Below are 144,179 nucleotides of genomic sequence, written 5' to 3'. Positions count from 1 at the left end.
GCAATTCTCTCCTCCCCTGCCCCCAATTTCTCCTCTACCTCTGTCATCCTGCCTGCTATATTCACCAGGGCCCTCTCCATCCTGTCTAATTTATCTGACATTTCTCTGGCTCTACCTTCTCCAACCTATTTTCCATTTGGGTCAGATCTATAAAATATCTCTTAAGGAGGGCTCTGGGCCCTCCTCCTCCTCCCTTTTCTATTTCAGCCCTGTCTTCCAGCTTGTCCTGGCCTCGTGGCTGGGTCCCTTGCACAGCTGAGCACTCCCATTGCGGCCATCGTGTTCATCCCACCAACCCTTATCTTTGACTCAACAACCCTTGCGATTGCTGTCCACTCGAGCTTGCCGGACTCCAACTCAACACATTGTCAGTGGACCCCAGTCTTTGGGGAGACCACTGCTTGGTGCACAAACCCGCAAGCTGCAAGGAAGAGGCAGCTATCCCCCCTCACTCTCGCTCACCCGCTCCAAGGCTTTAAAACGCTCACTGCCGCTCAGGACCAATCCTCATCTCTGGGCACCGCCTGCCTGCAGAACTCCTGTCAATGCTGAGGTCGGCGGGGGGCGGGGGGGTTGCATCGTCCTCGATGGCTTTTGGGTCGGCACCACCATTACTCCGGATACGAAGCTCCTCTACTTGTCGGGTCGCACATTTCCTCCGTCTATTTTTTTTTTTTGTTGATTGAGGCTTCCTCATCCTCTTCTTGTATTCAGACATAATTTTTTTTTCCCTTTTTTGTCCTGGATTTTAAATTTTTAATATTGTTTTCTAGTCTTGGTCTGGGAGCTCTTAGGATCTGCACCCTTCAAGATTCTCACCATCACACGACCTCTATAACACTTTTTCTTCTGTAATGTGGACTCTCTTCAAGATAACACTATTTATTTCTTTAACTTATTTAGCTTTCAAGTCTTTCTCCATGGCAAACAAAGTTAAGAAGTACTTGGCTTCACACATTGTCAACCTGTTCTGTCTTTGAAGCACAGTATATATATTGGAAAGGGGTTTCTTCCTTTAAAAAAAACATTTGTGACTTTAATTGTACAACTTTTCAATTTGACTGCTGATTTAAAGGTAAATTGTTAAAAAAATAACTTAATTCTGTCTCTGAAATAGTCTCCTCAAAATCTTTTTTTTCTCATGAACCAGAAAAAAAACTCTGTCTAGATCCCAGGAGAAAGTTTTAGCTTTTATCAAGTTGACAGCAATTTTATTGAAATAGCAAGGTGGCTCATCACATACTCATACACAGTGGTTACATGACGTAATGTCCTATTTAACTTTAGAATAATATTAAAGATAGAAAGTTTCAATTTGAAAAGATGTGGGGTCAATTCATAGAATACTATCATGACTGGAATATTTAAGAAGTTTGAATGCTCTGGAGAATCTTTGACTAGTTTCTGAAGGTTGCTATTTGATCTACTGTTTTACAATTTTTTCACAAGGTAACCTTGATTAGAGGGAGGAGTAAATTAGATTTAATTTTAGGGTTTTTTTTTCTACTTTTTTTTTTCTTTCATTTTTTTTACATTAACTTGTTGAATATGGGTTTAAATATGGTTGTCATAGATCACATTAAATTAGACAGAAAAAAATGGCATTTTTACAATCCTGAAGTGAATGACATGCTGCTCTGGTGAAACTACAGTGATCTGAATGTTCAGCTAATGTTCCATGATTTAGATCAGTGGTTCTCAACCTTTTTTCTTTCCACTCACGTACCACTTTAAGTTATCCCTATGTCATCAGTGCTCTGTGATGAATAAGGGATTGCTTAAGGTGGTATGTGAGTGGAAAGGGAAGGTTGAGAACCACTGCTCTGGACCCAATTGTTACTGAAGTATTTTGCTAGAGAAAAATTGTCATTGACCTTTGGAGTTATGAAACCGTGCACATGACGCATCATTGAGGTCCGATTCAAACAGTGGTTTTCAAACTTTTTCTTTCCACCCACATACCACCTTCAGTGATTCCTTATTGATCACAGAGCACCTATGGCCTAGGGATTACTGAAAGTTGAATGTGAGTGGAAAGAAAAAGGTTGAGAATCACTGATTTAGATGATGTACATGGGATCAGGGGTTGGATGGATAGGGAGAAGCCAAAATAAGAATGGTGGGAGGAATAATATGAGCATTCAAGATATGAAATTGTTATTTTGCAATTCTTAGCTAAGTATGATCTCCAAAGTATTCAAATTTTGACAATTGTGCTGGTATATTTTCTGGTTCTGTCTGCTGTAATTATGTTGTGGAATCACTGTGGAATCCGAATATTTGGCACTTAGCCTTACTAAATTGCAGTGCCCCTGTTAACAGCAGAAGGATTAAAAATAGAATTAGATTTACTGATCTGTGCAGCTATCCTCTCCAATTAGGAAAATCACTGAACCAGAGCATTGAAACAGAGGTTTGAACTCAGCAGATCAAAACATATTGAATTCCAATGATTGTAGCCATTAGCTGAAACATGAAGCATGGAAACATAGAGAAACAAACATTCCTGTTTAGCACTTGGGGAAATAGCATTTGACCCCAAGGTGGAGTCCAAAGAGAAAATTCATGGAGCAAATTATCATACTGATACTGCCTAAAATTTATTGCCTCAATTTTGGAAAGTTAAATCTTAATTCTGAAGATATATGACACCAAATCACCTATGTGCTGTCAATAGCAGGTCTTCTTTGATTTGAGGGTCATTTATATTAATAATGTACTAAGGTGTTCTGAAATAATCAGGAGTCAAACTTAGAACCATGGACCCACCTGTTGAAGGTAGATGTGCTGGGAGGATTTCTTTCACCTTCTGTCTTCCCTTTCCATTGATGTGAAGGATCTTTTGTGTTCTCCACAGGAAGATCAGAGTCTATGAGGCATCTAAAGCTCAGTATACTTATGAGTGCAGCATCCCTGCCTGTTCTAGAAATAGCATTCACTCAGCATCTGCTCTCCTTTGGAAAAAAAACTTAGCTGGACTAAAACTCTTCACACAACAAGGAAATTAAGCTGATCTATGAGCCAAATTCTGAACTTCCAAATAATCCACTATAAATCACAATCAGTGAACAAGCCTCAGGGAAGATTGAGCACTTCAGTAACTCAAAGTGTTCACGGATCTGAAATCCAGCACAGGGTCATGTGCCTCCTTTAGGAAAACACTCCAATATATTTTCATTGATTATGATCTAGAGAATGGCATCATGGTCAAGAATTGAAAAGCAGCCATCATTTTTATACTTCTTGAAGGTAGCATACACTTGGCAACTAAGAAACAATGGCTGGAGAATGCAGGGAGCAGCCAGTGATGTAGCCTCCGAAAGATCTATTTGCAGTAAGTGTAGGAAAGATTTTTTGATCTGCTGCACTAATATCAAGTCAACACACTTGTCTTTGAATGTTGTACACAGAAGGGAAATAAGTGAATGAAACAAGGTTGGTGACATCATCAGTGGAATGATGTCATGCACAGGAGGAGGGAGGTGGTTGGGTGTGGGAGTTGTGAGGATGGAAAGACTTGAGGCTCTCAAGGTCAACAATCAGGAGTTGCTTGGAGTAGATTGCAAATCTTCTGAACTTCAGGATTGGGTTTCCAAGGAACACAAAACAGCATGGAGAATAAAAGGGCACCCACAAATTGGACCAAATAATGCTGTTTATTTTGCCATCATTAAGAGATTGAAAAGTCAATTTAACCTGTTGTGCATCACATTACTGGGCACATAATTCCAATGGAGTCACTTGACTAGATATTATTTGACACTGTTTACTTTTCAATGGTTCATTTATTGCTTAATATTTGCCTTATTTGTTCTTCTGTTCCACACTAGGATCATCCCTAAAATTCAGCCTACTTTCCTGATGAAACTTAAGAAGTACAAGATGAACATGAATTATGTAGACATTCAAGTATAGATGAGTATTTGATAATTGGCTTAAATAGGGTTGTGCTGGTACACCAATGACCTACTGCAGGGGGAAACCTCTGTACCTGCAGGAGTGTACCTGGCCGGCTGTCAATCAGTCGGCCTAAATGGATCAAGCCCCACCCAGTCAGGTGTCAATCACCCTCCGGGATATAAGCCTGCGCCGGCCTCCCGAGGCCTCACTCAGAGTTGCTGCAGCCACAGCCAGCCTGGCTCTGTGGAAGTCTTTGTGGATTAAAGCCTGTTGTACAGTCTTTACCTTGTGTGTGTCTGATTCTGTCTAACAGTGCACCACAATGGTGAGCCACCTTTACAGCGCCAGCAATTGGGGCCAGACCAAGGTTTGATTCCTGCGCTGTCATAAGGAGTTTGTACATTCTCCCTGTGGCTGTGTAGGTTTTCTCCAGGGGCTCCAGTTTCCTCCCTCCATTCAAAAATGAACTGGGGTGTGTAGGTTAATAGGATGTAAATTGTGCAGCACAGACTCTTGGGCAGAAATGTCCTGTTACTGTGCTATATGTACAATTTTTTAAAATTAAAAATATGGTGAGCCAAGACGGCTTGTGCTGTGTTATGTCACTGTGTATACAATGTTCATTAACATAAAAGATTGTCGTAAAGCGGTAGTTATGTTTTTTTTTCAGAAGTATTTCCAAGATTGAATCAACACATAACTTCTTGAAATGCTAGATTACCTTAAATTTAGCTCAAATAATCTAAAACTGGGAAGTTATTTGGTACCCTCCAACTGCTATCCCCACTTTCACCATTCCATCTCATAACCTGATTTAGTGTGTCCTTTTTATTTCCTTTTGTCTGCTTCCATCTACCATCCACCCTTCTTCAACCCCAGCATCACAACATCTGTTCATTATCTTTCACCCCAACTCCTACCAGCTACCTTCCCTTTCAACTCTCAGACCTGATGCAGGGTTTCATCCCCAAAGATCAACAGTTCCTTTCACCATTGAGATGCTCTCATGCTGCTGTTTTCCTCTAGCAGTTTGCATATTTTTTGATCGAGGTAGAGATAAGAAGTCACACAAAGGAAATATGCAAAATATTACTGTTACAATTGCAGCCTGTCAACATCAAACATACATCTAACTCATGGTAAACCAACTAAAGCCTGATAAACACTTCCATCCAAGAAGGCTGTTTGGAACATCTGAACATATCAAAGTTGAGATGAAAATTGAAAAAAAACAAGGTTCATATTACATCAGGGAACCAGCCATAATAGGTAAAGATTGGTTTATGAGACAAAAATTAATTGGCAGTGTTTACTCTCCAAGCTAATGTTCTGTTTGGATTACAGCATGTTGGTGGAGAAAGTTCAATTTTCACAATAAAATTTGCAGACAAATATTTCTGGGAGCATTCTGAACAAGTGTCCAAATGAAATTTTCCTAGGTTTGAACAGAACAGTACAACACAGGAACAGGCTCTTAGGTCTGTAAATTGATCCCATCTGCCTGTGCCTCGTCACTATCGCTCCATTCCTTACCTGTTCATGTGCTTGTCTAAGTGCACCTTAAACATTGCTATTGGATTTGGTTCTATCACTTTCCCTGGTAATGTTTTGCAGGAACTTAGCTCTCTCTCTGTTTTAGACTTACCTTATTAACACATCTCCCTTAACCCCCACCCCTCTCCCCATCTACCGTCCACCCCTCCACCCCCCCCCCCCCCACCACTCACTTTAATTGCACGTCCTTTAGTATTGGATATTTTTACCTGGAAAAAGGACTACCTAATCTCTAATAATCTTATACATTTTTATCATTTTCTAAGCCTCAGAGAAAACAATCCAAGTTTGTCCAACCACTTCTTTCAGCTAATACATTGAAATTCAGAGCACATTGTAGTGAACTTCTTCTGCCCCCTCTCTAAGAACTCAACATGCCTCCTGCAATATTGCAATTCCAAACTGTGGCTAAATATTGATGCAGCTTCAGTATGGACTGTCAAGTTTTATACTGAATTGACAAAGGCAAGAAAGCCACAATTTTTTCATTCTATCCACTCCTGCTGATGCTTCTTGTGAACTCTTGACTTGCCCCCCCCCCCCCCTAAAGATCACCCTGTATGTCAATACCCTGAAGGAATTAGAAATTGTATACTTTCCTCTTCTTTGACCTTCCAATGTGCTGTACCTCATACTTGTTTGGATTAAACTCCATCAGTCACTTTTCTGCCCATATTTCTAATTGGTCTAGTTGTATCCTTTGAAAACTGATGAATAATCAATGATGAATGATAAATTATCAGTTGATTAAAGACATTTACAGGTCATCATTCCAGGCACTCCCACCAAAAAAAAATGTAGATTTGCGACATTGTAAACATACTGGAATTGTCATTATGAAGGTAATTGCCATAAGTTCAGTGTTTTGATTGATCATTAAATTTCATTGGAAGGAGTTGGTAATGAAGAACTGTGTCATTACACAATATTAGACACAATTATTCGACACTACATGGATCATGGAAATTGGCAATGAGTTCATATTGATATTTGTCAAAAAGGGAGCAATTATTTTCCCACCCTGATCAATGGCACTCAAAATGAATTAAAGTTACATAGAGCATCAAAAAGTACAGCTCAGGAGTTTAGTGAACGCTTGGTGAGCTGATGGCTGAGAATATTTATTTTCATTTAATTAATGATACAACACTGTAATTGCCCCTTCTGGCCCTCAAACCCATTCCACCCAAATGCACTAACTGTCCTACAAACATCAGATGTTTTTGGAGGCTGGGAGGAAACTGAAGAACCCTGAGGAAATGGACACTCACACAGAGGGAACGTAGAAACCCCTTGCAGGCAGCAACAGTTTTGAATGTGAGTCAGTGAAATAGCATTGTGATAACTGCTATGCTAACCATCAATGACTACAGTTACTTTGTTTGAGTGATTTATGTGATGGAAAAGACATGAACTATCCACAGTTCTTGTAATTATCCATCAGCCAGATAAGACAAGTGTCTTCTCTACACCTGCCAATGCTTACAATGGCTGAGCACTGAGTTATTGCCAGTTGTAAAGTAAAATATTTCAGGGACTTAATGCATAACAAGAAACTCAGCATGGCTTTGTCAGGGAAAGGCCATGAGCCTGAATGAATACTGTGAGAATGGAACAAAGCACATTGATGAAGGTGGAGCGGTGGATGTAGTGTAGATGGATTTCAGTAAGATATCTGGAAAGTAAGGAGGAACGGAATTCAAGCAGTCCTTGCTTTGTGCCCAGAGAAGGCGGAGGGTAGTTGTAAATGGTTTATATTCTGCATGGAGGTCAGTGGCCAGTGATCTGCAGGGATCTGCACTGGATCGCCTGCTCTTTGTGATTTATGCATATCCTGGATAAGCAAGTGAAAGCGTAGTTTAGAAACATTGTGGATGGCATGAAGGATTGTGGACACTCCGAAGGGTTGCCAGTAGTTACAGAGGGACATTGATAGGATCCAGAGGTGCGCTGAGTAATAGCAGAGGGAGTCTAACTCAGAAAAGTGTAACGAGGTTAATTTTGGTAGGTCAAATTTTAAGGCAGTGTACAATATTAATGGGAGGGCTCAGAGCAGTATGGAGGAACTGAGAGATCTTGGGGTCCGTGTCCATAGGGCACTAAAAGCTGCTGCACAGGTTAATAGTGTGGTTAAGAAAGTATATGGCCTTCATTAAACTTAGGGTTGAGTCTAAGAGCCATGAGGTAGTGTTGCAGCTATATTAGACCTTAGCTAGACCCCATTCTGGTCACCTCACTACAGGAAGGATGTGGATGCTATTGAGAATGTAGAGGAGATTTACAATATTGCTGCCTTGATTGGAGAGGATGCCTTATGAGGATAGGTTGAGTGAACTTGGTCTTTTCTCCTTGGCACGATGGAGAATAAGGGTGATCAGATAGAGGTGTACAGGTACAAGATGATGAGATGTCCTGATCATATGGATAGCCAGATACTTTTTTTTCCCCCCAGTGCTAAAATAGCTAACTCAATAAGGCATAGTTTAAAGTACGGGGGTTTGTAACTGGTAAGTTTGTCACAGAGTGTGGTGGGTGCATGGAATGTGCTGCCAGCAATGGATATGTGAGATTCAACAGCTTTTACTGTTTCAACACTCCAAAACATCAATACAAGTTTGCTTTGTTTTTTCTGGCAGGGTTAAAAACACCTTGAAGAAACACGTGTCCCAAAGTTAGATTGATTTTCATGATGAATGACCAACTGGCTAATTTCTCGTTTAAGTGCCATTTGACTCCTTTCTCAATTATTGGATTTAGTCCAGCAGAGCTATTGACGTACACTTATTTGTTCTTGGTGGACGGGAGAGTGGAGAGGCAGCAATTGAAATGAGAGGCAGTATTTCAAGTTTAAAAAGTAATGCAATTTTAACTGAGTGGAAGAGAGGAATGAGCAAGGCAAGATTGACCAATAATGAATAAATCCAAATTAAAAAAAAATTGTGTCTCTGCTGGAGCTGCTGTTACAACAGTGCTGCTGCTGGTATGAAGTTGGGATAGTGGGGGACGGAGACACAGCACTGCTCCACAGAGTCCTACCACCTAGTCATGATGCCGACTGCTCAATACATGCTTTAAAGGAGCCAATGTTTTTTTTTAAATCTTGCCACCATGGGTGTCTGTGTCCAAGATGATGGTGCCTGTGCTGGGTAGCATACCACGAGAGGCTCCAGATTCTAGGGGAGCAAAGGACTGGCAGAGGGCACCAGAAATGTGTAGAACACACATTGTTGAGAAGGGGAAGCAGGGAAGGCGACCACAACAGTGGACCAGTGAGGAGCTGAGTAGTTGAAGGATCCACACAGGCTGTGGTCAGTCGAAGGGCTCACACAGGCTCCAAGCTCCAGGAGACTGACACATGGTATCTGGGTATCGGAACCAAGATTTTAGAGAGTGCTGAGAGCAAGAATGGCTCCTGAAGGGGCTTAGTTGCTGAAGGCTTCCTAATCATGGCAGTGGTTTGTACCTGGAGCTCAGGCTGACAATGATGTAGCAGGAGTCTGTGCCGCTGCAGAGTCAATGGGAGCACTGAAGGAAAATCCACTGATACTCAATGTCTCTGAAGAGACTCTATTTTGCTTCTTCTTTTTTATTGTTAGGGTATGGTGACTCTTAGGGCAGACAAAATTCAAAGTCTATCATTTATTATTTGACAATAAAAGGAACCTTTTATTTCTGCTGGAAATCTTGTTAAAAATTCCGCAAAATTCAAATAATCGGAACAAGAGGCAGAAGTGAAGACAATAACGATGATGTGGATTGACATTCGGCCACCATTCAGGAGTTGAAGAATAGTAATGCATCAGGTGAAGAAATTGCAACACTTGTGCCGAGTCAGAGAAAAGAATGTCATTGGTGAGATCAAACTGACTTGCATATCTTGACGAAAATCATCTGTGTATAACTGTGAAAAATGCTTCCACTTATTTTCTTCAAAGAAGGAAAGCAATTTAATATTTACACAAAGGTATATAAATAAGTCATTGGTAGTGATTTACTTGCTATGAGAATTTACAGCCTTGTTTGAAATTCCTGTGGCCAGACTTAGGAATTAATTTAGGTTTATATATTTTGTAGAGTGCCATTCAAAGAGTCACCATGATTTGGAACTATTTTGTAAAATTAAAGAAAGGAGAAAAACAAAGGAAATAAAATAAAGCAAAAAATTTCAGGCGGTGCAGTTAACGCAGGGGCAGCGCAGTTAGTGTTGCAGTTAGTGTAACGCCATAACAGTGCCAGCAATTGGGACTGGGGTTTGAATCCCACACTGTCTGTAAGGATTTGGTACGTTCTCCCCATTCTGCATGTGTTTTCCTCAGGGGCTTTGGTTTCCTCCCACCTTTCAAAATTTACTGGGGTTCAGAGATTAATTGGGTGTAATTGGGCAGCATGGGCTTGAGGGTTGAAATGGCCTGTTATCAAGCTGCATATCTTAAAAATATACTCCTGCAGAGACAACGCGTGGTGGAGGATGATGGCACCTCCTCCATTGTAGCTGTGTCTGCCACCACTGCTTGTTCCCGCATGTTGACCAGCAGCAGGGTTTGATAGACATCAAGCTCAAGCCCCATATCCACAGGAATGATCAAGGCAAGCCTGATTTTCTACTGCCTACCATGCATACAACTGAATAAGGTACCGTTCCTTTTGCCTGGCAAGAATTATGTGATGTTTCAGTTTGCTCCTGTAGTTCTAGGAATCCAGATGAATTATTATGCACATCTTTTAATTTGTCTCTTATTCAGGTTGAATCAATTTGTGAAATGCACTGGCTTGGAAAATAGATTCAAAATGCAATTCCATGTATGCAAATGTATTTGAAAGATCATGAGAATTCTAAGATTGCCAATTTATCCCTGGCTTACAATCGACACACAGTCTTCTTTCAATGCTGCATCACACTTTTGAACTGACACCCAGGAAAAGATGTCTCTCTTCTTCTTTAAGCCAGATTCAAGCTTCTCCATGAGACAGAATTAAGTAATTATTAATCTTCAGTTATTATATATATATATATATATATATATATATATATATATTCTTAGTAAAGTTAGTTTTAGAATGGACAGTGCACCCTTACAAAGACACAATTACATTTAAAGAGAAACCATTTTGAAAGTCAAAATGTCTGTTAAGCCATAGTTTAGTGAAAGCTGGGTAAACAGTCATAGAGCAGGAGTGATTGTCCATTGAATTGGTGGAACAATAAATGTTTGCTGGAAAAACAGCTGTGTTCACATGAAAGCCATTTGCTGATTGTGCTGTTCAGACAGATCAGGGTCATATCATCTCATTAATGTTTTGGAATTTAAACTTCAAAGACAGTAATAGTATCATGTCACATGATTAAAGACATTTCGACAGCATATTACACTGAAAACCAGAGATATTTGACACTGGAAGACACCTTACCATCCTGTAGGTAACACAGGATTGAAGCAATTGCTTTCCATCCTTCAAGTTACTCAGGATTGAAATACAGTAACCAGAAATGTACTGTTAGGTGTTTCTCCTGGTTAAAGGAGAACACAGAATAAGTGGTTTTTGAAAGAGAATGGCCACTTCCGACTGTCTCTTTAAGAGAGTGTGAGAGAGAGAGAGAGAGAGAGAGAGAGAGAGAGCAGTGTGGTGCGCTGTTAGACAGAATCAGGCACACACAAGGGAAAGACTTAACACCAGGCTTTAATCCACAAAGACTTCTACAGAGCCAGGCTGGCTGTGGCTGCAGCAACTCTGTGTGAGGCCTCGGGAAGCTGGCGCAGGCTTATATTCTGGAGGGAGATTGACACCCGGCCGGGTGGGGCTTGATCCACTCAGACTGACTGATTGACAGCCGGTCAGGTGTTGTCCTGTCCCCTTACACTCCTGCAGGTGCAGAGGTTTCCCCCTGCAGTAGGCCCGTGGTGCACCACCACATTCACCACCTTCTTTAAAATTTTCCTGGAGGGAAGGGCAGTAACAAGGAATCGCACCCACTATATGCATACAATATTTAAAGGTTGAGACGATTCGGCGGCCGCCGGGGTCTCTGTGACTGTCGTAGGACTGGCTCCTGGTCACTGGTCAGAGGGGAAGTAGGGGGGCTGGCAGCAGGGGTGTGTGTGGCTGGTGTGGTGCCGCGCGGAGGGGTGGCCAGGGGGGCCGACGTCAATGTATGAGGGTCGTTTTGGATGGGTAGGGGGGCGGGTTCGTCTCCTAAGGCTGAAGTGGGACCCTTGTGCTCAAGAATGCCCGGCGTGCTCCATAGCTGCCTGGGGATAGGGATGTATGCCTGGTCAGCATCATCCTGGGTTGGAGGGTGCCATGGTGGGGTGGGTGCTCCTGCTGGTGCCAGGTCCCTGGATGAGACGGTGTCCTCCCTGCCACTGCCAAACCTAACATAAGCGTAGTTATGGTTTGCATGAAGGAGGAAAACCTGCTCCACCAGGGCTTCGGCCTTGTGTGTCCGTACATGCTTACGCAGAAGCACCGGTCCTGGGGATGTGAGCCATGCTGGGAGTGACATTTCAGTCAACAACCTCCTGGAGAATGAGAACAGACATTCATGAGGGTTCTAGTTGGTAGCCATGCACAGCAGTGACCGAATGGCATGGAGTGCCTCGGGCAGGGCGTCCTGCCAGTACTCAACGGCCCACACTTTTGACCTGAGAGCCAGGAGGACTGCCTTCCAAACCACTCGATTCTCGTGTTCCACTTCCCTGTTGCCTCTTGGGTTATAGCTTGTCGTATGACTAGTCGCAATGCCCCTCGCTATCAGGAACTGGCACAGCTCATCGCTCATGAAATGAGACCCCCAATCGCGCTGGATGAAGGTGGGGTAGCCAATCATGCTGAAAATCTGCCCCAAGGCCCTGATGACGGTGGCTGTGAAGGTGTCCGGTCAAGGGGTGGCGAAAGGGAAGCATGAGTTCTCATCGGCTACCGTGAGGAAGTAAACATTTTGGTTCGTGGAAGGCAGGGGCCCTTTGACATCCACGCCGAGACACTCGAAAGGCCGAGTAGCCTTTACAATGTGCGCCTGGTTGGGGCGGAAGAAGTGGGGTTTAAACTCCACACGGACCCGACAGGTTTCGGTCATGTCCTTGACATCCTTGATGATGTACGGCAGATTTCAGGACTTAACAAAATGCTACAACCGGGTGACGCCTGGATAGCAGAGGGACTCATGCAATCCCTGCAACCTGTCGTCATGCATAGATGTGCAGGTGCGAGAGAGGGCATCAGGGGAGTCATTAAACTTCCTGGGGTGGTACTGGATGTCGTAGCTGTAGGTTGCCAGCTTGAATCTCCAGCGCAGGATCTTGTTATTCTTGATCTTGCTCTTGTGGGTAGTGTTAAGCATGAATGCCATGGCCCACTGGTCCGTGAGGAGCGTGAATCTCCTGCCAGCCAGGTAGTGGCACCAGTGACGGACTGCTTCCTAAATCGCCTGGGCCTCCTTTTCAATGGCGGAGTACCCTAGCTCGAAGTCGTGGAGGGTCCTGGAGAAGAAGATGATGGCATGCCCCCCCCCTTTGTTGAGGGTAGGAGCGAGGCCACCTCAGAGGCATCGCTCTCCACCTGGAAGGGGGAGTCCTCATCCACAGCCTGCATCGTGGCATCTGCGATGTCATGCCTGATGCGGGTGAAGGCTCCCTGCGCCTCAGGTGGGAGGGGAAAAGTTGTGGTTTGGGCCAGTGGGCGGACCTTGTCCAAGAAGCAGGGGACCCACTGCGAGTAATAAGAGAAGAGGCCCAGGCACTTGCGGAGGGCCTTTAGCATGGGGGGTGGGGTAACTCCATTAATGGGCGCATCCTTTCCAGATCGGGGCCGACGACTCCATGGGCCACGATGTACCCCAGGATGGTGAGGCGGGTGGTGCTGAACATACACTTCTCCTTGTTCTAAGTGAGGTTCAGCTCTGCGGCCATCTTGAGGAATTTTTCCAGATTAGGATCGTGGTCCTGCTGGTCACAGCCGCAGATAGTGACGTTATCCAGATATGGGAATGTTGCCTTCAGCTTATGCTGGTCTACCATGGGATCCATCTCCCGTTGGAAGACAGAGACCCTGTTCGTGACCCCCAAAAGGAACCTGGCGGAACTGGTACAGGCGCCCATTCACCTCAAAGGCGGTGTAGAGCTCGTCCTTCGGGTGGATAGGGATTTGATGATATGCTGACTTCAGGTCAATCGTGGAGAATACCCGGTAGCAGGCTATCACATTGACCCTGTTGGTGATCCTCGACAGAGGGTAGGCACCCAGCTGGGTGTACCGATTAATGGTCTGGCTATAATCCACGACCATCCTCGGCTTACTTCCCCCTTTGACCACCAGGACTTGGGCTCTCCAATGGCTGTTACTGGGCTCGAAAACGCCTTCCGCCAGAAGTCACCGCACCTCCGCCTTGATGAAGTCCCTGTCTGCAGTGCAATAGTGCCTACTTCTGGCGGTGATTAGCTTGCAGCCTAGTGCAAGATGTGGAAAGAGTACCAGTGGGGTGATGCACCATGTGGAGAGGCCGCAGGTTGACGGGGCTGGTAGGTTGGCGTGCTGTGCAATGTGAGTGGAGGTTGGGGCCCCCCAAAGGCAAGGGTGACCCTCGGCAGGTGGCACTGGAAATCCAGGCCCAGGAGGAGTGTTGCGCAGAGTTTGGGCATGACCAGGAGCCTGAATCCTGTGTAAGTCTTCCCTCCCACCATTATATTGACTGAGCAGCACCCGAGGGTACCAACAGTCTTATCCTTGGTGGAGAGGGTGATCAAGCAGGTGGTAGGGTGGTCCTTTAACCTTAGGGAGTGGGCCACACTCGGGTGAATGAAGCTCTCGGTGCTGCCACTGTCCAACAGGCACTTTGTTACCTGCCCGTTGACTAACACATTCATCATCATCAAGCGCCTGAGATCATGGGGAATGTCCCTAGTCAGAGTGGCGACGTCCAGGACCATCTTGGAGTTGGACTCGATGCTATCCAGAGGGATCGGGAGCATCAATAGGGTGGTCTGGTCATTAGCCGTGTTGACCACATCAACATCAGTTGTGAGATGCAGCATGCAGTAGCCGATGGCCTCTGGAGGTGTGGGGGCATTGGTAGGGTGGCCTGGTCGTCGCCCATGTTGACCACATTGCCATCGGTCACTGGGTGTGATGTGCGGCAGCTGATGGCACCCAGAGACATGGGGAGCATCGGTAGTGTGGCCTGGTCATTGCCCGTGTTGACCACATTGTTCTCAACGTTATTGGGGGCCCTCCATGTCAGGCACTGCCTGACCCAAGATGGCAATGGCATGTGGGGAGCTGCTGTGTGGCTGGCTTCCTTCCCCAGCCGTGTTTGCTGTGCCAGGGGAAGTGACCTCATCACGGCCGGTGGCAGTGACGTCGTTACGTCAGCAGGAAGTGACTTCATGCCGTGAGCCGGAAGTGACATCATTGTAGTTCTCTGTGAGTGGCGCCGGCGAGTGCGGGGGCTGGTGCAGATGCTCGCGGCACACACTGTGACAGTCGCTGGTGGGGTCGGATGTTGTGCAGTCGATGTTGGAGACAGTGTATGTTAAAATCATCTCTTCAGAATTATGCTTAAACTATAACACACACACGCACACATTTTGTGGATAATGAGGTTAAGTTAGAGATAATAAGAGGTATTTGAAGATATCATTGTCTTGGTGAATTACTATGGCTGCTGGACTAGGTGGTAACACTCCTCTTCCAGTCAGGTCATGCAAGGTGCAGCAGAGTATTTAGATTCACATGAAGTGCAGCACAACATACTTCCTGATGTAGGCAGCAAAACCTCATCTTGACAAACTATTCCTCAGCAGAGTTTTGGTAAAGTTATGACTCTCTGTGTTAAAATTGCCCTGCAAGGTTTGATGGAGTTCAGATAGATATCAAAAAAGAATGGAAGAGGAAGATAATGTTCCAGTGAATAAGGGGTCCAAAAAAGTCTAACAAAATGAACTGCAGCAGAATGCAGAGGTCATAAAAGCTTATTAGACCAATTATGTTTTTTTTTACCAAAAATAACATCACTTCTTAATCAACAGCATCTCCATTGAGTAGATGTCTTCTTGAACTGGGGAAGTTAGCAACATAAGAAAATCCATGTGCTCACAAACCCACCTCCCTTACACTGAAGGAAAAGTAGATGAGGTCTCTTTTTTTGTTGTTGTTAGAGAATCAGTGACCTCTCCAATGCTGCAGTGAGAATCTAACGGTCAAATCGAAACCCAGGAAGCTGAGTGTGACAATTGTCTTGACCTCTATAAGTAGAACATTCGGAACATATGCACATCTTGTGAACATTATCTCGGAAAACTTAAAATTTTTATTTTAAAAAAAAATTAGACATACAATACAGTAACAGGCCATTTCAACTTATGATCCATGCTGCCCAATTTGCACCCCATTAACCTACACCCCTGGTACATTTTGAACAGTGGGAAACTGGAACCCCCAGAGAAAGGGAGAAGGTGAAAACTCCTGACAGAGAGCTTCCAGACCTGATTTCCGGCCCTGTAAAGGCATCGTACTAACAGTTATGCCAACTGTCCCCCCCAACTCATAAAGATTTAGTCTGTAAAGACTAATGTCAAGGTAGTAACATATGCTCCTGTGGACCATGAAGGATTATGATGCACTTTTTTGCCCTTTGCCTTTCTATGGATTTGCAACTACGCATGGTATTGTGTCTAAAATTCAAGAGGTGGGGTTATTACAGCAGTGCCAATTACAAGCACTGTAGTTTGTGGTTGAGAAGCTGCCTTGAGTTCAACAGAAGTGTCTACAATTCCAGGAAGTATTTTCATTCCAAAACAAATAATCCCCAAAAAGTTCTTCAAGAGATTGAAGAAGTCTGATCATTCAGCATGAGTGCCACTATAAATGCAGCTGCTTTGGAGCAGACTCATCTAATTCATACTAGTCAATGCTCTTGACAGAAATAAATGAAGATAGATGTCATTGGATTTACACCTGACACTGAAGACATGCTAGATGAATAAGAGCATCTTCTGACCCAAAGAATTCAGTTAAAATTCTTCACTGCTGAGATGCCCCCTGGAAGTGGCAATGATTGTGACTCATTTCAGCTCAATTTTATTTTCAGTCATGTACTGTGCTCTTTCGGCAATTCTAAGAAAGTAAAATTCTGGAAACATCTCTTAGGGCTGATTGATCGTCTATCCATTTCAGTTATTGGATCAAAATTTCTCTGAGATGTGTTGTGGGAGTGCAATCAAGGTAGCAAATTTTATTTATTGCCCTTACCAAGATGAAATGTAATGGCCAACATGTTAAAGTGCTAAAATTGCTCTGGATTGACTGACCAAGATGGGACTGATTTTGAAATGATGTAATAATCTAAAATATTGGAACCTGACAATAAAAACATAATTTGTAACTTTTGAGTGAAGTTACCATTTGTATTACTTGTTTAATGGAGAGAAATCAACAAATATTGATGGCAACTCTCCATGACTTCTATCTAGTTAATAAAATACTTCTCTTGAACATTAAAAGAATTGTTGGCAGAACTCAGCAGGCAAGACAACATCCTTAGGTAGAAATGGCCAGTCAACAGTTTGGGCCTGGTTCCTTCCTCTCACAGTTCTTTGCTTATTCAAAATAAGATGATCAGCTCTACATTTTGTTTTCCTTTGGTTGCTGCAGAGTTTCTCTTAATCTTGCATGATAAACATAGGGAAAAAAAATATGAAAATTAACTGTCTCCACCCCCCCCCCCCCCCCATTTACGTATCTGCTCTTTTTTTTCTGCTTTTCCCATGGTTGTCATGAGTCATATGAAGAGAAATAGAAATGTAGAACAATGTGATCTTGTGTCATTGCTAGAGAAATTAGGTGACTTATTCCAAACATTACAACTATCACTTGGTTTCAAGTATCTCTTCGGCCATCAATATCATTGTAGAAATAAGAAAACATTGTCTTGTCTGAATTTTGGGTTTGTTGGCCTAGAAATGATTCAGTCCACACAGAAGCATCTGAATTAATCTGACATTGAGTGGCATTTCAGCAGCTATTCCGATCATGTCAGTTGGATCCAAGGTACGCAGTGTTAGGAGCTTGTGAATTGATCTCACATGAGGGTAAGCATTTTACTTTGTGGACTGTGTCAGGATAGAGTTTTTAAGGGCAAACAGAAAATCTTTACTAGCTGCAGAAGTTTACAAGAGACCTAGGAGTACGAGTGAAGCTGGGGTTCTGAATTGTGGGAAGTGGCAGAATTATATGGCCTGTGCAATGTTAGATAGGAGAATCTGAGTCTGATTAAGGTCAGTGATCTAGAGAGGAGAGAAGGTTGTAAGTTGGAGATCAAGTCCAAAAAACCTGGGCAAGGAGGTTTTAAGGATTAGTAGTCAGGAGGGGATGTAATTGGCTATGTAAGGGTTCTGGTGGTTTCTATTTGATTCGTGGTGCTGCAGAGCTAGTATGGTTGGAGTGTGACTGGCTAGAGTTGCTTAAGGCAGTACAACTCCATATCAAGAACTAAATTCCCAGAAAATCTGTAAACCAATGTTATAATTCCAAAAAAAAACTTGAATTGCAAGTATCAATGTTGAAAGTAAAACTCTGCTATCCCAGAAGGTTTGCAGTTCCTGGGCTTAGAGAAGGTATCCATATGCCTTCTTATTATTTGGAGACCAGTTAATACTGAATGAAGAGAACACTTCAAACATTTACTCATTAAGTAGTCACTTAGCCTACGTTATTAAAAAAAAACACAATTTTCATTTGACTTTATTTTAATCCAAAATTAGTCTGCTTATTTTGAATGTGCAACAGGCTGAAGGGACCTGGAAATCTACGCTTGGTCTTATTTCCTTGTGTTCTTCTGTATTTTTAACGTCAAATATTTCCTCCATTAGGATTTGAGTGATAATGGACAAAATATTTTCAATTCAATTAATTAGATCTGTTACCTTATTCAAAGGCAATTTTATTGTACATGTTGGGTCTGAAGAAGGTACAAAGGATCTGATGGTCAAGGGATTACTCAAAGGTCACCTTTCAAAGCACCTTATCTGCACAGTTAAGGATTGTGCACCAAACACAAAAACATACTGATAATAGAAACCCAAAATAATATAAAACACTGAAATTAAAGAGCAGGTCTCAATCACTATAATTAACGATGAAATTTTTCCTCCAAAATATATCTTATTGTTTTTGTTCAGAGCTAATATGATGCTGCATATTTTGAGGTTGGTGTGAAATCATTATTCAGATACTTCCCCACCCAGCTTAAATGATTAAAGTATAATTATATGAATTGTTGCAGAAATCTCAACAACTCCACTAATCATCTAGGGAAACATAAGAAGTAAAGATGGAAACCACCATCAATGGTTGTGATCAACTCCAAGAAACCAGGACAAGGAAGCTTAAGGGCTCAGTGGTGAGGGGTTGATTGGCCATCAAGAGCGTGGGTGGTTTCTATTTGATTCTTAGTATCTGGCTTTGATGAGAGCTGCTCAGAGCAACACAACTCATAATAATGCTCTGCATTTCCACTAGAACACCAGATGGTATTTTTGGCACTGTAAATTATATCATGTTTGCCTGGGACGATGTCTATCAAAGTAACTTGGCTTTCAAGCTTGTGGCTTTGATGATAGATACCAGATATCATTGTCTTAATGCATGTAGCAGAGATGGCAAGGGCTTCCACTCCAGCAATGTGCATCACATGGAGATCTTTACATGAGTCCATGCATATTTGTAGATAACTGTCTTGATGTCCGTCTTAGACACATGGAAACATAGATGTCTTCACATCTGAAATGAAGTGAGTGCTTCACCTCTGAGTCTAGGGAATTATTCACAGAAGTAAAACAAGCAATGAGCTCTTGTCTTTCTACAAAACCATTAAACTCACAATTCAGGAGCTCACACAGGTCTGGAGGTAGATGTCACTGCACAGCAGCAGCCAAGATCTTCAGAATGTTTGCAGTTCACTGTGGCCTCAAGAATAAATGCCATCAGTGTGAATGGAATCTTAAATTATTTTAAATTTAGACCTACAGGACAGTAACAGGCCATTTCTGCCCATGAGACTGTGCTGTCCAATTACACCCCATTGATCTACATTTTGGATTTTTTGAACAGTAGGAAGAAACTAGAGCATCCAGAGGAAACCCACACAGACAAGGGGAGAATGAACCCCAACCCCAATTACTGGTGCTGTAATAATGTTGAGCTAACCACTACATTAACCGTGCTGTCAAAAGAATTGACAAAAATAGAGAAACAGAACACATTCTATTGTGCATGTTAATGATTCAGCAAGGCTAAAGTGGATTGTTAAGATAGCAAACGACTGTTAACCATTGGGTAAGGCCTATGACCCAATATAATGAATCCTAAGAAACACTGTTTGCGTAGTGGTTAGTGCAATGCTATTACAGCAGCAGTGATTGAGAGAGGGGTTCAAATCCGCCCTGTCTGTAAGGAATTTGTACATTCTCCCCGTGTTTGCATGGGTTTTCCACGAGGGCTTCAGTTTCCCCCACCCTTCAAAAAGTACTGGAAGTGTAGGTTAATTGGGTGTAATTGGACATACAGGTTAAATTTATTTTTTTTTTAATTCCATTTAAAAAAAAAAATAGGTAGATAATAAGAATCCAAAGCAACAAGTACTTAGATGGAAAAAATGATTGGTAAAGTCAATTTGAATGATCTGGAAAACTTGGAGTTTGTCTGTATAAAAATGCAACTTGGAGCCATGCATTAATCTCTCTTGTGGAGAGACTAGCTGCTTGTATTCTTTGAAATGATTGAATCATACTGAAACATGCTTTTGTTCATCATACTCTGAAAGAGAAGGTTAGCAGGGACATTGTAATTTGGTAACTGTTTTCAAAGGCAAGAGCACAGAAATGGTATAAAACACCTCCGGACATCCTCTGCACTATGGGAAACAAGATCCTAGCAGACATGAGATTTTGGATAAGGAGATGCTGTGGTTTGGTACCTCTGGAGAGGTTATGCTCAAAGAAGAGACACACACTACGGGAGTGAATTCAACACTGATTTATTGTGCTGGAAGCTCTGTTTATAAAGGGCTCAGAAGCCCATCTCTAATGTCATCTGGTGGCATTACGATCCGCTTCCTGGGTTTGGTTCTTTAGTGCTATCCGGGGAGCAGCCAATCAGTAAGCCCCTCTCCTCCATGGCTGCTTCCCTAGCTCCACCTGATTGGCTGCTGCTGTCCAGCAGGAGGTTGCTAGCACATGTTTCCGTAGAGGTCTCTGGCAATAGGATGGCTTCCAGCCATTTGGTCGATCTGTCTACTAGGGTCAGTAAGTCGTGTGCAATTCTGGATACTGGTAGGGGGTTCACCAGATCCACAGTGGCGTGGCTGAAACAGCATTGTGGCAGTTCAAATGACTCTGGAGGGCTTTAGTGTGGTATGGATTTTTGAGGACTGGCACCATGTACAGTTCCTGGCCCACTGGCTGATCTCTCTGCAGAGGCCATGCCAGAAAAATTGACTAGCAACTATTTTGATAGCCATTTTGATGGCATGGTGTGCCAGGTTGTGTATAGCCTCGAAAATACATCTTCTCCGGGTAGTTGAAATGATGTGATGAGGCTTACCCGGAGACACGTCACACAGGATGGTCTACTCCCCCCAGGGCTAAGCTGTATATCCTCCAACTGGAGGCCAGTAATCGCAGTGCAATATGCGTCAATGTCTTTGTTCACTGCCTGGGCTTCAGCCAGAGCCTTATAGTCAATGCTAGATGTTGAGGTGTGTACCACCTGTAATGAGGGACGTGACAGGGCATCGGCCACCACGTTGAATATCAGAAGAAAATTCTGAAACATATGAAATGTGCCTCTGTTGCCTGTCACCTTAGTGAAGGCAAAGGTGAGGGGCTTGTGGCCTGCAAAAACTTGGAACTTCCTGCCCTCAAGGAAGTATCTAAAATGTCTGATTGCCAGGTACAAAGCCAGGGGTTCTCTATCAAAAGCATTATAATTCAGTTCAGATGCCCACAAATGTCTACTGAAAAATGCAAGGGGTTGCCGGTGTCCAGTCACCCACTGTTTTAAGACTCAAACAGCTGTGTCAGTCCCAGTCCACCTGTGGGCTCTCCACCCTATGGGACCCGTTCCATCCCTCTTTAACTACCTGACTCCAGACTGAAAGCCCATAGCTGCCAAGTGTGGCCGACAGGACCTTTATCAAGGCTGAGATGAGACGGCTTCTGGCGGAAGGAGTTATAGAGCCCAGCACCAGCTCCTGGAGAGCCCAGGTCATAAAAGGGAGCAGCAAACTGAGGATGGTCATTGACTATAGCAAGGCCCTCAAATGATACACCCAGCTGGACATCTACCCACTGCTCCGCATCACTGACATGGTCAATGAGATAGTTCAGTACAGGATTTTCTCCACAATTGACCTGAAGTTGGCCTACCACCAGCTCCCAATCCATTCCCGGGATAAACCCTATACTGCCTTTGAGGCAGACTGACAACTCTACCAGTTCCACTGGGTCCCATTTGGTGTCACAAATAGGATCAGAAAAGTTAGGTCTCCAAACATCAGTCAGGAAGTTGTTTACAAAATATAACTGGAAATAGAAAAGGCAAGTCAGAAGGACAAAATTACAATAAATCATGGGGCATTTTAACATGAAAGTAGATTAGGAAGGTCATGTCAGTATGGGATCTGAGGAGAGAGAGTTTGTGAATTTTTTTTGGAGCAGCTTGTTTTTTTTATTTTTCACACTATAGATCACATTATTCAAGATATACACATTTCTTTCAAATATATACAGTGTCGTTTTCTCCCCCTCCCTCCTCCCCTCCCCCTCCATCCATTCAAAACTCTGAGTCCAAGATACATCAAACCCATCAAACAATGTTGTCACTCAACATTAGCGAACAAAAACTTCCACTGAGTCAATTCTTTCCATTCTCTTTTCCTTTTGTCATTTTAGGTGATAGATGTCCCGGTAGGTTTTCTCTATTATATTCCATGTACGGCTCCCATATTTGTTCAAATAATGTTATATTATTTCTTAAACTATATATTATTTTTTCTAATGGGATACATTTATTCATTTCTATATACCATTGCTGTATTTTCAAATAATCTTCTAATTTCCAGTTTGACATAATACATTTTTTTGCTACAGCTAGGGCTATCTTAACAAATCTTTTTTGTACACCCTCCAAATCAAGTCCAAATTCTTTATTTTTTATGTTACTTAGGAGGAAGATCTCTGGGTTTTTTGGTATATTGCTTTCTGTAATTTTATTTAATATCTGGTTTAGATCTTCCCAAAATTTTTTCACCTTTTCACAAGTCCAGATTGCATGAATTGTTGTTCCTATTAATTTTTTTACAACAAAAACATCTGTCAGATACTGTTGGATCCCATTTATTTAACTTTTCAGGAGTGATATATAACCTATGTATCCAATTATATTGTATCATACGTAATCTCGTATTTATTGTATTTCTCATAGTTCCTAAACATAACCTCTCCCATGTTTCCTTTTATATCTTTATGTTTAGATCTTGTTCCCACTTTTGTTTAGTTTTATCATTTATTTCCTCATTCTCCTTTTCTTGTGATTTGATATACATGTTTGTTATAATTTTTTAAATTATCATTGTGTCTGTAATCAGATATTCAAAATTGCTTCCTTCTGGTAACTTCAGACTACTTCCCAATTTATCCTTTAAATAGGATTTCAATTGGTAATATGCCAGCACTGTATCTTGAGTTATATTATATTTATCCTTCATTTGTTCAAAGGATAATAATTTATTCCCCGAAAAACAATTTTCTATTCTTTTAATCCCTTTTTTCTCCCATTCTCTAAAAGATAGGTAATCTACCGTAAAAGGGATTAGCTGATTTTGCATCAGTATTAGTTTTGATAATTGGTAGTTTGTTTTATTTCTTTCTACATGAATCTTCTTCCAAATATTAAGCAAATGGTGCAATACTGGAGAATTCCTATGTTTTACCAATTTTTCATCCCATTTATATAATATATGTTCAGGTATCTTCTCCCCTATTTTGTCTAGCTCTAATCTAGTCCAATCTGGCTTTTCTTTTGTTTGGTAAAAATCTGATAGATATCTTAATTGTGCGGTTCTATAATAATTTTTAAAATTTGGCAGTTCTAAGCCTCCTTGTCTATACCATTCTGTTAATTTATCTAGTGCTATCCTCAGTTTCCCCCCTTTCCATAAAAATTTCCTTATTATTTTCTTTAACTCCTTAAAGAATTTTTCTGTCAAGTGTATTGGCAGTGCCTGAAATAGGTATTGTATCCTTGGAAAAATGTTCATGTTAATACAGTTTATCCTTTCTATTAGTGTTAATGGTAAGTCTTTCCAATGCTCTAAATCTTCCTGTATTTTTTTCATTAGTGGATAATAATTAAGTTTATATAGATGGCTGAGGTTTTTATTTATTTGTATACCTAGGTATCATATTGTTTGCATTTGCCATCTAAACGGTGATTCTTTCTTGAATTTTGAGAAAATCCGCATTATTCATTGGCATTGCTTCACTTTTATTTGCATTAATCTTGTATCCCGACACTTCTCCATACTCCTTCAATTTCTTATGTAATTCTTTTATTGATGCTTCTGGTTCCGTTAGGTATACTATAACATCATCTGCAAATAAACTGATTTTGTATTCCTTGCCTTTTATTTTTATCCCTTTTATTTTATTTTCTGTTCTTATCAGTTCTGCAAGTGGTTCTATGGCTAACGCGAACAATAAGGGCGATAGTGGGCATCCCTGTCTTGTTGATCTGCTTAAGTTAAAATGTTTTGATACATATCCATTTACTGTCACTCTTGCCAATGGCCCCTTATATAATGCTTTAATCCAATTAATATATTTCTCTGGTAAACTAAATTTTTGTAGTACCTTGAATAAATAATTCCATTCTACTCTGTCGAAGGCCTTCTCTGCGTCTAAAGCAACCGCTACTGTTGGAGTTTTATTTCCTTCTACTGCATGAATTAAGTTAATAAACTTACAAATATTATCTGTTGTTCGTCTTTTTTTTATGAATCCAGTTTGGTCTAGACTTACTATTTTTGGTACATAATCAGCTAATCTGTTTGCTAATAATTTAGCTATTATCTTGTAATCTGTGTTAAGTAGAGATATTGGTCGATATGATGCTGGTGCAAGTGGATCTTTCCCTGCCTTTGGTATTACTGTAATTATTGCTGTTTTGCACGAATCTGGTAAGCTTTGTGTTTTATCAATCTGGTTGATTACTTCCAGGAGGGGAGGAATTAATAAATCTTTAAATGTTTTATAGAATTCTATTGGGAGACCATCCTCTCCTGGTGTTTTATTATTCGGCAGATTTTTTTATTGTCTCTTGTATTTCTACTATTTCAAATGGTTCTATTAATTTATTTTGTTCCTCTGTTTGTAATTTCGGTAGTTCGATTTTAGTTAAGAATTCATCTATTTTGCCTTCTTTCCCTTCGTTTTCAGTTTGGTATAATTGTTCGTAGAACTCTCTGAAATTTTCATTAATTTCCATTGGATTATATGTGATCTGTTTGTCTTTTTTCCTTGATGCCAATACCATTCTTTTAGTTTGTTCTGTCTTAAGCTGCCACGCTAGAATTTTGTGCGTTTTTTCTCCTAGTTCGTAATATTTTTGCTTTGTCTTCATTATATTTTTCTCCACCTTATATGTTTGAAATGTTTCATATTTTATTTTTTTATCTACCAATTCCTTTCTTTTAGTAGTGTCTTCCTTCCTTGCTAATTCTTTCTCTGTATCTGCTATTTCTTATTCCAACTGTTGTTTCCTGGTTGTAATCCTTCTTCATCTTAGCTACGTAACTTATTATTTGCCCTCTGATGAACGCTTTCATTGCGTCCCATAATATAAACTTATCCTTCACTGATTCCGTATTTATTTCAAAATACATTTTAATTTGTCTTTCTATGAATTCTCTAAAATCCTGTCTTTTAAGTAGCATGGGGTTTAATCTCCATCTATACATTTTTGGAGGGATATCCTCTAACTCTATTGTCAATATCAAGGGTGAATGGTCCGATAATATTCTAGCTTTATATTCTGTTTTCCTAACTCTATCTTGTATACAAGCTGATAACAGGAATAAATCTATTCTTGAATATGTTTTATATCTATCCGAATAATATGAATATTCCTTTTCCTTTGGGTGTTGATTCCTCCATATATCCAAAAGTTGCATTTCTTGCATCGATTTAATTATAAATTTGGTTACTTTATTCTTTCTGTTAATTTTTTTCCAGGTTTTATCTATGTTTGAATCCAAATTGAGATTGAAATCCCCTCCTATTAATATATTCCCTTGCGTATCTGCTATCTTCAGAAAAAAATCCTGCATAAATTTTTGATCTTCTTCATTAGGCGAATATATATTAAGTAAATTCCAAAACTTCGAATATATCTGACATTTTATCATTACATATCTTCCTGCTGGATCTATTATTTCCTCTTCTATTTTAATTGGTACATTTTTACTGATTAATATAGCCACTCCTCTAGCTTTTGAGTTATATGACGCTGCCGTTACATGTCCTATCCAATCTCTCTTTAATTTTTTGTGCTCCACTTCAGTTAAGTGTGTTTCTTGCACAAATGCAATATCAATTTTTTTCTTTTTTCAGTAAATTTAGCAGTTTCTTCCTTTTGATTTGGTTATGTATTCCATTAATATTTAAAGTCATATAGTTTAATGTAGCCATTTTATACTTTGTTTATCTTTCCCTTCCGTTTCCTTATCATCACCTTTCCTTCTCATCCATTTCTGCTTTCTTTCTTTGAACAGTTTATAAGACAACATTTTTAACACATCAAACATTCCCCTTATTCTCCTACCTAATATTTCTTTAACCCCATTGTCCCCTCCCCTTCCTGAGTTGCCCATTATCCCTTGTCGGGCAACCACATCTCCCCTCTCCATTTGGATTTGCGAATTCACTCGCAAGCGTCAACTGATTTTGCAGTGACCGTAATTTCTCCCTACCCAGCCCCCCCCAGAAAAGATTTCAATTTTTATATACAACAAAGGTCGCTCTCTAAATTCCCTCTTTACTCCTCTCTTCCCCTTTTTTCCCTCATTAATTCTTCTCTATACACTATATATTTTCTTTTAAATGCACATACACTTATGTAATATATGTATTATATATGTATATAGTCCTATACACACGTCTTTTTAGTTTGCAGTCTTTTGTACTCTTGTTACACGTCTTCATCTCTCAGTCTATTTTGTAATTGTTCTGCAAATTTTCATGCTTCCTCTGGATCCAAAAAAATAGTCTGTTTTGCTGTCCTGGAATAAATATTTTCAATACCGCTGGATGCTTTAGTATAAATTTATACCCTTTCTTCCACAAAATCGCCTTTGCTGTATTGAACTCCTTTCTCTTCTTCAGGAGTTAAAAACTTATATCTGGATAAATTAAAAAAAATTTGCCCTTTGTACTCCAGTGGCTCGTTGTCCTCTCTTACTTTCTCCATTGTTTTCTCCAGTACCTTTTCTCTTGTAGTATATCTTAGGAATTTTACTAAAATGGATCTTGGCTTTTGTTGTGGTTGTGGTTTAAAGGCTAATGCTCTATGTGCCCTTTCTATTTCCATTTCTTGCTGTAGTTCTGGACATCCTAAGATCCTGGGGATCCAATCTTTTATGAACTCTCTCATATTCTTGCCTTCTTCATCTTCCTTAAGGCCCACTATCTTTATATTATTTCTTCTGTTATAATTTTCCATTATATCTATTTTCTGAGCTAACAGCTCTTGTGTCTCTTTAACTTTTTTATTAGATTCTTCTAATTTCTTTTTTAAGTCCTCTACCTCTATTTCTACTGCTGCTTCTCGTTCTTCCACCTTGTCCATTCTTTTTCCTATTTCTGATATGGTCATATCTATTTTATTCACTTTCTCTTCTGTTCTGTTTATTCTTCTTCTTAAATCACTAAATTCTTGTGCTTGCCATTCTTTAAATGAATCCATGTATTCTTTAATAAGAGAAAATATATCCATTGTCTTGCCTTTCCCTTCTTCTTCCATTTCACTGTACTCTTCCTCTTCCTCTTCTTCTTCCTCTGGGTTGGCCATCTGTGGTTTCTTTGTTTTCTTTTTCTTCTCTTCTTTCTTGTTTTCGTTGTCTTCTATGTTCTCCTCTTGCTGCTGCTGTTCTGTAGCTGTCATTGCCGGCTGTGGAGATCGACTCCCCAGCTGGTCGCCCCTCCCGTCGCTGTGTTTTTTTGCATGCGCATCGCGCATGCGCGGTTGTGCACTTTTACTCGGCTCAGCGAGCCATTTTTGTAGTCCACTTTCTACCGACCTGAGGGAGCGGGCTTCTCTCTCCACCGCGGGCCTCTTCGAACAGGTAAGGCCTTCTCCTTCTTCTTCCGTTGTCTTCTCTTCCTCTCTTCTTACCGTTGGTTTCGACTTTACTTTTTTCGTCGCCATCTTCTTTCCACCTTTATATTCACTTTACTTTAATTTTTATTTTTGTGCCTTTGTGCTTTCCTTTATTTTTTTCAACTTTTCTGGAGAGGGCTGGAGTTCACCGTCCGGCCACTACTCCATCACGTGACTTCCCCAAGCAGCTTGTTGATGAGCTTGTTGAACATAAAGGTTCAATCAGGCAGACGCAGCATGGTTTTAGAAAGGGAAGATCTTGTTTGACAAACTTGTTAGGATTCTTTGAGGATATAATGGGTGCGGTGGATAGAGGAGAACAGGTTGATGTTTTATATATGGATTTCCAGAAAGCGTTTGATAAGGTGCCGCACAAGAGACTTCTCAGTAAGTTACAGGAAAGTGGAGTCCGGGGAAGTATATTGGCCTGGATTAAAAATTGGTTGTCTGACAGGAGGCAGAGAGTTGGGATAAATGGGAGTTTTTCAGGTTGGCAGAGAGTGGTAAGTGAGGTGCCGCAGAGGTCAGTGTTAGGCCCACAACTGTTCATCATTTACATTGATGACTTGGAGGAGGGGACAAAATGTGGTGTAGCCAAGTTTGCGGATGACACTAAATTGAGTGGAAGAGCAAATTGTAATGAGGATGTGGAGAGTCTGCAGAGGGATATAGTTAAGCTGGATGGGTGGGCAAAGGTTTGGCAGATGGAGTACAATGTTAGTAAATGTGAGGTTATCCACTTTTGAAAGAAAAATAAAAGAGTTGAATATTATTTGAAGGATGAAAAACTACAGCATGCTGTTGTGCAGAGGGACTTGGGAGTGCTTGTGCATGAATTGCAAAGGTTGCAGGTGCAGCAGGTTATTAAGAAGGCAAATGGAATGTTGGCCTTCATCGCTAGAGGAATTGAATTCTGGAGTAAGGAGGTAATGTTGCAACTGTATAAGGTACTGGTGAGACCGCACCTGGAGTACTGTGTCCAGTTCTGGTCTCCATATTTGAGGGAGGATATACTGGCTTTGGACACGGTCCAGAGGAGGTTCATCCCTAGGATGAAGGGGTTGATTTATGATGAAAGATTAAATCATCTAGGATTGTATTCGCTCGAGTTCAGAAGAATGAGAGATCTTATAGAAACATATAGGATTATGAAGGGTATGGATAGGATAGATGTAGGAAGATTTTTTGAGCTGGCAGGGGAAACTAAAACGAGAGGACACAGTCTCAAGATTCGGGGGAGTAGATTTAGGACAGAGATGAGGAAAAATAGTTTTTCCCAGAGAGTAGTGAATGTTTGGAATTCTCTAACCAAGGAAGTGGTTGAGGCTGCCTCATTAAACATATTTAAAATTCGGTTAGATAAATTTTTACATGATAGAGGAATTAGGGGATATGGGGAGAAGGCAGGTAGGTGGAGTTAGGTCATAAATTAGATCAGCCATGATCGTATTGAATGGCGGAGCAAGCTCGATGGGCCATTTTTGGCCTACTCCTCTTCCTACTTCCTATGTTCCTATGAGTCCACCAGGGTATCAGCTGTTTGAATAGGGTGCTATGTAATGAACCAGAGGTGATGACAGAGAGCTTAAGTTAAAGGAACCCTTAGGAGGCAGTAATCACAATATGATTGAGGTCACTTTGAAATTTGAAAAGAAGAGGCTAAAGTCCATTGTATTGGTATTTCAGTGGTGTAAAGAAAATTACTGTCACATGAGAGAGGAACTGGACAAAGAAAATTTGAAAAACACACTAATGAATGTGGTAAACCACTGTCATGTATAATTGTCTGGTCAAGTAGACCGATTGATCAGTTGTACGTACACAAGATTACAAGATATAGGAGTCAAAGTTGTACCTGTGGATCCTCTCCACAGGCTCCTGCATAAAGGTGACTGTTCTACAGTCCCCTGCAGCTCAGTGCAGGACAACCAAACAGTGTGGATGTGTTTGTGTTCTTAAGTGAATAAAACTCTATTGGTTTCTCTACAATAGTCTTTCGAGTAACTGATAGTGCATCAATGGGGAAGGCAACAGATCAGCAATGGCTGGATTTTCTGTGAAAAATGAGGAAAGTGCAGGACAGGTAAATACCAAAAGGACAAAAATTTGTGAATGGAAAAATGAGAGAATTGTGGCAGAAGAGGGAAGTTAAAGCAAATGTAAAAGAGAGGGCATACAGGGATGCAAAAATTGATGGGAAGATGGAGGACTTAGAAGCTTTTCAAAACTTAGAAAAGACAACTAAGAAGGTGATTAGGAAGGAAAATATAAACGATGAAAGGAGGTTAGCAAATAATATCAAAGAAGACATTAAATGCTTTTTTTAAATATATAAAGAGTAAAAGAGAGAAAGAAGTAGGCACAGGATTGATTGAAAATGATGCTGGTGAAATTGTACTAGGATACAAGGAGATGACAGAAAAACTGGATGAATATGTTGGATCAGTCTTAATTGTCAAAGATATTAGTAGAATACTGGATTCTTAAATTCTCTGAGAAGAGAAGTGAATGCAATTAAGATCACAAGGGAGAAGGTACTTTGGAGGTTAAATGGTCTAAGAGTAGATAAACATTCTGGACCAGATGGAATGCATCTTCGGGTTCTGAAGAAGGCAGCTGTAGGGATTGTGGAGGAATTAGTAATGATCTTCCAGGAATCAATGGATTTTGGGATGGTTCCGGTGGACTGGAGGATTGCGAATGTCACTGCGCTGTTTAAGAGGGAGGAAACCAGCTGAAAGAAAATTATAGATCTATTAGCCTGACACCAGTGGTTGGGAAGCTGTGGGAGTTGATCATCAAGGATGAAGTTATGGAATATCTGGAGGTGCATGAGATATAGGCTCAAGTCAGCATGGTTTCCTTAAAAGTAAATAATGCCTAACAAACCTATTGCAGTTTTTTGAACAGATCACAATCAGATATTCAGGGGAGATGCAGTGGATGCTGTGTATTTGGACTTTCAACCAGGTGCTACATGTATGACCGCTAAATAAGATGAGAGTCCATGAAATTACAGGAAGGATACTAGCATGACAAAAACCATTGACTGATTAGCAGGAAACAAAAAGTGGAAATAAAGGGTTCCTTTTTTTTGGTTGGCTACGGTTACCCATGGTGCTCTGCAGGGGTCAGTGTTGGGGCCACTTCTATTTACATTGTATATAAATGACTTGGATGATAGAATAGTTGTATTTGTGGCTAAATTTGCAGGTGATACCAAGACAGGTGGTAGAGCAGGTGGTGCTGAGGATGCCAAAAGGCTGTAGAGAGACTTGGATAGATTAGAAGAATGAGCAAAGAGGTGGAAAATGAAATTCAATGCTGGAAAATGTACAGTCTGTAATGCGCGTCAAAAGAACCAAAAACTTGTTGATCCAAACCAAGGCTATTATTAACTAAAAGACTGGAGCATATCACAAGTAGGTCGATCAGTCCAGAATGACCTGATCTGGCTATGAGCAATCCTTTAAGACCTGCCAGTAGGTGTGGCTACACTCTCAGCCGATCACAGTCATCCTACATTACCATCTGTACATATGTACATATACACATTGGTGATAGAATCTATACTATCACACAGTCATTCTCTTTGGGAGAAGAATTAGATGGAAGACTATTATTTAGATAGGAATAAAATTCAAGATCAGAGGTGAAAAGTGACTTGGGAGTCCTAGTGCAGGATACCCAAAATGTTAACCTCCAAATTGAGTCAGTAGTGTAGAAGTTGAATGCATTCATTTCTAGTATGTAAGAGCAGTGATGTAATGTTGAGACTCCATAGGGTACTAGTGATAACTCGCTTGAAGTACTCTGTACAGTTTTGGGTTCTTTGGTTGAGAAAAAAAAATTGCTGACATTGGAGAGAGTTCAGAAAGCATTTACTAGAATGGTAACAGGAATGAAAGGGCTGGCATTTAAGGAAAGTTTGTATCTTAGACTGTATTCATTATAATACAGACGTGGGGGATCTCATAGAGATATTTCAAATGCTGAAAGGGCTGGACAGTAGATGTAGCAAAGGAAGGGGGGTTGAGGGCAAGAAGGAAAAATGAGGACATTTGGGTGTATTTAAGGAAGAGATTGACAGGTGTTTGATTAGTCATGGCATCAAAGGTTATGGGGAAATGGCTGTGAAGTGGATCTGAGTGGGAGGATTGAAAAGCTCATGAGAGAATGGCAGAGCAGACTCAATGGGCTGATGGGTCTACTTCAACTCCTAAATGTTGTAATCTTGTGTATGCTCTTTGAAAATAAATCTGAACTTTGAACAAGCACCCAAATAAAGTCCCTGAGTGGCCTTAAGACATGTAAATGTCAGTGAATTAAAAGCCAGCACTTATGTAGAGATAAATTTTTGTTAAGTACTTCAGTAACAAATTTGTGGCTGTAAGTGAGAATGAGGAAAGTAAAGTGAGTTTGCTTTAGTTTGTAGTATCAGTCAATTCTGCTTAACAGAATTATTTTGCTAAAAATGTTTTGCTTTGCTTTTTAATGATTTTGTTGACTATATGGAACACCCAATGTATTGACTAATGCTTACTGATTGATAAAACTTGAGTATTCAGAGAAAAAAAATGATTGAAAACTCTATAGCTACAAAAGTATGTAAAAGAAATCCAATTTATTTCCAATTCTAATCTCTGTTCAAGGCCCTTTGATATTATCTTTAGTTTGAATGTCCATGTAAAAGTCTAATTTGCAATTTCCTTGCTGTACAATAGTGACAGCACTTTCAAAAAAATACTTCAATTACAGAAGTGTTTGGCACCAATTGTGTTGTGAAAGGTGGGATCCCTTTGCAATTTTATGCACCCTGGATGAATTAGAAGGTCAATTTTGTCAGATGATTCAAATAAAGTTGTCTTATTGTCAAGTTCCTATACAGAGACATCATTGTGTTAAAATGGGAATAAAATGGAGGCTGAACAGGATAAAAACATTGAAAAATAAATATATGTTATGAAGGGATTTTAATCCAACAGACTGAGTACAGTTTGGGCTGTTATACATTCTGAATAAAAATTAATAGATAAATTCAATACCTTGTTTCACTTGTGCATTAAGGAACTGTCCATTTTTTTGTACTTGTATGTATCATGAGATAACTTGTTATGTATTTTTCTTAAAACTTTGTATGCAAGTTTATATGTTAAACTAAAAAATATTAAAAAGTAAAGAAAATATGTAAGACTGCATTTTATACTTTAGATAATTATTAATGAATTTTGTTTAGTGTTATTTCACCGGTTTCCTATCAATTGGATGAGGAGCTTTGTTGTTTTTAAGACATACAACATGGCAACAGGCCTTCTCAGTCACAAGCCTGTGCTGGCCAATGATACCCAATTGACCTATAACTCTTGCATATTTTGAAGGGTGGGAGGAAACCGGAGCCCCCAGGGAAAACCTATGCAGACATGGGGAGAATGTGCAAACTCCTTACAGAGGGCACGGGATTCGCAGCTAAGTCCCAATCACTGGTACTGTAACAGTGTTATTCTGATATTAATATTCTGTCATCGGACTTTCTTCTTATATGTCCAGCTCAATTAATAAGCAATTCTTTCTGCAGTGTGGAGATGTTGGGAAGGTTTGTATGGAACAGAATGTCTGTGTCGAGAATATTTCATCTCTATGCTACTTACACGAATGTACTGACATGATAGTAAATTGGGAGTCTGTGAAAGGTATGTTTCACATTTGCATTCCTCTGAGGTGTAAATAAAAGCTTTTCAGCTTCATAAAACTAATTGTATACAGTTACTTAATTGTGTGACTACATGGAAGGCAAATTAGACATAATATTCAAATCTGCCATCCATTTCAACTGCTTGGCATTGGGAAAATATATTTTCATTAAAGCAATGTAACATGGAGAGTCACCTGGTTAAACATGAATCCTCTCACTGGACGGAGGTAATAGGTCAAACATTACTTCATTCTTTTCAATCAAAACCTGACCTGTTCACAAATTAAGCTTCCTTCAGATTGGTCATCATTTGATCTGAAGTGATGTTACTTGATACCCCAGACTAAACCACCTTTCAATTGGTCATCCGCCTCACCTGAAGTCACAACTTAATACCTGGGCCAGCCTTTAGCCCCAGAGGTATAAAATACTATACAGGCCTTCCTGTCTGTCTGGAGTATTGTAGATTGTGGATGGTCACATGTCCTCCCTGACTGAAATTTATTTGGAAGTTGCATCACCTGCCAATCAAGATTGGACTCTGACCACCCATTAATGCACACCTTGACATTGGCTCATTTAAATTTCTTAGGGTCATCAATGACATTGCTCCACACCAGGTCGCTACTGTGGATATCGCTGGAAAAGTCATGGGTAAGGCATGCACTACACTTAAACTGAGCTGTAGTACTGTGATAGATCAGTGCTTGGAGAGAGCCACACCCTTGTTGGTTCAGGGAACTGAGAGTGTATTTGAAAGTCCCTATGCATGAGCATGTAGAAGATAGGCAGTCACTGGTATCAGAGTCCTACCTGGGTCCGATGTGAATATCTATATAGTTGTTTAGTCATAGAGTAATTAAATACAATTTAAAATGCCCCCCCCCCCCCCCCCCGTTTGTCTCTGGTGTGTCACCTGTAATTGTTACAATTGTGTCCAGACTAATTTCTCTGTGAACCCATCAAACCTGATACTCTTCCCCACACATAAGAAATAGGAGCAGGAGTAGGTCATCCAGCCTGTCAAGCCTGATTCTCCATTCAATAGGATCATGGATGATCTGATCATTGACTCATTTCCACCTACCTGCCTTTTTACCATATCCCTTAACTGCTATTTTATTTCAAAATCTAACTGGGCAGAGAATTCCATAGATTCACTACTCTCTGGGAAAATATAGTTTTTCTTCATCTCTATCTTAAATCTACTCCCCTGTATCTTGAGGCTGTGTCCCCTAGTTCAGACAACACTATCAAGAGCCTGCCAAACATGTTTGGCCTGGAAGTCAGCCTGAAGAAAACTGAGGTCCTCCATCAGCCAGCTCCCTACCATGACTACCAGCCCCCCCACATCTCCATCAGGCACACAAAACTCAAAATGGTCAACCAGTTTACCTATCTCGGCTGCACCATTTCATCGGATGCAAGGATCGACAAAGAGATAGACAACAGACTCACCAAGGCAAATAGCGCCTTTGGAAGACTACACAAAAGAGTCTGGAAAAACAACCAACTGAAAAACCTCACAAAGATTAGCATATACAGAGCCGTTGTCATACCCACACTCCTGTTCAGCTCCGAATCATGGGTCCTCTACCGGCATCACCTACGGCTCCTAGAACGCTTCCACCAGCGTTGTCTCCGCTCCATACTCAACATTCATTGGAGCGACTTCATCACCAACATCGAAGTACTCAAGATGGCAGAGGCCGACAGCATCGAATCCACGCTGCTGAAGATCCAACTGCGCTGGGTAGTTCACATTTCCAGAATGGAGGACCATCGCCTTCCCAAGATCGTGTTATATGGCAAGCTCTCCACTGGCCACTAAGACAGAGGTGCACCAAAGAAGAGGTACAAGGACTGCCTAAAGAAATCTCTTGGTGCCTGCCACATTGACCACTGCCAGTGGGCTGATATCGCCTCAAACCGTGCATCTTGGCGCCTCACAGTTCGGCGGGCAGCAACCTCCTTTGAAGAAGACCGCAGAGCCCACCTCACTGACAAAAGACAAAGGAGGAAAAACCCAACACCCAACTCCAACCAACCAATTTTCCCTTGCAACCTCTGCAACCGTGTCTGCCTGTCCCGCATCGGACTTGTCGGCCACAAACGAGCCTGCAGCTGATGTGGACATTACCCCTCCATTAATCTTCGTCCGCGAAGCCAAGCCAAAGAAAGAAGAAGAAAAAAGAAGAATCAAGAGCCTGGTCTTAACTGTGATCTACAGGTAGTGCTGGAGAACTGCATGTTAGAGGTGGGGGCTTGTTTGTGGCAAGCTCCTAGGAGACCATTGTTTAACTTGTACATTCAAGTCTGTTGTTAGATTACTTCTTTAATATGTGTCATGCCTATGCAATGGAGGGGAGGGGGGCATGTACTGTTGTTCTAACTCTCAGCAGTTTTATATGCCTTCCCTCAGGGTTTATAATTTAGAAAACCTGCAGACAGGTGAGATGGGTTTGCGTGTTGCCATTCTGTTTCCAGTTTTGTGTTTTCTTGCTGAACGTATTGATACATATTACATGTCCAGGATTGTAACTTTTAGGCCTTTCATACCTTGATCCTAACCACCACAGACTATCTACCTCTGAATTTGATTTCCAAGACAAAGTACAGGTACACAATACTTTATCCGGATATCTAAAATCCTGACCTCACCTCACAGAGCCCACCTCACTGACAAAAGGCAAAGGAGGAAAAACCCAACACCCAACCCCAACCAACCAATTTTCCCTTGCAACCGCTGCAATCGTGTCTGCCTGTCCCGCATCGGACTGGTCAGCCACAAACGAGCCTGCAGCTGACGTGGACTTTTTTACCCCCTCCATAAATCTTCGTCCGCGAAGCCAAGCCAAAGAAAATCCTGAAAGCTCCAGAAATCAAGCAAGTGGGAAGAGAAACGGCAGTGCGAGTCGGGCGGGTAAGAGACCGGCAGCGAGTGTTGGGCAGGAGTGGGGGGAGACCGGCAGCGTGAGTCAGGCAGGTGGGGGGGGGGAACATTGGCAGCGCGAGTCAGACGGGTGAGGGGGTGGGCGGAAATGGCAGCGCGACTGGAAGGGGGTGGGGGTGGATACAGCAGCTCAATTCAGGTGGGCTTAAACCTGGCTTTCCGAAATCCGGAAAAATCCAAAATTCAGAACACATTGTCCCCCAAGGGTCTGGATAAAGGATTGTGTACCTGTATTATAATCTCTGATAATCTTCTTCAGATGCAAAATAATTCCTGAAGCTTCACATTAGGAATAGAAACATTGTGGTCAATGTGCTCAAACATCATTATATGGGATGCTGGTGTTTTAATCTTCCAATGGCAGAAAATCATTTTACTCTGTAAATAATATACTTCTGCACAAGAATGGAAGTAAATGTTAAAAAATCAATTTGATAAATGACAATAATGATCAAAAATTGTTAATTACTTATGGAGTATGCATATTCTCTGGACAAGATAGTTTTCATTCATTTTTTTAAACCTGTAATGAACTCTTCTGTAAACAATAATTGTTATGAATTTGAAATCGTGTCCTGATACATATTTGAATGGGCACAGAAGGCACAAATGCTGTTCATAATTTTTTTTTTGTTTCACCCAGTGGAAGAAAATATTTTGAATGCAGATGCAAATGTACAACTGAGTAAAGAATTTAGAAATCTTTGAGTTTACATGGCATTAAATTGACTTTGTACCTTGAATAAGAAATGAGGATCATACTTAGCAATTCTTAGCTAAGCTACTGATTTGAAATTCTAAATGGTGCAAAGAAATGGAGAACAAAGACTGAGACATTTTTTAAGTGAAATTAATCTACAATGCTGTGTTTCCATTAATGGAACAATTATGTTAGATTGTCAAGCAGTCATGTGGTGATTAATGGGCCCTTAATTCTAAGGAGATCACATGACAACATGTATTTATGTGACTGGGTTAAAATTGCAGCACTTAATAAAAGAGTCAATAAGCTACAATGTCCTTGCCGATGACTGTTGCAGGAGCAATGAAAAAAAGAGAGCTTGATTTTATTTGTTGTTGATTGATTATCACATGGAAAACAATTTAAATTATTTCAGTTTCATAGAGAGGAATACAAAAGCTTCTGCACCTGATATCAAGACATTTGTCAGTTTGTATCTTTGGTTTCTGTTGATTGGATCTGCTTTTTAAAAAAAAAAACTAATTTGAAGCCTATGCATTATGCACAAATAGTAAATGCTCATGTTTTTCAGATGCAGTAATGTGTGCGAGTTTGCACCATATGATCTGTGGGGAAAAAATGTTCACACACAGAAAAGATGTGAAAAAACGGGAAGAAATAATTCCTAGATAACAATAGGTACAGTTATTGCTGTAAATTCTTTTTACATATGAAGGCTTCATCTAACCAGAAGCTTAAATTTGAAGGATCTTGTTTTGGTAATTGTTGTCAGTCTACCTTGAGTCTATCTATCTTTGTCTCTGCTCTGTTTCTGAATATTCATCTCAATTGAACTTTGTCAGAATCCGGGGGACTCTGTCAAAAAAAAAAACAACACGAGGAGCTAAATAATTTTTAAAATGGTCAAGTTCCAATGATGCAAATATTTATTTTCCAATCACTAGTTCTTTCCAGCCCAGTTCTTTGAAAGATATCAGAGACTAGGCTGGTTTTAAATTCATTGGAAGTTATTAATGAATTGATTTTGTTGCTCTGCCCTTGATGGTTTTCTTTTAAATATTTCAAATTTAGAGTTTACCGCGTAGTAACAGGCCTTTCTGCCCATGAGCCCGCTTCTCCAAAATACACCCATATAACCTGTACATGTTTGGATCGTGGGAGGAAACCAGATTACCCAAAAAAATACCTATGTGGACACGAAGAGAACATGCAAGCTCCTTACAGACAACGCTAGATTTTTATTTGGCTGTTGTGTTTTTTCTTTACTTTTTCTACTTCTTTTTAACATTCTTGTGGTAAATGCCAAGAAATACAAATATTTTCAACAAGAAGGAGAAATAGCAAATGAGAGAAGAAAATTGGATTAGCTGTGTTGTGCCCAGGCACCAGTAACCTCACAATCACAGATAAACAATGGTGCCTCTTGGTATTATCTGGCAGATGATCAGTTCATTGTGACATCTGGATCATTGACATACATGTGAAAGCCTGTTTCATTGTTGGATAGTTCTCTTTATCAAGTGAAATAATTCCTCAAAGAGTCATTACTTAAGCATGAGGATTCTGTAAAGTAACGACTCTTCATAATAAATCACATTTTGTGAGCAAATGCTAACAGTTGATCAGAACCATCAGTTGAGAGTATGGTCTAGGTTTTTTTCTCACACATGGTGCATTTTGAAGATTTCTGTATTCAAATCTTGGTGTTAAATTGACAGATAGCTCTTTGCTAGTGATTTCCTAGCAGTGTTCTGATGCTAGACTCCTCATAGAGTCTGGCAGTTGTGTACTCTTAAGCTTTTCGGACAATATTCAAATCAGGGAAAATGGGGATCAGATGAGAAAATGAAATCTACCGTGAGCTTCTATGCCATATTGAGGGAATATTGCACATCAGTGCCACTGTTTGCTGAATAAAATGTGAAACTGCAACCCAGTCTGCTCTCTCCAGTGGAAGTTCAACAAAGTGTTGGTGGGAGAATCCATTATCTATTGAGAGAAATAGCATTTCTGGTCATTATGATAAGGATCATAAGTTTATTGCCATACACATTGTACAATGTACATGTGCCCTGAAATTTTTATTTGCTGCTGCCAAATAGGTACTTGTAAAGAAAAACTATTACCATAAATTAATTTAATTAAATTGAAAGAGACAATATATCAGAAAATAGTTAATAAATATCCACACTCATACTAGTGCAAGCAGAGTGACTTGTAATAATGAAGACAGTGTATCAAGAGAAGGTTCAAGAGACAAGCATTAGTTAGAAAGAAGCTGATCTTGAACAAATAAATGGTGGTATTTGTGCTTTTGTACTTTGGTAGCAGCAAAAAGAGGTTGTGACCAGGGTGATGAAGGTCCTTTATGATGTTGGTTGAGTGGTGATGTGTAATTACACCACTAAGTCACCAGGGGTCATCCCGGTGACCTTGTATATAAAGCAGTCCAGAGCTGCAGTCTAGCCTTCCAGGTTTGTCTTGCAGAGAGACAAGACCTCTTAGTGTACATATTAGTTTATTAAAGCTGTCTTATACTCGCCCTGCTGGTGTGGTTATTGTCAGTACAGGTTGTATTATGCCTTAAGAAAATAAAGGGGTTAGTGCCAAAAAGTGATGCTGAAGTAATAGAATTCATCTATTGAGGACATGATGCAGATAGCCTACAACTGATGCTATTTCTTGTGTTGCCTTCTGTAGAACCAGTTGGCTGCTTTGTCCTTCATTGCAATAAGGAAAGTATTTCACAAATATATTACAATTTTAAAAATCTTATATTTATAAATGCAACATGGTAACAGTCCTTTCCAGTGCACAGCCCTGCACCACCCAATTACACCCGTGTGACCAATCAACCGACTAACCCCGTGTGCCTTTGGAATGATGGGAGGAAGCCAGAGAACCCAGAGGAAGTCCATGAAGACATGAGAATAATGTACAAACTCTTTATTGACAGTGTCGAATTTTAACCTGGATCACTGGCACTGGAACAATGGTGTGGTAACTCCTATCCTAAATATACCGCCCAGTTAATTGGAAATAAACTGTCCATTTAATGAGATATAAAACGTTTCGGCACAAATTGAGGTCATGAGTGATAACATATTGCTTTTCTTTTTACGTTATGCAGTCAGGGTTTTTTTGTGATTAGGTTTGCATAATTTTCAGGTGTGAAATGAAACAGTAGGCACTGCATGGTTATGCAAAATCTTTGAAGACACCTTTGTGTGCAGCATGCTTGACAAATCTCTTACGTGAGGTTTTATTTGTTTATCTGGTTGCAGAAGCATCGTTGTGGAAGATAAAATAAATTATTTCGACCATCCATACATTACCTGGTTTTACTTGAACCGTTGCATTGTCCTTGGAGAATATTTGAAGGAAGACAGGGAGCATGTTTGGAATGCTGATTATTTTTACTGAAATGATTAAAGCAAATATGGAATATTTTACTGTGATCTTATTAGATGATATAGGTAATATCCACAGTCTCCTGTGTGTCTTCAGATGATGTATGGTTTGATTTTCTTGTCATTTTTTTAATCATTCAACTTCATTCTGTAACTTTGAAAATGGTATGGAATTTATCTGCATCCTTTGTTGGAGGTCACTTTGTCTCTGAGCTGTATCAAGGGAAAACAGAAGCTCTCTAAATTATAGTCAATGAGGAAACATGAGGTATTTTATGAATAGCCAGTGAGGGCATCAGGGTTGCAAATCCTGCTGGAGAAGTCAGCCAGATTGGACAGTCAGAAATTCATAGCTTTGTGGACACACCTTGCGCTCACTTTAATTGCTTTTTAAAATAATTGTAGTGCTCACATTAGGAGGAAAACTTTAGCTATTTTTTTCCATATCAGAATGACCGTGCTTTACCTGTTACTTGGAGTGGCACAGTTAGTGTAGTAGTTAACCTAATGTTATTACAGTATCTGTGCCCCAGGTACAAATCCACTGCTGTGTGTAGGAAGTTTTAACGTTCTTCACCATGTCTACCTCAGTTTCCTCTGGGTGCTCCAGCTTCCTCCCACGTTCCAAAGATGTATGTACATTAATATGAGTGTATTTGTGTGGCATGGGGCATGGGCATATGGGCTGGAAGGTGACAGAAGTATGTGTAAGCAAACATTTTGGGTCCACTGATCATATGTCATTATTCTGAAGTTTATTATGGATAAAGATAGGTCTGGTTCTTGAGTTTAAATTCTAAATTGGAAAAAAAGTCAATTTTGTGGAAATGATAAAGGATCTAGGAAGAGTGGACTGGGCTGTTGTTTTCTGGCAAAGATGTGTTCAGTAAGTGGAAGGCCTTCCAAGGTGAAATTTTGAGAGTGCAAAACTTGCATGTTCCTTTCAGGATTACAGGCAAGGTTAACAGGCATAGGGAACCTTGGTTTTCAAGGAATATTAGTGATTTGGTAAAGAGCAAGAGTGAGATGTATAGCAGGTATATGTGCAACAGATTTTATATATATGTTTTGGAGAGATAAATTGGGGCAGTTTTTTTAGTGTAGGTCACATACAAACAATTCAAAACAGATCTCATTTAAAATACAAGAGCTCTGCTAAAACAAGACATTCCGGTGTCACGAGCCTTTGCAGAAGCTTTGGAGAATTACCAAGAGACTTCACTAATAGATTGTTGTTTTGAAAAGCAACAGATGAAAGAACTCGAAGGAGTAGATTTGGAGCTGTAGGCTGTCTGGGAGTGTTGCTTGCTGTTCTCAGAGGGTCATGTTTTTTTTGCATGCAGAAAGGGAGTCAAACACACTTTTCTCAGAGAGAGAGAGAGAGAGAGAGAGAGAGAGAGAGAGAGATCAGTTCTGCAGTTTTACAGTCAGTAGCAACAGCTGGGACAGGAACAGGACAAGCTGGAAAGCTTGTGGAAAACCACATTTAGAAAACAGGTTGTGAGTGCTTAGTTCAGCCTGGTCAAAGCCCTTGTGGTTCATACAAGAGGAGAGAACTTGCTGCCTAATGTTTCACTTAAAATAAGAGAAACAAAAAGGAACTCTGTGGTGACCTGAAAGAAAGAGGTTATCATCTAGAATGGGGCAAGTTTCTTCAGCAAGACACTGAAGTGACTGATTAAAAGGAATCAGTTGTGGGTGTCCAGCGAACACCAAATCTCTCTCTGAAAAACAACAAGAACCTATTTGAGGAGTAACCAAAGCCTGGTGAACTTGATAAATGTTAAATTCTGTGCACATTATAAGAATTGCCTGCAACCAATAAACTTGGAGGAATGCAAAGTGAAATTGGACTTACACACACATTACATACATGTGCGCTTAGAATTAGAAAGCAGTTAATTTAGGTTAGTTAAGTTAATAGTGATAAGTTAAAGTATGATTCTGTTTTCATGTTTATAGATAGTTAAAAGCAATATTTGTTAAAGTAACAATTTGTCTTGGTGAATATCTGTTGCTGCTGGGTTTTGGGGTCCTCTGGGCTCATAACATAGGCAACAAAGAACAATGAAGTACAGGAAGAGTATAGAAAATGTAAAATACTTCTTAAGAAGGAAAACAGGAAGGCAAAAAGAAGACATGAGGTTGCTTTGGCAAATATAGGTAGCCCTCAACTTCTGACCTATGCCCACCTGTACATATGACCAATTTAAAAAAAAAATCTTTATTAAAACTACTGTACAAGTATATATTTTATATTAAAAGTACTGTATACAGTGGTCCCTGCTCCCAGCGGCAACCCAAGATCCCCTCTTCCAGTGGTAGGCCAAGGTCCCCGTTCTCCGTGGGAGCACAAGGTCCCCTTTCCTGTAGGCCACCCAAGGTCCCCGTTCCCATTCCCCAACGTCATTCCGACTCCCCATTCCCTGTCATCAGCCTGAGGTCTCCATTCCCCGCAGCAGCCCGTGGTCCTGGTTCCCTGACTTACGATCAAACCCGAGTTACAACCAATCCTTCTGTCCCTATTATGGTCATAATTTGGAGACAACCTGTAATGTGAAGGTAAACCCAAAGGTTTTCTACAAGTATCTTAAGAGTAAAATGGACAAAATTGATCCCCTAGAAGATCAAACTGGTCATCTATGTGTGGAGCCTAATAAGATGGGGGAGATATTAAGCAGTTTATTTTCATCGGTATTTACTCAGGTACTGACATTGTGTATAAGGAAGGAAGGAAAACAAGCAGTAGTGTCATGAAACATATAGAGGTTAAAAAGGAGGAGGTGCTTGCAGCCTTATGTGAATAAAGGTAGATAAATCCCTTGGGCCTAATAGGATATTCCCTCAGACCTTGTGGGTGACTGCTGTAGAAATTACAGGGGCCATGGCCGAAATATTTAAAATGTTCTTAGCCACAGGTGAGGTGCCGGAGGATTGGAGAGTAGCTCATGTTGTTCCTTTGTTTGAAAAAGGCTCCAAAAATAAACCAGGAAATTACAGGCTGGTGAGCCTGATGTCAGCTGATTAAGAAAAGTCAGAATGGCTTTTTGTGTAGTAGGTCTTGTTTAATGAATCTTATTGATTTTTTTGAGGATACCAAGAAAGATGATGGAGGAAAGGCGGTGGATGTTGTCTACATGGACTTTAGTAAGCCCTTTGACAAGGTCCCACATGAAAGGTGAGTTCAGAAGGTTCAGACACTAGGTATCCATGGAGAGATTGTAAACTGGATTTGAAATTGGCTGAATGGGTGAAGACAAAAAGTGGTAGTGGATGATTGTTTCTGAGACTGGGGGCTTGTGATTAGTGATGTGTGCCTCAGGAATCAAAATTGGGATCATTGTTGCTTGTTGTCTATATCAAAGATCTGGATGATAACATGGTAAACTGGATCACCAAGTTTTCTGTTGACACTAAGATTGGAGATGTCATTGACAGTGAGGAAGGCTTTCAAAGCTGGCAGAGGGATCTGGACTCTTTGTTATTGCACCAAATAAGCAGACAACGTAAGTAGTAACCATAGTCAATGCTTTACTGTTAAACTCAAATAACACTATGTACAATGGGAGCTTTGTGTAATGGTGTCTGGTATCAGTCAAACTCCACTTTCAATTGCTGCACCTTGTAGGGACTCGTGCATGCGCAGTAGCACTGTGGCGGCAACACCTTTGCAGTGTGTGCAGAGCAGCCAATGGGAGTGGATGTCTATATCCCCTTTTTTCAGTAACACCCACATACCACAATCCATTTTGGTGCTGTACATCACAATAGTTACTGTTCAGCAATGAACAGCCAGTCCAGATTAGTCCTGATATTTTGGGTTGAGCTTACAAATATGCCCAGCGTGTGCTACGTAGTGGCACAATTTCTTGTAGGTCCTTTAGCTGGGGCTCCAGGAACCTCCTAGCCACTGGCAGGATCCTCCATGTCTACCTGGACATGGGTCTTTGAGCTGGAGAGCACACTTGGCATTGCAAGGAATATTCCTTTGGTACAGCAGGTTGAGGTACACGTGTCTTCTCCCTGTGAGACTTCTCCATCAGCTGCTTTGTGCTCCTCACGGCTCTTTCAGTCAACCCGTTTGACTGCGGGTACTCCGGGCTGCTAGTGATGTGGTTGAAATCCCATGTTTGAATTTCTCACTGGTAAACTGTGTGCCATTGTTTGATAGTAGAGTGTGGGGTGCCACTTTGGCCAAAAAGTGCCTCTTCAAATTAGCAATGACTGCTGAGGAGGTGATGTCAGGGTGAAAATCTATCTCAAACCAACCAGAGTATGAATCAGTAAGTACCAAGTACTGCTGATTGTGCCATTCTATGATGTCTATTGCCATGGTTGACCAGGGGAGGTCCAGCACTGGATGGAGCTGCAGCAGCTCTTTCTGCTGGTGTGGCCTGGTGCTGTTGCAAACTGAGCAAGCTCGTACCTCCTCGCCTATGTCTTTGGTCATCCCTGGCCAAAAAAAAAACTATGTCGCTAGCCCTGTGTTTGGTTGCTTCTGCACCTGGGTACCCTCTGTGCAGGATGCTGACATCGATGTTTTGCAGTTAACTCAGAATGACTGCTCTCAGGCCCTTCATTATGAATCCATCATCAATGAGTAATTTGTCCCAGAATGAGAAATAGGGTTGCACTTCAGGTGGTGGCTGCACTGCTTGTCTGGCCAGCAGTCCTTGATAAAAGTGGCTAGGGTCCTCAAAGTTGCATTTCAGCCATGTGCTGTCTCAGTTCCTCGAACCGAGAGGAGAAGATGTGCATTACTGTCATTATATTAAAAGTGTCCTAGTCCTCAGCTTGCTCGATCGTCCATTTTCTGGGAGCACAGGATAGTGTGTCAGCTAAATGCATTTCTTTTCCGCACTTGTAAAGGAAAGTCAGGTTGTATTTCTGAAGCCTGAGCATTATTCTCTGTCATCGTGCATGGACCACATGAATTGACTTCTTCAGAATTGCACTTCCAGGGGTTGAGCTTAAGGTTTACCATTTGGGCTCTGTCGAGTACCTTTTTTTAAATTTGCATTGTGTTCTTCCAAACCCTTGCCACCTATGAGTATGTCATCAACAATAATAGTGGTAAGATCACTGGAGTTTGGGATGAACTATTTCAGGTAGTTGACCATGCCTAGGAAACTTTGTAATTTTGCATTGTCTGTTGAAATTGGCATTTTACTGATGGTTCTCGTCTTTGAAGGGTCCACCTTCAGGCCTTCTCCTGTGAAAACATGGCCTACATTACCGACCTGGTTCAACCGAAACATGCACTTCCGGGGGTTGAGCTTAAGGTTTACCATCTATGCTCTGAGTACTTTTTTTTTTAAATTTGCATCGTGATCTTCCAATTCCTTGCCACCCACGAGTATGTCATCAACAATAATGGCACAGGGGTACCCCAGAACGATTTGCTCCACTGACCTTTGAAATACTCCATTGACTGAATTGATTCCAAATACATTCACAGGAATCTGTATCGGCCGAAACACGTTCTGAATGTGATCAATAGTGATGACTTGTAGTCAAGTTTGATTTGCCAGAAGGAATTCTTTGCATCCAAGACCGATAAAACAGTTGTGCCGGCCATCTGCACGGCAACTTCCTCCACAGTACGCATTGGATGTTGTGGTCATTTTAAAGCTGCATTAAGGTCTCTCAAGTCAATACAAATCCAGATCTCTTGTCTGTCTTTTTTTTTTAGCAGCCACCATGGAGCTCACCCACTCGGTGGGCTCTGAGACTGGGGTAATCAGGTCTTGCATCCTGTTCAGCTCAGCTTTAAAACTGTCCTTCTTTGCTATCCATATAAAAAAAGGTCACTGTGCTCAAAAGATTCTGTGTGTTAGATCACCTTCGGCCATGCTTATCTGGTGTATCTCTCTGCTAAATGAAACAAGTCCTATGTCCATGCTTACGCTCAGGCCAGCAGAGTCAGGACGTCTTTTTGAGCTATGAAAATGTTAGTATGTGCAGCGGTCTTTGTATGTAACACAACAGTTGCACTGTGCCTTCGGTTCTGATACTGCTGCCGCCATATGCCACTAGGCTTGTGGACTTGGTGCTTGGTATGATCTGTTCTAATGTTCTTTGTGACATGATGTTGCATTTGGCTCCAGTGTCAAATTTCATGTCTGCTGCTTTACCATTAAACTTCATTATTACAAATGCTTCCTTGTTCCTCCTGATTCTTGTTGGATCTCCTGCCACCTGCCGAGTCAATCCATCAACTTAATACTCGCCATCCGAGTTGGTTTGTACTTGCTTAGGTTCCAACTAGTTAATCATCTTTCTGTACCAGTGTCTCAGGGTGAGTTTTGCCTGGCTCTGGAGCATCTGCTAAAATGATTCCATTTTCGGCATGCTCCGCATTGTTGGCCAAATGCCGAGCTCATCTCTCGTCTTGCCACCTGGTTGATGCTGCAGTTTCCTCACTCCATCCAAGGTGATGGTGTAGTAGGGCTTAGTTGGATTCTTCTTCTTCTGGCTTCCAGCCTCGGTCTATTTGCACATCCTGCCTGGACTGCGACTACACTCGTCCCTTGCTGCTGTGGAGGGGTTAGATTTCTGCTGTTCTTCTTCACAGTCTCGTAGGCCAGATACATGGAGGTGGCCTTTGCGAGCATTAATTCAATGTCACGCAACAGTGCCTTTCTCATACCTTCATTGCAGATACCGCAGACAATCCTGTCTTTAATCAACTCTTTACAAAAATCACAAGTCTTTGCCCTGAAATTTAGGTCGCTGGTGTATGAGTAAATCAACTCACCAGGTCTCTGGTTTCTGGCATTAAATCTGTGCTTTTCCATTGTTAAGTTCTTTTGTGGATTGCACATTTCTCAAAATTTTCTTTTTAAAAGCTCAAGATCCTCCTTTGACTCAGTCGGGCACGTCACTTGCCTATATGAATGACCTTTCCCTTTCGTTGGCCTTAGGGCCCACCAAATTCAGTAAAATGTATGCTCTGACTCGGGCAGACATCACTATGAGCTGAAGCAATGAAAATGTCATATTGTCGTTTGAATACATGCCAATTTTCGGCCACATTGCCCTCAAACACGAGTGGCCAGGCCTTCTAAATCTGTCTGCCATTATGGCACAGCCACAAATGTGTTGCAAACGTGGTGTTGGTTACTCATTTTTCACTTGAAGACTTCAGGCATGAGATGCATTCTATCGCACTTCTGACATCATGTTTGTTATTGCACCGAATAAACAGACAAGTGGTAACCTTAGTCAATACTATGTACAATGGGAACTTCTTGCTGTCAGCCAAGCTCTGTTTTTAACTACCATGTCCTGTGGGGATTTGCGCATGTGCAGTAGCGTTGTGGCAAGTATGATGGCTGCAATGCAATTTCAGTGGGTGCAGGGCAGCTGATGGAAGTGGTTGTCTACATGGACCAACTGGAAAAATGGGCCTGAAAATGACATATGGAATTTAATGAAGACAAGTGTGAGGTATTGCATTTTGGAAAGACTAACCAAAGTAAAAGACACTTAGTAAATGGTAGGGCACTGAGGAATGCAGAGGAACAAAGCAATTTGGAAATACAGATATATAATTCACAGAAAGTGGCATCATACACAGTCAGGTTTATAAAGAAATCTTTTGAAATCTCGGTCTTCAGAAATGAAAGATTTAAGTACAGGATTTGGGATGTTATGGTGAGGAGTATAAGAAATTGGTGAAGGCAAATGGAGTTTTTGGTGCAGTTCTAGTCGCCAGCATACAGGAAGGATATTAGTAAAATCAAAAGAGTAGAGAGAAGGTTTACTAGGATGTTGCCGGGTCTTCAGGAGTTGAGGTACAGGGATAGATTAAATAGGTTGGAATTTTATTCTTTACAGAGTTGAAGAATGAAGGGAGATTTGATAGAGATTTTCAAAATTATGAGGGGAATAGATAGAATAAATGTGAGTAGACTTTGTCCATGTAGATTAGGAGAGATGAATACCAAAGGATGTGGCTTTAGGGTGAAAGGGGAAAGGTTTAGGGGGATCAATAGGGGGAACTTCTTCAGAGAATGGTGGGAGTTTGGAACAAGCTGCCGTATGCAGGGGCTGCAGAAATGCTGGAAACAAATCTATGGATGTTTGGTGACTCTCTTTTGCTTCTCACTCTCTCTCTCTCTCTCTCTCTGACTGTGTCTTTAAGAAACACTTAGGCAATTCCTGCCGGTGGTGAATCTGTCTGCCTTGCAGCAGATAAAAATAAATTTCACTCTTAAATTTTCAGAATTAATTGAATAGACACATGGATGGGAGAGGTCTGGAGGTTTATGGAATGGGTACAGGTTAGTGGGACTAGAGGAATGATGATTCAGCCAAATGGCCTGTGCTATAGTCTTCTGTGGTTTCAAACTATTTCCAAACTGTGTGGGGTAGGAGTGGGATGGGGTGTTGGGGGGAAAGTTCAGCCAGGAAATCAGATTCAATACCTTTAAAATTCAATATGACAACAAAGAAACATTTCTGATTTGAGCTACCAAAGAAATATATCATTAAACGTTAGGAGAAAACAAATTATTTGTTTTTACTGAAATGGAGGTAAAGCAAAGTACCTGTAGCTTATTGGAGTACATCAAGTAGAAACACAAATTGAATCCAATTAAATGGACTCAAAAGCACAGTACAATCTGCCCCTTTTCATTTGAAGAAAATGTTCCAAATCTTGTTACCCTGAACAAATAGAATTTCTGAAACAATATATAGAGAATAGAGCATCAAGAATAATGTTAGAGCAAGGCTGTAATAGTTAATGAAATATTTCCCTGCAAATCTGAAAAACTTTCCCATATCAATAGGGTAAAACTGTTTATTTCATTTCTAAAATATTGTGCTGAAGCTGGTATTAGTGGAAAAAATTAAATTTTTAATGAAGGTAAACCCATGTTTAATCAATTAGGTCAGAATAACCTGTCATAAGCAATGAATGCAGGTAACAAGAATCAATGTGACTTTGTGGCATTTATACTTTTTATTGTAAAATACAGTATAACTCTAATTATCCAAAATCAGATTCTCCGAAAAAAAAATCTGATAAATGAGGAACAAATCAGAAATCCTCATTTATCTGAAAAAATTTCAGAGCCGAACTGACCGCACAGGTTGAAAACTAAATTCACTCGACATGAAATTAGAATGACGATTGCCCTCATTTCATGTAATTCTCTCCCCTCTCACTCTCCATTTCTTCTTTGCCTTCCCCCATTGAATTTTCTCTCCTACTATCCCTTTCAACCTGCATGCCACTATCTCCCAGCCACAATCAGTTGGAAGAATCAATTGTCCTCACTTCATCAAGGAGAGCAGGAGTGGGACCTCGGGCTCAGTAGTGTTCCCTCCCCTCCCCTTCCCTCCCTTCCTGGCACACCAGAGCTCCCGATGCAGACTCTGAACCCTCCCCTCAGCCTACTACCACACACACAAACCAGACTCCTCGGTGTGCGGTAGGTTTAGGGAAAGATTTGGAGTTGGGACTCGTGCGTCAAGAACTCTGGTGACGGGGGAATTGGCAACAGCAGTTGGGAAGTCTTGAAGATCAGTGGTAGCATTGCAGCAAGCATTTTTTGGTGAAAATTAAACATTATTTTAATGTTTAAATAGCCTTCCATTGTTTTTTTGTTGTTGCTTAAACATTGATACAAGTGATTTGCTGTTGCTTCTGAGTTGTTTTTAAAAAAAAAATATGAGTATCCGAGTAAACAGGTTAATCTGACATAGGCCCAGTCCTGATAGTTTTGGATAATCAGTGTTGTACTGTAAGTGAAAGCAAAATGGTTGTGTATCCTTTTTTCATGTTTCTATGGAAAACCACTACTATTGAAATAAATGGGCACATAGTAGATGTGAAATGTATTTTTTATAACAATTCTTTCTCATTTAACTCAAGAAGTCAATGTCAAAGGTCCAGTGGAAAGTTTAATGAATATACTTGTTTTCAACTCAATAGGAGAATGTAAAATAGGAAATAACACAGAAACATCAGGCAAATATTAAGACTTTTTTTCAACTTGATCAAAGATTTGTTCAATGGCATCGGAAATTTACATTTAAAACCCTTTTGTGTACATAATGTAATTCATAGCCTTCTACATCAGTCATAATGCTCAGTCTATTCATATTTTTATGTCAGACATCTCTTATCATAAATCAATATTAATAAAACATGAGCAACAACACACTGCAGAGAATTTCAGTTTTGTTTGTGTAGCTGGACTGAACTTATAATTCATTCTTTTTTGCTGAAACTTTTTTTCTGAAAATGAGTCATTGTTGAATTCCTTCTTTTAGATTCAATGTGCAAAGAACAGAATGAAAATGTTTCATGTTCAATTTTCTGTTCATAAGATCTTAAAGAACTTAATTAGATGTCTTATTGATATATTTGGAGGATTTATTAATGACTGTTACGAGAAGCCATTAGAAACCATTGGCTGCCAACCTTTTCAATGGCACACACTTGGGTGGTGTAAGGCTCAAGAGATTATCAAGAAACTTGAATCCTCATCACTCAGTTCTCAGACAAAAAATTGGGCATGATGTGGATTTCTACCTCTTCATGCCTACAGATTGGATTCTTTCTCACTTATTATCTTGATGAATGGCTTAATACTCAATTGAATATACCTGTCACCACCATTCAATTTCTATTAATTGTTTGGTTTGCTTGAACAAAATGATTTAAGAGTCATGAAAATACATTATGGCCTACATAAGATGGACTAAGCCAAATAGTTCACTGAAAAATAAATGGAGTTGGTGATTTACAATATCAATTCATACTCAGGGAGGTAGCTTTTCTTCCTGCCTTCCTACCATTACCATTCATGGAGTTGCAGCTGATTGCAACTGACTGCACTATTGATTGGATACCCAAATTAGCAGAAGCCTCTTGTTACCACCAATTAACACTAGAACCATATAATACTACAGCACAGAAACAGACCCCTTTGGCCCATCTACTCTGTGCTGAACCATTTATTTTTTTCCCAATTTCCACTGACCTGCACCCAGTCCATAGACCTCCTTACCCCTTCTATCCATGTACCTGTTCAAATTCTTCTTAAATAGTAAAATGGAGCACTCATTCACCACTTCAGCTGCCACCACTCTCTGTGTGAAGAAGTTCCCCCATATTTCCCCTTAAACTTTTCCCCTTTCACTCTTTATCCATGTCTTCTGGATTGTATCTCCCCTAGCCTCAGTGGTAAAAGCCTATCTGCATTTACTCTGTCTAACTCCCTCAAAATTTTAAATACCTCTATGTCCTAACCTGTTTAACCTTTCCCTGTAATTCAGTTCTTGAATTTAAGGCATCATCGTAGTAAAGATTCTCCACTCTCTTTCTATCATATTGATATCTTTCCTGTAGTTAGATGACTAAAACTGCACACAATACTCCAAATTTAGCCTCACTGATGTCCTATACAACTTTAACATACTATCTCAACTCTTATACTCAGTACTTTGCTTTATTAAAGCTAATATGCCAAAATATCTCTTTATAACATATCCTCATGTGATGCCACTTTCAGAGAATTAAGATTCTGTATTCCCAGACCCCTCTGTTCCACACTATTCCTCAGTGCCTTACCATTGACCGTGTATGTCCTTTTCTTCTTTCAAACTTTATTTAAAAATAGAAAAAAAACATGTCATAGAATATAGTAATAATAAAAAAAGATTTTTACAAAGATATATAAAAAAACAAAACAGAACAAATAATTAAAAAAAATTTAAAAAAATAAAAAAAACAAAAAAACCCATCCCACCCTCCCACCCCTTCAGCCAGCTCCCTTAAGGGGAGCAAAAAAAAAGATAATATATATAAAAAGAAAATATTATAAATGTTAATAACATTTCAAAGGATACCTAAATGCATATAATTCAAATACGGAGACCACTTATTAACAAAAGAAGAAAAATTATCATGTAAATTATAGGTATTTTTTCCCATAACAATACATACTTTCAATTCATTGTGCCAGTGTAATATACTAATTTCAGTATCATCTTTCCAGGTACTAGCAACACATTTACGCACTACTGATAACACCAAACGTACAAAAGCAATTTGAATTTTGTCCAATCCCATTCCCCTTAATGAATACAAATTTCCCAACAAAAAATTGTTGGATCTAATGGTAATATAAAATTATATAATTTTTCCAAAACTACTTTAATTCCTTGCCAAAATGATTGAACTTTAACACAAGTCCAAACAGCATGAAAAAAAAGTTCCAATACATGAGCCACATCTAAAACAAGAATCCGAATTACTAAACCCATATTTTTTAGTTTTTCCGGGGTCAAATATAATTGATGTAAAATATTATAATTAACCATTCCATATCTTACATTAGTCAATTTAATTACATTATCCTGACACATAGTCACCCAATCATCTTCGAGAAAAAAAAATAGTAAATCACTCTCCCATTTAAGTTTAGATTTCTCCCAATCTGACTTATCCATACTATCTTGTAACAAATTATACATAACTGAAATATAACCCTTTATAGAGAAAATCAAAGATTCCAATCTCGACAAAGTAGGTAAAATCATCTCTCTACCATAATTATATTTTATCAAAGCTCTAAGTTGATAATACACAAACAAAGAATTTACAGGTATATCAAATCTTTCTCTCAATTGATTAAAGGAAAGAAATTTCCCCTCTTCATAACAATCTTGTATTGTCTTTATACCTTTAGAGTCCCAAATCTTTAAATTATTATTAAACATTGAAAAAGGAATAAGCTGACTATTATACAATGGAGATAAAATTGATAATTTATCTTTTGACTCTAACACCCTATTTTTTTAATCCAAATATTTAACAAATGTTTCAATATCAGCATATAATGTTGCTGTAATACAATCAAATTCCAATGAAATATAAATTCATGAACCCTAGAAATACACACCATCTCCACTTTAGCCCAACGAGGAGGCTGATCTCAATCCATCAATCTACTAACAAACTTCAACTGGGCTGCTTCATAATAATTTTGAAAATGTGGTAACTGTAGTCCGCCCAATGCATACATCCAAATAAGTCTATGCAATGCTACTCAAGCTAATTTACCTTTCCATAAAAACTCTCACTCTGCTTTATTCAAACACTGAAAAAAACCCTTTGGAAGTAAACAAGGCATTGACTGAAATAAATATTACATTTGAGGAAAAATATTCATTTTAATACAATTGACCTGACCAATCAATGTTAATGGAAGATCTTTCCACTTAATCAAATCTGCTTTAATCTGTCTTAATATAGGCATATAATTTAATTGATATAATGATTGATAATTAGTATCCATAAACACATCTAAATATTTAATTTTACTTGTCCAACTTAATTTTGTAATAATTCTAAATTCAGAATAATCTCCCACTCCAACTGGTAAAATCTCACTTTTATCCAAATTAACTTTATATCTTGATAATTCTCCAAATTTCAACAAACACTCTTGCAATTGTTTCAATGATCACTCCGGTTCCGTCAAATATATCAACACATCATCCGCAAATAAGTTAATTTCATATTCTTCATTCTTAACCCTCATCCCTCTAATTTCTTAATTTTGTCTAATAGCCTGAGCTAATGATTCAACAGCCAACAGGAATAAGGCTGGTGACAATGGGCAGCCCTGCCGAGTTGAACGAGTACATTTAAATGGTAAAGAAATCTGTCCATTTGTCATCACCCTAGCAATTGGGTTCGTATATAAAGCCTTGACCCAACCAATAAAATAGGGCTGAATTTACATTTCTCTAACACTTTAAATAAAAAAATTCCAATCAACACTATCAAAAGCTTTTTCTGCATCTAATGCAACCACCATAGGGTGATTAGGTTGCTTTTGATATGCATTGACCAAAGTAATTAATTAAAATATATTGTCTGATGCATTTCTATTCTTAAATAAATCTGTTTGATCAATATGTACCAATTTGGGTAAATATTTAGCAAGTCTATTAGCTAATAATTTTGCTATAATTTTATAATCTACATTTAATAAAGAAATAGGTCTATATGAAGACACTTTTAATGGAACTCTATCTTTTTCTGGAATAACAGTTATTAAAGCACTTGAACATATTTCTGGTAACTTCTGATCTTCATTAACTTGATTCAACACTTATCCAAATACATTAGAGAAATAGTCATAAAAATGTTTATAAAATTCCACAGGGAATCCATCATCCCCTGGGGACTTTATATTAGGCATTTCCTGAATAGCTTCCTTTATTTCAAAATCCATAAATGGAGATTCTAATTCCTGAACATCATTCCCATCTAATACCAGTAACTTTAATTTAGATAAGTATGAGTCAATAGAACCATTATCCTGTTTCACCTCAGAAGTATATAATTTTAGATAAAATAAATAAAACTGGTCATTAATTTCCTGAGGGTTATAAGTAATTTTTGAATTCTTCTTAACAGCATTAATAGTCCAAGATGCCTGTTCAGCATTCAATTGCCAAGCAGTATCTTATGAGCTCTTTTCCCCAACTCATAATAATGTTGTTTAGATTGATTAATCAAGCGCTCAAACTGACAAGTTTTTAAAGTATTATAACGTAATTTCATCCTTGCTAATGTGGCTTTTTAATCTTCTGATACATTTTTTTTTTAAATTTTTTATTTTTCACACCATAAATCACATTAGCCATGATATACACTATTTCTTTTTCACACATATACAGTGACTTTTTCTCCCCCCCCCCCTTTCCTCCCAAACCACCCCCCCCCACCCCCCACCCCTCTCATCCATTTTAGGTATACAATCTAGGTTGCATTAAGCCAGTCAGACAATGTTGTCATTCAACAAAATTACACCAGAAATTCTACTAAGTCCATTCTTTTCTTTCCTTCTCCTTCCATCAACTTAGGTAATGTTTGTCCCCGGTAGGTTTTCGCTATTGTATTTAATGTAAGGCTCCTATACTTGTTCGAAGTACACTTTTCTGGAAATCTTTCTTTAACTCAGCAATCTGATTTTCTAACTCTAAACTTTCTGCCATAAATTGTTTCTTAACTTTCGTAGAATAACTAATAATCTTCCCCCTTAAATAAGCTTTTAAAGTGACCCATATTACAAAATAACTATCCACAGAATTAACATTGTCAGTCAAAAATAAAGCAATATGCTCTTTAACAAAATTAACAAACTCTGGTTTTTTCAACAACATTGCGTTAAACCTCCATCTAAACAACGGACGTACTACCTCCGAACTTTCACAAGAAAAAAGTAATAATGAATTATCTGATATAACTCTACTTTTATATTCAGTTCATAATACTCTACCTTGTAAAGGTGCTGATATCAAAAATAAATCAATTCTAGAAAACAAATCATGTCGTGAAGAGTAAAAAGAAAAATCTTTCTCTGTAGTATTAACTTTTCTCCAAATATCCACCAAATTTAAATCTTTCATTCACACATTAATTTGTGTTGCCATCTTTGATTTCATTATACTTTTTGGATTTCTGTCCAATAAGGGGTCCAGAACATAATTAAAATCACCACCATCAAAGACATTTTCATCAGCTTGAGTTAACAGTAAAAAGCTTCTGAAATAAACTGCTCATCATCTATATTAGGGGCATAAAGTTTCAGCAAAGTCCAAGATTCGGCAAAAATTTTACAGTTCACTCTTAATACTATTCCAGCATACCCCTCTAAAGATTCCAATTCAAATAGTAAATTTTTATGGATCAAAAATCGCTACTCCTCTTGCCTTAGAATTAAAAGAAGAAAAAAAAATACATGACCACCCCAATCTCTTTTCAATTTCAAATGTTCTTTTTCAGTCAGATGTGTTTCTTGTAAAAAAGCAATGTCAATTTTCACTTTTTTTAAATATAAGCCAATATTCTCTTTCTCTTAATTGGATTATTTAATCCCTGAATATTAAAAGTTGCAAAATTCAATTTAGACATATTTTTAACTACTAATATATTTACATACTATAAAATAATGCTCCCCTCTATAATTTTTAAAAAAGGCAAGAAACCCCCCCTCAAAAAAAATTAACACAAAAAAACACCCAAAGATAGTAATACCCTAATAATCTGGGAGTGGTAAACCTACTAGTGGCAGATGACTATCAAAGTTTTCAGTGTCATCCACCCCCCCAGCCAGATACATATTTATTATTTAATTCTTTGGCTTGGCTTCGCGGACGAAGATTTATGGAGGGGGTAAAAAGTCCACATCAGCTGCAGGCTCGTTTGTGGCTGACAAGTCCGATGCGGGACAGGCAGACACGATTGCAGCGGTTGCAAGGGAAAATTGGTTGGTTGGGGTTGGGTGTTGGGTTTTTCCTCCTTTGCCTTTTGTCAGTGAGGTGGGCTCTGCGGTCTTCTTCAAAGGAGGTTGCTGCCCGCCAAACTGTGAGGCGCCAAGATGCACGGTTTGAGGCGTTATCAGCCCACTGGCGGTGGTCAATGTGGCAGGCACCAAGAGATTTCTTTAGGCAGTCCTTGTACCTTTTCTTTGGTGCACCTCTGTCACGGTGGCCAGTGGAGAGCTCGCCATATAACAGGATCTTGGGAAGGCGATGGTCCTCCATTCTGGAGACGTGCAGCGTGGACTCGATGCTGTCGACCTCTGCCATCTCGAGTACTTCGACGTTAGGGGTGTAAGCGCTCCAATGGATGTTGAGGATGGAGCGGAGACAACACTGGTGGAAGCGTTCTAGGAGCCGTAGGTGGTGCCGGTAGATGACCCATGATTCGGAGCCGAACAGGAGTGTGGGTATGACAACGGCTCTGTATACGCTTATCTTTGTGAGGTTTTTCAGTTGGTTGTTTTTCCAGACTCTTTTGTGTAGTCTTCCAAAGGCGCTATTTGCCTTGGCGAGTCTGTTGTCTATCTCATTTAATTAAACATAATCAAATATAGTCCATATATTCAACCCAATGATTCCAAACCCAATGAATGCTCCAGATCTTCAACATCAAGAAGACTTTGTGTCAACTCTTTTTCTTTCAATTTTTTCCATACTTTCCATTCTTTCCATACCCATTTCCATTTCCATTTCTATTTACCCTCCTCTTAGGAGACAATGAGGAAGAATTAGCAAAAACCAAAGCATCATGATCATTCTCAAAGAATTGATATTGAAAATTTCCATAAAAAAACCGTAAAAATTGCAGGATAATGAAAAGCAAACTTTTAGCTCTTTTGGCACAAAACATCTTTAGCCATATTAAAATTCTCGTCATCTTCTAATAACCTCTTGGCTCAAATCGGCATTAAAAAAAAACACTATTATGTTGAACCATTAATGGAGACTGACTCTGCCGTGCTTTCTGTACTGCCAGCCATACGTAGAATCATTTCTCTGTCTTAGTATTTTAAACAACAAATCAAGACTGCCCTTTGTGTTTGTCCTGGAAGTGTTATTTTTCCTCAACGCTCTATGGGCCTGATCCAGTTTCAAACCTTCAGGAAAACGGTCTTTACCCAGTACCTCTGGGATCAAATGCTTATTTTTATTTTATAGGATCGGAACCTTCAATGTCTTCTGGAAGACCAACTATTTTCACATTATTCCTTTGGATTTGATTTTCCAATGAATCAATCTTCTTCAATAAGTCTCTTCTTTGAATCCCCCAATCTACAAAAGAACCTTCCACTTTTTCCATTTTTTCTCTATTACATTCCACCTGATTTTGACACTCTAAAAAGGCTGTTTCAATTTTCTTAAAATTATCTTGCAGTGTGATAGTACAGATTCTATCACCAATGTGAATATGTACATATGTACAGATAGTAATGTAGGATGACTGTGATTGGCTGAGAGTGTAGCCACACCTACTGGCTGGTCTTAAAGGATTGCTCCTAGCCAGACCAGGTCATTCTGGACTGGTCGACCTACATGTGATATGCTTCAGTCTTTTAGTTAATAATAGCCTTGGTTTGGATCAACAAGTCTTTGGTTCTTTCAACGCACATTACACACAGTATCAACTGATTTTATCCATCTATTAATATCACTCTTAACTACAGTCATTTCTTGTTTCATAGTTGACATATCATCACACAAAGTATTCATTTTTATTTTCATCTCCATAAATCCTTGAGTTGATATTTGTTTTGACATTTTGTCTATTTGACAAGCAATCCCTTCCAAAACAGTGTACACTGAATCCATTCCAGATTCCACCACCACTTTTTGAGGTCTACCTTCTTTAACTACAGGCTCCTCCTCCTGGGAAAATTCCAATAAAATAAGTTCCTCTTCTTCCTCAGTCATCGTAAATTCTTTAGCTGAACTGCTGCGGGTCTGGACACCCGACGCCGGCACCCCGACCTCTTCAGGATGGTGGATGTCCAGCAGTTCTCGGACCCAGGGTGCCGCACGCAAGCAAGGCAAAGCCGCTGGATGCACAGGAGCATCCTCCGATGCTACACTGCGCATCCCTAGGGCACCCAGCAAGGTTGTGGGTTCACGGGTCGCTTGTTGGCCATGCTGCCCACGCGCACGGCTTCACGTGAATGAGGGTTCGCAACGGCCGAACTCACCAAAGTGTCAGCACCATCTTGCAGAGGCAGGATTGGCGCCGAGGTCAAATTCAAATGGGCTGGAGTCTTCTGAGGCTTTGTGGCTCCCAACAACGATACCATGGATTCAGCTATGCTGGTAGGCCTCGGTTCTTCTGCACTTTTGTATGATAATTTTTTTTGAAGTTGAGGTTTAGATTTTTTCACATTAGTTGCCATAATAAATCACTGTTATTTAAACGACTGAAAATATTATTTTTAACCACTTTAATGCTTTTTTAAAACCAGGTATTTAATAATCCAGCTGGGGAAAGGTGAAATACACACCTTTCTTCTATGTCATCTTGTCACACGCCGCCCCCCCCCCCCCCAACCCCATCGTGTATGTCCTTTCTTGATTTGTCCTTCCAAAATGCACACCTCATACTTGTCTGCATTAAATTCCATCTGCCATTTTTCAACCTTTTTTTTCCTGCTGGTCCAGATCCGTCTGCAAGTTTTAAAAAATTTATTCGCTGACACCTCCAATCTTAGTGTCATCTACAAACTTGCTGATTCAATTTACCACATTATCATCAGATCATTGATATAGATAACAAACAACAATTGTCCCAAAAATGATCCCTGATGCACTAGTTACAGGCCTCCAGTCATCCACCATTACTCTCTGTCTTCTCCCGTCCAGCCATTTTAGAATCCAGTTCACTACTTCACCATGAATACCTAGTGTCTGAACATTCCTGACTAACTTCCCATGTGGGATCTTGTCAACAGCCTTACTAAAGTCTATGTAGACGGCATCCACAGGCTTTTATTTGTCAACCTTCCTGGTAACTATCTCAAAAACTCTAGAAGATTAGTTAAACACGACTTACCATGCACAAAGCCATGTTGCCTATGGCTAATCAGTTTCTGGCTCTCCATATAATTGTATATCCAATCTTTTAGAACACCTTCCAGTAATTTACCTACTACTGACATCAGGCTCACTGGCCTATAATTTCCAGAGTTACTCTTGTAGCCTCTTTTAAAAAAATGGACAATGTTAGCTACCCTCCAATCATCTGACACACACACAACAGTGCCCAAGGACATTTTAAATATTCCTGCCTGGGCCTCTGCAATTTCTACACTAGCTGCTCTCAAGGTCCAAAGAAATAGTTTTTCAGGCCCTGGGGATTCATCCACCGTTGTTTCCTTTAAGACAACAAGCACTTCCTCCATTGATCTTTAAAGGTTCTATGACCTCACCTTTTATTTTCCTTACTTTCCACAACTCTATGCCCATTTCTTGTGAGAATACCAATTAAAGAAAATTAAGATCTCCCCATCTCTTATGGTTTCATATAAAGGTAACCACTCTGATCTTCAAGGGGACCAATTTTGTCCCTTACTATCCCTTTAGCTCTTAAGATTAATGAGTTAGCATTTAGAGGCGCAGTTGCGAATGGACTGTTGCAAAGCCAACAACCTATATCTGAATGTTAATAAAACAAAAAAGAATGGTGTTGTCATCAGGAGGGTCTGGAGGGATCACTCTTTGCTGACCATTAATGGCTCTATTGTTGAGATTATCAAGAGTATCAAGTTCCTTGGTGTGTACTTGGTGGAGAATCTCACTTGGTCCCTTAACATCAGCTCTATAGCCAAGAAAGCCCAATAGTGCATTTACTTTCTGGAAAGACTGCCACCATCCATCCTCATCACATTCTACAGAGAAGATAATGAGAGCATTTTGAGCAATTGCATCACTGCCTGGTTTGGAAGCTATAACACCTCAGACCATAAAGCCCAGCAGAGGATAGTGAAGTCAGTGGAAAAGATCATTGGGGGCTCTCTTCCTACCATAACGGACATCTACAACACATGATGCATGCAGAATGCTATAAACATTGTGAAGGACTTCACACACCCCTCAGCTTCTTCCATCTGCTAGGGGGTACCATAGCACTCTGGCTCTTACGTCCAGATTGGGCAATTATTATTTTTTTTCTCCCAAGCTATCAGATTCCTGAATTCCCAGAAGTTATGTGGATAGTGTACCATGGATTTTATTGTATGTCTTATAAGATATTTTATCTGCCTTTTAACTAATATTTGTGTAAATCAGCTCTGTTGTCTTGGAGAATCGCTATCTTGTCTTTACTCTGCAATGCATGGTATGAACGACAAATAAAAGTGACGACTTGGATTTTCCTTCATGTTATCTGCCAAAGTAACCTCATGTCTTGTTTTAACCTCCTGATTTCTTTCTTGAGGTTTTTCTTGAATTTTATATACTCCTCAAGTACATAATTTGCTCCATGCTGCCTATACCTGTTATATACCTCTTTCTTCTTCCAAACCAGATCTCCAATATACATCGAAAACCAAAGTTGCCTCTGCCTGCTAACCTTACCTTTAATCCTGACAGGAACATACAAACTCTGTACTCTTAAAATTTCACCTTTGAAGGTATTCCACTTAAATCTCAACCTAAGGCCCAGACCTATTCTTCTCCATAATTAACTTGAAACTAATGGCATTATGATTACTGGACCCAAAATGTTCCCCTATACATAATTCTGTCACCTGTCCTGTCTTGTTCACTAATAGAAGTCCCAGCATTGCACTCTCTCTAGTTGGTACCTCTATATATTGATTTAGAAAACACTTTTGACAAAATCCAAGCCATCCAGCCCTTTTATGATATAGCACCCCCAGTCATTATGTGTAAAACTAACATTTCCTACTATCATAACCTAGTGTATGCTGCAGCTGTCTGCTATCTCCTTACAGATTGGCTCCTCCAATTTTCATTGGTTATTGAGAGGTCTATAAAAATGCAACCCCATGAATGTGGTTATATCTTTCCTGTTCCTCAGCTCCACCCATATAGCCTAAGTAAACAAGCTGTCTGGTCTGTCCTGCCTGAGCCCAGCTGTAATATTTGCCCTGAGGAGCAATGTCACTTCTCCCTCTTTCATCCCCCCATTCTATTACATCTAAAGCAATGGAACCCCGGAGCAGTCCTGCAACCAAGTTTCACTAATGGCCACAATGTCATAATTCCACAAGCAAATCCATGCTCTAAGCTCATCTACCTTTCCTAAAATACTCCTTGTATTTAAATAAATGGTGAGATCATTTCTACCATGTTCAACCCACTGACTTTGAATGGTGCATGCAATTTTCACATAATATTTTCCCTCCTCCACTCCTCTATCTCTCTGGCACTCTGATTCCCACCCACCTGCAAATCTAGTTTAAACCCACCACAGCAGCACTAGCAAATCTTCCCACAAGGCTATTAGTTTCCCTTCAGTTCAGATCCAAACTGTCCTGTCGGAACAGGTCCCACCTTCTCTGGAAGAGAGCCCAATGATACAGAATCCTGAAGCCCTTCTTTCTGCACCATATTGCTAGCCATGTGTTAAGCTACATTATTCTCCTATTTTGAATCTCACTAGAACAATGCATGGGTCGCAATCCTGAGATCACAACCCTGGAGTTTCTGTCCTTCAACTCAGCATCTAACTCCCTGAACTCTCCTTGCAGGACCTCCTCACCCTTCCTACCCATGTCATTTGTCCCTATATGGACCATGACATCTGGCTGCTCATCTTCCCTCCTGCAAAATGCCATGAAATCAATCTGACATATCTCAGACACTGGTACCAGCGAAGCAACATACCATCCAGGATCCTCGATCTCTTCCCTAGAACCTCTTATCTGACCCCCTAACTATGGAATCCCCTATCACTATAGTTCTCCTATTCTCCCTTACCTTCTTAGCCACAGACTCCATGCCAGAAACCTGATCACATAGCTTGTCCTTGGTAGGTACCTCCACCCCACCCCCAACAGTATCCAAAATTATATACCGGTTATTGTCTGTATGTCTCAAAGAAGAGGGGCCTTCTGGGTTGAGTGTCCACAGGGATTTGTGCTGAAATAGCTCATCCCTGGAAATCAGTGAAACATGGAAGAGAAACTCCAAATGGAGGCTAAAACGAAAAGGTCTCTTACATCAAAAGACCTGTTGGTTCATATTTAAAAGGCAGCAAGATGAGGTGGTCATGCAGATGAATGCTGGAAATCTCGTCCTAAGGAGATAGATGAAGTGTCACAAGAAGGTCAGTGTCCACAAGCAAATGGTCATCAAACAGTGAATATGTCCTTAAATCCCACTATTTTATTTAAAAAAAAAATGTAGACATACAGCATGATAACAGATCATTTCATCCCACAAGTCCCTGCCACCCAATTTACACTCTATTAATCTATGCCCCCATTAATTTATTTTTGAATGGTGGGAAGAAACCATACCTCCCGGGTCAAACCCAAGTAGACACGGAAGGAAGTACAAACTCCTTACAGACATTACAGGATTAGAACCCCAATCCCAACCTCTGACGCTGTAAAGGTATTGTGCTAACCGCTACGCCAACCATGCTGCCTGTATCTTCAGATGCTACTTCATTCAGCGCAGCATCATTACTCATCCACTTCTCATGGTCACACAATAATGAAGGCATCACACACAAATCTGACAGCCAGCTGCACTGGCAGCAAGTGCCGCATGACTGGCGTGGAGGGCAGACAATCAATAGCAGCAACAACATCCACAGCCCAAACAGCAACTATGGCCATCCTGAATTTTGCATCTAAATTTGTTTTCAATTTCACATGCGGGGCACTATTGTCTAATCTGCACACAAGCCCAAGGCTTCATGATGTAGCATTTTCTCAACAAATCAGGAATTCTTATGCAAAAGTGGTCTTTCAGCCCTCCTTAATTCATGAGTGTAGTCAGTCATTAAAATGTTCATTGACTTATTTTCAAGTCCAGATTCCTCTATTGTCATGAACACAAAGTATACACAATTTGCTTACTTTTGTTCACCCATAAAGACACACACAGAAGGGGCACTATCAAAAAAAGGAAGAGAAGCAAAAGACCTTGGATATTGAGTGTCTGAGCATCCCAGCACTTTGTCCTATGCCCCTGCTTCCTGTGCTCCCATAACCTCTGTAGTCGTGCAGCCTCCTGACTGTTCTAGAGGTGAACCCAAGCTCCAGGCACCCAGAGTCACCTCCTTGGCCTCTGGTTATGAAGCCCCAATTTGATTACGAACCTGAAACTACTCAGTGCCCTTTGGGAGGCCTACTCACCTTTGGCACCCTCGTGAATTCTGTTTTCCATGAGGTGATGTCCAGCACCCTGTGGCCTGGTGTGAAGATGTCTTACCCCAAGCTCCATGCAATTCCACAGGTGAGGTCTCCTACCCTTTGGGATCCTCTCCTAAACAAGTGGAGGGGAAATGGTCTTTCACCATGGTGCCCACCGCAGATCTGCTATTTCCCCAGAGCATGCAGCCCTCATGGTCTGCAGTGCTGTGTGAGTGCACCACCATCTTGGGTGCTGGACTCCATGGATGTTCACTGCTTCTAGGTTAAACAAACACTGCTAGGCCCACAATAAGGCCATTTTAAATCATTAGGTGAAATGACCGGTCAATAGAACCCTACAGAGGAGCACTGAAAGACTTCTCCTTAAATCCACTCCCCTAAATCTTCCATGCTCTACACCAACAGCAGCTCAGCCATTGTAGTGGCTGCAGCAGAAAGTGTCAAAAGAGAAATGCTATCTGATATGTTAACTTTAAGCTACCTCTGCCTCAAATAAGTGGCAGAAATTCAGAGGTTTGTGAAGGCATTTAACTGCTGCTGTGTCTGTTATGCACCATTAATAACTTCAAAGACTAGAAGTTGTAGAAAAACTGATAGGCTTTTATTCACAACTGAATGGATGACCATTCATGCTGGTCGACTGTTCTGGACTGAGGAGGGCGCTGTAGCTCAGTCCCCTTTATTTAGGGGTCAGTGGAAGAACCCTCAGGCACAGTCAGCAGGGGTGTGTCCTAGCACAGACAAACATATATACAGTTGTTTATCACATTCACCCTTTGCTTTAGAAAGAATGCAGTGGAGTGAAGTAAATTAAGGGTTCTTAAGTCTTTTGGATGGTCTAGTCTGCCACTGTGACTGCTGTAGAGCCAACTGTGGTGCAGGTGTTTTGAATCTTGCTTGGTCTGGGACATCTATATTTTGCCGTCGGCATCGGCTTGGTGGATGAAATACTGAAAAGCCAGTTCTAAAGGAAGGTAAATGCACTGAGGCAGAGGTAACATGCCATGATACTGGTTCATCATCGATAGTAGTAGATGAAGGGGGTGCAGGGTGCTCAGCAATGATCTTGGGGACTCCTGAGGGTGCCAGGTCCCAAATGGAAACCTTGTCCTTGCGTCCATTGGGGTATGCCACATAGGTATATTAGGGGTTTGTGTGGAGGAGATGGACCCTTTTGACCAATGGTTCAGATTTATAGCTCATCATATGCTTCTGGAGTAGGAATGGCCCTGGGGACATCAACCAAGATGGCAGCGGGGTTCCTGAAGTGGACTTTGTGGGAAAAATAAATATCCTGCCATGTGGAGTGGCAATGGTGGCCATACATAGGAGTGATCTGATTGAGTGGAATGCACTGGGGAGAACATCTTGCCAGAGGACGACAGGAAGGCCTCTAGACTTCATACTGTAGTGTTCTCCTTTCCCACTTGCCCATTCCCTTGAGTGGTTGTAGCTGGTGGTCCTGCTCATGGAAATGCCTCTGGCCAACTGACACAGTAAGTGTCACTCATAAAAGGGTATCCCCTGGTCACTATGATTATAGCAGGGATACCTGAACAAGGTGAAGAGATTGTGTCAATGATGTGGAGGAAGTACAAATTGCGGTCGGAGGAGGGGAGAGCCCCTTGAAATGGACACTCAAGCATTCAAAGGGGCAGGTGGCCTTCATTTGATGAACTCTGCTGATCAATAGAAGTGCTATTTGCACTCTGCACAGACCTGGCAATTTCTGGTCATGGTCCTGATCTTCTCAATGGAATCTGCACAGACCTGGCAATTTCTGGTCATGGTCCTGATCTTCTCAATGGAATAGGGTAGGTTGTGGGCTTTGATAAAGTGGAAGAACCTGATGACTCTCGGGGTGGTAAAGATTGTTGTGGAGTGCCTGTAACTAGTCCATTTGTGTTTTGGCACATGTTTCGTGGGATAGGGCATCTGGAGGTTCATTGTGTTTCCTAGAGCTGGAACAAGATATCATAGTGTAGGAGGAAAGTTTGATTCTCCAACCCAATATCTTGTAGCTTTTGATTTTTCCTCACTGAATATGAAAGCAACTGCATGTTGGTCAGTCAGCAAGGTAAATCGTTCACCAGCGAAGTAATGTCTCCAATGACATGCTGCCTTGACAATGGCCTGGGCCTCCTTCTCGACCGAGGAGTGTTAAACTTCGGAGCCCTGCAGGGGTGCAGAATAAAAAGGCTACAGGTCTGTCCACCTAGTAAAGAGGTGGCGACTAGGGCAAAATCAGATGAATCGCTCTCCACCTGGAATGTGGTGGATTTGTCCACTGGGTGCATCATGACCTTGGCAATGTCCTCCTCGATGCACAGGCCTCTGAAGTCAGGGAAAAAGAGGTGGATTTGACGAGGGGGGTGGGCCTTGTCCACAAAATTGTGATCTACTGGGGCACAGTAGAAAAAATCCAGACACCTTTTCAGGGCCTTGAGGCTGTGAGGAAGGGGAAGTTCCAAAAGAGGGCACATGCAGTCAGGATCATCCAGTGACTCTGTTCTCTATGTCATGCCAAGGATAGCAAGGCGACTTGTGCGAAACATACATTTATCTTTATTGTATACAGGTTAAGCAGTTTGACTGTCTGGCGAAATTTTTTGGAAATTGGAGTCATGATTCTGCTTTTCATGGCCACAAATGGTGATATTGTCCAGATACAGGAATGTGGCCTGCTGCTCATGCAGGTCTACCATGCAGTCCATCACCCACTGGAAGACTGAGACCCTGCTGGTGGCTCCAAATGGAACCCTCAGGAAATTGTAGAGGCAGCCATCTGCCTCAAAGGCAGTAGATTGGCGGTCCTCTGGGTGGATGGGGAACTGGTGGAAAGCCGACTTTAAATCAATAGTGGAGAATATCTGATATTGAGCAATTTGATTTTCCATGTCAGATATACAGGGAAGACGGTATGTATCTAGCTGTGTATATCTATTAATGGTCTGAATGTAGTCGATGACCATCCTATGTTTCTCCCCATTCTTTACTAACACCACTTGGGCTCTCCTGGGGCTGGTGCTGGCTTCAATTATCCCCTCATTCTGTAGCTGATGCACTTCTGACCTAATAAAGGCCCTGTAGCACCTACTTTTGGCAACAATGGGTTTACAATCAGGGGTGAGGTTAGTGAATGGTGATCATAAGGGTTGAAAGGCCTCAGGTTGCGCCTGGTGGGAAATCTGCAGGTTGCTGGGAGGGAATCAATGCATGGTACTCCACTGATGGCATTGAAAGTCCAGCCCCAGCAGCACGGCAGCACAAGTCTGTGGCATCACGAGGAGTTTAAAGTCTTTGTAGTCTGTGCCCTGCACAGTCAGAGTCACTACACAGTAGCCATGGACATCTGCTGTTTGGGACTTTGAGGCCAAAGAAACTTTGTGGTTTACTGGCCTTACTATGAGAGAGAAGCGCTGCACCGTGTCAAACAGGCAGCTCATCGCATATCTCTCCATCATCAATCTGGCGAGTTGGTGAGGTCTCCCTTGGTCCAGCATGATGGAGACCAGTGTTGAGTCACTGTTGGGCTCTGTAGATATGGTGGAGTTTTTGCTGGGTTTAGAGGACGACTCGGATTTAAACATCTTAGCTTAGTGCCCTATCTTCTCACAGTTAGCGCAAACCACATCTTTCGCCGGGCAGCCTTTTCTCGGGTGTTTGAGCAGAACACAGAAGTAGCTCTTCAGGTGCTCTCAGTGTACAGTGTCTGTGGTCAGGTTGCTGGAGGGACATGGCAGTATGCCGCAGACTTGCAGTCCTCCGACTTCCCAAGATGGCGGCACCCATGGTAGCCACGAGGTGGCAATATTGTCGGCCGAGTATGCATCAATGTTTTGGAGGGCCACCTCTAGCATGCCTGTCACCTCGACTGAGCTTATCCTGCTCCATCACTCTCTGCTGGATCTTATGCCCACAACAATGGTGTCTCTGATCAAATTGTCCATGTTTACTGCTACTGCCAGAACCTTGCAGTCACATGCCCGTCTGAGAGCTTGCAGGGCCTGAAAGCACTCAACGCTCGTTTCCTGGGATGCTGCTTACAGGTAGCCAGGATGTGCCTAGCGTAGACTGCATTTACCTTCCTTTAATACTGGCTTTGCAGTATTTCTAGGTACCACTCAGTGTCCCAAATCATCATGTCTACAGGGGCCTGACCTAGGAATACAATATTTGTAGCTTGTCATCCTCTGATTCAACAATAGTGGAGGAGGCCTGCAGGAACGATTTGAAACAACGCGCCAGAGTTTGAAATTGTTGGATGAGTCAGGCGATTGTGGGTTGAGGTTCAGTGTCTGCTCCATTTTTAAAAAAAAAACTGTTGTAAATAAAATTGATGCACCATAAATAACTTCCCATCAATAAGTTCAAAGACTAGAAGTTGTTTAGAAACTGATAGGCTTTTATTCACCACTGAATGATTGTCCGTCCATGCTAGTTGACTGTTATGGACTGGGGAGGGGGCTGTGGCACAGTTGCTTTTATCCAGGGGTCAGTGGGAGGAGCTTCAAGCACAGTCAGCAAAGAGCATGTCCTAGCACATTGAAGCAAGAATCCAATTGGAAATGTTCCTTCAGTAATGGAGACTGTGGCAGGACTTCTGCTTAATGCTTGATAATTGGCATCCACTACTTCTGCATCCAACATCTTCCATCAACGGAAAATGGTTATGCAACAACATTTGGAATGATTAACAGGATGCTCTGCAAAACTCTTGTGCTACTGAAGAAGATATTTTGGCCAATTTTAACCACAATGTCATAGTAGTCCCAGTTTACCGCAGTTTGTAAGTTAATCAGAACACTTTGTCTCCAGGCCATACCTCCATTATTCACTGCTTCAGCTGAAAACACCAATTAATGGGTAGGAAGGCCTTTTTCACAGGAGCTTTCTGTGAGCCAGATGGATTAACTTGCACAATAAGAACAGAAGAAAGATGTGTTATTCTACAGTTACTCTGCAGATGCTGGGAGAGTGTTCACCAGAAAGATATTTTCTGTAGGAAATGTACTGGCTTTTAGGTTCTTAAATTCCCATTTTCTAACTTCGTTCTCATTGAAATCTGATTTGACTGATCTCCTTCTTCCTAGCTTGAACTTTATTCCATCACACCAAAGGATAATGTAATAAAACTGTACTGGATTATAATAGAAAAGCTATCCTCAAGAAATGGACAGCAACTTTTGAGTCTGCACATGACAAGCCCCTCCCTCCTCAGGACGCTGCACAGCTGTCCTTATTGCTGGACTGTGAGTACTAAATGAGCTGGAACAGAGCAAGCTTGCTCATCTTGCCAATTAGGGCTACATTAAAAATGTCTGAAAAATTTATGTTTGGTCTTTTTTAAGTGAGTTTTTAATAAAATGATTGCTAATAAACACCAATATACAACATTTAAGGCCCTGAAACATAATTTAAATGCTGTCTTAAAATTCCTCAGAAGAAAATTAACACTGGTAATTTAATGAAATAAAAATCAATTTACTCAGTGATGATTTTATCCTTCTTGTTCATTCCATATTTCATTATTTTTATCTTAATATGTCATTCATCTAAATCTAAAACATACTTCCATCTTTACCCTTTGAATAGCTCTTTGAGAATTCTTCTGGCAGGAATAACCAGTGGCAGAGATGGGACTACTATGACATTGTGGTAGAAATTGGCCAAAATATCTTCTTCAGTAGCACAAGAGTTTTGCAGAGCATCCTGTTAATCATTCCAAGTGTTGTTGCATAACCATTTTCAGTTGATGGAAGATGTTGGATGCAGAAGTAGTGGATGCCAATTATCAAGCATTAAGCAGAAGTCCTGCCACAGTCTCTATTACTGAAGGAACATTTAGATGGAAGTGATATCACCAACTTTGCTCCTCCAACTAACTTGAATTTCATAAAAAGTAAATGCAACTGATAAATTTTTCAGAAGGAAATGTGTGAAGTATTTTATTAACTTCCAAACATGCCTTAAGATAGATAGAGGTGGAGTGAAAGTTTGGTGGATGAGATCAGCACCTTGCTTCTCATCCCCCCACCCTGTTATACTTCCTATCTCCAGTCTTTACTTTCCCCACTGTGTTGCCAGCCTCTGATTCCAAAATATTTTCAATGTAAAGCAAGCCTTTGCCAAAATGCTGGTCCTCATCTACCTAATGCTACCCTGGTCCAGCTTTACAATGCCAACAATCAGAATATCCTCTGCCCCATCAATGCCTTCTTTGTGGATGATCTGTCAATTTTCCTCATCTACTCCCAATGTTCCAGCCTCAAATCCCACCACATCCATCCACAACATCCAGGCCTCTACTCCCATATAAGAGCACATCAAAATATCTGACAGGGTCACAACCCATTGATTTCCTGCCTTGGAAGAGAAGAATTGAGTGTTGAATTTCACCTGCAACATATTGACTAGTATCCAACCATGAGATTCCAGTTTCAGGTGATGGTCATTTTTATAGCAATTGATATAGATGATCACCTTGCCTAGCAGATTTTCCTCAATGAGATCCAAAGATTTGATGCCATCTTTCAGCTCAGAGTAGTACTAGGGTAGTTCAAAGTTTTTCTGCCAGCAAAGAACTAAGGTATAGACAGCTGGAATCACATTGAGAGGAAGGGAGACAAGGCTAAATAGTAAGCAAATGAATGTGATAAGTTTGTGGATTGATTTGTGGAGAAACAACTAAATTCAATATACATGAAGACATGGAATGTGGGAAATTAAATGTAGTGTGCAGATTTTTTGAAGGGATGAGTTATATCAATATCTGAAAAGTATCAAAAAACTATATTCAGCAGGATTGAGTGAGAGGGATATAATATGAATTAAGAGCAAATTTGTGATTCCCACCTCAGCCCACAATCTAATTCAATGTGAGTCACCAATGTTGTGGTAGTTCATGGCAGCAATTGTTCAGTCCGCTCAGTGTTCAAACGGACAAGATATTTGATTCATCCATGAAAAGCTTCAACAAAGTTGCATCATGCTTTGACTTAATTGTAGAGAGATGCCGCAAAGGCAAGTAGCACTTAAAATGTATTTGCATATCACATTGTGAAATCACGAAGCAGACAAAAATTTACTTCTGAGCTTCAAATATTGCACCTGGGTTATTTAATTGAACTGAAGACTCAACTGTGTCAACATAGACTAAGCAGTCCATTGGAATGAATTTTTAGAGATTACCTCATTTCACTGGAAGTCACAGTAGAAGTTTTTGCAGCAATGCCTTAGTAATTGGTGGTGTGAGTTAGCATAAAGACATAATTAGCAGCACAGATGAAGCCATAATTGACATATTTGGAGCCACATTGTGTTTTGTCAGAATGGTTTAGAATGTTTTCTCAGTATGTTCCCAGGATAGAAGGTTCCAAAATAATGTGTAAAGGAGATCATGGATCACTCCTGAAGTATATGGATCTATTTTGGAAAATAATGTAGATACAGGCTTGTTCTTAAGATGCTGGGAGTGGTTTGGTCAAGAAATAGTGTTTGATGAGAATTTAATAACCAATTAAATCAATGGAATGCTTTGTTTTGAGATCTCTCTTGCATTAACTGGAGGCAGAGGTCTCCATTGTAAAAATGGCCACTTGGCAAAAGTGATGTGAGAATAAGTGGTGATGCATCTTCTTGCTTTGGATAGGTTGATAAATGATGCTTTGTAACAAAAAAATATATATGTAGACAGGTTCTTTACAGTGATCTCATTTGTCGTCCTCCTCTAAATGAAAGATGGAATAAAAGCATTTCTGTCTGACCCAAGTATAGATCTATGATAATGCTTCTTTTGTTGCACAATATTAAGTATTTTGCTTTTTCTGAAATTGTGCGCAATTCTTCCTGAGGGATAGAGAACTAAAGCTGATTGACAGTTTTGTTCATTTTGCTACACTTCTACATAGAACAAAATATGGACTGGTAATAAGTAGAGACATTCAAAAATACTCTTGATTAATTCTCCCTCTCGAGTGATACATTAAAATAAAGTAAACCAGTTTTTAAATGGAAGCATAGCAAATTAAATCAATCTAGAAGATTTGGTGGGTTGTATACCAAATGTGTTGTTTTAAAAGCCAGAGAAAATTGACAAAAAATGAATGTGGTAATAGATCTCTAAGTAACAGAACAAAATACCAATAACACCAATAAAATTACCAGAGTCCACACTAGAAATGATGTAGCAGTAATTAAGCATTTATATTTTTATTGTATTGAACCAACCACATTAAGAAGCAAAATCTTTATAGAATTCAAATGCAAATTATTATGATTACTTTATCAGTTTACTAGCATGACCAGCTTTGTCATGAGATATTTTGCTCAATTAGAATCTAAAGTACATAAGAAACATAAAAAAAACACATATGCACTCAGTGACAATTTTACACGAGTGTACAAATTTGGATGGGAAGGAGATGGACAGGTGAGCGTGTGTGGGACAAGAACAAGTTCATATTCATAACATTATGTTGTAATAGGAGATGTTCTTCCAATTTACTATTTTAGTATCTTCCATATCCTTGGTGTTCTTCTCGTTCATACACTCACCTAGACTTTGTTCTTTCATTGCTCACCTTTCCCATCTCCTCCTCTTTATACACCTGTTTTATTTGCATATGATTCTCTCCCCACTTCCCCCACCCCAATCCTACGAAATTTGGTTCCATCTATCACACTCTCCTTCATACCACTATGAAGTGGCAATCTCTTTTCTTACCTTTACTGATGCAGGGTCTTGACCTGAAACTTCAATATCCACATCTGATGCTTAACTACATACTATATTTTTGTTTCAAATTCCAGCACTTGCAGTCTTTTTTTGTTTTCATATAATGCTATTTTCTCTCCATTTTCATCACTTCCCCAACTCACGCATAGGAAGAAACACACCTATCTAGATACTAAGCATCCCTTCACATTTACAATTTATTGTCCAGACACCAAATTCTTTTTTTTGAACATTTTATCTATAAATTTTATAAAATACATTCAATTTACATAAAAAACACTATACCCCTTCTAACCCCCTCTCCTACCCTCCTCCCACCCCACCCCCTACATCCCTCCCCCCATGCGGAGCAAAATACATATTTTGGGTAATTATCAGTTGCTGTGTGGTGTGCCAAAGCTTTACGCCATAAAAAAAAACACATTTACCTTTTATCCAAACCCATACATTTCAAATATAAAGCCCACATTTTAACAAAAAAAAGAATAATTATTCCGTATGTTGAAAGTGACCTTCTCTAAGTAAATACACAATTTTAGTTCATTATGCCATCTTTGTATATTCAATTCAACATCATTCTTCCACATAACAGCAATGCACTTCCACCACTAACGCCAGACGTATAAATGCTATTTGGAATTTATCTAATCACAAACCCATCGTTAATGTATTAGTATAACCCAATAAACACAATAAATGGATCAAGTTGCAATTCAGTCTTGAACAAATCTTCCAAAAACTTGATAATTATTTCCCAACCCCGACTGAGAACGCAAACAATTGTGCGTGGCCAGTGGCGTCGCTGCCACAAGTGCAGTGTCAGAGGACGTTCATCTTCCTGCCCTGGCAGAACTGGTCATGCGCGAAGACTCGTGCATGCGCACCACTCCCAACTGGGTCCAGCTGACTAAATCGGCCCGCTGTGGTGGGGGGAGGGGGTTCAGACCTGCAGCCAAGTCACCCGGGCTGAAGTGTTAACAAAAAGAAGAAGAGGAGGAAAATCCTGCAATACTGGAAGAAGAGGAGGAAGCAATTCTTATAGAAGCAGCAAGAATCATGGAAGGTAGGCCACAAAGGTATAAACCTATTCCTTTACAAACTTTTAAAACTTCTGTTGCTAGAGTTGAACCTGTATATATAGGGTGTTTTTTTTTAGGGTTTCTTTTTTAATATATATTCTTTCTTAATTTTTAGTTTAATGAATTTAAATTTTTGATTTTGTTTTAAAGTTTAGTGTATAGTGTTTTTTTAGGAACTTTTTTATTTATGCAAGGGTTAGCTGTGTTGGGTACCACTCTAAAGAGAAAAATTAATAATTTGAATTTTGCGACATTTAACATTAAGGGGCTTAATTACCCGATAAAAAGGAAGTGAGTATTGAACTGTATTAAGAAGATGAAGGTTGATATTGCTTTTGTACAAGAGACTCATTTGACTGAGAAAGAACATTTGAAGTTGAAACGGAATTGGGTAGGTCATATTATTGCATCATCTTTTAATTCCAAGGCCAGAGGGGTATCGATTTTGATACATAAAATGTTACCCTTTATTTTGGAATCATTCTCTGCCAGTGCAGGTAGAGAATTGATGGTTAATTGTAATTTTTTTTTTCAGAAGCTTGGACTTTCATGAGTGTGTCTGCACCAAAAGAAGGTGTCGAATATGTAAATGAAACATTTTTGAATTTGAATCAAGCAAATGAGAATATTTTGATAAGAGGGGATTTTAACTGTTGTTTGGATCCATTATCAGACACCAAATTCTGAAGGACATTAAGAGACTTCATCATATTTGTGTAAATTGATATATTGATAGATTAAAATATTTAGTGAAATGACCAAGTTCAAAGCTTCCATAATTCCTATGCAATGACACTACAGTTTAAAATGCAATCAATGACAACCCAAACAATGACTGCATGCCATGTGCAATGGAACACTGAAATGCCATGGCAAGTACTTTGTTTGCCTGGAATCCCATTCAGACGAATGACGATAGTGGGACTCAAATAAATTGCTCGTCTGGTTATCAAAATAATAAAATCTAAAACTTTCTCCTGGAACATGGACGAAAGTATATCCAGTTCACAAGATAAAACAGGTTTGGAAAATGTTTTCCCCAAATCTTCTTAAATTGGGGCTTTTCAATTTTATTGAAATGGAAAGTTGACTTGTCACCTATTCATTCACCATGGTTAAATGTCCAACTGAAGCTCGGATAAAATTACATACAATATAAATGATAGTAAGTTTCAATTTGAAAAGAGGAAGTGCCCATTCATAGAATACTATCATGGTTGGAAGATTTTTTTTTAATTTGGATGCTCTGGTGATTCTCTGTCTAGTTTCTGATCCATATCTTTATATTCTTTTCTACAATATTATCTTGATTAGAGGGAGAGAATACATAAGATTTAGTTTTAGGATTTTTGTTTCTTTTTAAAAAAGATTATTCTTTTTATTAGATCAACTTGTTAATATGGGTTTAATTATGGTTGTCATAGATTATATCATTAAATTCGACAGAATTCACACTTAGTTTAGATAAAAGAATTGTCTAATGTTGTTTACTTGGTTTCTATCCAGAAATATTTTTTTAAGAAATATTGTTAAATAAACAAATATGGATAGTTTTAAAAAAATTTTCATATATATATATATATGTATGTATGTATGTATTTATGTATAAATATAAATATATATATATGTGTGTGTGTGTGTAGGTGTATATATATTTTAAAAAATAATTATGTATATATGTATGACATGATCAGTTATTTGTTCTTCTAGAGGAATTTGTATATAGGATTTATATGTTAAACTCTTTAACAATATACTTAAAAAAAGAGTAGTGGGACTCAATATAAGGCACATTTCTGCATTATTAAAAAGCATTTATTAGCACCTTTGTTTCTGTCTTTATTTTCTATGTAATGACTGAATGACAGTGGACCTCTGTGAATTCTCAATTTCACAAAAGCATGAACTTGCTACTTTGAATTTAACATTGCTGCTTCTTTTCCAATCTCAATTTCACTATTTTGCATTCAGGATGACCATTCATGAAATATCTCTTCTAAATTACCCAGTAATTAAACATCCACAATTCTGATTTTCAAGTGGATTTATTTTTCTAATCAGCAGAAATTTTCCAGGTGTCATTATTCAATTACTCCTTTTTTTAGTGCAATCACACATGTTCCAATAAGTAGACTTCCATTTTCAGTCTCAGTCCATTCTCCAATTTAAAACTGATATGTTTCTGAAGATATAATGTGGCAATGTTTTCCTAATTTCTCACCTTCTTAGGTCCTCCCCTTTGTTGCCCGTCCAGTGCTGGAGTTGTAATCTTGCAACTGTCTGTGATGTGAATTATGTGTAATACTCTGTCTTCTTTAGCCTTCATTGAATACAAGGTATCTGTTCTTGACTGCCTTGCAATCTTTTTATCTTCAGGATGGCTTTGCGTGATCTCACTAGGATGCAGGGTTCTCCCGATTTTCAGTCCATGTTTAAGCCTTCCCATATCTTACCAAAACCACATTCTAAGGGAATTCTTGTAGGGAAGTAGGGAGTCAAATGATTTCCATTTTCCTGTAATTTAATCAAAGATACTTCCACTAGCTTGTGCAGTGCTCTCACTTTAATAAATGCACAATTCTTACCCTGCCTGATTGCTTCCACAAGACCACATGAACATTTTTTCTCATATTTATCTTGATCACATGAAAATAAAATCAAGAAATTCAAAAATCCAACACAAAATATCTAACTTTCCAGGTCAGATCAATTCAGGTTGCTTGTCACTTGTAAGTCTGTTAGAATTAATAGAGTGAATCAGCACACTACTTCCAAATGCAGAAATAAGAATGAGTGGTCTGATTGCCTCCATAAAATAATAGTACTTCTTAATCTTGTTGTCTAATAGCAAATTATCTCATCCCAGTTAATGATACTATAATGCTATATATCACCACTACACTGGATATCACTGCCCTTACAATACCAGGACATCATTGCAATATTGCTTTGGAGATTATTTCATTCTCTCAGGATCTTCTCTCTCTGGGATACATTACTGATATTGGTTGACCATATACTTCCAATAGGCTGCTCTATGTATTAATCATGAGCTTACACAGTTTATCTTTGTCAAATTACCTAAAGAACAGTTAACTGCCACCTCTATACCAAGGTGTTATGGATAATGCCCTTTTTGATCATGTTAACCAAAAAAACTAAAGGACGTTAGAAAATAAGTACAGCCCCTGGATGCAGTTCCGCCACTCAATATGATTCTGTTGATGGTGCCTCAGGTTTCACCTCCTCTTCTGTGAAAGCTCTCAATTCCTTGATTTTTCAAAATATTATCAACTATCTCCATAAATATAACCAACTCCCTAACTGTTACAACCTCCAGAGTGGAGAATTTAAAAGATTCACAGCACTCTCCTAAGAGACCAGATGTATACCACCTTCCATCTCACAGAGTTGTACATTAATGTTGTTGAAATCTCCCAGTTCCAGCCACAAGTAGCCACCTGCTTTAAGATGGCCATATTATTCTGGTGCTGAAGAAAAATATAACATCAGGCCTAAATAACTGCCTCTTACATCCACCATCACAAAGAGTTTCCAGAGGTCATTCATGTTTCACATTAAATCCAGCATTGCAGGCAAGCTTGACTCACTTCCATTCATCAACTCTAGCAACAGATCCATGGCAGATGCCATCTCTCTGGCCTTGTATATCTAGATAGCAAGGACACTTATGTCAGATTACTTTTCATTTACCTCAGCTCCACCTTCAACACCATTGTTCCAGATAAACTAATCCCCAAACACCATGATCTTGGCCTCAGCCTTCCCCTCTACAACTGGATCCATGATATTCTATCCAACAGACCACAATCAATGAGGACCAAAAACTACCTTTCCTCCATGATCACCCCTAACACCAGTGCTCTGCAAGGCTGCCTAATCAGTCCCTTTCTATAATCCCTGTACACCCATGACTACATGGGCAAACACTGCTCTAATCATCAGTATTTTTTCAGATAGCATAGCCTACATTATATTGACCTCTGGCTGTAGTTGACAATTAACTGTTCCATGTCTGAAACTAGTGTTTCAGTATCATGTTCCACACAATCTCTTTCATAGTTTCCACGATTTCTATCCAAATGATAAGAGTGAGTCTCAAGACCTTGACTCATCTCAGTGTTTCCAATGTGGTAAGAGTGGACAGGTAATCAAAATAGTTTTTATCACATTGGAGAGGTTCAAAGTGAGCATTCCCAAAAGAATTGTGCAAACCCACTACTTCTATTGATATTTCAGTAACTTTATCAAAAATGTATTTGTGCCTGCTCACACATATCATCCAATCAACTATATGATGATCTAAGGCCACATTTGATTTACCCACCTTTATTTTAAAATATTCTTTGTCACACTGCAAGTATTTATATTTTCCAGGAACACTAAGAAATTTTAATATCCATTAGAGTATTTGAACATCCCTTGCAGTAATAATGAGCAACCTCTTTCCAATCAACTTCAAAGTAAAATGGTTTCACCCTGTTGTTTCAACCTCTGCCTGAATTGCCCTCCTTGAGCACTTTATTTTCCCTGCATGCTGGTACATTGCATTTTGGTAAATTTATCTCCGATCAGCATTTAATCTTCAGCCTCTCTTTTTGATAATCTTATTTCACTCTCAAGGAATGGATAGAATTTGATTGAATCACATAAACCTGCAACAGAATTGACTAGTTAGATAATTTATTTGCATGCTTTAAGGAATCTGTTCTACCAGAAGTCAGCAAGCTTACATTGTATTACTAAATGGCTGCAAAATTCATGAACCCACAAAGAATAACAGTCCTCAAAATATTCATTGAGACAATTAATCTTTTTGTGTTATTATTAAGGATTTTCAATCAACATGAAGTTATAAAACAGAAAAATTACAGATGTGTACAATAAAATACCAAAACTGAACTACATGTTGATATACAAAGGAAGAATCAACGCATTATCACAATTATCAAATTCTGCACTATTGTTTATAAATACAAAATTACACAACTATGCTGATCCTTTAAAGAAAAGTAGGAAAAAGAAAAAAAAAATTGAGAAAGACCCCCTCCTCCAAAGGAAAAGGAAAAAAAAGATGTAATTCTCCCATATAATGTGATAAAATCATGCTTTCCAAAAGCATTAATTACATACAGATGAAACATTATGTGATTCATCCAGAGCCGACTTCCTCCCTTCAGGGATAAATGTCTTGGCATGGACATCTCTAGGGATACTGGAGATAGTGGTATGGGAGACTGGAGGAAGGAATCATCAAACGTTAACCCCAGTATATCTCCCCCTTCGATGGAGGAGATAAGTCTTCTTGGGTAAAATTGGAACTGCATAAGGTTGGTGAGAAGATTGCAGAAATTTTTATATATAAATGGAATTCTAAATTACTATCTTGTCCTTAGGAAACCCCCTTACTAAAATATATTATTACAATATGGAATAAACTCAATGGTCAAACTGGTGTTGGGACCAATTAACAATTGATAATAATTTTTTAGAAATTTGGTCTCAAAGTGGGATCAAATATATCAAAGATTGTTTTGAGTAGGGACAATTTATGACATTTGAACAAATCAGGAGCTGATTACTCTTCCTGTCAAGCATAATACAGAGATTTTAAAAACCTTTTAAAAATATAGAACAATGGAAATATTCAGCTCAGCCAACAACTGTGGAGAGAGATAGAAAACTAATTTTTCAGGGTGATGACCTTTCAGTTAAACTGTTCAGATGGTTAATTTTGTCCTCTTACATGTTGCTGGGCTCTGAAGTTCTAAATTATTTTCATCAGCCGATTTACACAATTAATTTATCATGATTGTTTCAAAGTGAATACAATAAAGCTTAAATTAAATAAGTGTGTATATGTTTTTTTTTCTTTCAGTGAGCCTTGACAAGGATGCAAATTATGCATTATTGAGCTGTAAGGCTCTTTTCTGTGGAGGTAAAATGATGATTCAGTGAGCAGTGAAACAGATGATGAAGTACATCACCAACAAGTGCAACTGCTTTCATAAATTATCAAAGGCTTTAAGTCATTAATAACTGTAGCAAGAAAACAATCAATCTCCATAAAGCTTCAATAATGAGGTTGATTTAGCATTGGAATGTACCTCGGACATTTATATCCAGCCATATCATGAATTCTCTAATATTTCTGGTAGGCTATCCTGGACACCAATGTTTTTTACTTATTTTACTTACATATAATGTGATTCTGACTTCTGACATCAATGCTGAAACAATTTAATCAGTGCACAATTGTATATGTTATTCTGCATAAGCCACAGATCCACATTCAAATGACATACATTTCTTATCCAATTTTTAAAATTAACTTTTTAATTAAAAAATCATTTCATTTTTAGTGATACAGTATAGTAACAGGACTTTCCTTCTTACCCACAAGCCCATTCTGCCAAAATACACCAATTAACCAACAAATTCCATACATTTTTGCAGGGTGGGAGGAAAGCAGAGCACCCAGAAGAAATGCTTGTCATCACAAGGAGAATGTACAAACTCCTTAAATTCAGCGCCGGATTCAAATCCAGGTCGCTGGTACATGTAAATGCATTGTGCTAAATACCTCTGATCGTTCCACCTTAAGATTCAGAATTTGGAGCATTAATAAGGGCGATTATCCCACAGAATCAAACTGAGTGTACTTTCTCCCATTGGAATCCATTTTAAGAAATACCATTTTGACAAATCATTTTGGTAGATTCACATAAGATACATTTGAAACACTTGTGGAAGTCGCCTGCAAATCTGGGTTGCAGTCTTCTCTCCACATTGTTCAGATCAACAAAGCAGGTGATGAACCATTTTATGAAAAAGATAGTCTTTTTCTAAGGGAGAGAAATATTTCAGAGAAGGAAAGATTTGGAGGAAATTCCAAAGCAATGATTGCAAGCAGCCAAAAATGGTGCTGTGCCAGGCATGAGAAACAATTAAGGCTCAGTTATAGATCTAAAAGAGTTACAGATATAAGGAAAGATGAGGATAAGCAATGATATGAACATAAGGATGATTTCATATTTCATATTTATAATCAGAGTACATATCTTTGGCTTGGCTTCGCGGACGAAGATTTATGGAGGGGGTAAAAAGTCCATGTCAGTTGCAGGCTCGTTTGTGGCTGACAAGTCCGATGCGGGACAGGCAGACATGGTTGCAGCGGTTGCAGGGGAAAATTGGTTGGTTGGGTTTTTGTTGGGTTTTTCCTCCTTTGCCTTTTGTCAGTGAGGTGGGCTCTGCGGTCTTCTTCAAAGGAGGTTGCTGCCCGCCAAACTGTGAGGCGCCAAGATGCACGGTTTGAGGTGTTATCAGCCCACTGGCGGTGGTCAATGTAGCAGGCACCAAGAGATTTCTTTAGGCAGTCCTTGTACCTTTTCTTTGGTGCACCTCTGTCACGGTGGCCAGTGGAGAGCTCGCCATATAACACGATCTTGGGAAGGCGATGGTCCTCCATTCTGGAGACGTGACCCATCCAGCGCAGCTGGATCTTCAGCAGCGTGGACTCGATGCTGTCGACCTCTGCCATCTCGAGTACTTCGACGTTAGGGATGAAAGCGCTCCAATGGATGTTGAGGATGGAGCGGAGACAACGCTGGTGGAAGCGTTCTAGGAGCCGTAGGTGGTGCCGGTAGAGGACCCATGATTCGGAGCCGAACAGGAGTGTGGGTATGACAACGGCTCTGTATACGCTTATCTTTGTGAGGTTTTTCAGTTGGTTGTTTTTCCAGACTCTTTTGTGTAGTCTTCCAAAGGCGCTATTTGCCTTGACGAGTCTGTTGTCTATCTCATTGTCGATCCTTGCATCTGATGAAATGGTGCAGCCGAGATAGGTAAACTGGTTGACCGTTATATGACATCATATACAACCCTGAGATTTATTTTTGCTGCAGGTGTGGCTGAATTACCAATAATTGGTAGTGCAAAAATAAACTGTACACACCATAAACAAGTAGACAAATAAAGAACTGTAAACTGATAAGGAATGTAAACAAACTGACTGTGCAATATGGAGAGAACAAAAAGAAAATCAATAAAGTGCACAAGTAAGAGTCCTTAAAAGGAGTCTCCGATTGAGTTTGTCATTGAGGAGTAGGATGGGGCAAGGGTAGCAGATGTTCCTGAACCTGGTGGTGCAAGTTTGGGGCACTTATACCTCTTTCCTGATGACAGCAACAAGAACAGAGCATGTGCTGGGTGGTTTGGGTAGCATTCCCTGTAGATATATTCAATAGTGGGGATGGCTTTGCCTGTCATGACCTGGGCTGCGTCCACTATGGTATGGTGTTCCCATACCAGTCTGTAATGCAGCTGGACAACATACTTTCCTCTACACCTCTGAGGAAATTTGCCAGGGTTTTAGGTGTCATATCAAACCTCTGAAAACTCCTCAGGATGCAGATGTGCTGATTTGCTTTCTTCTTGATGCCCTTGGTGTGTTTGGTCCAGGAAAGATCCTTTGAGATAGTAATTCCTAAGAACTTAAATTTGTTAACTCTCTTCACCTCAGATCCCCAAATCATCACTGGATTGTATACCTCTGGCCTTCCTTTCCTGAAGTCAAAACCAGCTCCTTAGCTTTAGTGATATTGACTGCAAGTGAAAGGTTCATACACCATTCAGCCAAGTTTTTAATCTCCCTCTTGTATGTTGACTCATCCCCTCCTTTATACAACCCACTAATCATCAAATTTGTAGATGGTGTTATTGTTGTACCAAGCCACACAGTCGTAGGTATAAAGTGAATAGAGAAGGGGGCTAAGAACACAGCCCTGTGGTACTCCAGTACTGATAGAGATTGTGGAGGAGAAGTTCTTGTCAATCTTCACCAATTGTGGTTTGGTGGTAATGAAATCCATGATCCAATTATACTGCCCGGTCTTGGAGTTTGCTGATCAATTTTGAGGGGATGATGGTGTTAAGTGCCAAAATGTAGTTGATAAACAGCATCCTGATAAATGCATCTTTGCTGTCCAGGTGTTCCAGGGCTTTGTGTAGAGCCAGTGATATCGCATCCACCGTAGACCTGTTACTACAATAGATGAACTGGAATTAATCCAGTCATTGCTCAGACAGGTTCTGATCTGCTTCATCACCAGCCTTCCAAAACACTTCATTATATTTGATGTAAGTGCTACTGGTCGATAGTCATTAAGCAGGTTACTACACTCATGATTGATGCCTGTTTGAAACAGGTAGGTACTATGCCCTGCTGGAGTGAGATATTGAAGATATCCATGGAAACCAGGATAAATTGGTCAACACAGATCTTTAATTTTCCATCTAGGCCAGACACTTTCCTTGGATTCACTCTCCTGAAGGTAGCAGGCACGTCATCCTCAGATCCAGACAAAGGGATCATCCGTGATGAGGGGGTGTGGAGGAGGGGTGGTTCTTTGCTGTAACAATTGTCAAATCAGGCATAGAAGGCATTGTGTTCCTTCGGAAGAGAAACTTTGCCATCTGCTACTATATCAAATTTGGTTTTGTTACAGGTTGTGGTATTCATGCCTTTCCACAGCTGTCGGGTGTCCCTTGTTGTTTCTACTTTCATCTAGAATCTTCATTTCACCTGGTAGAGAACTTTCCTGCTGCACTGATCTAGATCTCTGGATTTAAATGCCTTTGATTTGGGTCTCAGCAGGTCCCTGATTTCATTGTTCATCTGGTGCTTCTGGTTGGTGAAAACCCTAAATGATTTGGTGGGGGCACACGCATCCACAGCTGTTTTGATAAAGTATATGGCAGTCTTGCTGTGCTCATTCAGATTCTCAGCAGAGTCCTTGAACACTGCCCAATCCGCTGACTCAAGGAAGTCCTGTAATTGTTCTTCAGCCTCTTGTGACCACCTTCTAGCTGCCCTTTGGAGCCTCTCTTTTTAGAGGCTGTATGAAGCCTCACTGGCTCTACACAAAGCCTCTGTATGAAGGCAGAAGGAGCACCACCATGTGATCAGATTTGCCAAAATGTGGTCTCAGGAAAGAACGGTAGGCCTTCCTTATTTTGGCATAGTAGTGATTGAGTGTGCTGGGACTGCTGGTACAGCAGGTTACATGCTGGTAGAAGTTAGACAGGGTTTTCTTGATACAGTCTTGGTTAAAGTCTCTGACTAAGATTTGTAGTGTGTTGGGCTGATTTCTCTCCCATTGAAGATGATGGTTATGCTCTGTATGTTTCATATCTTTGCCTGATAAGGGTGTTACATTGTTGGGCAAATACTGGTACAATAGATGAATTGGACTTGAATATTTTCAGCAGATTATTTAATGATTATTTAAGGTTAAAAAAAAAAGTAGAGATTTGGTATATTCAAGCCACAGACACCAAAGAAATGTATTATTTTAATGGACTATGTATCTGTTTTTAAATATTTTATTTAATTCAATATCTTACAAAATAATAATAACAAATGATAATATATTGAAAATATTACAATGTTAACAAATATATGTTGAAAATATATAAAAAGAAGAGAAAAAATAAAAACTAAAAAAACTAAACTAAAAACTTTTTAAAAACCCTAACCCCACCCCCAACCTAATCTAATCCCATAACTAATTTAAATTTATTATAAAATACATAGTAACATAGAAACATATTAATTTGGATTACTTCAGATGATATTCAAGGGTCCCAAAAATATTATTCAAAAAATTACTATTCATTCAGGGAAAACCACTTGTCAGGAGGATTTAAAAAAAATATCTAATTTCCATCTCATTCCAGCATACGGGCTCAAAATTTGTAGAAATAAGGAAGATTTGCCTCTTAAATTATTATTTTTTTTCTAAAGGAATACAACTTTGAAACTCTGCATGCCATCTTTCTAATGTTAATGAGACATCAGATTTCTATATAACAGCAAAACATTTCCTTGCTATTACTAAGGCTAACCTAACAAATTTCAATTGAAAATCTGACAAAGGTAATTTAGGAGTAATACTTTCAAAATTTCCTAACAACAATAATTCCAGAATTAACATAAAATTCACAGCAGTAATTCATTGTATAAACTTACTAACAAAAGCCCCAAAAGAATTAACCTTCAAGCAAGAGCATGTAGATTGAAAAAAGTTCCAACTTGTTTTCCATATCTAAAGCATTGATTTGATAAATTGAATCTCCATCTATTCAACTTCTGAGACATTATGTAAAAGATTGTATTCCTCCTTGTTCATATTTCCATGTTAACTTTTCTAATGAATTTCTTACCATTTTCCTTTTCTAAATAAATTTCATAACTTACTTATTTAAATCTTGAAAAAAAAATTGATGCATAGAAATAGGTAAAGTTTGAAGAAAATATTGAATTCTTGGGAAAATATTGATTTTAATACAATTAACTCTTCTGATTAATGTAATAGGCAAATTTATCCATCTCTTTAAATCTTCAGTTTTTTTTAAATTTTGGGCTATAATTTAAGATATATACATTTTTCAAATTATTATCAATATGTATGCCTCAGCATTTAATCTTATCTGTCCATTAAATTGAAGTTCTTGTCAACATTCTGAATAGTCTCTTTGTACCAATTCCAATATTTCACTTTTATCCTAGTTTATTTTATGGCCTGAGACTTTCACATATTCTAACAACTGACTATAAAGTCTTGGTAATGATAAATATGGTTGAGTTAAATAAATTAATACATTATCAGCAGATACTCTAATTTTATGTTCAGTCTGATTTATTACAAGCCCTTTTAATTGTCAATCATCACAAATCTTTTGTGCAAGTGTCTCTATAGCAAGCAAAGCTCGTGATGAAGAACATCTTTGTCTACTAGATCTGGTTAAATTAAACTATTACACTCAAATCTTTTTTTCTTCTGCGCTAAATGAATTATACTTAATAACCTTTCAAAAGTTTGTCTATTTTTAACAAAATCTGTCTTGTTCACATTTATCAATTCAGGAAGATAGTCATTAATCCTATTTGCTAATTCTTTTGCTATAATTTTATATCAACATTCAATAATAATATAGGTCTATATGAAGTTGGTTTTAATGGAACTTTTTTAGGAATAACTATAATTATTGCCATGGAAAAAATTCTGGAAGATAATGCAGTTTAAAGGCTTGTTTTATTACAAGGAATCGATAGGTCTTTAAATTCATTATAAAATTCAAATGGGAACCCGTCTTCTTCTGGAGACTTATTATTTTGTAAACTATAAGTGCATCAAAAACCTTTTGTTCACCAAAAAGATTATCTAAGTTATCTTTACCTACTTAAGGTAAACTTGGTAATATCATTTGAGACAAATATTCATCGATAGCCTCCTCATCATGTAATGATTCAGATGTATATTTTTTTTTCATAAAATTCCTTAAGTACATCATTTTTTGTGGTTTAAATGTCACTTCATTATTATTCCGTTAATTGCATTCATTGTTCTAGAGGATTGTTCTGCTTTTAATTGCCAAGCTGAAACTTTATGTAATTGTTCTCCTGATTCATAAGTATTTCTACTTAGACCGTAATATCATTTTCTCTATGGACTACATATCTTTATTGAATTATCTGGAGGTGCGTTGTCTCTGGTCTTGCAAAGTGCCAATGGAGCGAACTGTGTTTGGCTAAAATCTCCATTTCCAGTGAGTGGAAAAGTGCCCAATCCCAGAAGCTGATTACCGTCTCAAAATATAACAAATGGTGCTTACTTCATCTCCATTTTGGTGATGTGGGTATCTTGTTTGTACTATAGGGAAAATTATCAAAAGACAACAATGAAGAATGCTCAGTAGATGCTGGCACTTAGAATATTGCTCCCAATGAAGCACACAGCCAGTAAAGAGTAGACACATGGGAGGTTTTAAGAAACATACCATGTTACAGGTTGTGATGGGCCCAGAGGACTCCAAAACCCAGCAGCAATAGAAATTCACCAAGACAAATGGTTTCTTAAACAAAAGTTACTTTTAAATTTATTTAAACATAAAAATAGGATCAAATTTTAAATTATTGCTATTAACTTAACTTAATCCAACTTAACCCCCTTCTAATTCTAAGCACACATGTATTTAATAAGTGTATAAGTTCAGAAAAGTTATTTAATTCACAATCTAATCTCACTTCTCACTCTTCCAAGATCACCAGCATCAGGCAATTCTTATACTGTGCACAGAATTTAACATTTATAAATCTTCACCAGGCTTTGGTTCTTGAAAGGTAAATGGTTACCACACAGGAAGGTTCTTGATGATTTTCAAAGAGAGATTTTTGCTCATTAGACACACACAACTGTTTCCTTCCAATCACCCACTTCAGTGTCTTGTCAAAGAAACTTGCCCTATCAGGGTTTTCCAGATGATAACCTAATTCTTTCAGGTCACCACCACAGAGTTCCTTTTCTGTTTCCCTTATCTCAGGTGAAACATTATACAGCCATCCACCTCCTCTTGTATGGACCACAATGGCTTTGAACAGGCTGACCTCAGAACTCACAAACTGTCTTCAAAATGGGGTTTCAAATCTTGCTTCCAAAAGCCATTACAGAAAACTAGCACTCTCTCTCACACTCAGAGAAAAAAAACCTGTCACACTCAGAGAAAAAAAACCTATTTTGATTCTCTCTGCTTGCAAAAAAAGACAGACTGCGGCACTGAAACCAATCTTCTGAGTCCATTTATCTATTGATTTCCAAAACAATAATACATTACTCTGTCCAATTAACACCTACTTGTGAATTCCTTCAGCAAAGAAGTTTCCATTAACTTTACAAAGGCACTGGGAGCCTGGACTGTCTGGGTTGAGCAGAGCTCTGGCATTTTAAATGAGATCTGTTTTGAAGAGTTTGTATCTGTGTGTGACCTACACTAAAATCCTCACATGAAAACATAGCTACATAATTTAAAATATAATATAATCTGTCACACAGGTACTCAACATAACCATCATCCTGGATGGAGGTAAAAATAAGTATGCCACAAATTTTCATTCACATTTTACACCTGACCTTCGACAAGTTCTCATACATCTTATGTTCATTTTTATTCATTAATCTTCATCTCACTTTCTCAGAGCCTTAAAATTTTATTAACATTTGCCATTCACTTTTATTTGTATTTTAAGAAGTCAATTAAGCTTGTTTTCAGAGCAATGAATTAATATTTACGAAAGCTGCCATTGACTTCCCCAGAAACAACTATTAATAACCTTCACCACTTGTTCTTCAAATGCATTCTGCATCCCAGATACATCTGATTTATTATGAAGAAATGACATTTCACGGTACGGGACTTGGTTTGTGAATATATTGTTAGCATTTCCAATCATGCAATACAAGCTGCTCTATTTGTCAATCAACTTGATGCCATGATCTAGCATTGCATAATTAATAATTCTCTGATTGGCATGTGTGCCATTTTACTTGTAAGCAGAGTAATGCTCAAAGAAACATTGATCTATGATGAGAAAAATGTAAATATCATCCAAGCATGTTGTGTTCGCCATGGGACTGTCAGTAGCCATGAAGAATTGGAAGCAAAATTTGGTATCAGAAAGAAGAATTACTGAATAATCCAGCAGAGTAAGAGCCCACTTAACCAACAACATGTGCTGGGTATTTGGCACAGCGATCCAAATAATCATTCAATTTATTTCCCTTTCTCTATCCTCTCGTCCTTCATTTCTTTTCAAATGTTCAATTTTTAGAGGAGTCACGTGATGGAGTAGTGGCCGGACGGTGAACTCCAGCCCTCTCCAGAAAAGTCGGGAAAAACAAGAGAAAATACAAAGGCACAGAAATACAAGTTAAAGAAAAGTGAGTATAAAGGTGGAAAGAAGATGGAGACAAAAGGAGAAAAATCAAAATCAACGGAAAGAAGAGAGGAAGAGAAGACAACGGAGGAAAAAGGTGAAGGCCTTACCTGTCCGAAGAGGCCCGCTGTGGAGAGAAGACCCCACTACCTCAGGTCGGTAGAAAGAGAACTACAACAATGGCTCACAGAGCCGAGTAAAAGTGCGCAACCGCGCATGCGCGACTCCTCGCGCATGCGCGATGCGCATACAAAAAAACACACCGACGGGAGGGGGGACCAGCTGGGGAGTCGATCTCCACAGCCGGCAACGACAGCTGCAGAACACCTGCAGCAAGAAGAGACCACAGAAGACAATAGAAACAAGAAAGAAGAGGAGGAAAGGGCAGCAAAGAAACAACAGATGGTCAACCTAGAGGAAGAAGAAGAGGAAGAGGAAGAGTACAGGGAAATAGAAGAAGAAAAGATAGGCAAGGTAAAGGAGGTACTTGCTCTTGTTAGAGGATACATGGAGTCATTTAAAGAATGGCAAACACAGGAATTCAATGATTTAAGAAGAAGAATAAACAACACAGAAAAGAAAATAAATAAAATGGATATGACCTTAACAGAAATGGGGAAAAAAATGGACAAGATGGAAGAACGGGCAATAGCAGCAGAAATGGAGGTAGAAGACTTAAAAAAGAAATTGGAGGAATCTAATAAAAAAACTAAAGAGACACAAGAATTACTAGCCCAAAAAATAGATATAATGGAAAATTATAACAGAAGAAATAACATAAAGATAGTGGGCCTTAAGGAAGATGTAGAAGGCAAGAATATGAGGGAGTTTATAAAAGAATGGATCCCTAAGGCCCTAGGATGTCCAGAACTACAGCAAGAAATGGAAATAGAAAGGGCACATAGAGCATTGGCCCCTAAACCACAACCACAACAAAAACCAAGATCTATTGTAGTAAAATTCCTAAGATATACTACAAGAGAAAAGGTACTGGAGAAGACAATGGAAAAAGTAAGAGAGGGCAACAAACCACTGGAGTATAAAGGGCAAAAAATCTTCATTTATCCAGATATAAGCTTTGAACTCCTAAAGAAGAGAAAAGAGTTCAATGCAGCAAAAGCGATTTTATGGAAGAAAGGATATAAATTTACACTGAAGCATCCTGCGGTATTGAAAATATTTATTCCAGGACAACAAAACAGACTATTCTCGGATCCAGAAGAAGCACGAAAATTTGCAGAACAATTACAAAAATAGACTGAGGGATGAAGACGGGTAATGAGAGCAAAAATTATCACGATTGATATGTATGTGGGTAAAGACAAAAATAGACTGAGGGATGAAGACGGGTAAGGAGGGTAAAAATGACCACGATTGATATGTATGCGGGTAAAGAGGTATAAGAGTGAATAGAGACAATGGGCATATGTGAAAGTATCTGTAATTAGAGGAAAACATAGAAAGTATAGACAAGAATTAATAAGGGAAGGTAATGGAATAGAGAGATTAAGGAGGGAACTAAAAGAGTGACCTTTGGGACATATAAAAAACGAAATCTTTTCTGGGGGGGGCTGGGTGGGGGGAAAAGAGCGGTCACTGCAAAATCAGTTGACGCTTGCGAGTGGATTCGCAAATCCAAATGGAGAGGGGAGATGTGGTTGTCCGACAAGGGATAAAGGGCAACTCAGGAGGGGAAGGGGAGATTGGGGATAAAGAAGATAGAAATAGGAGAATAAGGAAAATGTTGGATGTTGTAGGAATGTTGTCTGGTAAAGAGTTGAAAATAAGAAAACAGAAATGGAAAAGGAGGAAAGGTAATGATGGAAAAACGGAAAGAGAAGATAAACAAAATATAAAATGGCTACGCTGAACTATATGACTCTAAATATTAATGGAATACATAACCAAATTAAAAGGAAGAAACTACTAAATTTACTGAAAAAGGAAAAAATAGATATAGCATTTGTCCAAGAAACACATTTAACTGAATTGGAGCACAAGAAATTAAAGAGAGATTGGGTAGGACATGTAACAGCAGCATCGTATAATTCAAAAGCAAGAGGAGTGGCTATATTAATTAGCAAAAATGTGCCATTTAAAATAGAAGAGGAAATAATAGATCCAGCAGGGAGATATGTTATGATAAAATGTCAGATATATTCAGAGCTTTGGAATCTACTTAATATATATTCACCTAACGAAGAAGATCAAAAGTTTATGCAAGATATCTTTTTGAAGGTAGCTAATACGCAAGGGAACATACTAATAGGAGGGGATTTCAATCTGAATTTGGATCCAAATATGGATAAAACGGGGAAAAAAATTAACAGGAAGAACAAAGTAACCAAATTTATAATTAAATCAATGCAAGAAATGAAACTTGTGGACATATGGAGGAAACAAAACCCAAAGGAAAAGGAATACTCATACTACTCGACTAGACATAAAACATACTCAAGGATAGACCTATTCCTGTTATCAGCCCACATACAAGGGAGAGTTAGGAAAACGGAATATAAAGCTAGACTATTATCGGACCACTCACCCCTGTTATTGGCAATAGAGCTAGAAGACATCCCTCCAAGAATGTATAGATGGAGATTAAACCCCATGCTACTTAAAAGACAGGATTTTAGAGAATTTATTGAAAAACAATTAAAAATGTACTTTGAAGTAAATACGGAATCAGTGGAAGATAAGTTTATACTATGGGACGCAATGAAAGCATTCATTAGAGGGCAAATAATAAGTTATGCAACCAAGATGAAGAAGGACTATAATCAGGAAACAGAGCAGTTGGAAAGGGAAATAATAAACATAGAAAAAAAATTAGCAATAAAGGAAGATACAACCAAAAGAAGAGAATTGGCGGATAAAAAAATAAAATATGAAACATTACAAACATATAAGGTGGAGAAGAATATAATGAAGACAAAACAGAAATATTATGAACTAGGGGAAAAAACACACAAAATCCTAGCATGGCAGCTTAAGACAGAGCAAACTAAGAAAATGGTATTGGCAACAAGGAAAAAAGACAAACAAATTACATATAATCCAAAAGAAATTAAGGAAAACTTCAGAGAATTCTATGAACAATTATACCGAACCGAAAACGAAGGGAAAGAAGGGAAAATAGATGAATTTTTGACTAAAATTGAACTACCAAAACTACAAATAGAGGAACAAAATAAATTAACAGAACCATTTGGAACAGTAGAAATACAAGAGATAATAAAAAATTTATCAAATAATAAGACACCAGGAGAGGATGGACTCCCAATAGAATTCTACAAAACATTTAAAGACCTAATAATACCGCCCCTCCTGGATGTAATCAACCAGATTGATGAGACACAAAACTTACCAGATTCATGTAAAACAGCAATAATTACAGTGATACTAAAACAAGGGAAAGATCCACTCTCACCAGCGTCATATAGACCAATATCTCTGCTAAACACAGATTATAAGATAATAGCTAAACTATTAGCGAACAGATTAGCAGAACAGGTACCGAAAATGGTAAATTTAGACCAAACTGGATTTATCAAAAAAAGACGCACAACAGACAATATTTGTAAATTTATTAACTTAATTCATGCAGTAGAAGGAAATAAAGCACCGGCAGTAGCAGTTGCTTTAGACGCAGAGAAGGCCTTCGACAGAGTAGAATGGAATTACTTGTTCAAAGTATTGCAAAAATTCAGTTTACCGGAGAAGTATATTAATTGGATTAAAGCATTATATAAGGGACCGTTAGCGAAAGTGACAGTAAATGGACATGTATCAAAGCAATTTAACTTAAGCAGGTCAACGCGGCAGGGATGCCCACTATCACCATTATTGTTTGCGCTAGCTATAGAACCACTAGCAGAATCGATAAGAAGAGATAATAATATAAAAGGAATAAAAATAAAAGACAGGGAATATAAAATCAGTCTGTTTGCGGATGATGTGATAGTGTACTTAACAGAACCAGAACTATCAATAAAAGAACTATATAAGAAATTGAAGGAATATGGAGAAGTGTCGGGATACAAGATAAACGTAAATAAAAGTGAAGCAATGCCTATGAATAACGCGGATTTCTCAAAATTTAAGGAGGAATCCCCATTCAGATGGCAAACGCAGGCAATAAGATACCTAGGTGTGCAAATAAACAAAAATCTAGGCCAATTATATAAACTCAATTACAATCCACTAATGAAAAAACTACAGGACGATTTAGAGCATTGGAAAGAGCTACCACTAACACTGATAGGAAGGATAAACTGTATTAAAATGAACATTTTTCCAAGGATACTATACTTATTTCAGGCATTGCCAATACAACTGACAGAAAAATTCTTCAAAGAGTTAAAGAAAATAATAAGGAGATTTTTATGGAGAGGGGGGAAACCGAGGATAGCACTAGACAAATTAACAGAATGGTATAAACAAGGAGGCTTACAATTGCCAAACTTCAAAAATTATTATAGAGCCGCACAATTAAGGTACCTATCAGATTTTTATCAAACAAGGGAAAAACCAGACTGGACGAGACTAGAATTAGATAAAATAGGGGAAAAGATACCTGAACACATATTATATAAATGGGACGAAAAATTGGTACAACATAGAACTTCTCCAGTATTACACCATCTCCTCAATATATGGAAGAAGATTCATGTAGAAAGAAATAAAATAAATTACCAAATACCAAAACTAATATTGACGCAAAATAAGCTACTCCCTTTTACAATGGACAACCTTGCCTTTAGAAAATGGGAAAAAAAAGGGATTAAAAGAATAGAAAATTGTTTTTCAGGAAGTAGATTCTTATCCTTTGAACAAATGAGAGATAAGTACAATATAACGGGAGATACAGCGCTGGCATATTACCAACTGAGATCCTACTTGAAAGATAAATTAGGAAGCAACTTGAGTTTACCAGAGGGAAGTAACCTTGAATATGTGATTACAGATACAATGTTAATCAAAAGATTTATAAAAAATATGTATATTAAACTGCAAGAAAAGGAAAATGAGGAAACAAATGGTAAAACTAAACAAAAATGGGAACAAGATTTAAATATAAAGATAAAAAAGGAAACATGGGAGAAGTTATGCTCTGGAACGATGAGAAATACAATAAATACGAGGCTGCGTATGATACAATATAATTGGTTACACAGACTATACATTACACCGCAAAAGTTAAATAAATGGGACCCAACAGTATCTGATAGATGTTTTCGATGTAAAAAAGAAAGGGGAACAACAATTCATGCAATCTGGACATGTGAGAGAATAGAAAAATTTTGGGATGATCTCAATCAGATATTAAATAAAATAACAGAAAACAATATACCAAAGAATCCAGAGATCTTTCTCCTAAGTAACATAAAAAATAAAGAATTTGGAATTGACTTGGAGGATGCACAAAAAAGATTTGTTAAGATAGCCCTAGCTGTAGCAAAAAAATGTATTATGTCAACCTGGAAATTGGAAGATAATTTGAAAATACAACAATGGTATATAGAAATGAATAAATGTATTCCATTAGAAAAAATAACATATAGTTTAAGAAATAATATTGAAATATTCGAACAAGTATGGGAGCCTTACATTAAATACAATAGCGAAAACCTACCGGGAACAAACATTACCTAAGTTGATGGAAGGAGAAGAGAAGAAAAGAATGGACTCAGTAGAATTTCTGGTGTATTTTTGTTGAATGACAACATTGTCTAACTGAATTAATGCAACCTAGATTGTATAACTAAAATGGATGAGGGGGGGGGGGATGGGGGGGTGGCTTGGGAGGAGGGAGGGGGGAGGGAGAAAAAGTCACTGTAAATGTGTGGAAAAGAAAAAGTGTATATCATGGCTATTGTGATTTATGGTGTGAAAAATAAAAAAATTAAAAAAAAAAAAAAAAAAAAAAGTTCAATTTTTATTTGAAGCTGGCAATTGAATTTTTTCCCACAATCACGCAAGACAATACTTGCCAAAACACAAAAACTCACAGTGAAGCGAATATTTCCAAGCACCACATCAGGTTATAATGATAAACACTATAAATGTGAGCCCTTGGGTTACTGACCTTTTAGTTACTCAAATAAATTTCTCCATATTTATTCAATAAATGTCACTGTGATTTTGAACACCTCAAATAAACTTCCTCTTTACCTTCATTCTTCTGGAAAGTTGTAATGGAAAGGCAGCTGCTGCGCTCCTGTTCGGAGGACACACTACCTGCCAATCAAGGTCAAAGACTCACCCTAACCCATCAAGGTGATGCTTACAATTGGCCACCCTAAATCAGCCTGCCCAGGCTCAGCCCTGACCTTTACCCAATTGACCCAGGTGAATCACCACAGCTGACCTCTGCTGAGCCCCTGCATTTGGCTTCGAGCCATTGACCACAGCAGCCAATGGGGCCCAGCCTGCCCCAAGTGATTGACCTTCCAATACTGCCTGCAGAACTATAAAGGACCACGTGCCCCTTTGTTCAGCCTCTTTTGGACTCCTCGTGGAATGTAAGTAGCACCTTTCACACTGGGTTGGGGTGACCCCGAGGTTACGTAGCAAGAGCCGCGTCCATATTGGTCAAGGGGTGGGAGCACGTAGTATCACCTTGATCCTGACTGTTGAAAGTGTATGTTCATGTAATTTCCCCCAGTCTCTCTCGGTTCCTTCCTCATTATCCAAAGTGTATTGTGTGTGTATGTGTGTAGAGTTTTGCCTAGCACATTGACCCTGTTGTCCCATTTGCATCCCCGAAATAAACGTGTGCTTTGTACCTCAACTTTGGTCTGGTTCTTAACCTGTGGGACCCACACAAATCCAAACAGCAAAAGGGAAACAGGTTCCTCAATCTCATTATTATTGAACACTTCAATAATTTAGATAAAATTCTTCTGTACCTTTTCTAATCTCTTTATATCTTCCAAAAGCATCACGGAATTGCAACTGTAATCTAAGCAATGTTTTGTAAAGTGTTAGCATCGTAGAACCACACAACCATAGAATGCGACAGCACAGAAAATAGGCCTGTACACATGACGACTGTGCTGTTCAGCATCATGAGTGGAGACTTATTTATGATGAATTGAGATACTAAATTATGTTTTGCAAAGATTTTTTTCAAAACTCAATGAACTTTCTATTGAGCTGCTATTATCTTTCTGGGCTTTGCCTGTAAAGTAAGTCAGGTGTCTTTTTTCATGCTTTTTCTGACAAATGCTATATGGATTGTGATCTGCAACACTCCCTCACTTGGCAGATATAAAAATGTGACGCCATTTGTCAAAAAAATATACATTTTTTTTAACCAATCTGCTTTGGTCCACTAATATGGTTTTCTTTCCTTTTCCCAACCGCTGCAACCGTGTCTGCCTGTCCCGCATCGGACTTGTCAGCCACAAACGAGCCTGCAGCTGACGTGGACATTTACCCCCTCCATAAATCTTCGTCCGCGAAGCCAAGCCAAAGAAAAAATACAAGAGAGATCCAGGGTTGATGCTGCTAATTCAGGATATATCTTCAACAACTCACTCAAGTGATTCTCTTTATTTTCCTTTTTTTAATGGATTTTATGGCTTGGTGGTTTCTTCATTTATTTGGTTGGCTGTGTTGATTTTGCTACATTATTCAGACTTCTGGTGTTCGCTCCTTATCGAGCTCAATTTTCAGCAATTCTTTGTCCAGCTCATTTATGGGTCTTTTTTCTTTCTATCTTTCTCTTTGGTGTTCTTCTTTGTTATGGAAGAGTTTATTTGCTATTGATAACTTGCATAATTCTATAGACCAATCTTTATTTGCCACGGGCAACTGTGTCCTAACTTTTGATGTTTGTTAACTATATGGCCTTGTTCGACGGTTCTTACAGGATATTTGAATTCCCAAAGTACATTGATTTGCTGATTATGATGTTTGACCAAAAACGTGACCTTATCTCAGCAATCTTTTTCTTCAGGGCTTTTCTAACTTGTATGACATTACTTGTACAGTTTGTAATCCATACCTTTCTTTTCCACTCTGTGCAGTGAACTGGAATTCACTATCTATGTAATGTTCTGATGGCTGGATCCTCCCTTGGCTCCATCCTCACCTACCCCAGATGGAATGCGATGCCTCTGACGTAGCTCTGCTCATTTCCCTTAACCAGGTAGACATGTTGGTTGCCTTTTTTTCCCCCAAATCCTACTAGGTCACTGTCTTAGGTAAACTTGTACCTCTCACTTTGTTCATTTTAGATTGGTCACAGTGTTCGAGCTACCAAAAGAAAATAGACACACACACCGAGAGCAGTTCAGTTTATACAAGGCTTCAATACTAAATCTAAAGCTGAATTCACAATAGAATATGCAAGCCCTTCCCAATTATACTTATCAACGCCTGGACTGGTCCCAACTGCCAAAGCGAGGCAACGACTGCACACTTGTAGTAGGTTGTCGGGGCGCCGGTAGCAGCTTCTCCACCTCCCTCGACCAGGATGTTAGCTGGACTCTTGAAGTTCTTCTTCTTGCTGAGAGATGTTGCCACCTCTTGGAGAGTCTCAAACTTCAGCAATGGGACCATGGCTTATATTACCCAAGTTGTTTACTTCAGATCTTATCTCTTTGAACAAATGATTTAATTATCTTCAAGGTCTCCTGAAAGTCTGCGACCAACAAAAGAAAACTGCATCTCTGGGCCTCATGGTGGAAGTTGGATAATGTCTACTGATTCATATGCATCCCTGGGCCCCATAGTGTAAATTAGATAATGTCTGATTCAACTGCATCCTAGGCCTCATGGTGTAAATTAGGTTATGTCTACTGATTCTAAAAAACAAACAGGTTCTCAGCCTTGCAGCTGCAGAAGTAAAAAACAGTTTAAATCTTCCATTACATTCCATCCCTTGGTCACAGGCTGTCAGACACGAGACTTAACAAGAATTTGAGTACAGAAGGAGCGAAAAAGAGAAACCAAAACTATAATAAGCACAAAAATAAACAATAATGCGAGCAACCAATGGAGAATATTGTGGCCCAATCCCCCAAATGTACCATTTAACCATGAAAAAGGATTCCAATCAAGGCTCTAACTATCCTTGTGGGCCACAATACCCAGACACTGAAGCTCACAAACAGATTTTGAAACATGCTTAACAATATCAGATATATTAGTGGATACATCGGGCCGTGTCCCCCATGGGCAACTCCCTCGGAACGTCCTCGACATTACAAATCCAATTGCCTGCATCAAAGCAGCGGTTAAGCCAGATCAACAGGAGCACAAGATGGAGGACCTGGAACAAAGAAGCCTGACATATGTCACTCACAATGCCGTAAGCATTCAGTATTTAAACAAACTAAACCATCCTGTCCCTCAATAGCTACCCACCGAGTGTTACCCTGGGCAGGTGTCACTATTTCCCCTTTTACAGGAGGGCCACTACCTGATGGTGCCACCCATACCTTTTGTCCGGCATTCTCTGGCTCGGGAATGCGGGGCAATGACTGTTTTTCCTCTGGAATAGGCTGTAGTTCAGAAGCGTGAAAAAGTCGGTGGAAAGGTGTACCTCCCATCAAAGGCGATGATTCAAATTGTCGACTGCCTGCTGCAGCACATGGCAACACCCCTTCAGGGTCCCCAGTGGTGTTAACAAACGAATTTGTTTCTTCAGTAAGCCATTCATTCATTCAACTAACCCAGCAGCCTGTGGGTAAAAAGGAATATGGTGGACCCATAAAATACTGTTGTCAGCTGCCCAATCACAGATTGCCTTCCCGGAGAAGTGCGAGCCATTATCTGAATTTCCTCTGGTACATCATTTCTTCTTTGGCTTGGCTTCGCGGACGAAGATTTATGGAGGGGTAATGTCCACGTCAGCTGCAGGCTCGTTTGCGGCTTACAAGTCCGATGCGGGACAGGCAGACACGGTTGCAGCGGTTGCGAGGGAAAATTGGTCGGTTGGGGATGGGTGTTGGGTTTTTTCTCCTTTGTCTTTTGTCAGTGAGGTTGACTCTGCGGTCTTCTTCAAAGGAGGTTGCTGCCCGCTGAACTGTGAGACGCCAAGATGCACGGTTTGAGGCGATATCAGCCCACTGACGGTGGTCAATGTGGCAGGCACCAAGAGATTTCTTTAGGCAGTCCTTGTACCTCTTCTTTGGTGCACCTCTGTCACGGTGGCCAGTGGAGAGCTCGCCATATAACAGGATCTTGGGAAGGCGATGGTCCTCCATTCTGGAGACGTGACCTACCCAGCGCAGTTGGATCTTCAGCAGCGTGGATTCAATGCTGTCGGTCTCTGCCATCTCGAGAACTTCAATGTTAGGGATGAAGTCGCTCCAATGAACGTTGAGGATGGAGTGGAGACAACGCTGGTGGAAGCGTTCTAGGAGCCATAGGTGATGCCGGTAGAGGACCCATGATTCGGAGCCGAACAGGAGTGTGGGTATGACAACGGCTCTGTATACGCTAATCTTTGTGAGGTTTTTCAGTTGGTTGTTTTTCCAGACTCTTTTGTGTAGTCTTCCAAAGGCGCTATTTGCCTTGGCGAGTCTGTTGTCTATCTCGTTGTCGATCCTTGCATCCGAGAAATTAAATGGTTTAGTCCTTGGATAGTGCTAGCTTGGTCAGCCGTCTTGGTGAGAAAAGCAAAAACCAGGCCCGAAAAGGTGTCAACCATTACTAGGATATAATGTTTACCCATACAGTCTGGCATAGGGCCTATGTAATCAATTTGTCGGACCGCAGCTGAGCGAGCACCCCGTCTTGTTCGGCCATGAGGATCAGAAGGAATGGTACGGGACTCCACAAGCTGGCATGCTGGGTATGTACACACAACCATGCGACATTGTCCTGATGGACGTGTAAGGCATGTGTACGGGCCCACATAGCTGATCCCTTCTCCCCCAAATGGCCACTCTGTTCGTGTGCCCATCAAGCCAGGGGGACGGTGTCGGCTTGGCTGATAGTGGCAAGCTGATCTGCTACTGCATTATGTTGTGCCATGTCTGTCATTGCATTGGTATGGGTGTCAACATGATATACGGTTATCTCAAGATGAGGGGAAACATCCCACAACAGCTGCCATAACTGTTTGCCCCATACTGGGTGGTCATGTACCAGCCAGTCATTCTTTTGCTATTCAGGCATCCATACCACTCGTCCATTAGCCACAGCCCAGGAATTAGTAAACAAGCGAAGAGGGTGATCATGGGGGTCTAGTGGTAAAGAGACCACCTTCAACTCAGCATACTGACTGGAGCCAACATTCCCCTCCTCCAATAGGTGAGTTCCTGACCTGGGATAGTAAGTCACCGCCTTCCACTTCTGCTTTCCTTGCACCCACCGGCTGCTACCATCAATAAACCAGGCATCCTCTTGTTCTGCTTTCTGTACCATCTCTTCCGTGGCCCCTTGGATCATCACATCATCAATATAATGGTGAATTGAGAAGGAAGGCGATACTGGCACCGTCTTCAAATCACAGGAAATTAGGCTGTGGCAAATAGTGGGAGAGTGTACATAGCCCTGAGGGAGGCAGGTGAAGGTATACTGATGCCCCTTCCAGGTAAAGGCGAACTGATCCTCTGAGATCTCAGCTATAAGAATACTGAAGAAGGCATTAGTGAGATCAATGACAGCATACCATGTTCCTGAGTTCCCAGTAGCCATGTTTTCAGTAAGGGTAACAATGTCCGGAACTGCCGAAGCAAGTGGTGGGGCATGTTTATTCAAAAAAATGATAGTCAACTGTCATTCTCCAGGAGCTATCCGGCTTCTGGACCAGCCAAACAGTAATATTAAAGGATGATATTGCAGGCCTCACTACCCCTTCTTCTTGCAAAGCATCGATGGTGGCAGTAATCTCTTCCTGCCCCCCAGGGAGGCGATATTGTGAAATCCATACTGGTTTCGGGGAGGAGGCAACATCACAGGATCCCACTTAGACTGAGCCACCACTAGTCTTTTTGTAATAGTCCGAATTCCAAATGCAAATCCCCCTTGGCTAGTATTAAAGGCCGTACCGGCCAACATATTGATAGCCAAGATACACTCGTCAGTGGCAGCCACCAGGGCATGTAATCATAAAGGGGAAGGGCCCTCACCCACCGTGGCACGGACTTTTATTTCCTTCACTAGGGTGATCGCTCCTCCCATCCCTTCTATTCAAAATGTCAGTCCAGTGCAGAGGTCAGGGTTACCCGGAATCACCGAGTGCTCCGCACCAGTATCGACCAAGATAAAATATTGGCAGTCATTACCCCCACCCCAATGGACTGTTAACGGTATGTAGGGCCATGGGTCCCCGTGTATCTGACATATCTCAATGGAGTAGACACGGGGGCCCTGTCCACACCCTCATGCTTTAGTAGGGTTCGGGGGCTTTCAGGCTCACATGCCACTATTATCCATAAGAGCCTTTCTGCACTTTTCTTGGAGCTGTCTGAGGGCAAAGACCATGTCAGTAGTTCCTCTGTTTGCACTCTGAAATTGGTTCTCCAGTCCAAAGGCTTTCCAGACTTATGCTGGCAAGAAGTCCTACCCATGCACTCCACTCCATAAGGTCTCTCCTCTGCACAGCAACCAATACAACTCTTAAGGTCTCTCCTCTGCACGGCAACCAATACAACTCTTCTAGAGCTTATATTTATGTTCCAGAGGGAATCCACATCCAGGAATACTCTCCCGGATTTAACTAATAGCAATGGGGCCAGTCCTGCTGAGAAAGCACGTGAGGAGGAGGAAGACAGATCCCTGATCAAGAAGGTGCACCTGCTGCATGCCAACCCAACATATGCCTATGTGGCATACCCTGATGGCAGAGAGGACACGGTCTCGATCAGAGACTTGGCACCTGCCAGAACTGAGGATATGATGCCTCAAATGTGCTAGGAATTACCGAGTACCACATTCAGAGTTCCAGAGGAAATGATCCGATCCACTCCGTGACCAGAGACAGAGCCCTTGAGACCCACTGACCGTGTACCATAGGTGGTCCAGGAAGTTCAAGAAGCCCAAAATCCTCCAGTACTGCGGCACTCGACCAGAATTAGTACATCCCCTGACAGACTTAACTTATAAATATTTGTAAAGTATTAGTTTTTTTTAAATGTATGGTCGTTTTTCACCCGTTTCTCTTCTGAAGGAAGGGGTGAATGTAGTGAACAGGAATTCACTGACTGTGCATTGTTCAGATGGCTGGCTCCTCCCTTGGCTCCACCCTCACCTATCCCATTATAAACCCTGGTTTTCCCCACTTATCTCAGATTCACTTGAGGGCTATTGTATCTACCGGCCATTAATTATAAGCTATTAAAAGCGTATTTGTCCTCATTCATCTCATTACACTCTGTATTTAGACTTGTTTCCACATTAGAGAGTGGATGTAGAAAGGTTGTTTCGCATGGTGGGAGAGTCTAGGACAAGAGAGCACAACTTCAGGATTTATGAGTGTCTGCTTAGAACAGAGATGCGGAGGAATTTCTTCAGCCAGATAGTGATGAATGTGTGGAATTTGTTGCCACAATCTGCTATGGATGCCAGGTCATTAAGTGCATTTAAGGCAGAGATTGATAGGTTCTTTATTAGCCAGGACATCAAAGGTCTTGGGGACAAGAATGGGCAGTGGGGCTGAGTAGGAAAATGAATCAGCTCATGATTAAATGGTGTGGTAGACTTGATGGGCTGAACAGCCTATTTCTTCTCTAATGACTTATATCATACATCTTGTTGATCATGTCATCTGTATTTTACTTCTCTTCCTCAACGACTACAGAAGAAACGATTTCCTGTATTTTGATGACTTTATCTTGGAATTGCTCCATATTCCTTATTTAGTCGAAATACACTTCTTAATTTTCAACCTGTTCTCCATCTCGGTTTTATATCCATTAATTTTTTTTTCAAATTCTAACAGTTGTTTTTCATGAGGAGGTAAAGGGTCTATCGAATTCTCTGGTCCTTCTCTGCAAGTATTAATCAGGCAACCTGTGAAAATCTCTGAGGGTGATGGATTAAATCATCTCAAGAGATACTTGCAACATCCTCACCGGACACATCAACATTACACACAGTACCAGGAAGATTTTATTTTACAAACCTAAAGTGGTTGATGCCTCAATTAATTCATGGAGCGAAAGATGGAAATTGGAGGTGCAATCACTTCAAAATCAGGACACTTATGCAGAAATAAAATATAATCAGGAAATCAAATATATGGGTTCATGATTGCATGTGCTTTAGAAAAAGATTTTATTTGAGCAGCTGAATTTTTAAAAAAATTGCTCGCTTTTCTCCTTTTGCAGTTCAATAGCAATGATCAATTTCGTAAAGGGTAATTAGCATAAAAGGTGTTGTCTCTGAGCAATCACAGTGCCAATTTCATTGTTAATGATGCCACAAGCATATTCTCTAGTGTCTTATTTAGAGTTTGTCCTCAAAGGCAGAGTGAAGGCTGCAAGATGACCATATGAACATTGATAACATTATTTTATCAGGGGCAGAGATAGGATTGATAGTCATTTCTTCCCTCTGGGAAGAATTGACAAACAGCAGAAGGCGTAGGCTTCAGGTGAGAGGGGAGAAATTTAAAGGAAATATGAGGGGTAAGTTATTCATGCAGTGGAACAAATTGCTAAAACAGGTGGAAGAATCTGATACAATGCCAACATTTAAGAGTTGTATGGACAGGGACTTGGGGAGGAAAGGTGCGGAGGGATATAAGCAGCACAGTTGGTGTCGCACTTAACGTAACACTTAGACATTGATAGCAATCAGGACCGGAGTTTGAATCCCACACTGTCTGCAAGGAGTTTGCACGCTCTCCCCAAGTCTGCTTGGGTTTTCCCCGGGAATTCCAGTTTCCACCCACCGTTCAAAACATACTGGGGGTAGGTGTAAATTGAGTGGCATGGACTCATGGGCTGAAATGGCCTGTTACTGTGGTGTATGTCTAAAAATGTGGGTATGATTGTTTAACAGACTCTCTGAAGACCCCATCTCTTGGTAATCTACAGCAACATTATATTTTTTAAAATGTTATGCTACATATTTTATCTTCTTGATATTATCGAGAATTTCTCTCTTCTATTTGATTTCTCTTCCTTCTTTTTTGCTTTAGTTAAGGTTCATTTAGGCAGATTTTTACATAAAAAATGAATCACAGAATATGGGGAAAAGGCAGGTAGGTGGAGTTGAGTCAGTGATCAGATCAGCCATGATCTTATTGAATAGCAGAGCAGGCTCGATGGGCCGGATGGCCAACTCCTGCTTCAATTTCTTATGTTTGGGGAGGAAGGAAGGAGGGTTTGGATTTTGTATACCTCATGTATAATTTTTGAAAGTTCTTTATTGAAAGAAATGTATTTACTGTTATGGCTTAAAATTGCTGAATAAAATATTTTAATAAATCTAAAATTTAAAAAAAAATCAAACATTTAATGCAGACAAATTGGATTAGAATTAATAGATTTCACAAGGTGGACAGAAAGGGTATGTTTCTCCAGCTGTACATTCTTAAGATTCTATGAAATGGAATCATCCTTTAAAACTATCTAAAAGAAAGAAAAAGGGTAATGTCAATTCAAGTTATCATTCCTGTGAAATAATGCATTTTAGTGGAAACCTGAAATGCTCTCTCCAAAGCCTTAGCGTGGGATAGCATTTAGAAAAGAATAAGCAAATTTTTTTTTTTATATATATATATAAAAGATTGCAGAAAATATTTTTGCAAGCAAAGACCATCACAGGCTAGAAATTCAAACCTGTAGCATGCTTATTCAGCTCTTTTGCATTGAATTATGGAGTAAAATCATTTACTAAAGATAGTTAATATTGTGAGGTCATTGGATTCAGCTATAGAAACCTGCAACATTTGAAAGCACTTTGGGGCATGGGTTTTCACTATTATAGGAATGGGTACATCAGTTGCTGTCCTGCTGGATTGTGAGCCTATTCAAGAGCAGGAGAGGATGATGGCAAAGCAAGGCTTACCTCACAGAGAAGGAGTGGAGAATACCTCTGGCCAAGTGCAAGGTGATAAATATCTTGTGATTCAGGCCAAATATATTGTTCCAAATTGAGACCTGCTGCATTGAAGGGGATTATGATATTCCATCATCAATGCTTGTCTTCATTGAATGCTTACTATGGAGAAGCAAGTAAAAGTCTGCAGATGCTGTGAATATGTAAAAACACACTGAAATGCTGGAGGAACTCAGGCCGTCTGTCATCGTCTATAAAAGGCAAAGATATATTGCTGACGTATTAGGCCTGAGCCCTTCTTCAAGGAATAAATAGAATGACCCAGAAGCAATAAATCTTAGAAAACTTCAGAATTTACACAGTACTAGCTTAGGGAGGAATCCAGACCAACAAAAGTTGTTAGTTGGCAAGGGAGAGTTGAGAATTTGTCATGTCTGTTTGAAAGGAGACAGGGAAGGAAGAGTTGGGGGAAGATGACAGGGGGAAAAAAATGGGAGCACGGGTGTTAACGAAAGCCAGATAAGTTGATATTAATGTTGGAGGGTGCCCAGTGGGAAGACAACGTGTTGTCTCTTCAAATTGTGGATGGTCTCAATCTGGCAATGCATGAGACCATGGACAGACATATTAGCAAAGGAATGGGATGGAGAAGTGAAATGGGTGGCCAATGAAGTGGTCCATAACTAGGTGGCATGGTTAGTATTGTGGGTAGCATGACACTATTACAGCAACGTAGATTTTAATCTGACACTGTCTGTAAGGAGTTTGTTTGTTCTCCACTTATCTGCATGGGTTTCCTCCAGTTTCCTCCCATCTTCTAAAATGTATGGGATTGTAGGTTAATTTGGGTGTAATTGAATGGCATGGCTTAAATGGCCGGAATCAACTTCCAATGTGCTGTAATTATATATTTTTAAATACATCTATTTAGAATTTTGAAATTTTGCTATTGAGCACTTTTTAGTCATAGTGTAAACTCATACTGGGGCCATCAGCACCTTTGCTTTGCTGATGTCTAGAGTAAGGCCCATTCATTGTATGGTTCAATGAATGAGAGAATAAGTTTAGACTGGCCTCTAAGGTGGTGAATAGAGCAGCATCATCCATATTCTGCAGCTCAGTAACTAAGTTGTTCTGACTGGTGGATGACCTTCTTCTGCAGCTTCTAATTGGTTTTCTCCTTGGTACTTCAGCCAGGATGGAGAATGTTTTTTTTTCTCCCCTCCAGTGCATTAGACAAGTTTGCTATTGAGTGCTCTGGAGCAGTGACATAGAGTTTGGGTCACAATTAAAGGGCATAAAGCTGCAGATGGTGGAAATTGGAAAACAAACTGAAATTCACTGGTGATAATCAGAAGACAGGGAGGCATCTGTGGAGGGAGAAGCTTAATTAGCATTTCAGGTCCATGATTAGATTGAACTGTATCCAAATGACATGCAGATTGGAGTTAATCCATCAGTAAGTCAATTTGCTGAAGTGGATAACAAGGCAGAAGGAGGGATTGGGCAAAGGATTAGCATGATGCTTGATACTGAGTCGTAATGAAATTATGTCTGTTGCAGATCCACTGGATAAGAAGGCAGCTTGCACGCCATCATACTGCAGTCATATAATAGACCTTAATTTCTGAAAACAGCCACATCTGGGAAAAAAAAGATGCTCCACAGTTCTTCTGGATAAACAAATTGAAAGTGTGTTAAGAGTTTAAAAAAAATAACCCTGTGTCTCTAAGTGTTCCTTTAGGATTTGCTGAATGTTGAAGATCATGTCCATTATGCATCTGGAAGGACCAATTCCAAATTGCAAGCTGTTTTTTTTTGCACTTGGAGGAGGTCAAAATATCTCCAGGATTTTCAGTGCCATTATCATTACTCATTTTTCCCACCACAAAATCATTGGAGGGACTAGCAAACATAGCCTGCAGGTTTAGGTTTTTGGGTAGAGATGAGGAGGGACTGTTTTTCCAAGAGACCAGTGACTGTGGAATTCTCTGCCCAAAGAAGCAATAAGGACCACCTCATTAAATATATTTAAGGCACAGTTGGATAGAGTTTTGCATAGTAGGGGAATAAAGGGTTATGGGTGTTGCGCGTTGAATGACTCAAAAATTTGTCGATTCAAATGAAGGCTTTTATTAGCAAAGGACTGGAGCATATTACATCGAGATCGACCAGTGCAGACTGACCTGGGTCTGGTTAGGAGCAGCCCTTTATGAGAGCTACAGCTATCAGCCAATCACTGCTAATATATGTAAATATACACAAATATATATATTGGTGATAGTATTCTGTACTCTCACAATGGGGAAAAGGCAGGTTTAATGAACAGGCAGCTCAACCATGATTATATTGAATGGCAGAGCAGGCTTGATGGAATAGATGGCCTATTTCTGCTCCTATTTCTCATGTTTTGATGGATTGATCACCATTCAGGAAATGTTTAATAGATATGGTTACACTTTCATGTCAAACCATATTATTCTGTATTTAATGGCACAATTTCTTCTTTTGTGATACTGCTCCACCATCTACAAAATAAATTAGAATTGTAGGAGAATTTCTCTGCATGTCCAAGGACACTGAAAAATTATCTGCTTTATTCACTACAAATTATTGCTGTTCAAGGTTTCACATCAATCCACCATTGGTCCATTGCTTATAGTGTTGCAGCTCAAGGGCTTCAGCTTGTAAAAGGTTCTCACCAATACAGGAGACAGGTTTGCAAAAGACAAGGACAGTGCTTGGGTGCTTTCTCCTTCCCCTCATTCTTTAGGCTGGAGCTCCTCTGATACAGTCGATAGTTGAACGCTACTGTTTGACAGGAAAGTGATCAGTCTTCAACCTCGATGCCGCAACAACTATTGCTTTCGCAGTGAAGTTCACCCCCACAAATAATAACAATTAAAGAGAACCTCAAATTTTCTGTGGCATACAGTTTTTTATGTTACTATCCCTCATTTACTTTTCGTATCAGTTGTCTTTTTCATGCTTGAAGGCTGAAGCCAAGCAAATCAATATCTTTTATTTTTTAAATATTTTTATTGAGCTTAACAGAAACCCTTTACACAGGTTATACAAATGATAACATAAATCAAATCATATCCTATACATATCATATATCAATAGTAAATTAGGAACATAACCATGATTATTACATAACTTTTTTCATTCAGAACATCAAATTTTATAATTATAATAATTAAACAATTAAATCATAACTCGAGCTATGTTCAAAACTAATATTGATTACAAAAATTATACAAATAATACATGTAAAATTCCCTTATGTAAGACTTGTCTGATGTGATCAAGTTGTTCTTTAATATGATCTGTCATCTGCAGTTAAACCCGCAACGCCCCCTCCCCACTTATTTGTCTTAATGATAAAAAGAAAAAAAAACAATATTCCTAGGGCAAATCAATATCGAAGCACTTCCAATTAAGAAAAAATAAATCTATTAATGACTTTCATCCTTGTACTTTCCCTTGGTGCTTGCCTTCAATGTATCATTGCTAACTCTGCCCATTCTAACTAGTGTTTTCACCCAGGATGAAGGACGTATTTTTTCCCCCCTGTGGAATTAACAGGTTTACTATTGGGTGCTCTTCCTAACGGCAAAGTTTCACGGTATTATTTCGCAATGAGGAGCAGCAATCAGCAGGGGTGAACAAAGCAGTGTTAATATAATCACAGTTGGTTGTTTTTCCAGACTCTTTTGTGTAGTCTTCCAAAGGCGCTATTTGCCTTGGCGAGTCTGTTGTCTATCTCATTGTCGATCCTTGCATCTGATGAAATGGTGCAGCCGAGATAGGTAAACTGGTTGACCGTTTTGAGTTTTGTGTGCCCGATGGAGATGTGGGGGAGCTGGTAGTCATGGTGGGGAGCTGGCTGATGGAGGACCTCAGTTTTCTTCAGGCTGACTTCGAGGCCAAACATTTTGGCAGTTTCCGCAAAGCAGGACGTCAAGCGCTGAAGAGCTGGCTCTGAATGGGCAACTAAAGCGGCATCGTCTGCAAAGAGTAATTCACGGACAAGTTTCTCTTGTGTCTTGGTGTGAGCTTGCAGGCGCCTCAGATTGAAGAGACTGCCATCCGTGCGGTACCGGATGTAAACAGCGTCTTCATTGTTGGGGTCTTTCATGGCTTGGTTCAGCATCATGCTGAAGAAGATTGAAAAGAGGGTTGGTGCGAGAACACAGCCTTGCTTCACGCCATTGTTAATGCAGAAGGGTTCAGAGAGCTCATTGCTGTATCTGACCCGACCTTGTTGGTTTTCGTGCAGTTGGATAATCATGTTGAGGAACTTTGGGGGACATCCGATGCGCTCTAGTATTTGCCAAAGCCCTTTCCTGCTCACGGTGTCGAAGGCTTTGGTGAGGTCAACAAAGGTGATGTAGAGTCCTTTGTTTTGTTCTCTGCACTTTTCTTGGAGCTGTCTGAGGGCAAAGACCATGTCAGTAGTTCCTCTGTTTGCGCAAAAGCCGCACTGTGATTCTGGGAGAATATTCTCGGCGACACTAGGTATTATTCTATTTAGTAGAATCCTAGCGAAGATTTTGCCTGCAATGGAGAGCAACGCGATTCCCCTGTAGTTTGAGCAGTCTGATTTCTCGCCTTTGTTTTTGTACAGGGTGATGATGGTGGCATCACGAAGATCCTGTTCGGCTCCGAATCATGGGTCCTCTACCGGCACCACCTACGGCTCCTAGAACGCTTCCACCAGCGTTGTCTCCGCTCCATCCTCAACATCCATTGGAGCGCTTACATCCCTAACGTCGAAGTACTCGAGATGGCAGAGGTCGACAGCATCGAGTCCACGCTGCTGAAGATCCAGTTGCGCTGGATGGGTCACGTCTCCAGAATGGAGGACCATCGCCTTCCCAAGATCGTGTTATATGGCGAGCTCTCCACTGGCCACCGTGACAGAGGTGCACCAAAGAAAAGGTACAAGGACTGCCTAAAGAAATCTCTTGGTGCCTGCCACATTGACCACCGCCAGTGGGCTGATAACGCCTCAAACCGTGCATCTTGGCGCCTCACAGTTTGGCGGGCAGCAACCTCCTTTGAAGAAGACCGCAGAGCCCACCTCACTGACAAAAGGCAAAGGAGGAAAAACCCAACACCCAACCCCAACCAACCAATTTTCCCCTGCAACCGCTGCAATCGTGTCTGCCTGTCCCGCATCAGACTTGTCAGCCACAAACGAGCCTGCAGCTAACGTGGACTTTTTACCCCCTCCATAAATCTTCGTCCGCGAAGCCAAGCCAAAGAAGAGAAAAGAATATAATCACAAGTTTATACAAGGGCTATTGAATTTCACCAAAGGATTAAATTTACCCTGTGATAACTATAAACATTAGGCTTATCAATACCTGGTTATCTAATATGCCCATCCTGAGAAATTTAACAATAGAAATTTACTCCTGTTGTGACAGTGGGTTTGAAATAAGAAAAAAATAAAGTCATCAATTATGACTGCTCCTTTCTTTGGATATATTGAACTTTTCTTGCATAAATAAAAGAATGTGGAAAAGTAAATGTGAATGCATTTCAAATTCAATGTTTTGACAAATAAATCTTTTAAAAAAGCAATAATCTGCCTGGAGATAAGTAAAGAGATAGATTTCTTATTTCCTAGATGAATACGTGAATGGGTTAAAAAAAAAATTCTGATGCCTTGTTCAATTGATTCCAGTATTCTAACAGTTCTCAGTGATACTTCCCTCTTATTATCTTTAATTGCATACTGTCATCCTCCTGTCTGGCTGTGCACCTCCAACAAGTCTTGGATGAGCCTTATCTTGTTTCAGCTTAATCCTGGCAAGACTAAATCCACGCTCTTTAGCTTCTGACACAAATATAATGCTTCTAATGTTGATGCCATTTCTGTATTTTTAAGCCAATCATTCATCCTGAAGATGATCTGCTGTAAACAGCAGTGTCCTGCCTAAACCTGAGTTCAAATGAAAATCTTACATTGAGTCTATTGCTAAGGCTGCTTATTACCAACCACATGATATTGCTGTGTTGTCACTTATCACTGTGGTTCACGGCTATGCTTGCATCACTCAGGATTGCTTTATACAATGTTCACCCTATACTACTCATAGCTTTTCTGTACCTATTCCATTTCATCTGAAATACTGCAGCCAATATTCTATTTTATTGCCTTAATTACTTCTAATTCATTGTCAAACATTCTTGAGTGATGACCTTGGATCTATATTAGAAAGAAGTCAAAATTCTTTGTTATTTCTGGATCAGAGATTTTATTCGAATAGTTCAGAACTACACAGCAACTCATGAGAAGTTCCCATCACTTTTAATGCCCAGGTCTGCCTTGGAATTCTGGTTTCCATAAACCTCCCCATATAGGTTTATTTGATACCACCAATCCTTTAAACTTAATATTTTTTGCTTGATATTTAACAACAATAGGAGGTGATTTAACTTGTGGAAGGAAATTTGGTGGCTAGAACAGAAGTTTACAACACAGAAAAACTCCTTTGGCCCATGATGTTGTGCTGACCAAATAAACCTACTGCACATCAATTTAACTCTTCCCTATCTCACACTCATAACCCTCCACTTTCTTTAAATGTCTCTATTGTACCAATCACCACAACCAGCCCTGCATACCAGGCACCTACAACACTCTGTCTAAAAATATGTTTCCTCTGAAGTCTCTCCTAGAATGCATCCATTGGAATATTGTCCTTTCCTTTGTTCACCTATTCACACATAATACCTGAAATCAATTGCAATGATTTCATTAATACATAGATGTGACTCGTTGGAGGAATTATTGTTAATTCCAACAGTATATGCCTGCATGTGAATATGCAATGGTTTCCTGCTGACTTTCCGAATGTTTCTTTTCAACTTTCGCCATTTTACCTGTAATATCCCTTCAATATCAGATAATTTGAAGTTTCTAACACCTATGTCCAAAACTTATTATTCCATCAAATGCAACCAAGTCAACAAGTTTCACATGCTCCATCATATTCTACCACTTTGCTGGACACACACACACATTTTTTTTTTCTAATTTTGGGTGTGCATGTTAAGCAGAAGATTACCTATTAGGGCAATACATAAATGTGCTGGCACCTTGTCACAGGAATTAATGGGGAATTAACCTGTTAAGGGTCCAGTGGAAAAGGAAAATTGGCACACCAGCATCAATTGACATAAAATCTTAACCCTACTCATATCCCTGGAAGTTGTCCTTTTTCTACTGGTTTAATCAGTTGATGCCAATGTGGTGATTAAACCAGTAGAAAAGGGACAGTTTCCATCCATTCCATTCCATTCAAAGGTAGATTCTCTAATCCCCAGGGATGTTGTGTTTAGTGATAAACCAGTCAGTGATCCTGGGAAAAGGTGGCCCAGGCTTCCTACCTTGGGACACTGCATGGCCAGTTCATTGAGATCCCAGTGGAAAAAGGGTGGTCGGATCAGCTGGAGTAGGGCCCAGGGTGTATGACATGGTGGGTGGGGTGGGTCACTGACCTGTACCAAGTCCCTGATGGGGGCTGTATGGGTATAGGTAAGACCTGGGTTGAAAGGGGTGGGGAATGGGCATGTGTCAGGTCCCGGACGGGGACCGTGTCCTCATGTCCGTCCAGTACAGCACGTAGGCACACTGAGGAATGGCATGTAGGAGTTGCACCCCTTTGACCAATGGGTCAGACTTGTGACCCCTCACATGTTTCTGTAGCAGACGGGACAGGGGATGAGAGCCCATGAGGTAGTGTGGGTCTAGTTGCTGACTTCTTAGGGAAAGGAAACATGCGTTCATGTGGGGTTGAGTTGGTAGATGTGCATAACAGAGATCGGATGGCATGGAGTGCTTCCAGCAGGACTTCCTACCAATGGGACAGCGCCAGGTCCTTGGATTTTAGAGCCAGGAGGATAGCTTTCCAAACAGTGGCATTTTCTCTCTCGACCTGGCCATTCCCCCTTTGTAACTGGTTGCCCTACTAGTGGCAATGCCTCAAGCTAACAGGTACTGCCACAGTTTGTCACTCATAAAAGAGGACCCCTGATCATTAAGGATGTAATTCGTGGATGCAATTTGGGTACCCGAAGAGGGTAAATATGCTGTGTAATGCCTTTATGACAGTGACTGAGACAGGAGATCACAAAACGGAACCTGGAGTACTTGTCAATGAAGTTCAGGAAATATATGTTCCTATTGGACAAAGGCAGAGACCCCTTGAAATCAATACTGAGTCCTTCAAAGTGGTGTGTGGCCTTTATGAAGTGTGACTTGTTGGGCCAGAAGAACAGTGATTTGCACTCTGCACAGACCCAACAGTGTCTGGTCAACAATTTGACATCCTCAGTGTAGGAGGGAAGGTTCTGGGCTTCCACAAAGTAACTCTGGGGTGGCAAAAGTCATCTTGGAGGGACTGGAGGAGGCTGGCGCACTGGCACACTGGCGCACGTCCCCTGAGATAGGGCATCTGGGGATCATTGAGCTTGCCCAGCCAGTATAGGATGCCGTAGTTGTAGGTGGAGAGCTCGATTCAACACTTCAGGATTTTGACATTTTTGATTTTTCCCCACAATTTGGTATTGAACATGAATGCATCACTTACTGTAAATCTCTTCCCGCCCATGTAATGATGCCAATGGCATACTTCCTCAATGATGGCCTGCACCTCCTTCTTGACAGACAAGTGCAGTGTTCTCAGGACCATGAAGGGTATGGGAAAAAAGGCCACTGGTTGAGAGTGGTGGCCAGTGCCAAGTCGGAGGCATTACTTTCCACCTGAAATGGGATGGATTCATCCATAGCATACATCATGGTTTTGGCGATGTCTCCCTTGATCTTGGTGAAGGCTGCCCAGGCTTCTGTCAAGGGGAAAGTTATAGATTTTACCGGGAGTAGGCTTTATCGGCATAGTTGGGCATGCATTGGGTGCAATAGGAAAAGAACCCCAGGTACCTTTTTAGAGCCTTGAGGTTATATGAAATTGAGAGTTCCATAAGGGGATGCATACATGTGCCACAACACATCTGAGTAGGGCCAGATGAGTTGTGCTAAACATACACTTGTCCTCATTGTTGTTCAGATTGAGGAATTTAGCAGTATGGAGGAATTTGGTAGGTATGCGTCGTGGTCCTGATGGTTGTGGTCACAGATGGTGACATTATCTAGGTAGGGGAATGTGGCTGTCAGTCTGTGCTTGCCCACTATCTGATCCATTTTCCTCTGAAATACGGAGACACCATTGTTGATTCCTAAGGATACCCAGAGGAAGTGGTAGAGCCTGCCATCTGCTTCAATTGCAGTATATTGGCAGTCTCCTGGGTGTAGGGGGAGGTGGTGGTATGCTGACTTGAGGAAAATGGTGGAGAACACCTTATACTGGCTGCTCTTATTGACCATGTCAACAATTTGGGGAAGAGGGTATGTATCCAGGTGTGTGAAGCGGTTGATTGTTTGTCTGTAGCCAATCACCATACAAGGTTTACTTCTGCCCCTGACCACCATGACTTGGGCTCTCCACAGAATGAGTTGTACGCTATCACCCCCTCCGCCAGAGTCACTGCACCTCGGACTTTATGAATGCTCTGTCCTCAATGCTATTGCATTTCCTCTTACTCACTATGAGCATAGCCATTAAATGGCTATGCAGGAATCTCAAACAATGATGGTGCGGGTGTGTGGAGGGTGGATAGACCGCAGGCAGGGGCTGGCTGTGAGAGGTCTATGAACTGGGAGTTGTATACAGTGATAGGTGGTTGGGGCTCCCGAACACCGTCACAACACTCCTGAACTGGCTTTGGAAGCCCCAGAAGGATCAGTGCGCAGTGCTGATGCAATAACAGTAAATAGGAATTTGCCATAATGTTCACCCCGCACTGTTAACGACGCAATACAATACCTATGGATCTCGGCAGATTGGTCCTTTGCAGCCATAGATATCTTCCTGCTTGTTGTTCTGACAGGGAGAAGCAACTTTGTGAGCATTGTCCAGATGGATGAAGCTTTCAGTGCTTCCACTGTCAAACAGGCAGTTAGTACTTTTCCCATTTACCTCAATCTCTGTCATCAAGTGGGTGATGGGTGAGGGCTGCCCTGATCAAAGATGATGGACCCTAGTACTGGGTCACCATTGCTGTCAGAGGGGGAACCGATTCGGATAAGATGGCATGTGAAAATTTAAAGTATAATAAGTCGATAGGTTCTATCAACAACTCCAAAGCCATAGTGTGAGGAGCAATAGGCTTTATTGTGCTTTCGACTTGTAACTGGCCTGATTCCAAGTGCTCGACTGAGGACAGGGAGAGTGAGGTGGACTTTTATTTCAGGGTCACAAAAGGAGGAGTTACCAGGAAGCAAGTCACTAGTGGGGGATGGGCCAGCTGTCCATTGGTAGTTACAGATTCATTTCACCACAACCATGTGATTAAATGGCTATGCAGGAATCTCAAGAAACAACAAGATCTTGTACAAGAATCCAAATAAAGACATTACTAATGATTCTTTTGAAGGTTACCCACCAGCCTTTATTTACAATTTCTCTTGTTTAAAACTTGCTTGAAATAGTTTTGAAACTTATTTTCCTTACTAGATTGTAATACTCGTTTCTCAGCTGTTTCATTTGTCAGTCTACAGGATATAAGGAATCATTTTGGCAGACTGGCAAAATAATATTATGAACTATGAAGTATTAGAAAATTGCACATCTGTGCCCAGATCAAAGGGTCTTGAGGGTGATATAAATCTGAAAGGATATCTCACATGCATGAGACTTCAAAGATTCAAGTTGGGCTCCAGTTAAATTGGAACAACTTTTCATGTTTGTGAACAACTGGTTGTAATGTATTGCGAAACTAACATGTACAACACAATATTTCTGAAATTTGAAAATAACCATTTTTTTTTATATTGATTTTGACTGACTTCTAAATTTTCAAATTGTTGTTCCTTCATTGATTGCCTTCAAGTTATCAAAGCATTTTTTTAAAACAATGCTCACAAGCTTTCGCACATATGTTAGCTTCCACTTCACCGGCTTCTCATTAATGACAGAAAAATCTCAAAGTTTACACCTTGTCTAGGTTTAATATTGTATGATACTAATAACGTTGAAAAACTGATGAGATGAAGCTTTCACCCTTAATTGATCATCAGGGCCGCTTTTTAGTAACTTTGCAGAAATCAATGTTTAATTGTGGATGTGTTCATGAAGTGAACATGAAAAGCTGCTGATGGTGTGATTGTGGTCAAAACACAGATATGCTGGAGGAACTCAATCAGTCTCACAGCACCCATAAGGAAGTCAATTGATGTTCTGGCCCAGAGAAAATATGAGGCCCAATCAGCTGCTCATCACACATTTAATTTACAAACAAGGGTATTATTGTCAATCGTTCAAACGATATGGGTGTTGCAGGCTGATTCAGCATTTAATTGCCACCCCCTAATTGCACGTGAGAGGGTGGTGGTGAGGTTGCGTGTTAAACCACTGCAGTCCCTAAGGTATGGTGAACCCACAATGCTGTTAGGAGGGGAATTCCAGCATTGAGAGGGATATTATCTGAGCACTGCTATTTCGTTATGGTAAATTAGCAGATGCTCTAGGCTTTCTAAAAATAGTGCAATAAATTACTTAAAAATTATTATAAAAGTAAAGCTGTTCTTAAAACTTTCCACATTGAAACTGAAGGTATTTGTGGAGACGATGACTTTGGATAACAGTAAAAGGTAAACAGCTGCAAACAGCATGTGTAGATCCTGCATCAAGATATGTATGGAATAAGATAGTGTGGGTGAGACATAGGCTATATTTGGTGATAGATGGAATGAGATTGGGGGTAAAGGGAATGAAGGACAGATGAGACCAAGTGGTAGTGCATGAGGTGAGAGTGTAGAGACAAGAGGCTGGGGGTAATAGTTGGAATTTTTAAAAAAATGAAAAATATGTAGTGGGCGCCAAGTTGGATGAAGGAAGGTGCTGGGGTGAACACGAGAGTTGAGACGGAGGCTGGTAAATGATAAGTGAGACCAGAGAAGGCCAGATGGATTAGGTGGGAGAGGAGAAAAGACTGATGAATTATTAAGCAACAAAGGCAAGAGGTACCAGAGTTCAAAACTATTTGCTTTCATTTTTAACTCTTATTCTACCTTTTCTTCCATTTCAAATATGTGAACATTTCTTCAGTCCAAAGTTATACTCAAGAAGGGGCAGCATGTTTTGTGTAGCAGCTAGCACAACATTTTTACAGTGCCAGTGGTCACGACAAGGGTTCGAATCCCACACTTTCTCTAAGGAGTTTTACCTTTCTCTTTATCTGCGTAGGTTCTCTCCAGTGGCTCTGATTTCCTCCCACTGTTCAAAATGTACCAGGGGTTATAGGTCAATTGGATGTAAATTGTGTGGCATGGACTTGAGGGCAGAAATGGTCTGTTATCATGCTGTACTTTTAAATTTTTATTAAAAAATTAAGATCAGTTCAGAACTCTGCTGATCTGTCTGAATTTTACTGGAATACAAGTTCAGTCTTTCAAGTGTAACAGGAACTTAAGACACAATTTAAAAAACCCAAAATGTATACAGTTTTAAAGATGACCTTTCAGCAACTTCTTAAATTCTTCCCTCTGACCAACTGATAAGCTTTCCACAGGATAGACTTTGGAATGGAGTACATGCTTTTGGAGTTGAGTATCGGGCATGTGAACAATGTGGCCCACCAATAAAGCCTTAATGCCAGGAAGGTTTGCGTGTCAAAAGATGCTAAACTTAGTCTTCTGCTCATTCTAATGGATTTGCCCTTGGCTTATCTGCACATATCTGTTCCTGCATCTCTGGCTGCAGGATTATGGACAGGAGTAGGAAAAGGATTAGCAGCTACATGGCATAGGTCCATAACTGGAGTTGGATTTTGGAAACATGAGCCAGTGTTTGGCAAAAATGTTTACACTCTTGCCACCACACCAGGGATGTCTGTGTTGCCCTGGAGAAAGCTGATCATTGCCATTTAAAAGTAGTTTGCAATGAACAATAAGTTTAGACTTGGTAGATATTTGTAAAATTATGAGAGGTGTAGATAGAGTTGAATAGTTGTTCTTAAGCTTTTTCTTTCCATTCACATACTACCTATGCCAGAGCACCTATGGTCCACTGGAGTGGACAATGAGAAAAATATTTCCACCAATAAAAAAAAGTTAAGTACTAAATAACATGCATTTAAGGCATTGGTTATCAAACTGTCTCCCTAAACAATCACCTTAAGCAATCTTTATGCCTTAGGTGCACTGTGATTGGTAAGGGATTGCCTAAGATGGTTGCGAGTGGGGAAGAAAGGTTGAGAACCACTGCCATAGACCCCATTGTTACTGAAATATTTCACTTGAGAAAAATTGTCATTGGCCCACTCTCTTTGGAGTTATGAAACTGTGCACACAACAAGTCAATTAGGTATGATTAAAACAGTAGTTTTCAAACCTTTTTCTTCCAACTCGCATACCACCTTAAGTAATCCCGTAGTAACCACAGACCACTTTAGGCTTAGGAATTACTTCAAGTGGAAAGAGAGTTTAGGGTGCAGTTTGAAAACCACTGATTTAAGGTAAGGTAGGGGTGTTTTACAGAAATGTGTGAGGCAAGTTTATTACACAAAGTGTTAGGTGCCTGAAATGAGCCATAAGGCTGGAAGTGGAAATAAATGCAATAGTGTTCAAGAAGCCTTTGGATAGACACATGAATTTGGAGGGGTATTGATCATTTTTTTTTGGCAGAAGAGATTTGGTTTAACTTGGCATCATTTATTTGAGACAGAGGTGTCTGTACTAATACTCTTCTGTTCTATGGTCTAAGCTCTATGGATGTACTTGTCAGTGGCACCCAAAGTTGCAAACACATTTTATTGAGGAATTGGAAATGATACAAAATCCTAGCAGTCAATTTAATTGTAAAGATATGTGAAGCACAAAGGATTTGCAATATAACAGATAATACAAATACATTGTTGATTAATACATCTGGAAACAGAGATATTAAATAATTGGACAATGGATGTCCAGAGGTGATTCCAGATCTTGGAAATGTGTCTCTGTTTTGGGAGTCAGGTAGTAGGCTTGGAAATAATGTGACCTACCAGAGTATTTAGTTCTCCATAACTTAACTTGCAATCTGAATAAATAGGCTGCATGCTTGTACACAAATATCTCCTTACTGATAAATTTATATAGTTTGAATTTAAGTTGAGGTAGACCATCCTTTATTCTTTGATTTTAGTGTTCATTATAATTTCTACAAGGAGAACATTTTTTGTCATGAGGTTTAAGGGTGATTTCACTAATATCCAGAAATAGCACTGGCCAAGAGGGATTCTTGAAACAGCAAAAAATTATGTAAAGATACTACGCAATTTCTTATAATACATCTCCTGAAAGAATCAGCCTCTGCTGAGTTTGAGATTGCTACATCTCCAAAAGCTTGAGTTTTATATTCCAATTTGATATTAAATGCTATGATCAATGATAACTATGTCCTTTTCTACAAATTGCTGATACTGTGTTGTCTCAAGGAATTAAGTCTCGTTCAATTAGGTCAATGTTGTCAAGATATTGGAATCTGGGGACCGATGTTCACATATTGAAGGAGAGAAAAAAAGAATGCTGGATCAATTTTGCGATTGGTTACATTTCTACATTTGAGTTGGGGAGAAATATTAAGAATAGAAAAACGAATCACAGGAAATCATGCACCAATGTTCCCATGGTTCTGGAACTTTCCTCAACACACCAAGTTGGACTGAATGAAAAACCTTGTGTTTGAGAAGACAACACTAATGGATTCAAGTGATCCTTTAAAACATTTCTGACTCAGTTCATCTTGCCCCTATCTGTCTCCACTTCTTAGCTTGTGTCTACAGTGAGCTAAAATTTAACACAGAGACATCAAACAATAGACTTGCAACAGATTTACAAAATAATGAGTTGCATGGATCATTCATAGAATCTATGGTAGCACATTGGGTGAGGAAAAATACTTCATCATCTTCCGATCCTAAAAATCTGGCAACTATTCCACAAAATAGACATGGAAAGGGCAGAGAGAATGATAGTAATTAAAATGGTGATAAGCTATAAGTAAAGATTAGTGAAGCACAAGCTCCATAATCCAAAAAAAGTGTGATGGCTTTGGTAAGAACTAATCATGATATTTGAAAGATAAATTAGCACAAGTAATGTATACTCAGAATATAATACCAGAGGTTATGAATTTAAATTAACAGGAAGGATATTTAAAATGTATATAGGGATGTGCTTTCTTTTTCAATCCATAAATCTTGGGAATTATCTACCAGGCAAAGCAATAAAGAGAAAATATTATGGTTATTTAAAGCATGGTTTTATGCTGTAATAGCAAAGCTACATTGCTGAATAGAAGAGCTTTGATTATCTAAAGAGCTTTTACATTTCCATGAATTTTGCCATTCCACATGTCTGTTAAGGAAAAGTTTTACTTATGCTGATATTGTCTTTCATACTGATGTGTAGAAATTATATAGATAGAGAAGAAAACTGAGAGGGTTTAATGCTATATTACTCTTGAGCAGATCTGTTTAATTAAATAATAAATCCTGATAACCATGTGGTGTACTAAATGCAGACATGACCCTTTCTCTTCACATATTTATCATATTATATGTATCACTGGCTCTCCACTTAGCTCTGGATCACCTCGAAAACAGCAATTCATACATGTGGCTGCACTTCATGGACTACAGCTCAGCCTTCAACATCTTTATTCCCTCAGTGCTGGTCAAGAAGTTCCAAACCCTGGGCCTCTTCACAACCCTCCCCCCCCCCCACCCCCCACCCCCCATCTGCAAATGGATCCTTGACTTCCTCATTGGAAGACCGTAGTCAGCATTAATTGGAAACAACATCTCCTTCTCACTGACTAGCAACACAGGTGCACCTCAAGGATCCATACTTAGGCCATTGTTCTAGACACAATACACCCATGTCTGTGTGGCCAGGCAAAATTCCATTGCTATCTACAAGTTTGCTGATGACACCACAGTTGTCGGCAGAATCACAAACGGAAATGTGGATGTGTACAGATAAGTTTGTTGAATGGTATCACACCAACAACCCTGCACTCAGCATTAGGAAAACAAATGAGCCACCTCTCAGCAAAGATGGGGATGGGGCTACTGAGTGAATAAAGGAAGATCAAAGAACAGGCACAAAATCATGGTCTATCATTTAGCAAGTACTACAAAGTACAGGAAAAAAACCCACAACCACTGCCTCTGCAGAATCTCGACACAAGACTTCCAAAGGTGATGATCTATTTCAAGCTCTATTGTAGTAACAGATTACCAATGAAAAAAAAACAAGAATATGCTTCTTGGTGAAATGCAATATACACACAAAATCCTGAGAAACTCAAGCACATGACAAGATTCATGTTCTGTTTATTGTTATGTACACAAAAATGCACGCAAAGAACTTTTTCCTTTGTTTGTTCTTTAACGGCAGATTAAGAGGTACCAACAATACTGCACTGCCATCTAGACCAGAAAGGGAAACAAATGAGAGTCCCCTCAGAGAAATCATGTATCCAGGAATTTCACCACTTCCTCCAAGGCCACTGCCTCCTATCACCCTGTAACCTCTGTAGCCACATGACCACATGTCTGGTCCGGCAGTGAACCGGAGCTCGAGGAAGACAAGTCATCGTTCCATCACCCCTGGTTCAGAACTCTAAAGCACGAGGAAGCCGTCAGTGCTCAAAGACAGTTCAGGAGCCCTTGGCCCCTTCACTGATCCTGGGCCAAACTTGAAGGGCAGAAGGAGCATTTGAGATGGCATTGAAATTTCAGGGCCATGCATCAAAATTGCACAGAAGTCCCAAGCAAGCAGTGGAAGGAGAGCGCCCACATATTTCATTTGGCCCATCTTGCCACACATACAGAAGAGTCTGCAATTCTCACATCAGTCACCTCTGGCCCCACAAATAAAAGTCCTCTATATACCTAAGGGATTGTCTAAGAAAATAAAAATAAAATGTGCAATATGTATACAACACCTTGCAATTTAAATAGAGATGGACAAAGGAAAAATAGGTTGATACTATTAAAATAGAGACACAAGGAATGCAGATGTTGAAATCTTGAATCTTGAAGCAAGGTTTTGATGCAAAATATTGATTGTCCATTTTTGTCCATGGATAGTTCCCGATCTGTTGGTTCCTGCTACATTTGGTATTTTGCTTAGTCTGTTGAAATATAGGTCTGCATTGCAAACTTGACCATGTAAAATGTCCTTGAATTTCACCCTTTACCTGATTTTCTTTATTCCTGATTTTGCAGAGAGATCACTTCTGGCTGATTCATCTGTCTGATTGATTCAGATATACCAATCAAATTGAACAAGATTGAGCAAGAAATATTTTTGAAAGATGAAGTAAATTTCAGTGTGTCTCAAAATAAAATAGATCTGTCAATCATTCAACAAATAAAAATCGACTGCAGTTTCAAAAATTCTGATTAGAATACCTTCTTATATTACTGCAACAAATATTCAACCACTTTAGAAAAAGGAAAGAAGTGTTAATTCAAATAATTACAGATGAGTTAAATTAACATCAATGATGGTAAAGTTATTGGAATCAATTCTGTGGGGCTATGTAAACTTAATTTGAAAGGCAGAGCAAACCCGCATAGATTGGCTAATTTGTTTGAAAATCCGTGTATGTAACAAAAAGGCTTGATAAGGACAGGACATTTAATGCAGCTTTCATCAAGGGTTTTAAATGATAAAGTGGTTAAAAAAACTAGAAGGCCATCAGTCACAAAGGAGAGTAGTAAACTCTAAATTCAATGAGAGAAAAAAATGCTCAACAGCAAAAAGCCAAAGTTAATAATTTGATTTGAGATTGGGAACGATTACAATTGTGGAATTCCTCAGATTAACAAATGGGTCCTTTCTTTTTATATGTATTTTAATGCAGGGGACATGATTAAAACATTTCACAAATAACATTAATACTGTCTGAGTGGTTGATAGCAAGGGAATAAGGTGTGGAAAACAATAAGACAATGATAGTCTGATTGATTAGCCAGAAGGATAACAAATAATCTGGGTAAGTGGTTTACGCAAAAATGCTGGAAAAACTTAAACAATCATGCAGTGTTATTTATGGAGCAAAGATAAAGATCTGAGCTGAAAGCAGGCAGGTGCCTCAATAAAATGGTGGGGGTGGGGGGGTTCAGGGAGAGGAGCTCAGGGCTGCAGACAAGCAGTCATAGGTGGATCGGGGTGGGAAGGCACAAGAAAAAGGCTGAGAAGTTATAGAGGGTGCGGATAACTCTCTGAAGGGAGAGGATTGGGGGAAAAGTGAGGGTTGGGGGTCAGAGGGGGGAGGTGAAGGATTGGGGTGGTGGCAAGTAGGGGAGGTCAGAGGGAGAAGGGTAGTGGGAGCTCAGTGGGGAGTTAGGGAGAAGAAGAAAGATGAGGTAGATATGTGGAAATGCATTCAGGTGGTGCAACAAGATGTGAGAACAAAATTAAATAGAGTGATGTTAGTGGGGTTCGGGAGTGAATGTCTGATAGCAGGACTGATCAATAAATGGTTAAAAAAAAACTAGATGTCTTGAGCCAAGGAGTACAAGAGCAAGGAGGTATTGCATGTCTAATGTTAGTTTGATCACCAAGGAAATGGCAAACGCCCAAGTACAAGGGTGCATTAGAGGTGGGGGGGAGGAGCAATTTCTGGGAAGTGATAGGTGACAGCAGGAGGAAGGGAGAAGTCATGAGAAAATTAAGGAAGAGGCTGAGGGCTGAGGAGAAAGCACTTTGCTAGAATAATTGAAGGGAAGGGGATGGGGAGCTGGAGGAATGAAGGTACGGGTGAGGGGAGATACAGAGGGGAGGAAAGAGATTCTCCTCTATCTCCTACCTCCACATTTTATATGTCCTTTTGTCCATTTCTTGCTATTCTTGATGAAGTGTTATGGCCTGAAAATTGACTATCTCTTACCATCCATGGATGCTACCTGACGTGTTGAGTTCTTCCTGCATTTTATGTGTTGCTGCAGTTTGCCAGCATCTGCTGTCATTCTTCTTTACCGCTGTTTTGCTGGAAGATGAGATTAGCTGGGGGACTCTTGGATAAATAGCACTGACAAAATTATCCTTTACCTTCCTTCCGTGTTATAATTTGTTCATATTATGAAGATCTATCAGTGACTAATAATGAAGTACCATATTTCAATAATAAAATCAGTGTGAATATCTATTGCTGATTCTGGGGTTAATAACCAGAAATGATCACTTCAGTGGTCACTGCCAGAGAAGTAAAGGAGAAAGTTTTAAACTCTTGAATCCTAATTTCCCTGAAAATCTGCAGGGAAACCTCTCTCCAAGAAGAAGGACTTCCATTGATGCCTTTTTATGATCACTAGAGACTCTGTGGTGAACTGTTGTACACTCTGTAATCTGGCTCCACCCCATCCGGTGGCTGGATCCATGGCTCCTCCATTTTGACCCTGTATAAAGTCTCCAACACCATAACACCTCCCCAGAAAGCCTGGGTCACAGCACATGATGACCTTCACGTTTATTGTAAGAAAAGGCCTACATTTCTGTAGCTTTAGTCTTTTGAGTTATTGATAGCAATTCAATTTTATATGCAATTTTATTTCCCAACGATGGAACAACTCTTGAAGCCTGATAAGCTGGAGATTGACCACAATCGCCAGAATCCTCAGAATGCTTTGAACTCTGGCCACACTGCTTTGTACAGAACTCCACTGGAGTCCTGGCTACAGAGTGTACAACAGTTCACCACATTTCAGACTCTTAATTTTCATTTAAGAGTTTGAATTACTTGAAAAATGTCATTTATTTTGAAATTCAGAAAATGCAGCAACCAATTTTCGAAGATGTCCTCCTTCTTCAAAAAAAGATAGGTTCCCTTCAACCACAATTAACTTGGCCCTCACCCATATATTCTCCATGTACGTCCATCTACTGTGGCCCCCTGTGCCCCCACATGCAACAAGAACATGGTTCATCTTGTTCTCACCTACCACCCTACGAGCCTCCATATCCAACATTTCCGCCACCATTTACATGATCCCTCTACCAGACACATCTTCCCTTCTCCTCCCCTCTTTACCTTCCACTGGGACTGCTCCCTCTGTGACTCCCTCATTCCCTCCTCTCATACCATGGATCAATTCCTTGGCACCTATACCTGTGAATGCAGGAGGCGTTGCACTTGCGCCCTCACTTCCTTGCCCTACCACCCTTTGGTGCCCCAAAAGCTCTTCCAAGTAATGCAACACATCATGTAAATCTGCAGGGATCATGGAAAGGATCAGAGGGCCTTCAGCACCCTCTCATATCACTGTTTTGATTCCTCGTATCTCTTCAGCCAGTCTCGGGCTTGCCTCCAGCATACCACAGCCTGGGGTGAGTCTTTTGACTGAAATTACCAGCAGCCCTCAGCCTGCATGGGTTATCATCTCAACACTCCAGCAGCCCACTACTTCTGTGTTTTTCAACCACAGAGACCCTCAATGGTCTGCTGCCATGGACACTATCCCATAGTGTTGTCTCCTCTGTCTCAAATATAGTTGGCATCCCTTTTTTCTGGTACCCTGGTCCACTCCTCTGATTTCCCGGATCAGCAACCTCTCAACATTGCTGCCGAACACTAGGCCAAAATCCCGCGGTTGCAGAATTTTAAAATAAACCAGAAGCTGCTCCTTTAACAGGCTATTAAAGCCTGAACTGAGCCATTGGTAGTTGGACAGGGTGGTAGAACCCTATGGAGGAATGCAGTGTCTCCTCTCCCTACTCTCTGCAGGTACCAACAGTGGTAGCTCGAGTTGCGCTGTCATTTTTTAAATATTCAATCTTGGCACTTTGTAACTGGATGGCATTAGCACTGATTTCTCTGGTTTCCATTAACCTCCACCCCCTCCCTCCCATCTATCCCTATGTCTCTTTTCCTCTAATTTTGTCTCTCTCTCTTCCCTTTTCCCTCTGTCTCCTTTCCCCCAGATCTTCATACAGAGAGTAAAACACCATAGGCTGAAGATGCTGTGATTGTAATAAACACACCAAAATGCTGGAGGAACTCACCTGAACTATCCAATGTCTATAGGAGACACATATATTGGTGATGCTTTGGGCCTGAGCCCTTCATCAATGAAAAATCAGAAAAGGCAGAAGCAGGAGATATGAGTAAGTCTCAGAATTCAAACAATGGGGGAGGAATCCAGACCAACAAAAGGTGTTAATTGAATATGATAAGGGACTAGGTAAAATATGTCTGTGCAAAAAAAGAAGGGAATGGAGAGACGACAGGGGAAGAAAGTATTGAGGAGGGGTGGGTGGGTTTAATGGAAGCAGAGAAGTTGATAAAAACATGTTCCAGTTGGAGGGTGCCCAGTCGGAAAATGAAATGTTGTTCCTCCAATTTGTGGTTGACCTAAGTCTGGCAATACAAGAGTATGGACAGACATGTCAGCAAGGGAATGGAGCAAACAAAAACCCTCCCCCAATCAATTCTTACCTGTCCTAACCATATCCATCTTTTGTCTGGTGGCCAGTATTACCCTCCTGCCCCTTCTATTAATTCAGACACAGGCCTACTTTTTACTTGTATCTTGAAGAAAGGCTTAGGCCTGAAAAGTTGATTATATTTCTTTACCTCCTACGCTGAGAAACCTGCTGGGCACCTCCAGCATTTCTGTGTTTTTACCAACTTTCCCACAGCCAGTTTCCATAAGCAGCAAATGAACATCAAACAAAAAAACATACTGCAGATGTTGAAAAGCTGGAATAAAATCAGAAACTGCAGGAAAACTGAAATAGGTCAGGTAGCATCTGTGGAAAGAAAATGAGTGCTAATTTTCAATGTGAAAAACCCTGAATGCTTGCCATTGATGAGACAGCAAGCAACATGCTGATGGGACATTGTGCTCTTGAAGATAGCCCCCTGGGTAAATAATCATAGTAATTAATACCTTCACTCTCAACCACAGTTAATGATCACTTTGCTTCCATTTGAGATGGATGACTTCAGGGAACATTAAGCTTGCTAAATGATATCTCTAGTCTGACTGACACCTGGATCTTGGACAAGGAATATAAAAGCCTTGTTTTTGATGTTTTGCTCTAATATTCACACCCAGGCTTTAATGCACAGCAAACTGGTACAGTTCTGACATATGCCTTGCATTATATGCCTTGCATTGCATGCCAAGTGACATTTGGCAGTGCGGCCAATAGGTTCCATAGCATTTGATGCATGGCTTTTAGACAAACTTCACTCTGCAATAATTTTTTTTTCAGACCTGTGGTTTATAATTCTTCATGTTTCAGTAATACACAAGACCAGCTGTCAATTCAAATTCAACGCTATTAAATCAATGTATTGTAACGTGCTGATCTTAATCAGAATAAATCAAATTTCCTTGATGCTCTAATGCACGAGCTCATTAGTTTTTTTAAAATTCCTGAAGCACATGATAATTTGCTCATCATACTGCTTGATTTTTGTTTCCCCAAAAAAAACTTAGCATTTTAAAGCAGAAGAAATAAAAACGTACTCACTTGGTATAAAACATTGCAATCTACATCAGTCTACTTCATTTCACAATAGCTGTTTGATATTCTTGAAAAAAAATCACTGATGGTCTTTTTGCTGAAACAGTCATTATTGTGGACCACAAAAAAACAACACTAAATATTATTCATAGATGTGAACAATCATGAACAAACTTGCTGTAACTTCCTTATTGATAATGAAGTATCCTGGCCTCAGTGTCCATTGCGGTGAAGCAACAATATTACAGTGACCTGGATTCGAATCCAACACTGTCTGTAAGGAGGTTGTATGTTCTCCCCATATCTCTGTGGGTTTCATCTAGGTGTCCTAGTTTCCTCCTGCCCTTCAAAATGAATAGGGATTGAAGGTTAATTGATGTTTTGGGACAGCATCGGCTTGTGGTCCTTATTACTGTGCTGCATGTCTAAATTTAAAATTTAGATCAAAGTTCAATCATTCATCAAAAGAACAAAAAATTTGGAAAAGCGAAAATAATCATAAAAATCCATTTCCCACCCTGATTGTGCAGAGTTCAAAACTTATTTCTTCTTTAAAATAATACAATTAATGACAGTTGACTTGATGTTAAAAGATGGCATACTTTCATCAAAATGCTACTTTTTGAACAAGACAATCAAAGCTGAAACAACAAATTTGAACACAAATGTAAAAGGTGAGTTATAGTAATTTAAAATTTTAAAAGATAGAAATGTTCAGTCTTTTGGAAATAACGGAATCAAAAATGAATAAGCTTATCTGGAATATCTTTAAATTTGATGAGGTAAAAAGAATTTTCATACAAACTGTTTGGAATGAAAAGTTACAACACAGAAATGCTGGAGAAACTCAGGAGGGCTCGTGTCGCCCATAGAAGACAAAGATTTATAACAAAAGTTTTGTGCCTGAGCCCTTCTTCAAGGTATGAGAAAAAGCAATGGCAGGGGGAGGAGTAAAGACTCAGAGAAAAGGTGATAATTGGATATGGAGAAGAGGACAGGAGAAAGTAAAGGTGAGAATTAAGGTGGGGGGGGGGTGGGAAAGGAAACTGAGGGTAAATGGAAAAGAGAGGGGGAGAGAGAGAGAGAGAGAGACAGGAAAGGAAATGTAGGCAAAGATGGGGACCGTACTAACAGAAAATGGAGAAGTTGATGTTATTGCTATCCAGTTGGAGTGTGCCCAGACAGAATAATAGCTGTTATCCCTCCAATTTACAGGTGGCCTCAGTCTGGCAGTACATGAGACCATGGACAGACATGTCAGTGAGGGAATGGTGCAGGGAGTTCAAATGGATGGCTACTGAGAGATCCCTTCCATTGCTGCTGACAGAGCTGAGGTGCTCAATAAAGCAATCTCCAAGTCTCTCTGATGTAGAGGAGACTACAATGGAAGCATCGGATACAGTTGATGATTCCTGCAGATTCACAAGTGAATTGATGCTTCATTTGGAAGGTCTGTCTGTGCTCCTGAATAATAGTGAGGGAGAAGGTGTGGATGCAAATGAAGCATCTCATGTGGTCACTAGGGTAGATGCCAAGGGGATGATTGGTGGGAAGGGAGGAGTGTTCAATGGAGTCCCAGAGAGAGCAGTCCCTGCCGAAGGCAGAGAGGAGAGGAGTAATGAAGATATGTCTGATGGTGGAATGTGTTGGATGTGGAAGCTGGTCAGGTGGTATGTGAGGTAAGGGAAATCTTGTCCTTGTTGAGCATTGGGGTGGAGGGGGTGAAGACAGATGTGTGAGTAATCGAGGATATATGGGTGAGGACCAAGATATGGTGTAGAGGTGAAGCCATGTTGTTTGAAGAAGGAGGACATCTCTGGTGATCTGTCATTACATCCTGAGAGCAGATGTGACAGATTGGAGGAATTGAGAGAATTGAATGGAAACCTTACAGGTGATAGGTTGTGAAGAAGTGTAGTCAAGGTAGCTGTGAGAGTTGGTGGGTGTGTAGAAGATGCCTGTTGAGAATTTGTCTCCCAAGAGGGAGACCAAGTGATTGAGAAAGGGGACATCATCGCTAGAGAGGAACCCAGTGAATTTGAGTGCAAGTAGGCAGCCAAATAGATGAAGTCAATAATCTCATCATAGGTGAATGAGGCAGACCAGTCAGAAAGAGAAAGAGTTGTGGATCCTTGGTTATAAATGGAGAAAAAAAAAATCCAGGCCACATAAGGTCACATTTTAACATTCTTTCACGCTTATTCCAACATGGATTGGTTGAAGACATGAAGGAAACCCAGATACTGAAATCAGAAGCCAAACACAATCTGCAGGAGATATTCAGTGGTTTGAGCAGCATCCGTGGGATAAAAAGAATGGTCAATGATTCAAGACAAACCCTTTATCAAGACTGAAGAATTAAGTACAGAATCCAGTGTGAAGAGGACAGGGTGGCCTATAAAGTCTATTGTTTATATTTTACCTTTCTATATAAAACTACTGGAGTCAATTTCTTGAAGTAGGCACACACTTAACACATTGTTCATGGCAATGTGATCTGACTTAAAATGGGGGACAGTCTTCTCCTTACTTGAGCCGATGCACTGGAACTGTTTGTAGGTACGAGCTGTTCGTAGGTCCCCATATTGCTTGGGGTCTGAGTCATCTTCAAATTTGTGCTAAAGCAATTAACTCACAGCTACAAACTTAGGCTTTGACATCACTTCTTAAATCCACAGACATCCTCCAACAAAAAGAATAAGGGTTTCAAAAGCATGGGAATATGACTACCACATGATCTCTCCAAGTCACATATTATCTGAAAGAGAAATCATTAATTTTTCATTGTTGTTGGGTCTAAATCCTAAAATTCAATCCCTGGCAGTACAGGCAGTCCTTGGGTAATGAACGTCCGACCTACGGGCAGCTTGTACTTATGCACAGACTGCACACGTCTTCCGGTGTGTCGGCTCAAGTAATGAGAAGGCTGTCCCCCATTTTAAGTCAGATCACATTGCCATGAACACTGTGTTGTGTGTGTTGTGTGAGCTCTCGAACGATCCTGTGGCTGCAAGGCCATGATGGCTGCAATGTACATGGAGGACTTGATCAGAGACGCTTATGTTGCAGGCATTAGATCTAGCTATATCCGGCAAAGACTATTGGAGCAGGGTGAGCTCAATTTACAGAGGGCAGTCAACCTAGCAGACATACTAGAGATGGCCTCCAAAACATGGACGCCTACACAGCTGACAACATGGCCACCTTGTGATTCCCATGGATGCTGCCATCTTGCGGCACAGGAGGGTCACAAGTCTGCGGAACATCGCCACTGCCTCATCCCACCAGCGACCTGACAATGGCCTCTGTACTCTGCGGCCTGCACAAACATCCTAGAAAATGCAGCCAGGCATAAGACGCAGTTTACTCTAGCTGTGGAAAGAAAGAAAGGGTATTATGCAAAGGTGTGTAAATCCAAATTGCCCTCTAAACTCAGCAGCGCTGCATTGGAAGAATGGGGGCCACCAGCATCTTCTCAACCCAGCAGCGCCATGTTGGGGCCATGGGAGCTGTCAGCTTGGATGCAGCCATCTTGGAATCTACGGAGTATGACAGCGATTCAATACTGGCCTCCATCATGCTGGATCAAGGTAGCCTTCACAAACTTGCCAGATCGATGATGGATATCGAGGTAAGCGGTCTCAAGATGAGCTGTCCGTTCAATAGTGGGAGCATGGAGCACTTCATCCACCCCAACACAATGCAGTGTTACTCCCTTGCGGTAAGACTAGTAAGCCACAAAGACTCTATGGCCTCGAAGACCAATTTGGTAGATGTTTGTGGCTACTGTGTGTTTCATCTTGTATGTGTGAGTTCTTAGACAGCACATGGAAGAAGGGAAAGGTTCTTTACTTTAATGTTGAATCAAATACCACCATGAGGCAGGCCATGAGGCTGCGTCCCCATTACAGATCGTGCATACTGTGTCACCTGCTCTGCGTCAGCCCCTGCTGGCAGCCAAGTATAAACAAATGAAGCTATAATCCTTAAGGTATTGCTAATTGCATAGCAACCATGATCACTATCATTACACTGTGTAGTGACTCTGACTGTGTGGGGCACAGACTATGAAGACTTTAAACTCCTCATGATGCCACAGCTCTGTGATGCTGTGCTGCTGGGACTGGACTTTCAATGTCACGATGAAGTACGATGGGTCCCATCACCCTACACCACTGTCTGTAACCAGCAGTTTTCAAACTGCTCACTGTGCTTCACCGCAGAAACCCCTTGGTCTCTCCTCCCATTGTTTCCAGTCAGCAACCCGCAGATAACCAAGAAGCACAATCTGTGTCCTTTCAAACCTCAGGATCATCTTTCCACCGCTGTTTGCTAACCTCACCCCAACCCTAAACCCGTTGCCACCAAAATTAGGTGAAACAGTGCTGGGGACAGGACCTTTAGCAGGTTGGAGGTGCGGCAGCTACTGAATGAGGTGATCATTGAAGCCAGCACCAGCCCCTGGAGAGACCAAGTGGTAGTAGTACAGAATGGGGAGAAGCACAGAATGGTAATTGACTACAGCCAAACCATTAATAGATATAAGCAGTTGGATGCATAACCTCTTCCCCACATATCTGACGTGCTCAATCAAAATGATCAATATCAGGTATTTTCCACTATTGATTTAAAGTCGTCTTGCCACCAGGATCCTATCCGCATGGAGGACTGCCAATATACTGACTTTGAGGCAGATGGCTGCCTCTACCATTTCCTGAGGGTTCTCTTAGGCATCACCAACAGGGTCTCAGTCTTCTAGCGGGTGATGAACTGAATGGTTGACCTGTACGAGCTGCAGGCACAATCCCATATCTGGACAACATCATCATTTGTGGCCATGACATGAGCATCATGACACCGGTCTCCAAAAATGTCTCCAGTCAGCCAAACTGCTTAACTTTACATACAATAAGGATAATTGTGTGTTTCACACAACCCTCCTTGCTATCCTTGGCTGCATCATAGAGGATGGAGTCATTGGACCTGATCCCAACCACCTGCGCCCTCTTTTGGAACTCCCCCTTCCCCACAGTCCCAAAGCTCTGAAAGGTGCTTGGGCTCCTTCTCCTACTGTGCCCAGTGAGTCCCCCAATTATGTGAACAAGGCCCTCCCCCATGTCAAATCCACCTCTTTTCTCCAGATGTCAGAGGCCTGTGCAGCTTTCAGCCACATCAAGGCAGATATTGCTAAGGGTATGTTGCACACTGTGGATGAATCCAACCCATTTCATTTGGAGAGTGATGCATTGAACTTCACCATAGCTGCCATCCTTAAGCAGGCGGGCAGTTCCATAGCCTTTTTTTCCTATACCATCCAAGCCCCGAAATTTGACACTCTTCTAACAAGAAGGAGACCCAGGCCATTGTTGAGGCAGTATGGCATTGGAGATAATTCCTCACCAGCAAGCATGCAGTTGCTTTCATGTCCAGCAATCAGCAGTGAGGTAAAATCAAAATCGATGAGATATTGAGGTAAAGAATTGAACTTTCAACTTAAAATTACGATATCTTGTACTGGCCCGGGAAACTCAATAAGCTTCCAGGTGCTCTATCTTATGGAACATGTTGCAGCACACAAATAGACTGGTTACAGGCCTTCTACAATGGCCACTGCCACCCTGGAGTCAGCAGGTTCTTCCATTTTATCAAAGCCTGCAACCTACCTTATTCCATCAAGGAGATGAGGACCATGACCAGAAATTGCCAGGTCTGTGTGAGTGGAAACCTCACTTCTATTGACCAGACAGAGTGCATCTGATAAAGGCTACATGCCTCTTTGAATGCCTGAGCATTGATTTCAAGGGGCCCCTCCCCTCCTCTGATGGCAACATGTACTTTCTCAACATCAGTGACGAGTTCTCACATTTTCCGTTCCCCATCCCCTGATTGGACACGACAGTTGTCATAGTCATCAAGGCCCTGCACAATATCTTCACCCTGTTTGGGTACCCCTGTTACATTCATAGTGATCGGGGGCCTCTTTATGAGTGACGAGCTGCTGGCTAGAGGCATTGCCATGACCAGGACCCCCTAGGAAATGGGCAGGTGAAAAGGGACAATGCTACTGTCTGGATGCCCATCCTCCCAATCCTGAGGTATAGAGGCCTTTCAGTCTCCTGCTGTCAAGATATCCCCCCCAATGCTCTCCACTCAATCATATCACTCCTATGGACTGCTAACAATGCAACTTCACATGAAAGAATGTTTGCCTTCCCTAGGAAGTGCACTGCAGGGACCACACTGCCATCCTGGCTGACATCCCCAAGGTCAGTCCTACTCTGGAAACACATGAGGAGTTATAAGTCTGAACCACCAGTCAAAAGGTTCAATCTGCTCCACGCCAACACACAATATGCCTATGTGGTGTACCCCGATGGGCGCGAGGACACGGTGTCCATTCGGGATCTGGCACCAACAGGAATCCATGAGACCTGATGAATCACCCCTCAGCCCCTTCACCTACCACTACCCACAATGCACCAAGTCCATGGCATGTTATCCCTGCCCCATGTCAGATCCGGCACCACACATCCACCAAGCTGATGCTGCCAGCAGCATACAGATGTCCCATGCCAACCAAGATTCAAAACCTACCCCAAATGGTACTACAAAAGTCGCAGTGACAAACTAGACCATCTGAAACACTTAATTTATAAGAACATTTAATTCACTTCATCCCAACGGACTCTTTCTAAAACAGTAAACCACTGTTTATACGTTTCCCTGTGTTAGGACACCCCCTTGCTGACTATGTAACAGCCCCCTCCTCAGTTCAGGACAGTCAACCAGCATGGATGTGTCTCCAGTATGCTATTGTAGCGGTACGCTTGGAGGGAGTGGGCAGAACCAGCGCTAATAGCTCCTGTCTTGTGACAGGCATAGTGACTCAGCAGCACCTGTAGGTCTACTGAGAAGCCTTGACCTACTCAACGTAGCTATGCTATGAGGTCATTAGCACTTCAGATTTCATAACGCTATTTTGTATGTCTATATTAAGCCTGATAACACTGTAATAAATGGTCTTCACTTCGCTGGCTGACAACTTCATCTGTGGTCTCATTATTTATGGCTGGCTCGTTGGCATGTTGCTGTTGAGCATGTCTGTGGCAGGGTCTACCTACTGGCTTGACCCATCGGGGTCACCAATGTGCCGATGAAGTTTGTGCTTATAAGCCATCATGTTGAAGTAACGAGACCACATCTGAAGTTGTCAGCCAGCGAAGAGAAGAGTGTTCATTGCAGTATTATCAGGCTTAATATAGACATACAACATGTGACCTGGCGTCATGACATCTGAAGTGCTAATGACCTCATGACATAGTTACGTTGAGTAGGCCAGGGCTTCCTAGTAGACCTACGGGTGCTGCTGAGTAACTATACCTCATGGTTTCAGTGGCTAGTTGTCAGTAGATAGGAGGCTGCTGTGCTTCAGATGTTTCAGAGCATCTGTACATTGTAATACCAGTTATCATGGTTGCAATGCATCTAGCAATGCCTTACCATTTGATTAGACTTGGCTGCCAGCAGGGGGCTGATACACAGAGCAGGACACACAGTATGCGAGATCTGCAATGGAGGCTTGCAGCCTCATGGTACTGTTTACAACAACTTTAAAGTAAAGAACCTTTTTCCTTCATCTACGTTTTGTCTAAGGACTCACACATACTAATACAAGATGAAACATTTGTGTACTTTTGTATCAGATCTTAAAGTTAAGGAGCAGAATTTGAATCACAGCTGATGTATTTTCCCTCCCAGCCCATTCTCCTGCCTTCTCTCCATAACCTTTAACACTTTTTCTAAATAATAACCTAACAACCTCTTCTTCAAATATGCCCAATGACATTATAATGAACTCTTACACTCATACTTAATATCATACTCTACATGGCTGCTGCATTTAGCTCTAATGAGATCAGACAACTCAGAAAAAAATAGTTGAACTGGTGAGAATTTTCTTGAAGAATCACTGATGTGTTGTTCCCCCTCACCGCTCATTGTTGACAGTTTGTAAGCTAGAAACCGCCATGCTGTTGCTATGATGATTACTAGGGAGTGAGTCAGTGTTTTAAAGTACACTCTGCATGGCACTAGTAGCACCAGGCTGTGATTATTTTACCAAGGAGCATTGTGAAACCTAGCTAGAAAGCACAGAGCAATAGTCAGGCCCAGGCAATGAATAAAATGTTGAACATTTCATTTTGCACTCTTCAGCTGGTCAACCTGCTGGGGTCATTTCAATTTTGAGTGTGAATCAAAGACAAAATGTTGCAGATTATTGATATATTGGCAGGTGAAGCAGAAAAAAAAAAGACCTTATTGCAAAGGCAGTGGTGACAATTCAATGCATCATGAATTTAATAGAGAAAATCTCTTCCTAGTCCAATTACTTGATAAGCAGGATAACAAATCAAAATGAGACAGATTTTTTGATTTATTTCAGATTTATTGTCAGATTTATATACATGACATCACATGAGATTTTTTTTCCTGCAGGAGAGGCAAAATTACCATATTGGCAATGCAAAAATAAAATGACTCTATATACATGTGTAAGCAAATAAAGAAATATCAACAAACTGAACAATACAGAGAGAAAATCAATAAAGTTCAAAGGAAAGAGTCCTTAAATAAATTCCTGATTGAGGGCATCTGATGGTGGAGGGGGAACAGCTCTTCCTGAACCTGGTGATGTTGGATTGTGGTACCTATACCTCTTTTCTCATGGAAGAAGTGAGAACAGAGTGTGGATTGCTGCTGCTCTCTGACGGCAGTGCTTCCTGTAAATGTTCTCAATGGTGGGGAGGGTTTTACCCATGATGTCCTGGCCTGTTTCCATTACATCTTGCATTGTTTTTCATTCGGGGGCACTGGTATCCCCATACCTGATCAAGAACCACCATACATCTGTAAAAATTTACCAGGGTTTCCGATGTCATGCCAAACCTCCTAAAACTTCTGAGGAAGTAGAGGCACTGATGTGCTTTCTTCATCAAGCCATTTATATGTTGGGTCCAGAAAATATTTTCTGAGGTAGTGACTCCCAAGAACTTAAATTTGCTCAACCTCTCCACTTCTGATTCCCCTAATGTTCATTAGATTGTACATCTCTGGTTTTCCCTTCCTGAAGTCAACAATCAGTTTCTTGGTTTGGGTGACATTGAGTGTGAAGTTGTTGTTGGTGCACCATGCAGCCAAGTTTTCAATCTCCATCCTATAAGCTGACTTGTTGCCCCTTTTGATATAACCCACTACTGTGGTATCATCAGCCAACTTGTAGATGGTGTTGCTGTCGAACATACAGTCATAGGTGTAAAGTGTGTAGGGCAGGGGGAAAAGAACACAGCCCTGTAGTGCCACAGAACTGATGGAAATTGTGGAGGAGATGTTCTTATCAATCCTCACTGATTGTAGTCTGAAGGTGAGGACATCCAGGGTTCAATTACACAGTGGGGTGTTGATTCCCAGCTCTTGGAGATGGATGATCAATTTTGAGAGCATGTTGGTGTTAAATGCCAAACTTTAGTTGATAAAGAGCATCCTGATGCATGCATCTTTGCTCTCCAGGTGTTCCAGGGCTTTGTGTAGAGTCAATGAGATGGCATCCGCCAAGGGCTTGTTGTTATGATTGGCAAATAGAAACGGATCCATGTTGCCACTCGGACAGGAGTTGATATACTTCAGCACCAGCCTTTAAAAGCACTTCATCACTTTTGATGTGAATGCCACTGGTCGGTAGTCATTGAGCAGGTTGCCACACTCTTTTTTTGGCACCGGTAAAATTGAGGCCTGTTTGAAATAGGTGGATACCATGCCCTACCAGAGGGAGATGTTGAAGATATCCGTGAATACAAGTTGGTCAGCACAGATTTTTAATACTCGGCCAGATACTCCATCTTGTCCAGATGCTTTCCTGGATTCACTCCCCTAAAGGCAGCATGTACGTAATCCTGGGTTACAATATCAGTTATGCAAATAAAAAGGTAACATATGCAATTTTTGTTCAGTGTATGCTCTGTTGTTTAGCAGTTAGAAGTATTTTATGCAAATTTACTACTTATTTGTTGACTTTTTTTATCATTGGCAGTAATTTCTGGAGCTCTGTCTGCTTATATTAGCAAATCTATTCATATTATATAGGAAAACATCATTTAAAGAACAGAATAAAGCAGGAAAGTCTTTAGACACTGTGATTTTTGGTGCAAGGCACAAAAGTGCTGGAGAAACTCAACAGGCCACAATGTGTCTATAGGAAGCAAAGGGACATAAAATTAGTTGGTATCTAGACTGAGGAGCCAGAGTAGATGGTAGATGCAGGACAATGTCAATCTCTGAAGTCAGAGGTTCCTATCTGCTTTAAAAGAACATCAATCATACCCGGTGCCCAAGAAGAACAGAGTGAGCTTCCCCAATATCTAATAGACAGTAGCACTCACATCTACAGTGATGAATTGCTTTGAGAGCTTGGTCATCGCCAGAATAAACTCATATCTAATTAAAGATCTGGTCTCACTTCAATTCACCACAGTAGATACAATCTCACTGACTTTCCACTCAGCCCTGGATCAACTAGACAACAGCAACTCGTGTATCAGCTGCTTTTTATCCACTAGGAGCTCAGCTTTCAACATCATCATACCCTCAATGCTGGCAAGCAAGCTTCAAATTCTGGGCCTCTGCACCTCCCTCTGCAACTGGATCCTTGACTTCCTTATCAGAATACCATAGTCAGTACGAATTGGAAAAAATGACTCCTCTGCACTGACAGTCAAGCCAGGCACACCTCAAAGATGTGTGCTTAGACCACTGCTCGATTCGATCAGCACCCTTCACTGTGTGGCGAGGCACAATTCAAATGTCATGTGTCCAGGCAGGGGATGGGGAATGGGAAACATGAGTACTCATTACTGATGTTGAGGAAGTACATGTTGCAGTCAGAGGAGGAGCCCCTTGAAATCAATGCTCAGGCATTCAAAGGGGTGGGTGGCCATTTGGGATGACCCATGGTCTTTGGTAGAATCTCAGATAGCAATGAGGAAGCATGCAGGAGAGGTATAGATCAGCTGTTTGAGTGGTGTCACAACAACAACCTTGCATGTAATTACAACAAAACTAAGAAAATGATTGTGTACTTCAGGAAAACAGAAACCAGTCCTCATTGAGGAGTCAGCAGTAAAAAGTGCTAGGAACTTCAGATTCCTGGGTATTGTAAGGTAAAACATCATGAGATGGGAATGTGTAAGGAGTTACCCTGTACAGGGCTGTAACAAGATGTGAATGCATCCTTGTACTTACAAGATAAGAAAGACATTGATGGATTGAGAGGCAGGAAGCTAGCAGGGAAAGGATAGCAACAGTTTTAGTCATTGGACAAGTAATGATATGATGATGTTCTAAGCATGTATCCAAGGGTATAAAAAATCACCATTTTGCTGATAACGGCAGAATGCATTCTCCGACTAACATGTTTAGTTGCAAGTGTTACAATCCGGTAATAAAGAACAAAGAACCCTGATTTCGACTCAGTCTGGTGTTTGTCTCACTCATTCATGAACAAAGCAGATCTAACAGTATCAATATCCCTGAAGATGTATCCTGGGTCATTTATGTCAATACAATCATGAAGAAGGCTCACCAGTTGGTATACTTTATGAGGGCATTCAGTAGATCACCAAACACTCTTGCAAATTTCTAAAGGTGTACCATGGGGAGCATTCTGACCGGTTGCTGGTATGGAGGTGCCAATGCACAGGTCAGGAAAAGGCAAAGAGAGTTGATAACCTGGCCAGCACCATCATGGGCACCAGTATTCACTCCATTAAGGACCTCTAGAAGAGGTTGTACTCAAGAAAGCAGTCTTTCCTCTTCAGGATACTCACCATCAAGGCCATGCACTCTTCCCACTGCTACTATCAGCAAGGAGGTATAGGAGCCTGAAGATGATGCCATTGTACCAATGGTACAAGAACAGTTTCTTCCCCTCTGCCTTGTGATTTCTGAATAGACAATGAACCAAAAATATTTTTGTTTATTTACTCAAATGTCACCTGTAATGCTGCCTCAAAACAACAATTTAAGTCCAATTATTATTATTATTATAAATGTTAATCCACCATGAAAATAAAACCTTAAATTAGAAAAAAAAAACAGATCAAGAATATTAGTGTTAGAAATTTGTGGAAAATCCAAAAGCTTAGAGACTGAATAAAATATCTAATTTGTAAATATATAAATAAGTGTCCATTGGAAATATATCATTTAGTTGATAATTCAAGAGTCAAAATTATCTCAAATAAAGAGACCATTAAAATTTTAAGTACCTGTGCTATGCCATTCCTTGACACCTGTGTCCAACAAAGATGGTTGAAAAAGGTGGTTATTATAGTACTAGCCTGTGAAAAACCATCAGTTTTGAAGAATTTCCTTAATTAAGCCTAAATTCTCAATCTGTTTCTCATTTGGCTGAGATCAAGAGCAATTGGGACTGAGATTTAACCTTAATATTTTCAGGTGAAAATTGGTACTCTATTCCCAGCTTCATTAATGATTCCTCATTTTGTACAGGACACTGCTTATTACAATTTAAGATGGTGCACAGAACTCATATGTCCAAACAAATTATGTTGTTTTTATACAGATTTTGATCCTTTATATAAACATTTTGAAGCTTCTCTGATCCTTATGTTTTGGAGTCCCCAAATTTAAAGAGATTCTGGAAATGCATTTTCCAAATATTATCAATGATTCTTAAGATAAAATTGGAACCTTGCCCATTAATTGCTTTCTTTGTTTTTTCGCTGATTCAGATAAACTTATATCGGCATTTCAGCAAAAAGTTTTATCTTTTATCACGTTGATAGCCAAAAGGGCAATTTTATTGAAATGGAAAGATTACACAGTGGTTATATAATGAAATGTCCTATTTAAGTTTAGATAAAATTAGATATAATATTAAAGATATAAAGTTTAAATTTATGAAATTGTGGTGCCCATTGTTAGAATTTTTTTTATAATTGGAAGAATTAACAATTACTATATGCTCTGTTCATTCATTGACTGTTCTCCGGGGATCGCAAGTGATTCCACATTATTAATTTTTTAAAATTAATTTATTATGTAACCTTGATTAGAGGAAGGGAATAGATGAGGTTTAGTTTTAGTTTTAAGGTTTTTTTTAAATCTTTTTTTTCCTTTATTTTATATGTTATTTCAACAAATGGGTTTGACATAGTTGCATCAGTCATTTCAATTAAATGTTTTAGCATTATTACAAACAATTATTGATGTAGTTTTATCTACTTTTTTTGTTTTTTTGTGCGTGCTTACCTGTATACCTGTATTATTATGCTTATATGTTAAACTCAATAAAAATATTTTAAAAAGAAAGAAATCAACACATTTTGTGACACACATTCATGACAATAAATTATGATTCTGATTTACGAAGTACCTATACTTGAATGAGCAAGACGCACAATGATATAGAATCAAGACAAAGAAGTGGAATAGTATGGATAGGTGGAGGAATGGCCTAGATGTGTGTACTGTATGGTTAGTTTCTGCACTGCACAGCTCTATAATTTTAAAACAAAATGGGTGAGTCATTTATTATGTGATATGTACCTCAGAATAAGCGCTAACACCAAGTGCAATATTATCAAATGGCAAGTTAAAGTTTAACCTACTATGCTATAACTGGTCAGTTAGAGAAATTGAGGCATTCATTTGGATGCAGTATCATACATCTTTTCTAATTTCTGTCTGGGAAGTTTTATGTTTGAATTGAACACAAATATGCCAGAATTTGTAAACGTCAGAATCAGAATCAGAATCAGGATTTATTGTCATGACCAAGCCATAAAATTCAATGTTTTATGGCAGCATCATAGTACAAATGTTCATATTATACCTATCGCAACATTACGATAAAAAAATAAATAAATAAAATTATAATAACAATAATCGAGCATAAAATGTAAGGCAATGTCCTTGGTTCATTGATTATTCAGGAATCTGATGGCAGTGGGGAAGAAGCTGTCCTTTTGCCACTGAGTGCTCAACTCTAGGCTCCTGTACCTTTCCCCAATGGTAGGAGAGTAAAGAGGGCATGGCCTGGGTGGTGGGCATCTTTGAGGATAGAGGTTGCTTTTTTAAAAAACACCGCCTTATGTAGACGTCATCGATGAAGTGGTCTGTGATATTTCAGGCTGAGTTAATAACCCTCTAGAATTTATTCATGTCCTGAGAGGTGGTGCCTCCATACCAGACAGTGGCGCTACCAGTCAGAATGAATTTAACACACACCTGTCATAAGTATGGAAATATGTAAATAATTTTTTAATTTAAAATTTAATTTAAAATTTTTAAATGTAAATTTAGACAGACAGCAGGTTAACCGGCCATTTCGGTCCATGAATCCATGCCGCCCAATTTACACCCAATTATCCTACACCCCCAGTACATTTTGAATGTTGAGAGGAATCCAGAGGCCCTAGGGAAAAGATCTTAAGCCTGTGTTATAAATCACTGGATAATTTATTTCATTTATTTTAACCATGTGAAAATATGAACTCCGTTTTGAACCTTCAAATCAGTTTCCCCAAATAATTTTATGTATCCAATTGTCAACAATTAAACTTCATACAAAGTGAAGGGTAGCATTTAACAGTGTATGGATCAATTCAATCATCAGATTTATCTTCCTGCAAAGCTACAAAACAATTGGCCTGAGAGAAATAAAAATATAATTAAAATTTCCTGATGTATTGAATCATTCTAGAGCAGGGGTCTCAAGCTTGCGGCCCGCGGGCTAACTGTGGCCCTTGGGACAATAGTTTGTGGCCCCACCTTAATATGAAAGTTTAATGTTAGTGCGGCCCGTGAGTTTGATATAATTGGCACTTTTCAGTGTTGTGTGCAGAGCTGAACAAACCTACCAATCACAGTGGGGTATATTGCTCTCGGGGGCGGGACATCTGCTGGCCTTATTGCGAATATAAGCATATTTGTGTGCATTTTCTATTTATCATTATATGCATGCGGCACATGTGCAATTTCCGCGGCCGCTCGCGCTTCCCGCGCTTCGGCGTCCAGTCTGAACCTGGAAGTTGTTGCTCAGCGGGACAGAAAAAGAAGTGGAAAAGATGCATCAGGTAAACACTGAAACAGAGCCACATTTCAAATTTTTGTGGACCCCATCTCCTTTGATGTGCAAGATGCCCCTCTTGTGCTTCAAATGGAGCTCATTGACCTGCAGTGCAACTCTGAACTCAAAACCAAGTTCAGGGAGGTGAGTGGAAAAGCAGACAAGCTTGGGCAATTTTTGAGAGAATTGCCCCCCAGCTTCCCTGAGCTTTCCCGAATGTTCAAGCGGACCATGTGTCTTTTTGGGAGCACATACTTGTGCGAAAAGCTCTTCTCTACCTTGAACTTCAATAAGTCCAAGTACAGGTCCAGACTTACTGATGAGCATATTCAAGCCCTACTGAGGGTCTCAACTGCCTCTTCCCTTAAGCCAAATGTGGCTCAGCTATGCGAGAGGAAGCGCTGCCAGATCTCTAGCAGTAAGAAGTAGGCAGAAGAAGACATGTTCATAACAGTTTATGTTCAATGTTCCATTCAGGTTCAAAAAGTTAAAGGTTAAAGAAATGTTAATACAGACATTTGAATCTGAATAATAATAATTACATTTCTCCAGTCAGCAACTATATGTGGTTTCTTCAGTCTTCTATATCTGCTGTATTATTATTTTCATTATTATTATTTTCATTTTATTTATTTATTACTGATTGATTTTATTTTTTTTCTTATGAATGGTTAATTAATTTATTTTTTTCATCTTATTTTGTGTTAAAAAATAAAAATAAAGACATTTGATAACATTGGAATGTTAAGAGCTTTTCTTGTGGAAAACCTGATGCGGCCCAGCCTCATCCAAACTCTATCTCCAGCGGCCTCCGGGTAAATTGAGTTTGAGACCCCTGTTCTAGAGGTTTTAAATATCAATCTTTCTTTTCTTGTTTTTCCTTTCAACTCCATTGATTTCCATTCCTCCAGTAAGACATTTTCCTCACTTCTAATTCTTCCTTATAATGTTTTACCCTCTGTTTCATTCTTTTTTTCTTAAATATAATTGGTTAAAAAGATAGATTTATGGAAAAGTTTCTGTATTCAGTTAATAATTCAGGTACAGGTACACAATCCTTTATCTGGAACCCTTGTGGGACAGTATGTTCTGAATTTCAGATTTTTCCAGATTTCAGAAAGCCAGATTTAAGCCCACCCAAATTGTGCTGTCGTATCCATCCCCACCCCCTTCCAGTCGCCCTGCCGTCTCCCCCCCACCCCACCCTTGCCCACCCGACTCGCACTGCCGATCTCCCGGCCGCCCAACTCGCGCTGAAGGTCTCTCAGCTGCCCAACTCATGCAGCCAGTCTTCCATCCTGCTGTCTCGCTCTGCCGCCTCTCTCTCCACTTGCTGGATTTTGGATCTTTCTGGATTTTAGATGTCTGGATAAAGGATTGTGTTCTTGTATAAAATTTCAGATGTTGTGGAGGCCATTCATTACTTACTTCCCCACTTTATAGTGTTTCAATATAATTTGACTGTTTGACCTATATCTCTTCTTTAATTCCTTTTTTTTCTCTCTTTGCCTTTATTTCAATGTTAAATATATTT

At 40.1% G+C, this 144,179-nt stretch overlaps 2 long non-coding RNA genes across 5 annotated transcripts; one reads left to right on the top strand and one right to left on the bottom strand.

The window, feature by feature from the left end:
* The first annotated feature begins 35,925 nt into the window (after positions 1–35,925).
* On the top strand, positions 35,926–122,380 carry LOC138739933 (uncharacterized). Of its 4 annotated transcripts, none has more exons than XR_011342577.1 (3): positions 35,926–36,022; positions 37,799–37,905; positions 122,250–122,380. It is a non-coding gene; the product is annotated as an uncharacterized lncRNA (long non-coding RNA). The 4 variants fall into 4 exon arrangements; XR_011342579.1 differs by lacking the exon at positions 122,250–122,380 and adding an exon at positions 106,464–106,586; XR_011342578.1 differs by lacking the exon at positions 122,250–122,380 and adding an exon at positions 69,418–69,622.
* Positions 49,196–71,596, bottom strand: LOC138739934 (uncharacterized). Its single transcript, XR_011342580.1, has 3 exons — positions 71,516–71,596; positions 52,225–52,257; positions 49,196–49,324 (listed from the first exon to the last, which is right to left on the bottom strand). It is a non-coding gene; the product is annotated as an uncharacterized lncRNA (long non-coding RNA).
* Positions 122,381–144,179: the final 21,799 nt, after the last annotated feature.

This window comes from Narcine bancroftii, chromosome 7 (assembly GCF_036971445.1).
Source record: "Narcine bancroftii isolate sNarBan1 chromosome 7, sNarBan1.hap1, whole genome shotgun sequence".
Taxonomy (NCBI): domain Eukaryota; kingdom Metazoa; phylum Chordata; class Chondrichthyes; order Torpediniformes; family Narcinidae; genus Narcine; species Narcine bancroftii.
The sequence above is the reverse complement of the archived record's forward strand: the minus strand, read 5'-3'. Positions and strand labels throughout refer to the sequence as shown.